The following is a 144179-nucleotide window of genomic DNA, read 5'->3' as shown; positions in this document are numbered from 1 at the left end:
TCATTTTTATTATATTAGCTCAGCCTAACCATGAGTAAATGATGTTTTTCCATTTATTTAGATCTGACTTTAATTGTGTGAAAAGTGTTTTGTAATTGTGTTCATATAGGTCCTGGGTTTGTCTTGGCAGATAGACTCCCAAATATTTTATAGTGTCTACAGTAATTTTAAATGGAATTTCTCTTTCTATCTCTTCTTGTTGAGATTTGTTGGCAATATATAAGAATGCTGAGGATTTCTGTGGGTTTATTTTATATTCTGCAACTTTGCTAAATGTAGCTATTATTTCAAGTAGGTTTTTTTTTTTACTTGATTCTCTAAGTAAATCATCATGCCATCTGGAAAGAGTGATAACTTAGTTTCTTCTTTACCTATTCTAATTCCTTCTAGTTCTTTTTCTTCTCTTATTGCTTAGGCTAACATTTCTAGTATCAAATTCAATAATAGATGTGCTAATGGACATCCTTGTTTCACCTCTGATATTATTGGAAATGCATCTAGCTTATCCCCGTTACATTTAATGCTGGCTGATGGTTTTAGATAGATGCTACTTATCATTTTAAGGAAGACTCTGCTTATTCTTATGCTTTCTAATGTTTTTAATAGGAATGGGTGTTACATTTTGTCAAAAGCTTTTTGTGCATCTATTGAGAAAGTCATGATTCCTGCTACTTCTGTTGTTGATATGATCAATTATACTGATAGTTTTCCTAATATTGAACCAGCCTTGCACTCCTGGAATAAATCCTACCTAGTCATAGTGTATTATTCTCATGATAAGTTGCTGTAATCTTGTTGCTAACATTTTATTTAAAATTTTTACATCTATATTCATTAGGGAGATGGGTCTACAGATTTTTTTTTCTGTTTTGACTCTTCCTGGTTTATATATTAGTACCATATTTGTATCACAAAAAAAAATTTGGTAGGATTCTGCCTATTTTCCCATATAGTCTATAAAGTATGGGAATTAATTGTTCATTAAATGTTTGATAGAATTCACATGTAAATCCATCTGGACCTTGAGATTTTTTCCTAGGCAATTCATTGATGACTTGTTCAATTTCTTTTTTCTGAGATGGGGTTATTTAATTATTTTACTTCTTTTTCTGTTAATCTGGGCAATTTGTATTTTTGTAAATATCCATTCATTTCCTTAAGATTATCAAATTTATGGGCATACAATTGGGCAAAATAATTCCTAATTATTGTTTTAACTTTATCTTCATTTGGAGGTGAATTCACCCTTTTTATTTTTGATACTGGTAATTTGGTTTTCTTCTTTTTTTTAATTAAATTGGCCAAGGGTTTATCAATTTTATTGGTTTTTTTCATAAAACCAGCTCTTACCTTTATTTATTAGTTCAATAGTTTTCTTGATTTCAATTTTATTAATCTCTCCTTTTGTTTTCAGTATTTCTAATTTGGTATTTAATCGGGGATGTTCCCTTTGTTCTTTTTCTAGCTTTTTCAGTTGCATGCCCAATTCATTTATGTCCTTTTTTCTCTATTTTATTCATGTAAGTATTCAGAGATATAAAATTTCTCTTAAGAACTGCTTTTGCTGCATCCCATAAGTTTTAGTACATTGTCTCATTATTCTCATTCTCTTAGATGATGTTACTGATTGTTTCTATGATTTTCTGATTCTATGCCAGCTTCACAGCCTCTCTGAAATAGAACTTAACCATTATTAGGAAGGACTCCTCCTTTTTCAGGGATATATATTTAAAGCTACAATTTGCCTTTCATAATTTTACACTAAGCAACATTTGAATTCTATCTATCTATCTAGCTTTATTAATAATAAGAACTTACCTTTATATAGTGCTCTAAGATTTACAAAGCATTTTAAATATATTATTTAATTTGATCCACACAACAATTCTGTGAAGTAGGTTGTTATTATTATCTCTATATTGTAGATGAGGAAACTGAGGCTAAGAGAAGCTGTGTGACTTTCCTGGGGACATGCAGCTAGCTAGTAAGTGGCTGAGGCCTCATTTAAACTGACTTAAAGTCCAGTATCCTATCCACAATGACAACTAGCCTTAGGTTAGAAAACAGGTTTCTAACATTTTTCACACGTCCTAAGATTTCCCCCTTCATTTTCCTGCTGGAATTTTTACTCCCATTGTCCTAATATTTGGGACAAATGGCTCCCCTATCAAGTTTTCCTTTTCTTCTCCAACTGTTCTTCCAATGTCTGATGATCCCTAAATTCATCTTGACTGCCATCACCTTTGTGATACAGTAGAAAGCACACTGAATTTGGGGTCAGAGGACTTCAGTCTAGGTCAGGGGTGGGGAACCAATCTAGGTCTGGTTCAGGTCTAGGTCTATGTCCTATATCTGCTACTTGCTACCTGTATGACTAGGGCAGCTAGGTGGTGCAGTGGACAGAGCACCAAACTTGCAGACAGGAAGGCTCATCTTCCTGAGCTCAAATTTGGCCTCAGACCCTTACTATCTGTGTGATCTTGTGCAAGTCACTTAACCCTGTTTGCCTCAGTTTCCTCATCTGTAAAATAATTTGGATAAGGAAAGTCAAACCACTCTAGTATCTCTGACAAAAAAATGGGGCCACAAAGAGACTGAAAAATGACTGAAAAACCTATGACTAGAGTAAATTGTTTAGCCTTTATGACCCTCCGTTTTCTCATCTGTAAAATGAGGAATTTGTACTCAATTACTACCAAGATTCCTTCAAGAGAGGTAGCACAGTAGATAGAACTTTAGTCCTGAAGTCAAAGAAGTCCTGAGTTCAAATCTGTCTGGATACTGTATTATCCTGGACAAGTCATTTAACTGCTATCTGCCTCAGTTTCCTCAACTGTAAAATGGGGACAATAATTGTATCTACCTCATAGGTTTGCTGTGGGGATAAAATGAGATAATATTCACAAAGCACTTAGCACAGTCTTTGGCATAGAGTAGACACCTAATAAATACTTGTTCCCTCCTCCTTCCAACCTAAATCTGTGAGTCTTTAAACCCATTGATGTGCGAACACACAATTGCTCATTCATATCCTCCTGCCTATGCCTGTATTCCTTTTTTCCTTCTAAGCTGTTCTGGGCTAGAAAAAAAATACTTCAGCTATTTTTGTTGTTGCTGCTTCTGTTATTTGTGTTTTTGTTGTTGTTTTGATCACTGTTGTGTTCAAACATTTTTTACAAGTTATTTAGTGGCATGGGTCGGGAGTGCTCAGCAGAATTGTTCAATCCCTTCCATCCTCTTGGCTCCACCCTCCTAAATCATAATTTCAACATCAGATTGTGTCACATTCTTTCCGTGTTTCAAATGCTTGAGAAAGTTTTTTTTACTAATACTTTTGATTAAATCAGTTATTTCTCCAAATTTGCTCGGTTATGACATCATGTCTTTGCAAGGCTGGATTTTCAGAGATAAAAAAGCAAATACTACATGAAAATAAGTGGGGAACAGGATGAGAGGAGTCATGTCTAATTTGATTCCAAGGTTTGAGAAATTGTTCAGTGCCCAACAGGTAAAACATATCCTCTTAGTAAATAATTGTGGCTATTAAAGAATGAAATAAAGTATTATTTTTCATTCAATTTATATGTATTATTTTTTCATATGGCTCTTAAGTGGTTAGGTGAGGTGATAGACCACTGGGACCTGGACTCAGGAACACTGAGTTCAAATTTGACTTTAGACACTTTCTAGCTGTGTGACCCCGGGCAAGTCATTTAACCTCTACTTGCCTCATCTCACTCTTTTGTAAAATAAAAGTGACAATCATACCCTCCTCTCAGGATTGCTATGAAGATGAAATTCTATAATATTTATAAATGTGTTATGCAAACCTTAAAGCTCTATATAAATGCTAGCTATTAGCTATTGAGTTATTATATTGAGTTACGCAGACCTATTTGATAAATAGAAGTATTCAGTATTTCTTTTATTATAGGGCACTATGAAAAAAATTACTGAGACACTTGGGGTACCATGAACCTAGAAAGTCTGGGAAACTCTATCTTAGGGTATTGAGTTCCATGAATTTATGAAGTAGAGTGTAAGGGAAAGAACACTAGGTTTGGAGTTACAAGACTTGTATTTGAATCCCAGTTCTGCCATTTACTAGCTGGAAAGTCTTTCGACTTCTCTGGGTCTCAATTTTCTTATCTATGCAATCAAGTTGATCTCTAAATCCTATGGATTCTCCACTTCGAGAAGGGCCCCCTTTGTTAGAATATTTCAGGATCTACTAATCAAGGCCATATCTCCTCTCTGCTTCTTCCTTCTCATGATTTTGTAGCATTGAGTCATTACCATCTCAGCCTCGGACCCTTTACACTGAAGAATCCCAAGTTTTTTACTCTCTTCTGCAAGGATTTCTAGGAGTTGGAGATGTCCCTGGAATCTATTTGCTGCTCCATAATCTTTGAAAGGATGCAATAAGAAGCCAGGAGGAGGAGGAAAAAGAGATGAAAAAAATCACTATATCTTGAGGGCAGGTATCCTCACAATGGAATTCTTGGAGTAGAGCATTGCTTCGGAGATTTTTTGCAGGGGTGGGGTAGGAGGGGGAGGTACATAAAAATGTGCAATCCAAAAGAATAATCAAAACCTTTTTGAAATAATAGGCCAGGAAGACATTTATTCAGAGACACAAAGCTATAGGAAAGACTCTAAAGCAAAGTCTCTCTCCTCACCTCAACCCCCAAAGATGCATAGCTATGGGAAAGAGAGTACAGAGAGGTCCCTCCCTGAAAATAGCAGAGAGCAGACTTTTTATACACCAAAAAAGACAATTTACTCCAAAAACTGTCTATAGGCAGAATGAGACAAGTTATTTTCACTAAAGTTTATAATATAGGGCTGGGTTTGGGCTGGGAGTGGAGAAGCACATTGTTTCATCTATGATTATCTGGGGCAATTTTTCTTTCTCCATGCTGAACCTTGCTAAAAAAAAAATGAGATAAGGATAAACTCAAACACAGAGACTTGCTCAATCTAAGCTGAGGTAAAGACTAGTACCAAAATGGAGTTAGTTACTTGTGCCAAGAGAGGGAAAATACAGGCTCCTTCCTTTTTTTGTTTAAAGGGAAAGCAACAAAGGTGTTCTTGAGAGGAGCCCTCCAACTGAAAGGACTTCAGATGAAGCTGGAATGTGAGGCTGGGAAACACAGTTAAGCATTCCAAACCACTAAGTATTTGGTTAGCAAATAAAGTATTTTTTCTATGTTAACACGGTTAACATAAGTCTACCTCCTGCTAACAAAGGAGATAGAAATACATTCCTTATAACCATGAAAGCACAGATATTATGGCGTTGTTGAAACACTCACCTCACAGTAAGAAAAGCTGGACTACTGTCCTGGTTCTTCTACTTATTAGCTCTGACCATGAGCAAATTCCTTAACATCTCTAAGTCTCAATTTCCTCATCTGTAAAATAGACATGATACTTGAACATGTTATTGATGTTTTTTTTCTTTTTTAAATCACTTCCACTGATGATTTAGTCTCCTCCTATTCCCAGAAAAACCTTCCCATGCTAACAAAGTATCCCAGCCAAAAAAGAAGTATCCCAGCCAAAAAAAGAGAAAAGTCAACATGTTAGGCTCATTCCTCACTTGTAATCCACCATCTATGTGCCAAGAAAGGGAAGGTATGTCCCACCATTAGTCCTTTGAAATCCACTACAATATCTATTTAATAAGATTGTTATGAAGAAGCTGTATAAATCTTAGGTTATTATAGAAATATGAGTGATTGTAATAGTTAAAACCTCACTCCCAAGAAGTAAAAACTCATGCCTTGGCAGCTGCAGGAAAGTGCCATCTGATTTTAAACTGTGGGAGTGTTGGTAGAAGGAAGACAGACAGCAAATCCCTAAACAAATTTAGTCAGCTTCTTCAGAATTGGATTACATTCAGATACCAACCAATAAATCAGTGTTGGCAGCATGTGACTATTAAATGAATATTAAATTTTGATGGCGATAAGAGGGGGTCATAGATGAGGCACTACCTGGGTCTTTGGGGTGTTACACTGGAGGATTCTGGTTATAGAAAATGAAAGCTGGAAATTTTGAGCCCTAGGGAAGGGACTGGGAAGTAGGTAAATTGACTGCAAGTACATGTAAGATAAATTTCACTCATTGCATTAGTTTGCTGAGGGCCAATCCCATGTGCTGAACCTCAGCCTAGGCCACCTTTATGACCTAAATTTTAGTCTAAGAAATATTTGTGGTTGTATGACAATCTATTCTATTTTCTCCAATAATGTATGTATCTTAGTTCCAGTGGTGTGGTAGAAAGAGCACAGGATCAGGCAGTCAGAGGGCCTGTGATTGAAAATCAACTCTGATACCTACTATCTAGGTGACTTCAGACAAATTACTATGTCTTTGAGCCTTGGTTTCCTGTCCCACATTCGTTCATTCATCTCCAAAGCACTTATTAATTCTGTGTGCCTGATGCTGAGAGCCACTAGAGTAATTGAGCAGGGGAGTGACATGGCCAAATATATGCTCTAAGAATATTACTTTTGTAGCCATATGGAGGATGATTTGGATAGAGGAAAGCCTTGAGGCAAGGAGAACAATTAGGCTATTGACATAGTCTAAGTAAGAGGTGATGAGGTCCTAAATGAAAAGTGGTGGTCATGTGAGTAGAGCGAAGGAAACAGGTAGGAGAGGTGTTTTGGAGGTTGCATTGATAAGTCTTAGCAACTGGGTTTTATAGGTAATGAAGAAGATTCAAGGATGACTATGAAGTTGTAAACCTAGGTGGCTTGAGGAACTGTAGTGCTCTTGACAGAAATAGGGAAAGTAAGAATTTTTTTTTGGTGGAGTGGGGGGCACAGCTAAGTGTCACAGTAGATAGAGTGCTAGTCCTGGGGTCAGGAGGATTTGAGTTCAAATCTGGTCTCAGGCACTTACTAGTTTTGTGACCCTGATCCAGTCACTTAACCATGTTTGCCTCAGTTCTTCACCTGCAAAATGAGCTGGAGAAGGAAAGTGGCAAACCACTTGAATATCTTTCCCAAGAAAACCCTAAATGGAGTTAATGAGAGTCAGACATGACTGAAAATGACTCAAAAATAAAGGATTTTTTGAGGAAAAGGGAACGATTAGTTCTGTTTTGTACACAATGAGTGTGAGATGCCTGTAAGGTACCCATTTGGAAATGTTCAATAGCCAAGAAGAGCTCCAAATATATAAATGACTTAAATATATAAAGAGGCCTCAAATAAGTAGCTTGACACAATCGATAGAGAACTGACCTCAAAGCCAGGAAGAGCTCCTTTTCTGGGCTGGTCCTGACTCAGGTCAATGTCCTGGTACTTTAGGTTCAATATGAGATCAAAATGATACAGTCACAGGTCATTCAACAGATAACAAAAAGAGATTAACTCCTCCCTTAGCAGGAGAGAATATTAAAACCAAGAGACACTGAGAACCCCTTGTATTGATTCAGCTGAGCAAAACTTCCATTTTGATTTATGAGCCAAGTATCTGGGACTTCTCCAGCTCCTCATCCCTGCTTTCAGGAGATGAGAAAGTGACATCAATAGTCTGCTTTAATCAACCAGATCTCAAACAATCTCAGAATATGTATATTTAAGAAAAAAATTAACTTAACCTGAATAGTGAGAGAGTCACATCTAGTTCTCACATACCACACAAAAATAGGACAGATCTGGTGCTCGGGATGTAGTTGGCCAATCTTCTGAAGTAGCTTACTGCCCAAACACACTCTAGCCTGCAGTGATAAATTTCTTTTTTTAAATTAATTAATATTTAGTTTACAACATTCAAGTTCTGCAAACTTTTGAGTTTTAAATTTTCTCCTCCTCCCTACCCTCCCCCTCCCCAAGAGACATGTAATCTGATATAAGCTCCACATATACATTCATATTAAACATATTTTAGCATTAGTCATGTTGTAAATAAGAATTATAACTATTGGAATGAACCACAAGAAAGAAGAAACAAAACCAAAAAGAGAGAGAGCAAATAATATTCTTCGGTCTGCATTCAGAATCCATAATTCTTTCTCTGGATGGTGGATAGCATTTTATATCATGAGCCTTTTGGAGTTGCCTTGGAACCTTGAATTGCTGAAAAGAGCAAAGTTTGTCAAAGTTTATCATCACACAATGTGGCTGTTATTGTGTACAATATTCTCCTGGTTCTGCTCCCCTCACTCAGCATCAGTTCATATAAGTCCAGTTTTTTTTTTTCTGAAATCTGCCTCCTCATCATTTCTTATAGCTCAATAGTATTCCATTACATTCATATACCACAATTTGTTCAGCCACTCCCCATTTGCTGGGCATCCCCTCAATTTCCAATTCTTTGCCACCACAAAAAGAGCTGCTAAAACATTTTTGTACATATAGGTCCTTTCCCACTTATGTGATCTCTTTGGGATACAGCCCTAGAAGTGGTATTGCTAGGTCAAAGGGTATGCACATTTTTTATAGGATAAATTTCTTAAAGGTCTTCTAGAGGACCTTCCAATGATCAAATGACTATAGGCCTTTTACAGTACAATCCTGGCCTCTAATAATCAACAATTTTGATATGAGCAGAACTAAATGAGAAAGAGAAAAACTGAAACATAACCAAAACAAGGAATGTAAAAGTTCTCTGAAGGAGCTACTGAATTTGGGGGGTCCCAGGAAACATGGGTCTAACCATTGAGGTTCATGTGAGTGATGCCAAATCTTTGCAGCTTACAGTTGATCTTTTGCTGTAAAAGCAGGAGCAGCACTGTGAACATCAGGGCTACAGCAAATATGATGACACTTCCTGCCTAGTCCCCAATTTTCATCACAGATTAGAGAGAATATCCCTGAACTGCCATCCACTTGGTGTTCTCTGGCCTACCAGCCAGGCCTTTCCCTTCCCTGGAAGTTCCATGGGCAAGGAGCTAGGGAGAGAAAGCTTCAATACAAAATCTTTGCCTTATGAGAAACCTCTGAGGTCTTGATCCTCTTCTTTTGTTGGAGCTCCTTAGACACTTTCAGCTACTTTTTATTTCCATAAAGTGAGCTTTGTTCCAATGCTATACCTTGGTCCTCTAAAGCCCATGCTGGAAACCTCTATGATGATCACTGGAGGTTGTACTGCTCCCAATGTGGAAAAGCCAATTAGTTTTACATGGCAGTAAGTAATGGGCTATAATCAGCTGCCCTTTTGCCAATGAATATTCCAGTGCCTACTTTCCTACCACTGGTCTGTCCTTGTGACTAGAAACCCATTTACTGTTTGCTGCTGAGGCCCATGTCTCTGCCAGATGCTATCTTCTGCCTCAGAATCTGCTTCCCTGCCCACTGCCTGCTTCCATCTTCTGGCCCTGGGGCCTGAGTCTGCCTGATGCTACCAGGCAAGGGTCAACTGTACCTCTTATACACAGGCAGAACAATGGCTACTTCTAGCACCTGGGATCCTCTGCTCTATGGTGGAGCAGTGTTAACTATAGACCTGAGTACTGATATGCTAACACTACTAATGCCTCTTTGAGCCCACCCTACCCCATCCATAAAGCTCCTGGGGGCCTGCCTCCTATGTTTAATAGGAACACTGTAGATGCTACTTCAGTACCTGGTACAAGGTAGGCACTTAATAAATGCCAGTTGTCTGAGTAGTTGATTTAGGCCTAACTCTGCTCTCAAGCTGAAGAAGAGATATGAGTAATACGAAAGGCAACAAAACCAGAGACTCCTCTGGGACAATATAAATGCTCCATTTCTCATGTGAAAGCAATGGCCTTTTCTGCTGGGGTTAGGCAAATACTTTGGAACCTGAGTTTGGTACTCCACCCTGCCCCTCCCTGTTTCAGCACCCCCTCCTAAGCTCCAGTGAGAGAGAATTGCAATTCACACTTTAGGTGTGAGAGTGGGAGTTTTTTAAACTGGTGAAACAACATTGTTTGTTCTCAACTAATGAAACCCTATCTTAGAAAAAAAACAGTGAGCAAATCATCAATGAGCTCCCTAAGAAAAAAAACCTAGGACCAGATGGATTTACAAGTGAATTCTACCAAACATTTAAGGAACAATTAATCCCAATGGTAAAATAAACTATTTTTTAAAATTAGGTAAAGAAGTCCTACCAAATTTCTTTTTATGACACAAATATGGTTTTGATTGGTTGGTTGTTGTCTTTTGTTCTCCAAGAGGACCAAAATAACATTACTATGCTAGAGTCAAATTTCAATGTGTCTGACTATGGATCATCAGACTAATATGAATTTGGAATGCCCTACCATAGATCAGCCACAAATAGTCTGTGTGAACATTTGGGGTGGCTACTCTAAATTTACACATCCTGCATTTCCTCTGGGCTGTTTCAATTCTGCTTTGCTCATAGAGCACAGCACCTTCTCTGATGTGGGCATGCCATGCTGAGTGGTCCTGTGCCAGTGTCTCCCACGTTACATAATCAGTTACAAAGTTCTTAAGAGAAACCTTGAGAACATCTTTGTATCAATTCTTCCGACCACCATGTGAATGCTTGCCATGTGTGAGTTTTCCTTAAAATAATATTTTTGGCAAGCATACATTTTGCATTTGAATAATGTGGCCAGCCCATCATGGTTTTGATATCTATACCAGGAAAAACCAAAACAGAGAAAGAAAATTACAGACCAATACCCTTAATGATTTTAAGTAAAACACTAGCAAGGAGATTCCAACAATATATCACAAAGATTATGAATACATTATAAACAGGTGGGATTTATACAAGGGGTGCAGGGCTAATTCAATATTAGGAAAACCAGTGCAGGGTAACAAAAAATGAATAATCAATGACCGTATCAATAACAAAAACAATAAAAATCATATTATCATATCAATAGATACAGGAAAAAGCCTTTGACAAAATACAACATCCATTCCTATTAAGAACACTAGGAAGCACAGGAATAAATGAAGCCTTTCTTAAAATGAGAAGCAATGTCTATCCAAAACCAAGAGCAAGCATTGTCTGTGATGGGTATAAACTTGTAGCTTTCCAATAAGATCACAGGTGACGCAAGGATGTCCACTATCACCACTATTCAACATTGTACTAGAGATGCTAGATGTAGCAATAAGGTAATTAAAAAAAAAACAAAAGACAAAAATCTATGGGGAATGCCCATCAATTATAGAATGGTTAAACAAGTTGAAGGAATAAAAATAGTCAATGAGAAAATAAAACTATCACTTTTTGCAGATGATATGATGGTACACTTAGACAACCCTGGTGGATCAACTAAAAACTAGTTGAAACCATGAACAACTTTAGCAAAATTGCCAGATATAAAATAAACCCACATAACATCCACATTTCTATATACTACCAACAAAGCTCAGCAGCAAGAGAAAAAAGAGAAATTCTATTTAAAATACTTCCAGAAAATACAAAATACTTCGGAGTATACCTGCCAAGTCAAACCCAGGGACTGTATGAACAGAATTACAAAACATTTTTCCCACAAATAAAGACAAATCTAAACAATTGCTCATGGCTAGGCAAAGGCAATATGATAAAATGACAATTCTATCTGAATTAATTTATTTATTAAATGCTATATCAATTGAACTACCAAAGAATTGTGTAATAGAGCTTGAAAAAATAAAAGCAAAATTCATCTGGAAAAAACAAAAGGTCAAGAATATCAAGGAAATTGATGGAAAAAAATATGCTTAGCAATACCAGATTTCAAACTATGTTACAAAATGGTAATGATGAAAAAATCTGGTACTGGCTAAGGAATAGAGTGATAGATCCAGAGAAATAGATTAGATACAAAATGCACAATAGTAAATGACCACAGTAATCTAGTATTTGATAAACCCAAAGATTCAAGGTTAGGGAGGGGGGATTAAGAACTAACCATCTGACAAAAAAAAAATTCTGGGTAAACTAGAAAGCAATTTAGCAGAATCTAGGCATAAACTAACATCTCGCATTGTATACCAAGATAAGGTCAAAATGGTTACATTATTTAGATGTAAATGGTGATACTATAAGTAAATTAGGGGAGCATGGGAAAATGTACCCGTCAGATCCTTGGATTAGCAAAGAGTTTACGACCAGCCAACAGATAGAGAGGATCAGAGGAAACAAGATAGATAATTTTGATAACATGAAATGAAAAAGCTTTTGCCCAAACAAAACTAATGCAAACAAAATTATAAAGAAGACAGAAAAGTGGGGAAAACGTTTTTATAGCAAGTTTCTCTGACAAAAACCTAATTTCTCAAACACAGCAGATAAAGAACTAAGCCAAATTTATGAAAAATAAGATCCATTCTCCAGTTGATAAATGAACAATGGATATGAACAGGAAGTTTTCAGAAGGAGAAATCAATGCTATCAATAGCCACATAAAAAAATGCTCTAAATCACCAGATAGCATCGCACACTTATCAGATTGGCTAACATGAGATAAAAGGAAAATGACAAATGTCAGAGAGGAAGCTCAAAATAGAGACACTAATGCTAAGGTGGAGTTGTGAAGTGCTCTGATCATTCTGGAGAACAATTTGGAGCTATACCCAAAGAGCTACAAAACTTTGATCCAGTCATAGCACTACTAGGTCTTTATCCTAAAGAGATCAAATACAAGGGGAAAGGATCTATTTGTGCAAAAATATTTAGAGTAGCTTTTCTCATGTGATGACAAAGAATTGGAAATCAGAGGAATGCCCATCAATTGGAGAAGAGTTAAAGAATTTGTAGTTTATGGTTGTGATGGAATACTATTGGACTAGAAGAAATGAGGAGCAGGATGGTTTCAGGAAAACCTGGGAAGACTTAAAAGAATTGTTCCAAAGTAAAGTGAGCAGAAATAAGAGAACATTATACATGATTACAGCAATATTTTAAGAATGATCAACTATGAAAGACTTAGCCGCTCTGATGAAGACAATGATCCAAGACAATTCCAAAAGACTTATGATGAAAAATGCTGTGCACCCTCAGACAGAAAACTGATGAACTCTGAATGTAGGTTGAATCATACTTTTTAAACTTCATTTTTCTTCTTTTTTGTCTGTATTTTTTGTAACATGTCTAATATGGAATTATGTTTTTCACAAATCCACATATGTAATCTATATTAAATTGCTTGCCTTCTCAAAGAAGGGGGATGGGTGGGGGAGAGAGAATTTGGAACTCACAATTTTAAAAAGTTGTTTCAACAATCCAGCTAGCAGCTGCTGTGGGGGTGAAAAACCAACAACCAGCTCACAGAATGCTGCAAGCCCAGGTTCTTTTGATCTGCTTTACTAAGGAAAGCAATGTTAAGGGGTTAACAATCTTACTTTAATCCAGCATACAAATACTATTCACTTAGTTCAGGGGGAAAAGCCAGCACCCTGAACTTCAGAGAAAATATAAACAAATTACAAACATCAACAGCCAGATCTTGTCTGATTCAAATCTCAATGCATAGTTACCAGAGTAGCATCAACATCAAAGCCAGAGAGCTCATAGCAATGGATGGCCCAGAGTCACTCATGCCACTCTTGCTGTGGCTCAGAGCTCTAAAAAAAGAAAGGCCACCCCTGGTTTTATACTTCTTGTTCAGGGTCAAAGGTGAGTCACACCTGCAACTCACCCATGTGACCTAAAATTGTCACATCCCCACAGGGTCTAAGAGCCTCTGTCACAAACATGTCACCCAAACCCATGTAAACTAGGCTTTCCCTTGAGACAAGGAGGTCATCAAAGACTGCTAATTTAATCAAGGAAACAAAGGCCAAACTCTTCAAGGGCATTAGGTTAAATAAGTGCTAAGAGCCCATCTTGATTCCCAACACCAAAGTGAATGTTAATTTTTTTACATGTAATTGGGAAATATTTAATAAAATAAATAAAAAATATATTTTAAAAATTCCTGTTGATCTCTTAATTCCCAATTGAAAAGCAAACAAATAAAATTCGGTTTCTTTAGTTCAGTTGTTAGTTAATTCTACAATTGCAAGGATCTTCCTTGGTTCCCATTGTTGAAGCCCTCATACCATCCCTCAATGGGTGACTGGAATTATAGTACTGAAGACTGCCTATACAGTTGCATTGCCATTTCCAAGAAGCTATTCAAACTAAATAGTTTACATACCTATGAATCCATTAAAACTAGGGGAGGCCTTTTTTTTAGAGGCTTTCAGGAAAGCAATTGTGTGATAATGATCATTAGAAATACAAAAACATCCAGTTCCAATGATGGCTGAGCACAACTAGTTCTTCTGAATTTGTCCTTTGCTAATGAGAGAAAAATCCCTTTCTTGATCCCACAAGATCAGTTCCTTCAAGTTGCTTTGAAGATAAATTGATTTCTTGTGAAATCCCCTACTAGAATTTGGTAGAGGCTTAAATTACCAACCAAGAAAGCCCCCAAAAGCCAAAGGACCTAAAACACAGTTTACCACAATTATTTTCATGGTATGGTTCTTAAGAATTCATAGCACAATTACATTGTCTTCTTCTTGCTGAATGGCTATAGAGAGTTACCTAATATTCTAAACTTGAAAGACTATGCCAATTGTTCTAGTGTAAACATGACTCAGACCGGTGTAGTTTGATTCAATTTTGGAACAAAATCATTCAACAGTTAACAAAAGGGGATTTGCTCCTATTTCTAGAGGATAATTAACAAGCACTGACAACCCTTAAGCTGATTCACTGGTAAAGCATCTGAAGGCCCATGCAGCACCCTGTGGACAATTTTTACTCATGGGATGAAAAAGTTGTATTAGTAGAGGAAAATCTTGATCTCTTGGGATTGTCCCAATATGTATTAAAGTAAAATCTGCATGGTGGGGAGGGATTAGGATATTGCTCCTACCATGTCTGCATTCAAATCTCAACTCTAACACCTATTGGCTGTGTGACCTCAGATAGGGCTCTTAACCTCTAAGTACTCTAGGCTAGTCTCTAAGAATATAAATTACGCAGAAATGCTGACCTGCATTGGTAGATGGTGGTTCCCCACATGAAAGTTCCCTATACCAGTTACATCACAGGTCTAGTCCCTAAAACAATTCCTTATATCACAGATCACTTAAACATCCATATATACAAAAATTAATTAAAGAAGTTTTTGTTGTTTCTGTTGTTCTTCTGTTGTCATAGCAAAGGAAGCCAAGACTGTGCCCTCCTATCAGGGAATGGCTAGATGAATTATGGAACATGAATGTAATGGAATATTTTTGTGCCATAAGAAATTATGAAATGGACAGTTTCAGAAAAAGCTGGGGAGACCTATATAAAATGGTGTAGGGTAAAGAGAGAAAAACCAGGAGAACAATTTATACTATATTTACAATGTTACAGAAAAAAACAACTTTGAAAGATTTTATAACTCTAATTAATGTAATAGACTACAAGTCCAAAAGGATAAAGAAAAATGTTTCAATTACTTCCTGACAGAGATGTAATGAACTTAAAATTCAGAATGCAGTATATACTTTTGGATATGGCCATTTCAAAAATTGTTTTAATGGACTATGCATCTATATATTGAGAGCTTACTTTTTCTTTCTTTTTTTAAATTGCTCAGTGGCAGGAGGATACTGAGAGGGACCATTTAATAGGGGAAAAAAGATATTTATGTTAGAATATGCCACATTAATTACACTTTAACTTATTCCTATGCAGTGATGTTGCAGTGAATTAAACTCAAGCATTTAACCATGTTGTCAAAGAAGAATGGTGAAAATGCACTGCATCATTTTGCTACCAAAAAAGGAACATTTTAGGGGGCAAGTAGCCTTAATAGTGGAAGACAATTAATGATATTACTGTTATTAGGGATGAAAAAGAAGTATGTATTTTTTTTCTTTTTATTTTTTTATTTTATTTTATTTTTTAAATATTTTTTTATTTTTAGTTTACCAGACATGGTTCTACATAATTTTGAGTTCCAGATTTTCTTCCCTCCCTCCCCCCTCCCTCCCCAAGACGGCGTGGAATCTCATATAACTACCATGTATAACTTCGCATTGAATTAATTTATACACTAGTCAAGTTGTGGAGAAGAATTATGACCAATGAATTGAATCATGAGAAAGAAGAGACAGAACCAAAAAAATAAAAACCCAAAAACAAAAATTCCATAGGCATGTGAAAAAATGCTCTGGATCAGTACTGATTAGAGAAATGCAAATCAAAACAACTCTTAGATACCACATCTCTCCTGTAAGATTGGCTAAAATAACAAAGCAGGAGGACGATAAATGCTGGAGAGGATGTGGGAAAATTGGAACATTGTTACATTGCTAGTGGAGTTGTGAGATGATCCACCCATTTTGGAGAGTAATTTAGAACTATGCCCAAAGGGCCATAGGAATGTTCATACCCTTTGACCCAGCAATACCACTTCTAGGGTTGTATCACAAAGAAATCACACAAGAGGGAAAGGGACCCATATGTACAAAGATATTTATAGTGGCTCTCTTTGTGGTAGCCAAGAATTGGAAATCAAAGGGATGCCCATCAATTGGCGAATGGCTGAACAAGCTGTGGTATATGATGGTAATGGAATACTATTGTGCCATAAGAAATGGGGATGATACAGACTTGGTAACAACCTGGAAAAACCTACACGACATAATGCTGAGTGAGCGGAGCAGAGCAAGGAGAACATTGTACACAACCACAGATATATGGATTCTGTGAGGACCAACCCTGATATACTTCGCTCTTCTCAGCAACATAAGGTGCAAGGACAACTCCAAAGGACTCATGATGGAGAATGCTATCTACATCCAGAGAAAGAACTATAAAGTTTGAATGCAGATTGAGGCACACTACATGCTCACCTTTTTTCTTCTCTTTTGTTTTTGTTTTTGAAGTATTTATTTTTAATAGTGCAACTTCGTATAATTATAATTGGAAACCATTTATATTTTCAAATCATTATATTGCTAAGACCCATTGTATAACAAAACAAAACTTTTTAAAATGCATTACATGAATGCCTAAAAGGAAAAAAGTAAAATAAAACTTCTAAACAGAAGAATTGAAAGGATGATAAATAGCTTAGAAAATTGTAAACCTTACCCAAATATTTCAACAATCCAGCTAGCAGCTTCTGTTGGGGTGTAAGATCCACCCACAGCCAGCACCCAGAAAGCTGCCAACAGCACAGGTTCTTTTGATCTGCTTAACTAAGGAAAGCAAGGTGAAGGGGTTGACAAGCTCACTTTAATTCAGCATACAAATATCATTCACTTAGTTCAGGGGAAAAGACCAGCACACTGAACTTCAGAACAAATACAAACAAATTACAAACATCAACAGACAGACCTTGTCTGATTCAAATCCCAATACATAGTTACCAGAGTTTAACAAAGTCTCAGCATCCAGGTTACAAGCTGGAGGGCCCTTAGCTACAGCTGCCCGGAGTCTCCGCATCAACACCATCTCAAATGAGAGCCCCGTGCAAATAGCTCTGTCATCTCTTCTTATAGGGCTTCAGACATCATCAAACGTCATCTGAATGACCAGAACTTAAGCTGCTATGATTGGCTCTTGAGTTAGCCCCTCCCCTTATGACCCTGGGAGGTTCACATCCACATAGGTTAGGTTAACACCTAATAGGGGTTAGAGCCTGGGGCTTAGCACTTAGTAAGACTCAAGATGGCATGGCTCTGGAATTAGCACCTCCCCTTAACCAGCCCCACCTTGGGCCCCACCCCAGTCACCAATCCATACCCACATAGGTTCCACACCTAAAGAGGGTTTGGGCCTGGGGCTTAGCACCTAGTAAGGCTCAATGAAATACACTGAATTACTCTAAGAAAACAAAGGCCATTTGCTTACCAACACACCAAATAATGGAGATACTGAAAATTAGAATAGACCAAACAGAAATCGATGTCTCTAGGAGGAAACAAGAAATATTGGAACAAAATATTAAATAGAAAAATAGAAGAAAATATAAGATATACTAGATGCAATTGATTTTAAAAACAGACTTAATAATTTACTTTTGGTAGAATTGTGAATTGGAGCAGCCATTCTGTAAAACAGTTTGGAATCAGACACAGAAAGTTACCCCATTGTTTTGACCCAGCAACAATACTATAGGTCTACATTCCAAAGAGATTTAAGAAAGAGGAAATAGACCCATATGTACAAAAATATTTATTGAAGTTCTTTTTATTATAGGAAAGAATTAGAAACTAAAGGGGCACCCAACAACTGGGGTAATAACTTGAGTAAATTATGATATGTATATATAATAGAATATTATTTTACTGTAAGACATGATGAAAGATTGTTTCAGAGAAAACTAGGAAGATTTATATAAAATGATATAGAGTAATATGAGCAGGACTAAGAAAACAACTTATATTATAACAATAATATTATAAAGAAAACCCATTTTGAAAGATTTAAGTCTGACCAAAGCAATGACCAGCCATATACCTAGTAGATCTATGATGAAGCACGAAGCTTTGTAATAGAGGCAATGGACTCAAGTGGTACAAATATGCATATATTTTTGGATATGGTCATTAAGTGGATAAGTTTTGGTTGATTAAACTTATATGTTACAAGATTTTTTTCTGCTTTTAAATGAAGAAGAAATATTTTATGGAGTGTAGCTAGCCATAGCAATGCCAAAAACAGAAGAAAAGAACAAATAGAGACAACAAAACACTTTTTAAATGCACAGAAAAGAACAGAAGAAAATATAGACAGAAACACAGACAAGCAGGATAACTTGAAAGCAATATATAGAATTTAACATATACATAAAAGGGAGGCTATGAGCAGATGGAGATTTACAATTCAATGTAAAACCTTATTTTTGCCTTCTACTTCAATTGTGGAATACACATACTTGGAGAGAGGGTGTTTAGTCCAGAATAATAAAACAAAACAAAAAATCCTTAATGGGACCTTAAAGGTAAGGTTAAATTCCTGGCCTAAGATTCACTGGGGGACTGGACTAGATGATTTCTTCCAGCCACGGAAGTCTACTTATTTGTAACCAACATATGTTTTGAATTTAGACCTTTTGACTCCAAATCCAGGGTTCTTTCTATTACACCATGAGATGCTCTATTCTTTCATCTTTAAATCTTATGATATTCTAATTAAAAATTCATTTTAAAATTTAGACACTGTATGGATGTGTATATATATGTATATGTGTGTGTATATATATATATGTATATATATATGTGTGTATATATATATATATATATATATATATATATATATATATATATATATATATATTTGTGCATGTGCCTGCACAAAAGTGTATGTGTGTATATGAGAGAGAGAGACATGGATTGGAGAGAATCAGTTTAACTGATTTGCAAATCCAAATGTGTTAAGTGTAGCAGCCTCACACAATGATGAAGGCAGTGCTGCCATCTGGTGCATACAATGGATAAAACATCACCTGTCCTATAAGATGCAAAACCTAGCATCAACATAGGAGAATTTTCTCTTATACAATTCTGGTTTCTCTCCTGACCTCAATAAGTTCACACACATACTTGATTATATGCCCTTAATGTTAAATATTAAAATAATATACTCAGCATCAGTGCTCATTACCTGAAATTTCTGCTGGTTCACAGAGAACTAACATTATGAGAGGAAATAGCTCAGTGGGAAAAAAGGTAAATTTTAAAAAAAGAAACTTGGGTTCAGGTCTCATTTCTCCTTCCCACATGACCTTGGGCAAGTCACTTCTCTTCTCCAGTTTCTCATCAGTCAAATGAAGGAGTTGTACTAGATGTTTTTGTTTTTGTTTTTAATTTCAGATATTGCATTCTTAGCTATTCCAAACCACTTAACAGGGTTTTTTAATTTATTTTATTCTGAACTTCACAAATAAAGCAAGCATTTCCATAGCACAGTAGAATAGAAAAAAACAGATAATTGTACAGCAAATTGCAAATCTATTGTGTACAACTTGTTATTCCTTTTAAATATATAATAAAGTTATCATGTAACTTTCTTATATTTCTCCCCTTTTGTCTCCCCCCACCTGCCACTCCATCCCAGAGATGGCTACCATATATATCAGTGATATGCTGAGGAATGTTTAACAATCATTCATCATAGACAGGACATACTTTTAAGTTCAATCTGCATTATTTACATGTTCTCTGTTACTGTAAATCTAGAAAATGAACAAAAAAATAAATCAAAGTCTAATTTGAAGCATGTGCAGATTTCTGAGGTTGAAATGCTCAAAATGAAAATTTAACAAGTTAAATAGTCACAAACCAATTTGAGTTGACTCTAGCACACCCATCTGCCTAAAATCTATAGTGTTCTAATAACTCCATCCCCAAAATATCAGCACTTCCTCTTCTTTTCACTCAAAATATCAATTTGCTTCATTGAAGTATGCTGCATGCTTGGTATTAAGATGCCATTTTAGTTTGGCTGGTTTCATGTTCTCTGCAGCCAAAACTTCATTACAAATTTAGCAAAGACATTTTTCCACACAATCTTAATTATTATTAATAAATCCATATTTTGAAAATGATTTGACATATTTTCTTTTTCTGGTCAATTTAGGTGTACTACAATAAGGTAGTGAAGACTCTGTCAAACTGTCATCAGTATTTTTACCCCTTCTGTCTAAATTTAGCCACTTTATCCATGACCAAAAATATTATTGTCCTAAAATATAAATATTGCTAATAATTTCTCAAATAAATATTATATTTAGTTTATGAAACAAAATTTCTTTGTACTTATTTTTTTAAAAAATAATGTTCATATTTACATACACATACAGTGCTGATGGTGGAGAAATATTATTAAAGGACTTTTGTCTTTACTTGTTGCAATTAAATACTTATGTTCCTGTAAAAGGAGATAACCATAATTTTGAAAATCAAACATTCTAAATACAACCCAAAGACATACTAATTTGATACTTACATCCTGAGGAATGACAGTAGGAAAAAATTAAAAGACTTTATTTTCTGTAATTAAACTATTATGTTTCTGTAAGAGCAGAAAACTTATTATGTATAGTAAAACTACTGCAATTCATAACATAAAATAGTCATAAATCTGAGCCAAGGTGTTTCTGGCAGCATTTGTTGGTGTTACATGGTGTGACAGCATACACAGTGCATAGTGTGCATGTTCCAAACCAAGACTGCAGTGAAGTTGCACAATGCAACATGGGTAACCATTGCCAGAAACACCTCAGATTTATTACACTTTTAATTTTGAATTAAGTTTTGGTCATTGTGCATTTGGAAACCTTTTACTGTTGCCAAATTTTTCATGATCCCTACATTCAGTTATCCAGTCCCATATGGGGCTGTGACCCACAGTTTAAGAAGCACTGATTTAGAGCACTTCATATGGCTATAGCTTTAATTTTTTCATTTGAGAACTGCCTGTTCCTATCCTTTGACCATTTGAAAATTGGTGAATGGCTTATATTCTTATAAATTTGACTCATTTATCTATATAGTTGAGAAATGTGGTCTTTATCAGAGATACTTGCCATAAAAATTATTTCCTGGCTTTCTGCTTTCCTTCTAATTTTGGTTGCATTGGTTTTGTTTGTACAAATATATTTTAATGTAACCAAAATTATCTATTTTACATTTCATAAAGCTCTCTTTCTCTTGTTTGGTCATGAATTCTTCCTTTCCCCATTGATCTAACAAGTAGGCTATTCCTTGCTCTTCTAATTTGCTTTTGGTGTCACTCTTTGTGTCTAAATTGTTTACCCATTTTGACCTTATCTTGGTATACAATGTAAGCTGTTGATCTATACCTAGTTTGTACCCTATTTCTTTTTCAATTTGTCCAGTAGTTTTTGCCAAATAAGTGATTTCTTATCCCTAAAAATGGGATCTTTGGGTATATCAAACATTAGGTTCCTATGGTCATTGACTACTTGTCTTGTGTACCTAATCTATTCCAGTGATCCACCATTTCTTAGCTAGTATCAGATAGTTTTTTGGGTTTTTTTTGTTTTGTTTTTTTTTGGCAGGGCAATGGGGTTAAGTGACTTGCCCAAGGTCACACACCTAGTACATGTGTCAAGTGTCTGAGGCTGGATTTGAACTCAGGTCCTCCTGACTCCAGAACTGGTGCTTTATTCACTGTGCCACCTAGCTGCCCCAAGTATCAGATAGTTTTGATGATTACACTGTAATAATATAGTTTGAGATCTGGTATTGCTAGGCCACCTTCCTTTGTATTTTTTCACTAATTCCCTTAATATTCTTGACCTTTTTTTCTTCCAGATGAATTTTGATGTTATTTTTTTCTAGCTCTATCAATTTTTAGGGGGTAGTTTGATTGGTATGGCACTGAATCAGTAAATTAGTTTAGATACAACTATCATTTTTATTACATTGGCTAGGCCTATCCATGAGCAACTGATATTTTTCCAACTGTTGATATCTAACTTTGTGTGAAAAGTAATTATGTTCATATAGTTCCTGTGTTTGTCTTTACAGGTAGACTCCCAAGTATTTTATATTTTTTATAGTTATTTTAAATGCAATTTATCTGTCTCTTGCTCCTCTCCTTTGTTGCTCATATAAAGAAATGTTGATGATTTATGTGGGTTTATTTTATATCCTTCAACTTTGCTAAATCATTTATTATTTAAAGTAGTTTTTTAGTTCATTCTCCAGGATTCTCTAAGTATGCCATCATATCATCTGCAAAGAGCAATAGTTTTCTTTCTTCATTGCCTATTTTAATTCCTTCTATTTATTTTTCTTCCCTTATTGCTAGAGCTAACATTTCTAGTATTATATTGAATAATAGTGGTGATAATGGGCACCCTTGCTTCACCCCTGATCTTATTAGGAAGATTTCTAGCTTGTCTCCACTACAGAAAATGCTTGCTGATGACTTTAGATAGATACTGCATATTTTTTTTAAGGAAGAATCTTTTAATTCCTATGCTCTCTAGTGTTTTTAATAGGAATGGGTACTGTATTTTGTCAAAAGATTATTCAGCATCTACTGAGATAATCACATGATTTCTCTTACTTTTGTTACTGAGATGGTCAATTTTGTTGATAGTTTTCCTGATATTGAACCAACCCAGCATGTATAAATCACACTTGGTCATAGTGAATAATCCTTGTAATATATTGCTTTAATTGCTTTGCTAGCATTTTGTTCAAAATTTTTGCATCAGTGTTCATTAGGATAATTTGTCTACAATTTTCTTTCTCTCTTTCAACTCACTCTTGTTTAGGTATCTGCACCATATTTGTGTCATAAAAGGACTTCTTCTTTGCCTGTTTTTCCAAATAGTTTATATAGTATTGTAATCAAATGTTTGGTGGAATTCATTCATAAACCCATCTGGCTCCATGTATTTTTTCCTAGGGAGTTCATTAATGGCTTGTTCAATTTTTTGTTTTAAGATCACATTCTTTACGTATTCTCTTTCCCACTCTGTTAATCTAAGTAATTTATAGTTTCATAAATATTCATTGATTTTGCTCAGATTGTCAGATTTATTGGCATATAATTGTGCAAAATATTTCCTAATAATCGCTTTAACTTCTTCATTGGTGGTGATTTCACCCTTGTCATTTTTGATACTGAATATTTGGTTCTTCTTTCTAAAAGGTACCATAAACAATGAAATAACATCAACACTAAATATCTATGCACCAAGTAGTATAGCACCTTAAAGAAGTGCTTAACTTAAAGAAGTTACAGAAAGTTACAGTAACTCTGTAACAGAGTTACAGAAAGAGACAGCAAAACTATACTAGTGTGTGACTTCAACTGTCCCCTCTCACACCTTGATAAATCCAACCACAAAATAAACAAGAAAGAAACTAAGGATTTAAATAGAGTATTAGAAAAGTCAGATATGATAGAACACTGGAGAAAAGTGATTGGGAACATAAACAAATATACTTTTGTTTGAATGGGGAGGTAAAGTGGGACCCTTTTGTCTTTTGTTTTGGAGTGCTTCTCAGCACTAAGGTAATCAGGTACCTTTGATGAGTTTTGCCTTTCAAATGTAATGGCAAGCAAAGTGGACTTTTTGTTGTTTTTTGTTTGAGTACTTCTCAGCACTGAGGTGATAAAGTGCCCCAGGGCCCTGAGACTTGTATATAAGATCTGAAGTTGGCATTTTGTTTTGGGGGCACACTCATTGAAAGAGTATTGGTGACAAGGTTCTGGGTAGCTATTGAAGCAGTCACCACACCCCCATCTTTGACAACTCAGATGTTGGTGCTTATCTCTGGTAACTATGTATGTATTGTGATTTGGTCAGACAGATAAAAGCCTGTCTGTTGATCTGTTTGTAATTTCTGTTTGTATTTGCTCTGAAGTTCAGGGTGCTGACTTTTCCCCCTGAACTAAGTGAATGATATACATATGTTTAACTAAAGTTAGATTGTTAACGCCTTAAAATTGGTTTCCTTAGAAAAGCAGATCAAAAGACCTGCGCTAGCAGCCCTTATGTATGCTGGTGTTATTGGTCTTTCACCCCTGCAACAGCTACTAGCCACATTGTTGATACACATGCCCAATTCATTGATCTGTTCTTTTCCATTTTGTTGATATGAGCAGTTAGAGAAATAAATGTTTCCATAAGTATTGCTTTGGCTACATCCCATAAATTTTGGTATGTTGTCTCATTGTTGCCATTCTCTTTAGTGAAATTATTGACTGTTTCTAAAATTTGTTCTTTGACCCATTTATTCTTTAGGATTAGGTTACTTAGCTTCCAGTTAATTTATAATCTATCTTTACATTGCCTTTTGTTGAATGTGATTTTTATTGCATTATAATTCAAAAGGAATACATTTAATATTTCTGTCTTTCCACAAAAGATCTTGAAGGCTTCATGCCCTATTACATAGTCTGTTTTTGTATAGGTGCCATGTACTGATGAGGAAAAAAAGGTATATTTGTTTATGTTCCCAATCACTTTTCTCCAGTGTTCTATCATATCTGACTTTTCTAATACTCTATTTAAATCCTTAGTTTCTTTCTTGTTTATTTTGTGGTTGGATTTATCAAGGTGTGAGAGGGGACAGTTGAAGTCACACACTAGTATAGTTTTGCTGTCTCTTTCTGTAACTCTGTTACAGAGTTACTGTAACTTTCTGTAACTTCTTTAAGTTAAGCACTTCTTTAAGGTGCTATACTACTTGGTGCATAGATATTTAGTGTTGATGTTATTTCATTGTCTATGGTACCTTTTAGAAAGATGTAGTTTCCTTCTTTATCTCTTTTAATTAAATCTATTTTTTACTTTTACTTTGTCTGAGATCAAGATTTTTACCCTGCTTTTTTTTTTTTTACTTCACCTGAAGCATAATAGATTTTGTTCCAGCCTTTTACCTTTACTCTGTGTGTCTCTCTTCTTCAGGTGTGTTCTGGTAAATAACATATTGTGGGATTATGGTTTTTGATCCACTCTGCTATCTGCTTCTGTTTTATGGGAGAGTTCACCTATTCACATTCACAGTTTTGATTACTACCTGTGTATTTCCCTCCATCCTATTCTTCCTCCTTGGGGCCAATCTCCAGTCATACTGATCTATATCTTGTTACTGGCCCCTTATGGCTCTGGAAGAGAAAGTGAGGCTGGTGACTTTGCACAGCCCTCCCTCACTTAAATACAATTCATTTGCAAGTCACAGAATCACCTTCCTGATATTAGAATGAAGTACAAACAACAAACTGTGAGTAGTCCAAGCTGCCCCGCTGGCCAGTTCCAGTTAAACAATACAGTTCCTTCTTTCTTGCTTTCCTTCCTTCCTTCTTTCCTTCCTTTCTTCCTTCCTCTCTCCTTCTTTCCTTCCCTTCATTTCTCTCCCCACCTTCCTCTCTCTCTATCCACATAGGGTATCATATCCTTACCTACAGGTGCTCTGCCCAAAGGAATATAAATTTTGGTGGCTAAAAATTAGCAAGATATCTTGGGGTTCATGGGCTAGATTACTTTCTTAAAAACCATGCCTTAAACCCAGTTCTGTCTGGCTCTCATAAACTAGCCAACAATAGGTCCCAGCTCAAGCCACACTTAGTAGTCATTGTTTGGGGCCTGATGGCTCAGAGCAAATGTAAATAATAAATGTTTCTGTTTTGGCCAGAAACTCTGAGAGTCTTCCCCTCCCAGACTGATTTTTTAAACTAGTTAAAAGATGCCATTAATTGCCTCATTTCCTACCTAGCCTTAATCACTGAATGGACCTTGCCTCAGTCAAAGTGAGAACTTGGAAAGACCTTAGTTTAAAAAGGCCACAGTCCCACACTGCATCCAGGGCCATCTCCAGTCATCCTGATCTATATCTTGCCACTGGACCCAGATGTCTCTGGTGGAGAAAAGGAGGCTCAAGACTGTGCACAGCCTTCCCTCACTGAAATCCAATTCACCTGAAAGTCATGGAATCACATTCCTGTTGTCATAGTCCTCTTTGAGAATGAAGGACAAACAACGTCAACAACAAACAACATTCCTCCTGTTTGTTCTGTCTCTCCTTTCCCCCTTTCCCTCCTCAACAGTGTTTTGCTTCTGTCTACCACCTCCCAGGTTCTGCCCTCCTCTCTCTCAGTCTCCACATCTCCCCTTTTCCTTAATTTCTTCCCATCCTATTTCCCTATTCTCTAAGATAGATTGCTATATTCAGCTGATTGTATATATTATTCCCTCTTTGAGCCAATACTGGTGAGAGTAAGGTTCAAGTGATGTCTATCACCCACCCTTCCATTTTCCCCTCCACTGTAATAGGCCTGTTGTGCCTCTTCTTGTGAAATAATTTACCTCATTCCACCTCTCCCTTCCTTCCACACCCAGTATAGTACTCTTTCTCATACCTTAATTATTTTTATGTCATTCCCTCAAATTCTCTTTATGCCTATACACTCTGTATACATTCCTTCTAGCTGTATTATAAGTGAAACAATTTTTGAGAATAACAAGTATCATCTCCCCATGTAGGTGTGTGAACAGTTTAGCTCTATTGAATACTTTATGTTTTTATTTCCCTATATACCTGTTTATGCTACTCTTGAGTCCTGATATTGGAGATCCAACATTTGGTTTAATTTTGGTATTCTCCTTATGAAAGCTTGAGATCCTTTCATTTTACTGAATGACCATTTTTTTTCTCTTGAAGTTATGATGCTTAATTTTGCTGGGTAAGTGATTCTTAGTTGTAGTCATAGCTCCTTTGCCTTCTGGAATATCATGTTCCATCACCTCTGATCTTTTAAGGTTGCAGTTGCCAAGCCCTGTATAATCCTGACTGTGGCTCCAAGATAACTGAATTGTTTCTTTCTGGCCACTCATAGTATTTTTTTTCTCTTGACCTGATAATTCTGAAATTTGGCTATGATGTTCCTTGGAGTTTTTTATTTTGGGATCTCTTTCCTGAGGCAATCTGTGGATACTTTCAATGCCTGTTTTGCCCTCTGGTTCCAGGATATCAGGGCAGTTTTCCTTGCTAATTTCTTGAATGATGCAATCTAGGTCCCCTTTTTGATTATGGTTTTTGAGATAGTCTGAGGATTCTGCTTTGTCTCTCCTGGATCTGTTTTCTAGGCCAGTTCTTTTTCCCCTAAGTTAGTTTACATCTTCTTTATTTTTTTCATTCTTTTGAATTTGTTTGATTGATTCTTGATGTCTCATCCTGTCATGTCTGGTGCTGTGCTGAGGGGGTGTGGTGGTGGTGCGGCTAGTACTGCTAGAGGCTGTAGGGGTCTGGTACCTTACCTGTTGCTTAGCTGAGGTCATAGTGCTGGTATCTGGCATATACTGAGGTTTGTGGAGTGTTTCTGAATTTTCTGGAGATACACTGAAGCATGTGGAGTCTGGCTACTGGAGTTTGTCTCTGTCCAGGGCCATGCTGCAGCAAAAGATGGTTCTCAGAGTTGGAGTCTGCTGATTCCACTGGTTATGCTGAGGCATGTGGTGAGGTCTTGGTATTGGTATTTGCCTGCTCCACTGCAATGGGGCTCAGAATATTCCACTGGTTTGCTGACGTGGGGCTTACTGCTGGTGGCTGCTGGCTTGCTAGGATGCTTCCTATCCAGGATTTCATTCCCCTTTACCTAGGTGAGAGAGACCTTTCTTACCAATCTTCCAAGTTTCTTGGAGTTAAAGATTTTTTCACCCCATTTTTTTGCTGGTTCTGCTGTTCCAGGATTTATTTTGTGCACTATTTTATGGTTGTTTAGAGGTGACTACCAGAGAGTTACAGCAACCTGATGCTTTCTCTACCCTCTTAGGTCACAGAAGTCTCAAGCTTTCAAATGCCTAAGGATTTCTCTAGGAAGATACCTAGGTGCCAGCAGCTTGGTTCTAAATCAGAAAAGACCTAAAGATAGTCCTGGCTTTATAAACTCATGAGCTGGTAGACCCTTTACCCTATAGTGCAGAAGCTATGTAGCAACTCAGTCCTACAGGTATCAGCAAATAACATTGCCAGTGAAGATGAGAAGTAACAAGTATAATCCATGCTGGTCCCTAGTAATTGCCTCTCTATTTTCTGAGTACTTGCAAAACATCCCATTTAATAGTGTCTGAGAATGAGAACATTAGCAAAGGGGGAATATCTATGCACCTAAGGATACAAGGCTCAAAGAACAGTAATATTAAATAGCATTTATATAGTGCTTTGTTGTTTGTAAAGTATTTTACAAATATTATTTTCACTTTATTTTCACAGCTACCCTAGGAGGTAGATGTTATTATTATCCCAATTTTACAGTTGAGGAAACTGTGACAGACAATACTTAAATGACTTGCCTAGAGTCATATAACTAGTAAGTGTCTGAGTTAACCATCTTCCTGACTTCAAATTCAGTATTCCTCCCAATGTACCACCTAGGTGCTAGTTATCCCTTTGGAACTATTTAGAAAAGATGAGGTTAAACTCTAGTGTTCATGAGAGGTATATGCTAAAGAAAAAAGAAGGTATGAGAGCTAACATAGTGGTCAGAGTGATTAGTTTGGTGTAGACAATAATAGCTTGGTTATCACAGAAGGAAGCAGTTTGGCATGTGTGAAAGAGTATAGAAAACTTGGAAATTTTGAAAATTTATTGGAGTTATTGGAATAGAAAGGGTGACTCTAAATTGGAAAAAGGGGAAGCTGAAATGGTGTGTTCAGTAAGTAACAGGAGGAGATAGAATGTGAGTTAAGACTAGGACTCAATCCCAGAAAGTATATTGTGACTTCATGTAAGCAAAACTTTGTGTAACAAAGGAAAAAAATTGGGAAGAAGTTTCTACTACATCCTGTGAGTCCCCTTTCCTCCTTTTTTCTTGCCTGACAACAGTTTTGTCATTGGTGTGGGACAAAAGAGCTCACTCAAATTCTCCAAATGAATGTCAAGTTTTTAAACCTCTCATAGTTTCTGCACTTCCACAGAGAAGAGAAAGGAATAATAATGAGTAGGCTCAGAACAAATATATGTGATATCTGTGTAACTGTGAGAACAGCCTGATTCTTTTAATAATCCATTGCTGAACTTTTCTCTGATGACAACCAGAGATTTACAGCAAACTTACCAGTCAATAATTTGTGGAATTTTTGGAAATAGAGAAAATATATTCTCTCTTATAGCCTCATAGCACCACTACTGTTCTCCAAATTTTCTCAAAGGTTGTTGACTCTCCAGTACCATCTATACATTCTTTCAGCATTCTGGGGCATAATTAGTTCAAGGCCAAGAGATTTAAACCAATTTTGAACAGTTAGGCATTCTATACTATTTTCTATGATGTTATTTATATACAGCCCTGGTTTCTCCCTTGAGAATCATTTCCACATGCCCCAATTGCTTATTGAATATTTTAAACTGAATATTCTGGAAGCACATCAAAATGTGCAAGTCAAAAATAGAATTCAATATCTTTCTCCCAAACGTATCCTTTTCCCGAATTTCTCTATTTCTGTTGAAAGTGCAATCATTCTGTGTTATCATTGACTTATCACTCTCATTTTGTACATTTATCAGTTGCCAAACTTTGCTATTTCTACCTCTACAACACTTCTCACATTCAGTCCCTTTCCTCTACTCATGGACCCACTACTTTTATTTCAGGCTCTCATCACCTTTCACTTCCACCGGGGGTTCTTAAGGTAGTGTCCTTGGACAGCCAAGAGATTCATGGATTTCAAGTGATCCATGAACCTGGATAAGAAAAAAAAACAGCTACATCTTTATTTTTACAAACCTCTATAGGAAATTTAGTCTTTCTTTCAATTATTTAAAAATATGCTGAGCAGCAGCTAGTTGGCACAGTGTATAGAGCACCAGCCTTGGAGTCAGGAGGATCTGAGTTCAAATCCAGCCTCAGATACTTATGTGGGACCCTTGGCAAGTCACTAAATGTCAATTGCCTCCCCGCAAAAAATAAAAATAAAAATATGCTAAGGATCCATAAGCTTACCAATCTAGAAAGTTATCCATGACATGTATAAAAGACTCAGAACCCTTGATGACTATTGTAATTCCCTGCTAATTAGCTTCCCTGGCTCAAATCATTCCCATTCCCATAAACTCTCCACACAATCGCCAAAGTAATTTTCCTTAAGCATAGATCTGACCATGTCATTCTCTTCCTCAAAAAGCTTCAGTAGCTCTTGAGCACTTGTAGGGTAAAATATAATCTCTGTTGTGCTTTTAAAACCCTTTACAACCTAGCCCCAACCTGTCTTTCTAGTATCATTATGTATTTCTCCACTTTCAACTCTGTTACCCAGTCAAACGTGCTTTCTCTGTTTCTCAGAGGCAGGATTTTCTCTCTGCACTGTTCATCTTCCTTTTACCTCCTAGAATCTCTCTCTTCCTTCAACACACAGATCATATACACCTCCTTCATTAAGTCTTTTCTAATTCCACCCAACTGTTACTACCCACCCTCTTAAGCTATCTTCAGTTTAACTACGTTTTATTGATTTTGTATTTATCCTATATATACAGAAAATATCAATACACATGTTGTCTCACCCAATTGAAAGTAAACTCAAGAGTGCAAGTTGGTTAATTTGGGTTAAAGTTAAATAAAATTTGGTTTATTAAAGCACATAGCACAGAGACTGGCATATACTAAATACAAGAGAAATCCTTTTTGACTGACTGTTTCTTACTTGCTTTGGTTTTCAGTTCTCAACATTGTCAATTTTTTATCTATACTTCCCAATCTGATGATCATTCTTAAGAAGATAAAATTAGAGCAGGAAGTAAGTAGTTCTTCCTTTCATGTCTTCTGTTAACATTTCCTGATTTTTCCCAAGCAGTGGGACATATCCTTCCTTATTTTTGTTCTGAATAAAGCTCAAAGGCACTATTATGTCCTTAATATTTTTCTGTAAGCCTCAATTCCTAGGGGTCTTAGGTCTTCCTGGGATCAATGCTCATTTTTGAGACCCAGACCCCTGGCTTGCATCTTGGATCATCTTTCACCTTGGAGTCTATCATCATGGAATAATAACTATATTTTCTTTTAGTATTTAAAAAATCATCTTCCTCCTCTCAAGACTTTGGAAGAAATGCCTATGATGGGATAATGTGATTCTGGTGCTATCTAGTGGTTTCATTACTTTTATTTCATTAACAGGCACTTGACAGTATACAAGAAAACTGCTCTGCAGATTTTCTCTTGGAAGATGCTTCTATTAATATATATGTACATGTATACATATGTATGTGTGTGTGTGTTTGTGTAAAGAGAGAGAGAGAGAGAGAGAGAGAGAGAGAGAGAGAGAGAGAGAGAGAGATACTCCTACCTTTTGTTCTGTCCTTGAAGACCTGTCAGATGAAATTGAATGATGATTTTGGACCCTACAAAGTGGTTTATCAGAAACTTGTGGGAGAAAGGCCCTCAGATCCCCAAATCTACATCATTATCTCTCCTTTCCCAATCATCCCCTAACATTTTAACTACACTGTCTCTCCCACACTGCAATGAGCCACCATCCTAGGGCTTTCCTTTTCACATTTATTTATTTTATTTATGGAATAAAACTAGCATTTCTATAACAGTAGAATAAAAATATCATTGCATATGAAATTGCAAATCTATTATGTGCAACTTGCTAATAAAATTATTGTGTAAATTTCTTTTTTCTTCTTTTTCCTTCCCTCCCTCCCCTGCCCTAGAGATGATTACCTTAGACACAAATAGGTATACACAATGCACACACACATAAGTGTATGTGTGTGTGTGTGTGTGTGTGTGTGTGTGTGTGTAATTCTATATAAACTTGTATTTATCAGTTCTTTCTCTGGATAAAGATAGCATCTTTCCTCATATATCCTTTAAAGTTAATTCAGATATTTAGAATAGTAAAAATGACTTATTCATCCAATGTCATTCTTATTGGAGATCTTTTTTAATTTATATTTTTATTTAATATTTTAGTTTTCAACGTTGATTTCCACAAGATTTTGAGTTACAGATTTTCTCCCCATTTCTACCCTCCCCCCATTCCAAGATGGTATATATTCTGATTGCCTCATTCATTCCCCAGTCAGTGCTCCCCTCTTTCACCCCACTCCTCCCCCATCTCCTTTCCCCTTACTTTCTAGTAGGACAGGATAGATTTCTATGCCCAATTCCCTATATATCTTGTTTCCCAGCTGCATGCAAAAAAACAACTTTTTTTAACATCTGCTTTTAAAATTTTGAGTTCCAAATTCTCTCCCCTCTTCCTTTCCCACCCACCCTCCCTAAGAAGGCAAGCAATTCAACATAGATCACACATGTATCATTATGTAAAACACTTCCACAATGCTCATGTTGTGAAAGGCTAACTATAGTTCCTTCCATCCTATCCAATCCCCCTTTATTCAGTTTTCTCCCATGACCCTGTCCTTTCTCAAAAGTGTTTGCTTTTGATTACCTCCTCCACCTACCTGCCCTCCCTTCTATCATCCTCCCTTTTTATTCCCTTCCCCTTACTTTCCTGTGGAGTAAGATACCCAATTGAGTGTGTATGTTATTCCCTCCTCAAATTGGATCCAATGAGAGTATGATTCACCCATTCCCCCTCACTTGCCCCCTCTTCCCTTCCAACAGAACTGCTTTTTATGCCACTTTTATGTGAGATAATTTACCCCATTCTATCTATCCCCCTTGCTCCCTCTCTCAATATATTTCTCTCTCACCCCTTAAATTTATTTCATTTTTTTAGGTATCATCGATTCATATTCAACTCATCCTATGCCCTCTGTCTATATTCCCTTCAAGTCCCCTATTACTGAGAAAGGTCACATGAATTGCACACATCATCTTTCCATGTAGGAATGCAAAGAAAACATTTCCAATTTAGTAAGTCCCTTGTGATTTCTCTTTCTTGTTTACCTTTTCATGCTTCTCCTGATTCTTGTATTTGAAAGTCAAATTTTCTATTGAGCTCTGGTCTTTTCATTGAGAAAGCTTGAAAGTCCTCTATTTTGTTGAAAATCCATATTTCGCCTTGGAGCATTATACTCAGTTTTTCTGGGTATTCTTGGTTTAAATCCTAGCTCCTTTGACCTCCTGAATATCATATTCCAAGCCCTTCAATCCCTTGATGTAGAAGCTGCTAGATCTTGTATTATTCTGATTGTGTTTCCACAATCCTCAAATTGTTTCTTTCTGGCTGCTTGCAGTATTTTCTCCTTCACTTGGAAACTGTGGAATTTGGTGACAATATTCCTAGGAGTTTTCTTTTTGGGATCTTTTTCAAGAGGTGATCTGTGGATTACTTCAATTTCTATTTTACTCTCTGATTCTAGAATATCAGGGCAGTTTTCCTTGCTAATTTCTTGAATGATGATGTCCAGGCTCTTTTTTTGATCATGGCTTTCAGGTGGTCCAATAATTTTTAAATTATCTCTCCTGGATCTATTTTCCAGGTCAGTGGTTTTTCCAATGAGATATTTCACAGTCTTCTATTTTTTTTCATTCCTTTGGTTCTGTTTAATAACTTCTTGACTTCTCATAAAGTCACTAGCTTCCACTTGCTCTAATCTAATTTTTAAGGTGGCATTTTCTTCAGTGGTCTTTTGGACCTCCTTTTCCATTTGGCTAATTCTGCCTTTTAAGGCATTCTTCTCCTCATAGGCTTTTTGGAGATCTTTTGACATTTGGGTTAGTCTATTCTTTAAGGTGTTATTTTCTTTCAGTGTTTTTGTAGTCTCCTTTAGCAAGTTGTTGACTTGTTTTTCATGGTTTTCTTGCATCACTCTCATTTCTCTTCCCAGTTTTCCCTCTACTTCTCTTACTTGCTTTTCCAAATCCTTTTTGAGCACTTCCATGGCCTGAGAACAATTCATATTTTTCTTGGAGGCTTTTGATGCAGGCTCTTTGACTTTGTTGACTTCTTCTGGCTGTATGTTTTGGTCTTATTTGTCACCAGAAAAGGAATCTAGAGTTTGAGTTTGAGTCTGAGTGCATTTTCGCTGCCTGTTCATGTTCCCAGCCAACTACTTGAGCCTTAATCTTGTTGTCAGGGTATGACTGCTTGTAGAGTAGAGAGTACTTTGTCCCAAGCTTTAGGGTCCAAGCACTGCTGTTTTCAGAGCTGCTTCTACTCCGCTGTCACAGCAAGGTCTGTCCAAGCAGCACTCCTCCTCCCCCAAGAACTTCCAACCAGGACAACAATACAGATCCATGTAGGGCACAGTAAGAGAATCTGCTTTGTGCCCACAAAACACTCCTTGCACTCCAGCAATGATCTGCTGCTAGATTCCTCCCAACATGTGAGCCAGGGACTCAGGAAGCAGCTGACACTGGAGCTCTGGAAGCAGCCTCAGGAGCTTCCTGCTGCTGTTATCACCACCACCACTGCTGTACCACCTCCTCCACTCCCAGAGCTGGCAGCCAGGCGACTCTGAACTCAATCCCGCAGTTTCCCCCTAACCTGCTCTTTGGCGTTTGTGGGTTGAGAAGTCTGGTAACTGCCACAGATCACTGCTTCATGACCCCAAGGCCTGTTCTGGCTGGCTGATTCTGAGTCTGGTCTGTCCCAGGCACAGCCCAAGCTGGGCTGCCCTCCACTCTCAGCACCATGCAATAGACCCTTCCTGGAAACCATCCAGGCTCTCCTGGGCTGGAGACCTGTTTCCCTTTGCTGTTTTGTGGGCTCTACAGCTCTAGAATTTGTTCAGAGCCATTTTTACAGATGTTTGGAGGTATTTGGGTGAGATCTTAAGCAAGTCCCTGCTTTCCAGCTGCCATCTTGGCTCCACCCCTCAGTGTCAATCTTAAAACAATACTACTGTTGCTGTATACAAAATTCTCTTAGGTCTGCTAATTTCTCTCTCCATTATTTCATGCAAGTCTTTCCACACTTTTCTAAGATTGTTGAGCTCATAATTTCTTTCTTTTATATAGATCCATGCTAAGTTTATCTTTAATATCATCTCATCAAGCATTAGTAACAAAATGAGATATCTTTTTTTAAAAAGTTATTTCATAATTTATTTTCCCCAGTTACATGTAAAAATAATTTTAACGTTGTTTCTAAAACTTCGAGTTCGAAATTCTCTCCCTTCTTCCCTCACCAACACTCCTCATTATTTCAATATAGGTTAAAGATATGAAGTCAAGCAAGACATTTCCATATTAGTCAAGATGTGGAAGAAAATGGGAAGGGGGGGAAAGTTCCTCAAGAAACATTTTAAAAGTATACTTCAATTTGTATTCAGACACAATCAGTTCTTTCTCTGGGAATGGATAGTATTTTTCATCATAAGTCCTTCTGAGTTGTTTTGGATCACTGCATTGTTGAGAATAGCTAAGTCATTTGTAGCTTATCATCTTACAATATTGCTGTTACTTTGTATATAGTACACTTCATTTTGCATCATCTAATGTAAGTCTTTCCAGGATTTTCTGAGAGCATTCTGCTCATCATTCCTTATAGGATAATAATATTCCATCATAATCACATACAAAAAAATTTTCAGCTATTTTCCTGTTGATGAGCATCCCTTCGATTTCTAATTCTTTGCTGCCATAAAATAGTGGCTATAAATATTTTGTACATTTAGGTCCTTTACCTTTTTTAAATCCATTTTGGGATATAGATATAGTAGTAGTATTGTAGGTTAAAGCACAGAAATGGTTTTATAGCCTTTTGCGCATAGTACCAAATTACTCTACAGAATGGTTGAATCAGATCACAACTACCAACAGCATATTAATGTCTCATTTTTCTGACATCCCCTCCAACATTTGTCATTTTTCTTTTCTGTCCTATCAGCCAATCTAATAAGTGTGAGGTAGTACCTCAGAATTGTTTTAATTTGCATTACTCCAATTAATAGTGATTTAGAGCATTTTTTCATGTCTATAGATAGTTTTGATTACTTCATGTGAAAACTTCATATATTTTAATCATTTATCAATTGGAGAATACCTATTACTTTTGTAAATTTGACTCACATCTCTATATTTTTGAGAAATGAGGGCTTTATCAGAGAAACTTGCTTCAAGATTTTTTTCAGTTACTATTGCTAACTGTATTTCCATCCATCGCATCCCCCCATTTATTCTATTCTTTCTATCTTTTCACTCTATCCCTCCTCAAAAGAATTTTGCTTCTGACTAACGCTTCCCCAATTTGTCTCCCTTCTATCTTCTGCTTTCCTTATTCCCTTCCCCATCTTACTTTTCTGTAGGCTGATATATTTCTATACCAAATTGAGTGTGCATGTCCCACTTTGAGACAGTTCTGATGAGAGTAAGGTTTGCTCACTCCTCCTCACCTCCTCCCTCTTTCCTTCCACTGTAAAAGCTTTTGCTTGCCTCTTTTATGTGATATTATTTACCCCATTCTACCTCTCCCTTTACCTTTCTCCCAGTACATTCTTTTCTCAAACCTCAATTTTATTTTTTAGATATCATCCCTTCACATTCAACTCACACCTGTATCTATATATACTCCTTCTAACTATCTTAATAATGAGAAAAGTATTGAGTTACAAATATCATCTTCTTGTGTAGGAATGTAAACAATTTAATGTTATATATCCCTTATGATTTCCCTTCCCTGTTTGTCTTTTTATGCTTCTCTTGAGTCTTGTATTTGAAAGTCAAATTTTCTATTTTGCTCTGTTTTTTTTTTTCAGTAAAAGTGATTGAGGGGCAGCTAGGAGGAGCAGTGAATAGAGCACCAGCCATGCAATCAGGAGTTCAAATTCAGCCTCAGACACTTGACACACTTACTAGCTGTGTGACCTTGGGCAACTCAATTAACCTCAGTTGCCCTTCCTTCTCCCCTCCAAAAAAACTCAATGATTGAAAGTCCTTTATTTCACTGAATGTCCAATTTTTCCCCTGAAGGATTATACTCAGTTTTGCTGGATAGATGATTTTTGGGTGTAATCCTAGCTCCTTTGCCCTCCAGAACATCATACTCCTAGACCACCAATCCTTTAGGGTAAAAGCTGCTAAATGTTGTGCTATCCTGACTGTGGCTCCACTATACTTGAATTGTTATTTTTGGCTGCTTGCAATAGTTTCTCCTTGACCTGGGAATTCTGGAATTTTTGCTATAATATTCTTTGGAGTTTTCATTTTGGGATCGTTTTCAGATGATTGGTGGATTCTTTCAATTTCTATTTTACCCTCCAGTTATAGAATATCAGGGTAGTTTTCCTTGATGATTTATTGAAAGATGATGTTTAGGTTCTCTTTTTTATCCTGGCTTTCAGGGTAGTCCAATAATTTTTTTTAAGTATCTCTCTTAGACCTATTTTCCAGGTCAGCTGTTTTTCCAATGAGATATTTCACATTGTGTTCTTTTTTTCATTATTTTGGTTTTGTTTTCTTTTTCCTTGATTCTGCACAAGATCATTAGCTTCCATCTGTTCAAGTGTAATTTTTAGGAAATTATTTTCTTCAGTGAGCTTTTGTACTTTCTTTTGCATTTGGCCAATTAGACTCTTGAAGGAATTTTTTTTATTTCTTTTTTTTAATTAAATTTTTTATTTTTGGTTTGCAACACTTAGTTTTACAGTTCTTGAGTTTCAAATTTACTTCTCTTCCCTACCCGTCCCCTCCCCCCTCCCCAAGATGGCATGCAGTCTGATATAGATTCTACATAAAACTTCACATTAAGCTTATTTACACAATAGTCAAGTTGCAAAGAAGAATTATTACCAAAGGAATGAGTCATGAGAGAGAAGAAAGAAAACCCAAAAAAGAGGGAAAAAAGGAGAGCAAATAGTTTGTCTCAATCTGCATTCACACTCCACAGTTATTTCTCTGGATGTAGATAGCATTCTCCATCGTGAGTCCTTTGGAGTTGTCTTTGCACCTTATGTTGCAGAGAAGAGCAAAGTCTATCAGGGTTAGTCCTTACAGAATCCATATATCTCTGGTTGTGTACAATGTTCTCCTCGTTCTGCTGTGATCACTCAGCATTATATCGTGTGGGTTTTTCCAGGTTGTTATGAAGTCCATATCATCCCCATTTCTTACAGCACAATAGTATTCCATTAACTTCATATACCACAGTTTGTTCAGCCATTCCCCAATTGATGGGCATACCCTTGATTTCCAATTCTTAGCTACTACAAAAAGAATCACTATAAATATTTTTGTACATATGGGTCCTTTTCCCACTTGTGTGATCTCTTTGGGATACAACCCTAGAAGTGGTATTGCTGGGTCAAAGGTATGAACATTTTTATAGTCCTTTGGGTATAATTCCAAATTGCTCTCCAGAATGGCTCCACCAGCAATGTAACAATGTTGCAATTTCCCACATCCTCCCCAGCATATATCATTTTCCTGTTTTGTCATTTTAGCCAATCTGACAGGAGAGATGTGGTACCTAAAAGTTGTTTTGATTTGCATTTCTCTCATCAGTAGTGATTTCAAGCATTTTTACATGCCTATAGATGTCTCTAATTTCTTCCTCTGAAAACTGCCTGTTCATATCTTTTGACCATTTCTCAACTGGGGAATGACTTGTATTCCTATATGTTTGGCTCAGTTCCCTGTGTATTTTACAGATGAGGCCTTTATCAAAGACACTGGTTGTGAAGATATTCTCCCAATCTTCTGCTTCCCTCCTAATCTTTGTTGCATTGGAGTTTTTTATACAAAAACATTTCAATTTAACATAATCAAAATTATCCATTTTGCATTTTGTAATGTTCTCTATCTCTTGTTGTGTCATGAATTCTTTTCTTTTCCATAAATCTGATAGGTAAACTACTACTTGCTCTCCCAAATTGCTTACAGTATCAGCCTTTATTCCTAAATCATGAACCCATTTTGACTATATTTTGATATATGGTGTAAGATATTGGTCTATGCCCAGTTTCTGCCCTATCATTTTCCCATTTTCCCAGCAGTTTTTGTGAAATAGTGAATTCTTAGCCCAGAAGATGGATTCTTTGGGTTTATCAAAGAATAGATTGCTATAGTCGTTGACTTCTCCATCTTGTGTACCTATCCAATTCCACTGATCCACGACTCTGTTTCTTAGCCAGTACCAGGTAGTTTTGATGACTGCTGCTTTTTAGTACAGTTTAATATCTGGCATGGCTAGGCCATCTTCTTTAGCATTTCTTTTCATTAACTCCCTAGATATTTCACACCTCTTGTTCTTCCAGATGAATTTTGTTATTATTTTATCCAGCTCTGTAAAATAATTTTTTGGTAGTTCAATTGGTATGGCATTGAATAGATAGATTAATTTAGGTAAAATTGTCATTTTTATAATATTAGCTCAGCTTAATCATTAGCAACTTATGTTATTCCATTTAATTAGATCTGACTTTATTTGTGTGAGAAGAGTTTTGTAATTATGTTCATATGGGCCCTGGGTTTCTCTTGACAGATAGACTCCCAAATATTTTATAGTGTCTACTGTAACTTTAAATGGAATTTATCTTTCTATCTCTTGCTGTTGGGCTTTGTTAGTAATATATAGGAATGCCAAGGATTTACGTGGATTTATTTTATATCCTGCAACTTTGCTAAAGTTGTTTATTATTTCAAGGAGATTTTTTACTTGAATCTCTAGGATTCTCTAAGTAAATCATTATATCATGTACAAAAAGTGATAATTTAGTTTCTTCTTTGCCTATTATAACTCCTTCAATTTCATTTTCTTCTCTTAATGCTAAAGCTAACATTTCTAGTATCAAATTGAATAATAGGGGTGATAATGGACATCCCTGTTCAACCCCGAATCTTATTAGGAATGCATCTAGCTTATTCCCATTAAGTATAATGCTTGCTGATGGTTTTAGGTAGATGCTGTTTATAATTTTGAGGAACACTCCGTTTATTCCTATGCTTTCTAGTGTTTTTAATAGGAATGGGTGTTGTATTTTGTCAAAATCTTTTTCGGCATCTATTGAGATGATCATATGGTTTCTGCTACTTTTGTTATTGATATGATCAATTATGCTCATGGTTTTCCTAATATAGAACCAGCCTTGTATTCCTGGAATAAATCCTACCTGGTCATAGTGTATTATTCTCCTAATAAGTTGCTGCAATCTTTTTGCTAATATTTTATTTAAAATTTTCACATCAATATTCATTAGGGAAATTAGTCTATAATTTTCTTTCTCTGTTTTGACTATTCCTCGTTTAGGTATTAGAACCATATTTGTGTCATAAAAAGAATTTGGTAGGACTCCTTCTTCACCTATTTTCCCAAATAGTCTATAAAGTGTGGGAATTAATTGTTCTTTGAATGTTTGATAGAATTTACAAGTAAAACCATCTGACCCTGGAGATTTTTCCTAGGGAGATCATTGATGGCTTGTTCAATTTCTTTTTCTTAGATGGGGTTATTAAGGTAGTTTACTTCCTCTTCTGTCAAACTGTGTAATTTGAATTTTTGTAAATATTCATTCCTTTTCCTAAGGTTATCAAATTTACGGGCATACAATTGAACAAAATAAGTCCTAATTATTGTTTTAATTTCCTCTTCATTGGAGGTGAATTCACCCTTTTACTTTTAGATACTGGTAATTTGGTTTCCTTCTTTCTTTTTTTAATCGAATTGACCAAGGGTTTATCATTTTTTTTTATTTTTTTTTCATAAAACCAGCTCTTAGTTTTATTTGCCAGTTCAATAGTTTTCTTGATTTCAAATTTATTAATCTCTCCTTTGATTTTCAGAATTTCTAATTTGGTATTTAATTGGGGTTTTTCATTTTGTTCTTTTTCTATTTTTTCAGTTGCATGATCATTTCATTAATCTTTTTTTTCTCTATTTTATTCATGTAAGCATTTAGAGACATAAAACTTCCCCTAAGAACTGCTTTTGCTGCATTCCATAAGTTTTGGTATGTTGTCTCACTATTGTCATTATCTTGAATGAAGTTATTAATTTTTTCTATGATTTGTTCTTTGACCCATTCATTCTTTAGGATTAGATAATTTAGTTTCCAATTAATTTTTAGTTTATCTTTCCATGGTCCTTTCTTACAAATAATTTTATTACTTCATGATCTGGGAAGGATGCATTGACCATTTCTGCCTTTCTGCACAGGATTGTGAGGTTTTTATGCCCTAGTACATGGTCAATTTTTGAGTATGTGCCACGCACAACTGAAAAAAAAGCATATTCCTTTTTTCTCCACTCAGTTTTCTCCAGAGGTCTGTCATATCTGCCTTTTCTAGAATTCTATTCACCTCCTTAACTTCTTTATTGTTTATTTTGAGGTTAGATTTATCAAGTTCAGAGAGGAGGAGGTTGAGGTCCCTCACTATTATGGTTTTTCTGTCTATTTCTTCCTGTAACTCCCTCCTCCTCTAAGAATCTGTGTGCTATACCACTTGGTGCATATATGATAAACAATGATATTGCTTCATTGTCTTTGGCAGCTTTTAGTAGGATATAGTGTCCTTCCTTATCTCTTTTAATTAGATCTATCTTTGCTTTTGCTTTGTCTGAGATTCGGATTGCTACTTCTGCTGTTTTTACTTTAGCTGAAGGACAATATTTTCTCCTCCATCCTTTTACTTTCACCCTGTGCATATCTCCCTGTTTCAAATGTGTTTCTTGTAAACAACATATTGGAGGATTATAGTTTTTAATCCATTCTGCTATCTGCTTCCGTTTTATGGGAGAGTTCATTCCATTCACATTCACAGTTATGATTACAAGCTGTGTCTTTTTTCTCATCCTGTTCCCCCTGCCCCCACCCCACCTCGGTTTATGCTTTTATTTCTCTCTCCCCACTTCCGCTCCTCAAAAGAGTTTTGCTTTTGACCACTGTCTTCCTCAATTTGTCCTCACTCTTGATTTCCCTCCCTTATCTTACCCTTTTCCCCTTGCTACTTCTTACCCCCCTTCTGACCACCCTGCTATTTTATTTCCCCTTTCCCCTCCTACTGACTGTAGGAGAAGTTTGATTTCTATCCTTATCACAGTAGGTTATTCTCTTCTTGAAACAAATCCGATGAGAGTAAAGCTCATATACTACTCTTCTACCTCCCTTCTTTCCCTCTACTTTAGTATGCTTTATGCCTCTTCATGTGATGTAATTTGTCCTTTTCTACTACCTCCTTACCATTGAGTTCTGGCCTTTTCATCAGGAAGGTCTGGAATTCCCTTATTTAATTGAATGCCCATCCCCTTGCCTTAAAAATTATACTCAATTTTGCTGAGTAGTTGATCCTTGGTTGTAGCCCCAGCTCCTTTGCCCTTCAGAATATCATATTCCAATTTCTCCTGTCATTTATGGTAGAAGCTGAAAGATCTTGCGTGATCCTGACTGTAGTTCCATGATATTTGAATTGTTGCCTTTTGATGCTTGCAGTATTTTCTCCTTGACTTTGTAATTCTGAAATTTGGCTATAATATTTCTTGGTGTTTTCAATTTGGGATCTCTTTCAGGGGGTGATTCAGTGGATTCTTGCAATGACTATTTTACCCTCTGGTTCTAGGACCTCTGGGCAATTATGCTTGATCATTTCTTCGAAGATATTGTCCAGGCTCTTTTTTTCATCGTGGCTTTCCAGTAGATCAATGATTCTTAAATTGTCTCTCCTGGATCTATTTTCCAGGTCAGTTGTTTTTCCAATCAGATATTTCATATTTTCTTCTATTTTTTTATTCTTTACATTTTGTCTGACTACTTCTTGATGCCTCCTAGAGTCACTAGCTTCCACTTGCTCAATTTTAATTTTTAATGAGCTGCTGTCTTCATTTTGCTTTTGAGTCTCCTTTCCCAGTTTGTTGATTTTACCTCTCAGGGTGTCAGTTTCTCTATTTAGATTCTGAATCCCCATAGCCATTTTGCCTGTCTTATGTTTTAAAGATTTGATTTCATCAGTGGGTTTTTTTCCCATTTTTTCTTTTACCTCCCTAATTTGGTTTTTAAAATCCTCCTGTTGCTCTTCCAGTAATGCTTTTTGGGCTTGAGACCAGTTCACATTCACTTTTGAAGTATCAGATGTCGGTATAGTGTCAATGCTGTCCTCTTCCGAATTGGTATTTTGATTTTCCCTGTCTCCATAAAAGAGTCAATGGTCCTTGGTTTTTCATGTTCTTCTTCATATTGGTTAGCTTTTTCCTGGCTTTACTGTGGATTCCTGCTTTGGGGGCTCAGGGTTCTCTGTCCCAGGTTTCTTGTTCTGGGAATTGTGAGCCTAGTTCCTGGCTTTGTGTATTATGGCCTTTGGTTTCCTGAGATGTGGGGGAGGGATCGTCCAGCTGCCTGAAGTCTCCTCTTCCCCTAGGGCTACTCTCCAGCACCAGTGCTCTCAGCTGTTGTCTGTGCTGGTGTCTTCCACTTCCCCAGGGTATACAAAGGCACATCTAGGTTCCAGGTGTTGACCCTTGCTGGCTCCACCTTTCTGGAATTCAGGAATTCCCACTGTTTGGTTACTGAAGCCCCACTTCTGTCTCCTCTATTCCAGTGGTTTTCCCATGGAATTCTCTGGGTCCGTGAGTGAGGGAAGGATGAGAGCCATTTATGTGGCCATTATGTCTCCCAGAAGTTCAAGAAGGTGTGTTTCAAACCTTTGGGCTGCAAGCTTCAGGAATAGATGTCTCATAGCCTCAGGCATTGTGCTGCTGACTCCCATCACTTCAACAGACTCCCATCCTGTGCTGGGAGGCGTGGGGATCTCTGCTGGTTGCAGGTGCCCCTTTCTCCCAGCCTGGATTGCTGGCTGGTCTCTGTAGCTGCTACCACTTTGGTGCTGTCTGGTGCAGCTCCTCATGCTAGATGCTTTCCCAGCTTACAGATCTGTCCCGTCGACTTTTCAGACTCTCCTAGCTTGGAAATTTGCCCCACTCAGTCTACCAGCAGCTTCCAACTCTCTCCAATCTGCTCAGATTCCCTTTTCAGAGGTATCTGACAGAATTTGTGAGAGCTCTGGTAAGACACTGTTTTCACCGTGGCTATCTTGCCTCTGCCCCCCTCGGAATTTTTTTAAAGTGAATTTTTGTGCCTCTTTTCCATTTGGCCAATTCTGCTTTTTAAGACATTTTTCTCCACATTGGCTTTTTGGACTTCTTTTACCATTTGTCCTAGTCTGATTTTTTTAAGATTTTTTTTTGTTAATAGCTCTACCAAGCTATTAACTCATTTTTCATTATTTTCTTCCATCACTCTCATTTCTCCTTCAAATTTTTCCTCCACTTCTCTTATTTGATGTTCAAAATCCTTTTTAAGCTCTTCCACAGCCTAAGACCAATTCATATTTTTTTGGACACTTTGAGTGTAGTAGTTTGTTCCTTGTTATTTTCTTCTGAGTGTGTGTTTTGATCTTCCTTGTTACCAAGTGTAGTAGCAATTTAGATATGAAGATCTTTCCCACCCATTAATAGGCCATGTGACCTGTTTAGATCATAAGAAGCCTAAGACAACATGTGATGGAGGAGATTCCTGACAGGAAAAGTAAGTTATGTCACAGGGAAATGCTGGGAGAGAGAGAGAGAGAGACAAAGAGAGAGAGAATGCAGTTATGGCTGCTTATGGCTGCTAATCACTATCTTCATGATTGTTAGAATTGAACAGGCTGATTTACTGTGAGTTTGTTTTGAGGAAGACCTGAGAAGGAGGTCAGAGAGATTTGGGGATGGTGAGGCTCCAGATTGTAATGTTGTGTGTGGAATATTTTACTGCTATGATAGACTGGATAAATGGTTTGCAGGGTATGGTTGTCTGTTGTCTGAATAAATGGCTTACTTCTTCTACCATCTATGTAGAGAGTCTCGTATACTTTGTGATACAGAACTACATAGGCATTTTGACAATTATCATCTACAATGTTATTATTGCCTTACTGTTACACCAAGTTACCTTGTTAACTTTCTACGATCAATTTTTTTTCAATTGTTTGCTTATTTTTCCAGCCTATTTTTTGATTTTCAACTCTTTGTTATGGTAGGGCTCTGCTTCCAAGGTGGAAGACACACTGTCCCAACTTCAGGGGTTTTGTGCAACTGTTTTCAGAGATATTTCTAGGGACCTGTAAGTTTTCAGTTCTTCCAAGGTTGCATGATTCTTAAGGAGAGGTGTGTTTACTACTCTCCTGGTCTGTGGTCTGGTCTGTGAGTGAGCACAAACCTTCTTTTCTATGGTGGAACTGTGATGAGGGTCCCCACTCCGCAATCTTCCCTGCCTTCTATCACCCTCCACACCTTATCCCCTCCCCCTCCTATTTTGTTATAGGGTAACATAGATTTCTATACCCACTTGAGTGTGTATATTATATGCTCTTTGAGCCAATTTTGATGAGGGTAAGGTTCAGTCACTCCCTCTTACCTCTTGCCTCTTTCCCTCCACTGTAAAAGCTTTTTCTTGCCTCTTTTATGTGAGATAATTTACCCCATTCTACCCCATCTTTCTCTTTCTCCCAGTACATTCTTTTCTCATCCATTAATTTTATTGTTTAGATATCATCCCCTCATAATGAACTGAAAACTGTGCCCTCTGTCTGTATTTCCTCCTTCTAACTATCCTAATAATGAGAAAGCTCTTATGAGATATAAATATCATCTTCCCTTGTAGGAATATAAACAGTTTAACCTTATTAAGTCCCTTATGATTTTTCTTTCCCATCTACCTTTTCATGCTTTTATTAAGTGTTGTATTTGAAAGTGAAATTTTCTATTCAGTTCATTTTTTTCATCAAAAATGCTTGAAAGTCCCTTATTTCACTGAATGCCCATTTTTCCCCCTGAAAGATTATACACAATTTTGCTGGGAAAGTAATTTTTGGTCGTAATTCTAGCTTCTTTGCCTTCCAGAATTTCATATTCCACCCCTCCAATCCTTTAACATAGAACCTTCTTAATATTGTGTTATCCTTACTGTGGCTCCACCATACTTAAATTATTTCTTTTTTTAAAATTTTATCTTTTTAATATTTTAGTTTTCAACATTGATTTTCATAAGATTTTGAGTTATAAATTTTCTCCCCATTTCTACCCCCCTCCGTTGTAAGATGGCATATATTCTGATTGCCTCATTCCCCAGTCAGCCCTCCCTTCTGTCACCCCACTCCCTCTCCCCCATCCCCTTTCCCCTTACTTTGTTGTAGAGCAGGATAGATTTCTATGCCCTATTCCCTATATATCATGTTTCCCAGCTGCATGCAAAAACAACTTTTTTTTGAGAATCCGATTTTAAAATTTTGATTTCCAAATGCTCTCTCCTCTTCCCTCCCCACCCACCCTCCCTAGGAAGGCAAGCAATTCAACATAGATCATACATGTATCATTATGTAAAACACTTCCACAATGCTCATGTTGTGAAAGGGTAGCCCTGTTTCCTTTCATCCTGTCCTGTCGCCCTTTCTTCAGTTTTCTCCCTTGACCCTGTCCCTTTTCAAAAGTGTTTACTTTTGATTGCCTCCTCCCCATATCTTCACTCCCTTCTGTCTTCCCCCCTTTTTTATCCCCTTACCCTTACTTTCCTGTGGAGTAAGAGAGTAAGATGCCCAATTGAGTGTGTATGTTATTCCCTCCTCAAGTTGAATCCGATGAGAGTAAGATTCACTCATTCCCCCTAAACAGCCCCCGTCCGCTTCCAACAGAACTGCTTTTCTTTGCCACTTTTATGTGAGGTAATTTGCCCCATTCTATCTCTCCCTTTCTCCCTTTCTCAATATATTCCTCTCTCATATCTTCAATTTATTTCTTTTTTTAGATATCATCCCTTAATATTCAACTCACCCTGTGCCCTCTGTGTGTGTATGTATGTATGTATGTATGTACATATATATGTATGTATGTATATATGTATGTATGTATGTATGTATATTCCTTTCAGCTACCCTAATACTGGAAAGGTCTCATGAATTACACACATCATCTTTCCATGTAGGAATGTAAACAAAACAGTTCAACTTTAGTAAGTCCCTTATGATTCCTCTTTCTTGTTTACCTTTTCATCCTTCTCTTGATTCTTGTGTTTGAATGTCTTTTCACTCAGAAAGCTTGAAAGTACTCTATTTTATTGAATATCCATATTTTGCCTTGGAGCACAGTGCTCAGTTTTGCTGGGCAGGGGATTCTTGGTTTTAATCCTAGCTCCATTGACTTCCGGAATATCATATTCTAAGCCCTTTGATCCCTTAATATAGAAGCTGCCAGATCTTGTGTTATCCTGATGTGTTTCCACGATACTCAAATTGTTTCTTTCTGGATGCTTGCAGTATTTTCTCCTTGATCTGGGAGCTCTGGAATTTGGCAACAATATTCCTAGGAGTTTTCTTTTTGGGATCTTTTTCAGGAGGCAATCAGTGGATTCTTTCAATTTCTGTTTCACCCTCTGGCTCTAGAATATCAGAGCAGTTCTCCTTGATAATTTCTTGAAAGATGATATCTAGACTCTTTTTTTGATCATGGCTTTCAGGTAATCCAATAATTTTTAAATTATCTCTCCTGGATCTATTCTCCAGGAGAATGGTTTTCCCAATGAGACATTTGATATTGTCTTCCATTTTTTCATTCTTTGGTTCTGTTTTATAATATCTTTTTTTAACTTAATTTAAATTTATTTATTTAACATATTTGGTTTTCAGCATTGACTTTCACAAGAGTTTGAATTACAAATTTTCTCCCCATTTCTACCCTCCCCTCTACTCCAAGATGGCATATATTCTGGTTGCCCTGTTCCCCAGTAAGCCCTCCCCTCTATCACCCCACTCCCCTACCATCCCCTTTTACCTTCATTTCTTGTAGGGCAAGATAAATTTCTACGCCCCATTGCCTGTGTATCTTATTTTCTAGTTGCATGCAAAAACTTTTTTTTTTGTTTTTGAACATCTGTTTTTAAAACTTTGAGTTCCAAATTCTCTCCCCTCTTCCCTTACCCACCCACCCTCCCTAAGAATTCAAGCAATTCAACATAGGCCACATGTGTATCACTATGTATAACCCTTCCACAATACTCATGTTGTGAAAGACTAACTATATTTTGCTCCTTCCCAACCCATTCCGCTTTATTGAATTTTCTCCCTTTACCCTGCCCCCTTTTGAAAGTGTTTGTTTTTGATTACCTCCACCCCCATCTACCCTCCCCTCCATCAACCCCCTTTTTATCTTCCTCCCTCTTCTTTCCTCTGGGGTAAGATACCCAATTGGGTATGTATGGTATTCCCTCCTCAGGCCAAATCTGATGAGAGCAAAGGTTCACTCATTCCCCCCTCATCCGCCCTCTCCCCTCCTCCCACAGAACTGCTTCTTCTTGCCACCTTTATGGGAGATAATCCATCCCATTCTATCTCTCCTTATCTCCCTCTCTCAGTATGTTCTTCTCTCATCCCTTAATTTGATTTTATTTCTTTTATATATCTTCCCTTCATCTTCAACTCACCCTGTGTCCACTCTCTCCCTCTCTCTCTCTCTCTCTCTCTCTCTCTCTCTCTCTCTCTCTCTCTCTCTCTCTATATATATATATATATATATATATATATATATATATATGTATGTATACAGACATAGATATATACATACATACACATTCACCCATATATATATATATACATAAACATATATGTATGCATATTCCCTTCAGGTACCCTAATACTAAGGTCTCATGAATCATACACATCATCTTTCCATGTAAGAATGTCAACAAAACAGTTCACCTTTAGTAAGTCCCTTGCAATTTCTTTTTCTTGTTCTTTTTCTTGATTACCTTTTCATGCTTCTCTTGATTCTTGTGTTTGAAAGTCAAATTTTCTATTCAGTTCTGCTCTTTTCACTGAGAAAGCTTGAAAGTCCTCTATTTTATTGAAATTCCATATTTTGCCTTGGAGCATGATACTCAGTTTTGCTGGGTAGGTGATCCTAGGTTTTAATCCTAGCTCCATTGACCTCCGGAATATTGTATTCCAAGCCCTTCGATCTCTTAATGTAGAGGCTGCCAGATCTTGGGTTATTCTGATTTGGTTTCCACAATACTCAAATTGTTTCTTTCTGGCTGCTTGCAGTATTTTCTCCTTGATCTGGGAGCTCTGTAATTTGGCGACAATATTCCTGGGAGATTTCTTTTTGGGATCTATTTGAGGAGCCGATCGATGGATTCTTTCAATTTCTATTTTGCCCTGTGGCTCTAGAATATCAGGGCAGTTCTCCTTGATAATTTCTTTAAAGATGATATCTAGGCTCTTTTTTTGATCATGGCTTTCAGGTAGTCCAATAATTTTTAAATTATCTCTCCTGGATCTATTTTCCAGGTCAGTGGTTTTTCCAAGGAGATATTTCACATTATCTTCCACTTTTTCATTCCTTTGGTTCTGTTTTATAATATCTTGATTTCTCATAAAATCACTAGCTTCCACTTACTCCAATCTAATTTTTAAAGTAGTATTTTCTTCAGTGGTCTTTTGGACCTCCTTTTCCATTTGGCTAATTCTGCCTTTCAAGGCATTCTTCTCCTCATTGGCTTTTTGGAGCTCTTTTGTCATTTGAGTTAGTCTGTTTTTTAAAGTGTTGTTTTCTTCAGTGTATTTTTTGGTATTTTTTGGGTCTCCTTTAGCAAGTCATTGACTTGTTTTTCATGGTTTTCTCGCATCCTTCTCATTTCTCTTCCCAATTTTTCCTCTACTTCTCTAACTTGCTTTTCCAAATCCTTTTTGAGCTCTTCCATGGCCTGGGACCAGTTCATGTTTTTCTTGGAGGCTGTTGGTGTAGGCTCTTGCACTTTGTTGACTTCTTTAGGCTGTATGTTTTGGTCTTCTTTGTCACCAAAGAAAGAATCCAAAGTCTGAGACTGAATCTGTGTGTGTTTTCGCTGCCTGGCCATATTCCCAGCCAACTAACTTGACCTTTGAGTTTTTCAGTGGGGTATGACTGCTTGTAGACTAGAGAGTTCTATGTTCCACGTTTGGGGGGGGGGAGGTGCCAGCTCTGCCACACCAGCACTGCTCCTTCCCCAACCCCCAACCCGAACTGGGCTTAGATCTTCAGCAGGCCGTGCACTCCTGCTCTGATCCACCACTTAATTCCTCCCACCAGGTGGGCCTGGAGCCAGAAGTAACAACAGCTGTAGCTGCCCCACCTCCGCTGCCCTCGGGGCTGGAAGCTGAACCGTGAACTCCTTCCACTCCTGCAGCTTTTCCCACTAACCTTCTCCGCAGTCTTTGGTGTTTGTGGGTTGAGTCTGGTAACTGCCGCAGCTTACTGATTCAAGGCGCTAGGGCCCCCTCCGCCCGGCTTCTGGTCTGGATGGTCCACGCCATTCAGACTGGTTTTTGCTCCACTCCGTTCCCAGCTCCCAGCTCCCAGCTCCCAGCTCCGTGTGGGATAGACCATCCAGGCTGTCTTAGGCTGGAGCCCTGCTTCCCTCTGCTATTTTGTGGGTTCTGCCGTTCTAGAATTGGTTCAGAGCCATTTTTTATAGGTTTTTGGAGGGGCTCAGTACAGAGCTCACACTAGTTCCTACTTACCAGCCACCATCTTGGCTCCACCCCCATATTGTAGAATTTTTAAAGAAATTATCAAGTTCACTAGTATGTAGTTTGTAGACTCCATTCTCTTCCTCTTTTTTGAAAATTGGGACAACATTTCCCCTTATCCAAAGTAACAAAACCTCTCTTATTCCCCATGATCTTCCAAAGGCATATGAAACAGCCAATGTGAAAGCATCAAGTTAGGAAACTGAATGTCATGTGTAAGGAATGGCAAAGAGGCCAATATAGCTGAATCATAGAGCACATGGAGGAAAGGGAAATATAAGACTGGAAAGGTAGAAAGGACTTGAATTCTTATCCATTATACCTCTATGACTTTGCAAAAGACATTCAGGTTTTTTGAGATCAGTTTCCCCATCCATCAAATGACCATGGTACTGCCTTCCCTGTCTATCTTGCTGAAGCATTTCCAGATAAATGAGCCAATTGATATGAAGACAGTGTGAGAACAATAATATGCTATACAAATATAAGAGTTGATGATGGTAGAAAAAATTCTGTTTGAAACATAATTTAGTAGGGGTAGTGTTGTGTAGTGAAGAGGAGGACTAAGAATCAGCTCAGCTCAGCCGCTGACTCATCCTTTGACCCAAGTAAGTCACTTCCTCTCTGTCAGTGTGAATTTTCTGCTTTGAAAACTGATGGAGTCAAGACCCAGATGATCTTTTACTTTCAGCTTGAAAAAGAAAAACATAAAAATATTTCGATGCTATAGTAGATATATGACCAAATTTGTATGGGCCCCCCCTCTATGAGCAGATATCACAATCTATTCGTTATGTTCAAAATCCATGTAATTCCTTTTCATTTCCTTCCATAAATCTAACATAAAGAACATGCCCAATGAAGGAGACCCTTCTTTAAATCTTGTTCTGGTATAGTACTGCATGATCAGCTACATGAGCAGCATTTTTCTGGTGATATAATGTCCTCAATGATTTCTTTGGTGACACCGTCTCTCGTGCAAGTCATCTATCATTGGTAATATGTTCAGTCTAGTTAGGCTACCCATTTTTTTATTTTTCTGAGATTGTGGCATTCCAATATTCATAGCCAAATTACTATAATCTAATAATCCTGAAAAATACTTGACAGATGCTGGAACTAGAGACATTTCAAAGTAACTTTTTTTAGTAGAACAGAATTGTAAACAAGGTAGATGTATGTTGTTTGGGACATGATTTCATGTGTATTGGTGCATAAATGTAATGAAAAGACATTATGTAATGATAGAAATTATGAATGTGATTACTTAAGAAAGAGAATATATATGAAGGTTCAACCAGGAAAATACCATACACAATGATTACATCAATGTAAAAAAAAGAACAATGACAGCAAAACAACTGAAACTTAGTGTTGCAAATTATGATGACCAAGTTCAATCACAAAGAAGACATGAAAAGATACCCCCTATTCTTTTCAGATGTGGGCCACTGTAATGCCTAGAATGTCAAGCTCTTTCAATGTGTTAGCTAGTTTTGATGGATTGATTTTCTCTCTTTTTTGTTCTTTGTTATAAGGAATAAGTCTACAAGAGGAGGCAAGAATACATTTGGAAATATAGGCATAAGAACATATTATATATATATATATATATATATATATAATGATTTTTGAGCTGAAATAATTAAGAAACACTGAAGTAAAATCATAAAAGAAGAAAAATATAGATGGCAAAGAAGATATTCTTTATTGTTCTATCTTCATTTCCTTGATGGAAAACAGGTTTTAAAATAAATCTAGGCCACACATGGTAATTCAGATAGTATTGGAACAATCCATGACATAGAGAGGAAATCACTTCAAACAGTCTTTATTTACATTAAAGCACATAGATTGAGGAAGGAAGGCAGGCATCTCAGAAGAGACTACATTCACCAAAGCTTTCAACATCTTGAGCATATAAAACAACATTATACATCACATACACCTAAGTTTTGTAAGGAACAGTGTCAAGCCCACTACTTGCATTCATATATAGATATGTTACCCTCAGATTCCTCAACTATAAAGAAAAATTGAAACATGGGGTTAACTGAATTATTTTTCTTCTCTTTCTTTCTCTCTTTCATTAAACATCTGCAAAAGAAACTGCTAGAATGGTGGATATGTCTTGGATACAACAAAGAGAAATCAAATATCTTTGCTCAACATATTTATAATCATTTCAGAGATAATTGGAGTGACAAATGAGGCACCTCCATTTTGAATTTAGCATGAAGTGTGCCACTCCTTCTAAAAGTTTTCTAAGAGAATTGACCTTAGTATGACTTCTTTCCTATGAAATAACCTCTTTGGTAGATTTCTTCAGTTCCTGGTCATTCAGGCTACATGTGTACACTTATTTTATGAGAAGAGAAAACACAGAGTCCAGGAGATCTCTCTGAGAAATTAAGGCATCAATGGGGACTATAGATCATGGTGTATCTGGCTTTAGTTGGCAACACTCCATTCTTCTTGATCACATGTTTTCTTGTAGGAAGGCTTTCAGGTCTTAAGATAAGTTCCTGATATAGAGATGGCCTCTGTGAGACCAAATGATTACCTAATAGCTAATTTTCTGATTTTAAAAGCATTTGTCCCTTTTCAAAAAAATGGAGGAAATGGAGAAAGGCCTGGTAAAACATCAAAAGCGCAGTATATAATAGGCAGAGGTACCCATATTAGAGGGAACCTTTACTATAAAAAAGGCAGTAAAAACCAAGTAGAATATCACTTATGTAAACAAAGAAACTCCTTTCTACAAATCTTCTGAGTGTAAGACAATCCCTGAAGTATTACTGCAAACCCAGGAACTGTGTGGACCCTCCTCAGTGACCTCAAATTCACCAGTGTGGAGTAATTCCACCAGTCAAAGAGAGAATACTTGTCTATACTAGAGATACAAGTCACTTCCTAGGGAAGTGATCTACCCCTGGAGACTTCATTATGCAGAGATGACTTGGCATCCTAGAAACTTCTAAGCTAGCACCACTTATTTTCTTTGTTTAAACCATCTAGAGACTGAAGAATTAGAGATGGCTACAGAAAAATAAAAGGCTTTCTTTGAAACAATCTGTCCCACCCACCCTCATTCCTCTATCAGATATTGTACATCCATTGAGGCTTTGTTCTCACCCATTCTTCCAAACATCCTTTCCCTTTCATATCCCACTGCTCCAAAGAGTGATTATTGTAATCAAAGCACAGCAGCTGAATAATTCCCCTTTGGCAAGCAACTAGAGGAAAATAAATGATGCCCTCATTCCTCTTCCCTTCTACCACTTTGTTTTGTCTTTTTTTCCCAAGTAACACATCTTGGCCATTTGAATGCAATAGCTCTTGAGTCATAACACTGAAGATCTCTAGTTTCCCATACTAACAACCAGCTGAGGGAGGGAGCAGCAAGTGGTGTTCTGAGAGTTATGATGATTTTGAATTTTCCTACCACTTTCAGCATAAATCTTAATTACAAAGTCTTACTACTCAGCTCCCACAATGGTGTCACATACCAAAGGTGTTGGTTCCCAGTAACACTGCTTGCCTTTATCTTTAGCCATGAATATGGATTTCCAAATCATGGCTAAACTCTGATGGTTCAGTCTTTGAGCCACCCTTGCCATCTACCGACAAGAATTGGAAGAAATAAATAATCCTTCTGTGCTTCAACTCCTGTCTTCTAGGAATATCTTATGAATTTTATTTTGTGACTGAAAAACTCTACTGTTTTGTGACTGAAACTCAAGCTACTTTCATGAAGAGGCACTGTAATTTAGTGGTATTGATTGAGGCACTAGAAATGATAGATCCATAATGAATTCTTTGGGACACATATTTTGAACCTCTAAAGAATGCATACTGATTTTCCCTAAAATCCTTTGTTGATGCCCATCAAGAGAAAATTCAGGAATTGTTAGGTCTCAGAACTTACCCAGGAAAGCAATCCTTATGTTCTTATGTCTAGATTGTCCCTACCAGGTAACGGGATATGATAGTATTCATGACACACACCTATGTATTGAGTGAATGAACCCATTCTCCACCTTTTAAGCTGGCTGGAAGAAACCAAGGGAATATTGAACACCTGTTGACCAGACCAGGATGACCATTACCCAGGCTGGAAAATAAAACTTCTGAATATTTAAGCAAACACTATATAGTTTGTTTCTTTAATACTTTTTGGGGTAAGAGCAAAATTGAAAATAGCTATTTTTCATAGTCTAGAGAATTGTTCACCTCCATGTATGATTATCATATCCAGTGCCATTATTGTCATTCAGGAACAGAGTTGTCTGTGCTCCTACTTACAGCAATTCAAATGTTCAGGAAAGCATTTCAAGGTTCTATTGCGACTCTCTATTTTTTGGTTTTGGTTTTGGTTTTGTTTCGTACTGGGAAGACCCAATAAGGCAGGAAAATGATGTGACTAATTAGTGAAACTGCTGCTAGCTAGAAAACTGAAGGCTTTGGATTTTCCGAAAGTACTATTTTTCCATGCTTCTCCTGTGTCTCTACTTGAAATTGCATAATCCTTAGTGTGTATGTGGAGGTGGGGAGAGGGCAAATGTGTGTATGACTATCAACCTAAAATTCGGGGGAGATTTGTGAGAAAAGAGTCCTAGACTTGGGGTAGAAGGACATCAAGGAAATAAGAGCCAGGAATGTAAACCACTTGGGTCATTTGACTTCTGCCTGAAGCTTTCAATGGATAGACAGTTCACATAATCAATCCCTCAATGGTCATTTTAGAATTTTATCTCCCTAGCATTCAAGAAATCCATCCTTCTACTCACCCAGCATCACTCCTGCTTTCATTTAAATTATTTTCCTTTGGTTGGGTTTTCTATGATGTGATGTCATGATGATAGTGGGTAGGTCATAGAACCCCAATTCCTTAACCTTCTTTCACAGGAACCCATTTTTCAACTCTTGAGGGCCCATCCTGAAGTGTATTAACTGGCTCTGAAAGGGGGCCAAATTGAGAAGATCTAGAAAGTTACCCTTTAACCCTATAACCTCCTGTCTTCATCTCCCCCCAATAACTCCCATGATCATTTCTGGAAATGGGAAAGTGGTGGAGAGATGTGTTCTTTCTATGTGATACATCTTCAATCAGTTAGTCTCAAGCAGCATCTCATCTCCATTCTACGGCTCTGGTCTCTGAGCTTTACCCCAACTGACCCTCTGAGGTTAAGTGACTTCCCCAAGGCCACACAGTAGCAACAGTGGCATGGTGATGAGAACCTGAGTCTTCACTCTCAGTAGGACTGCAACCAGAAACAAAAAACAGCACTATTTGGGCCAAATTCCAAACCAAATTCAGGCAGTGTTTTTTTTATTAATTTTTAAAGAGTATATATGAACCAGTTAGAGCTGACATTACCTAAAATTATTGAACTGGGACATCCAATTAAAGTATTCTCCAGCCTGACCCTGACCTAAATTGACACATCTTTTAGGTCACTTGGCTAATTCTCTATTGACTTTTTTTGAGAGACAGAGTTTTAAGATGGAAAGCATACTAACTTGGGAACTGACAGATGTGAATTTGAATTCCAACTCTGACTCTTAATAGCTATGTGATCCTAGGCAAATCATTGCCTCTCTCTGTGCCTTCCTTTCCTCATCTGTAAAATGTGGATAAAAATACTGGCACTGCTGACATAGGGTTGTTATGAAGAAAGAGATTGCTAAATCTCAAAGTCCAAATCTTTTAATTTAATGTAATTTCCACTACATATACTCTTTCCCTCCTAACTTCTGGGAAGTGGCCAGCACATCTATCTTTACTAATAAAACATCAAGGAGAGAGCTCTGTGGTGGGAATCCCAAAGCTGGAAGCCCATTTTATAACCCAGAGTGGATTACATCTGAATCCTTTATAGACTTAAGTTAAAAACAAATAAATATAATCAATTGGCAAGCTGTATTTTGGCACTAGGCAAAGAAGCTAAGTCCCAAGCTAAGAACACAATCAACTACATAATTTTGTCCCTCTTTCTGATTCCCCTAAGAGAAATCCCAAAATAAACTATGCAATCCCAAGGACTGTAAATGAGCTTTCTCTCATCTCAGTTAAACAGAATAAGAACAGCACCATACATTTCCATGGGGCTCCTTATCTATGAATCTTCAAGACTTTGGTTGTTAACCACATGCAGCCATCTCTCAGTTACCCCCTTACTTGTGGCAGCTCTACTTGTGAGCTCCTAATGATATATCTTTAATTCAGAGCAGCTAATCCTTGCTCCTTAGAAGGCTCTTGGTTTGCCCTACCACCACTCACAGAGGTGGGCTCAAGTAATCAAAAATTCCATTAAAAGAAGCCTGAATAACAATAAACTATGAAGGTAGAGTTGTTGCAAAAACCCAAAACAACAAGTTTACTGGTCATCCCAAGGACAAATGGGAATCATTTTTGGATTATTCAGGCCACTGTTCCTTTCAATGAACACAGAATTCAAGAGCTGATTATAGTTATTTGACGAGATGGAGAAGAAAGGGAAACCTCATTGCAAACCATAGCAAAGTTGGGGGTCTGGTTTCTCTAGGTCAGAATAAAACCATTGTTTTAAAGAATTATAGGTTTTATACCTATATGGCTATGGACTGAGATTTTCTTTTTCTTTTGGCAGAAATATCAGAAAAAAAATGGTGGAGAAGATATGCCTATGAAATGTTAAAGCTGCTAGAAGTCTCCGAGTGCTGCACCAGTATTCATGTAATAACAACCCGAAGGAACACCTCCAGCATCTCCTATCTAGAATTGATGGAAATATATGCACAAGAATTCTCCAGGATAATAAAGTATATGGAGGGGTTGCAATCTGCACCAGAGGAGGGAGCACCCACAGCAATGAATCATGGATCCACTGAAGTGTTGATGCCAACTGAGCAAGGCTAGTGAACCTATCTGACATGATAAATAAAACTCTCTTAATAATTAGTTTTAGATAAGCACCTTCCATTACTAAAAAAAATACATCAGAGAATAGCTTATAGCATCATCTGTGGTTCCCTAAATTATAATTCCATCCATCTTGTTGCAAATTAAATGGAACAGAAATGACCCAGCTCTCCCATTCTCCTTCTCTGGAAAACAAAAGTATTAGCCAGGGGCAGGACTAAGAATAACAAAGTGTCAGTTTATACCATGTAATTTAGAAGGATGCAGAATTAACCCAGTAAGACATCGAGGATAGTAGCAAACATCTAAACATCTTTCTCCCATGACTGTCCCTGAAGCCTGTGGTAACCAACTGAATGGGGTAACCAGCTGATTAACCAAGAGTTTGCCAGCACTAGCCACAGACACTATCTTGACTTTTCCCTATGTAACAGAGGCTTTGAATGAAGGGACACAAATCTTTCCAGTTCCCTTCACATCCCATATCTCCCCTAAACCTTACCAAATCTATTTCAGGAACTAGACCATAAAACTAATGGCTCAAAGGAAAACAAAGACCAGATTCACTGAATTCATTTTTAACTGAGTGAAGGAAAAGAAGTTTTTACGAAAATTCTCTTCCCTTAAGACGATCCATGGGTCAACTCAAGAGTAACGGGTGAAATATAATCCAGAGGGCTTTAACCTTGACATTATCACTAATCCCATTTGAACATGTCACAGAAGATAGGGTTCCTCCTCAGGTGAGTGCAGTCAGATCGCTAGCCAGTGCTGGAGCTGAAAAAGAAAAGATTCTTTAAGAATTGGGAACTGCCTTGACTTAAAGGACTTCAGTTCTTTAGGAACTGGTATTGTGCAGTCAGGAAAACTAAGAAAGAATATAAAGGTGACAAAATCCTCCAGAGAGTCAGCTTCATGGAATCTTTGAGACAGTGGGAATTCCAATTTCCTTAAGTCTATACAAGTGTCTACCAGTGTCTGAATTTGGGCCTAGTGAGTGACTTATGTCTGTTGTATAAGTATCTGCCTAGCTCTGTGTGGAGAAACTCATCACTGAAAAGTGGACCTTGAGGCAATGATTTTTTTTCCCACTCAGAGTTACTTGCAAAGGTTATCTGCTAGAACAGAAGGAGTGGGGATCTTCATCAGTAGATGGACTACTCTACTGATGAAATCACTAGATCCTTGAATGAAGGAAGTCTGATATCAATACAGGAGCTACCACAAAAGTCAGGTATGTCTGGAACATGCCTATATCCTTTAAGTATAATGATCAGTGAGACGGACAGCCATAATGTCCTCCCCCAATTCTATTTCTAGTAGCTCTGAAACAGAAAACTGGCCTGGAGCAAAGTTTGGCGGTAATTTTCATGGTTGTGTATGCCAAAGGATTAGAAAGAGAAAGGATTGTAGATTTGGGACTAGAAAGGGCATCTTAGAGACCATCATATCCTACTACATTGAGGCTAAGAGAAGTTAAGTGATTTTCCCAAGGTCGCACAACTAGTAAATGTTACAGACAGGGTTTAAACACAGGCCTTCCTGACTCCAGTGCTCTTTCCAATACATGCTGCTGCATCTCTAAGAATCTACCTCTTTGAAATCTTAGGATCTCACTACCTTCTCTCTATTGCCCAAACCATCCAGTGTTTTGAACAATCCTTCACCCTACTTCATACTGTGAACAAGATATTCAAGGGATAGGAAAAAAGAAAATAAAAAGTTAAGGAAAGTTATGAGAAGTGGAACTAAATCTTGTTCTACTTTTAATAAGAAGCAATCTGTCTCATTTATGCCACCCTAACCAAGTTTTATCCTTCCTCCACTCTTTATGCTCATTTTATACGCCATTGTATTCTTTATCCTTTTCAATTCTCACTTCATTATACTCCCCACATTTGCCTTTTTACTATTTCCATACTTTGTGCATTATTTCAACTCCCCACATGATTCCCCAACAACCCATCATTCAAAATGCATGGAAGAATGAGAGAATAAAGGAAGGGAGAAAAAAGCAATGACTGCTCAGGAAGGAGAGAGCATTGCATAATAGAAAGGGCCCTGGAGTAGAAATCCTGGATTAGAGTCTTGGCTGAAGGCACTCTGCAATATACTAAATTCCAGCTGTGTGACTTTAGGCGAGTCAGTTCCCCTTTCTGGGCCTCATTTTTCTTACCCATAAACTGGGAGGTTTGGTCTAGGTGATTTCTAAAGCTCCTCTACAGCTTTTACATTCTGTAATCCTTGGATAATATAGTTTTGGTCACCAAATCCCAGTTGTTGTAACTTTATATTTTTCTCCAAACCCTACTGCAAAATAGATTATAATTCTAGGAAATTTGTGAAACTCTCCAAACTGCTGGCTTTTTACTCTATATTTTTCCTGGGTGGTTCTGCTTCTGCCACATAAACATAGTGGCCTGACACCCAGCCCTGAAACCTGTTCAAGACATGAGCCTCTCAGGGATGAAGAAGTTCGAGGACACGCACAAACCTTGAACTGCCTGACGTTCCTTTGTGCCACAAGGTGGTGCTCGTTTTCTGGAGTTATGCAGTAAGCCAGTCTCTAAGAATGAAGTAGAAAGAGAAAAGATGTCAGTGCTTCCTGAATATGCCTGCTGCCACTCGAATATAATGGGGCTAATCTAGTAAGTGAATGAAAGGGTTGCCTCAAATAAATAAGTGAATGAATGAATATGAATCCTTCTAATATTCCCTCAACACTCTATGTACACTGTATAAAATACATAGCAAACCATCTTATAAAAACCTATTTGTCCAGTGGGGATGCAGGTTAACCCTACTTTAAGTGAGCCTAGCATATGAAAATCTGAATTTATCATCAAGGAATTAGATGAATATTTCATGAACACCTACTATGTTTAGGTACTACAGGGGATTCAAGGTGAAAAAAATAAGGCTCAGTGTTCTCTATACTCAAAGAGATCTACTAGATTTTAAGCTCCTTCAGAGACTCATGGTATAGTATAGCAGACAGAACAATAGAGTCAGAGGACCTGGGTTCAAGTTTTCACTACTCAAAAAATTACCAGTGTGTCATCTCTCCTCTCTGGGCCTCAGTTTCCTCCTCTGTAAAAATGGTGGGGTTGGATTACACAACCTTCAAGCAGTCAATAAACAAGTATTTACTAAGCACTATATGACAGGAATTGTGGTAAATGCTGAAAATACAGACAAAAGTGGAACAGTCCCTAACTTCAAGGAGATTATACACTATACTGGGGGTGGGGTGGAATGTGTCATATATAAGCATATATAGGAGAAATACAAAATTGATTCAAGGTAGTTTTTGAGAAGGAGGGTATTAGCATCTGAGGGCCAGGGAGCAGTTAAGAAAGGCTCTGCAGTACTTGAACTGGATATTGAAGGAAACCAGGGATTCTCAGAAGCAGAGGAGAAGACAAGCTGCATTCCCTACATTCTCATCTAGCTCAAAATCACACTGGCCTTTTGCCCATAGTTCTAGCATAATGCCTTACACAGAGCAAGATTAATAAATGTTTGTTGAATGTACTCCAGTCTAGTTTGCATGACAAACTCCACACATGTGAAACCATGTTAGATAAACAGAGGACAAAGTAAGATAGACATAGTGGTGTTTGCATCAGTGATTAAAAATAAGTAGATTACTAAGATGACTGGATGACATTTTTGGTGCTCTTCATAGAAATGTATCACAACAATAACAAGAAACACTTGTTAAGTGTTGACTCTCAGCAAATACTATGCTAGGGGCTGGGGATAATACAGATTCAAAATGACAAGCAGTCCCTGCCCTCAAGGAACTTACATTTTCACCCATAATAGCTTTTACCATCCAAACTTGCTTTCCAATGGACAAGATAGGAAAAAAATAACAAGGACTCAAAAAAACTTGAGAAGACCTGGGTTTGAGTCCCAGATTTGCCAGTCAATCATTTTCAATCATTTTATACTACTGGTCAAATTACTTAACCTCTCTGGTCCTTGGTTTCCTTATTTGTAACATAAAAGAATGAAGGGGGATATAGCTCTGATTTCTAAGGTTTATTATAACTTTAACAGAACATACGTAGTCCCTGATATAACATTAGATTCCTACTGGACCTTAATAAAGCTATGTCTCCTTTCTGAAACTCAGTTTCTTTATCTACAAAATTAGAAGGCTGGATTAGGTGATCTATACGGTCCCTTCCATAACTGGTATTATGAAACCTTAAGCCCAAACTACTAATTCTTTTTTTATGGGTGCTGAATGGAAGAAAAGGTTGCCCATTCTCCCTCAACTCTGTCTGTAATCAGTGCTTGATTCTGTCCAGATAGAGTACTTACCTCTCTTAGGGAGCCCTTCAAGCTCAGGAATTTGTAGATAATGTAGACAGGTACTAGTACCATGGAGGAGAGGGCAATGCCCCAGCCCACACAGTTGGCCCACAAAGGGAAGACATAGTCATCATAGTTGAGGGGCTTGAAGTTTATGATGCTGACAATCACCACAAACTAAGGATGGAAGGAGACAACTCTAATCAACTTAACAAATATGAAGCACTTATGTGCAAAATCCTATACTAGATATTTGGGGTACAAATATATGGAGTATACAGTCCTTGCCCTCAAGGAAAAGAGGGAGAGTGGAAGACACACAAAGAATTAAGAACAGGACCTAGCATGTGTATAGTATGTTCTTGATAAATGAGTTTTGAGTGAAATAGAGAGAGAAAAGAAGTAAGAAGAAGAGGAAGAAGAGAAATATAAATAATGGAAATAAGGAACAAAATAAGGAAAAATAAGAGAGGAGAGGATAAAAATGCAGGAAAAAAGGGCAGAGAGAAAACAGAGAGGATAAAGTAGGTGGAAGGTGAGAGGAGGAGAAGAGAATTGGAGAAAGAATATGAGTAAAAGAATCTTCACAAACACTGGATGGGCAAGTGTGAACAGATGACAGTCTATTAAAAGAAAGCCTAGGTGTTTTAGTAAACTGTAGCTTAATACATGTAAATTGTACAACATGATAGCCTACCCACCCAAAGCTACTTTGATCAGCCTTCCTAGTATCCACAATCATAGAGGTAAAAACCCCAATGTATTCTTCCTTGGTCAGGATGCACCTAAATTAATGTGTTTAGTTATCAGTGCCATATTTTAGCAATGCCATTAATAACTTAAAGAGTACCCAGAGGAGAACATGGAAGGAATAGGGAACCCTTAATACAAGGATCAGTTGAAGGAAATAGAATGTTTAGCCTAAAGAAGAGAAAGCAAAGGGGGAAGATGGTAATTGCCATTAAGTATCTAAAACACTGTGATATGGAAGGAATATTAAACATGCTCTGTTTGGCCCCAGAAGGCAGAAACAGTATCAATAGATGGAAGTTATGGAGAGATAAGTTTAGGCTCAATATAAAGACAAAATTACTAATAATCAGAATTGTCCAAAGTGCAATCAGTTGCTTTGGTATGTTCACTTTCACTGGAGACCTTCAAACAAAGCCAAGATGGCCACTTGTTTGAGATCTTGTAGAAAGGATTCTTAGTCAGATGAAGTTTAGACTAGGTTGCCTTTGACATCCCTTCCAAATTTAAGATTCTGTGACTATAGAGGAAAGGGAAGAAAGTGAAGAGAAGGAAAGAAGAGGAAGAAAATGAGAATGAAACTAATAATAAAGAGGTAAAATTTTAGAGCAGGAGAGTGAGGCATTAAACAATCAGGCCCAGTTGGGACAAGGTCAGTCAGTCAATCAGTCAGTCAACAAGTATTTATGAAGCACTATATGTGACAGACATTGTGCTAAGCACTGGTGATAGAGAGAAAGGTGGGGGAATGATCTCTCCTTTCAAATACTGCACATTCTAATGAAGAAGACAAGATTTAAATAACTATATATGTGATATATTTACATATATGTGTGTATAGACTGTTGTGGGGATGGAGTGGAGAATAAGTTCTTTGAACATGTTGAGTTTGAGATATCTATGGGGCATCCAAAATGAGTTGAGTTCACAGTTGGTGAGACAGAACCCCAAGAAAGAGACTAGGACTGAATATATCAATGTGGAAACCTTCTGAAAAGAGATGATATTTGGACTCATGGAATATGACAAGAAAGAAATGGCTCTAAATTAACTACACTGTTATTATTTTCAAACTTTTAACAGCCCTCAGATCCCTGGAGATATAATTCTACCTCTTTCTTTGGAAAATCAAAACTTCTCACCAACAGGAAGGCTGGGCTCACAAATTTCCAGCAGAGCCTCCAGTAGAGCCCTGGTTTGAACCCCATCATCTGCTGAATATCATTGCTGAATCTGTCCACACCTGAGGGATACACAAACACAAATACATACATTAGTCAAATAGAGACCTTTATCCAAGATAAATCACAAACACTGGAATAGATGCCCAAATGCCATCTAGAACAGAAGGGCTACTCTTAATCTGCCCTAGTTTCAGCACCAAGTGGTCTCCCAAACATTAATGAAATTAAACCAATTACTACCACTCTTGGTGAAGCAAAATCCAATGTTGACCAACTCTGAGGTAAAAGGGCTAGAGAGTAATTTTGTTTCTTAAAGGGTATTTGGTATTATTTTTCTATATACCTGTAGAATCAACTCCTGACTGTTGATAGAAACAGAAAAGGACAAATTCTAGACAAATCAAAAGAGTGAACAATCCAATAAATGAGGCATTTTGTGATTATTTGGATTATATGATCCTTTGAGCATCAATTTCCTTTTCTTAACAAAGTTAATCTTAAGACTGATGCTTTGGTACAGAAGAAAGAGTGCTAGTTTTGGAGTCAAATGTTCAAATCCCATCTCCATTACTTATCACATTATAACTTTGGGCCAGTCACTAAACCTCTCTGGGCCTCAGTTTCCTACTCTATAGAATGAAGATGTCCTGTGAGGTCCTTTCCAGCTCTAGATCTTTGTTCCTATAAGATGCTCCTACATACACATCACCTTGTATCTGAGACCAATTGCCCAGGAGTGTGAAGCAAGCCCAAGTTAAGACTTTCATGGTTGATCCATTACATAGGTAATCTAGAGCTATCCTTGTAAATCAAGAGGATCACACAATTACAGTTCACTATTTCTGATATTAAGTGCTGCATAAATCCTATATGCCATGCCAGCGTGGAACTAAGAGTCATTTCTCTAAGACCCCCAGGGAAAAGGAAAAAAAAAACCTTACCATAGAACCATGAAACACCAATGGCTTCCATTAAAACAGCAAATAAGATGGAGGTCCCTGCAGCAAATGTATCCAACAATGTCAACACATATATTCCACCCTGGAGCACAGAATAAAAAAATACATATTCATTTTCATTCACTTAAATTCAACAAACATTTCATAAGTTCCTACTGTGTGCAGAAGACATTGATGGGGTCACATGGTTTTAAAAATGACATTGTCCTGGTCTTAAGGAACTTATGCTCTACAGGGTTGGAGTAAGGTAAGTACCACAACGAGTACCTGGATATGAAATAATATCTTCCCTTAAGCTACTTATCATCTAATGAGTAAGAATATGATATGGAAATGGATTAAGTATAGGACAATATTGTGTATGGGGACAATGTAAAGATCTGTGCAGTGTACTTTTTAGGAAAAACTTGAGAAGGAGAGACCATCTCTCTGTGGGGAGATCAAGAAAGGCATCATGGAGAAGATCATTCCTGAGCAGAACCTTTAAGGATGAAAAAGAGTCTGAAAGATAGAGACAGCATGGAAGAACATCCAAGTCACAGGAGACAGCCTGTAACAGTGAATGGAAATAGAAGATAGCACATTAAATTTGGAGGACACCAATGATCTAGTTGAGCTAGAATGTGGAGTATATGAAGAAGAATAAAATTAAATAGGTCTAAAAAGGTAGGTGGGAAGCAGATTGTGAAGGCCTTTAAATGCCAGGTTAAGGATTTTGTATTTTATCCTCAAGGCAATAGGGGGTCATTGAAAATTTTTGGGCAAGGGAGTAAGGGAACCTATGCCTTAAGAAGATGATTTTGGCAGCTATGCAGAGAATGCATTCATAAAGAGAAGGGCTAAGAGAATAGTTAAGAGTTTCTCATAATAGTCCAAGAGAAAAGTGATAAGGTGTTAATCGAAGGTGACTTTGTAAGGACACAGAAGAGTACTTACTAGGGGTAAGTACCTTACTTGCTAGAAATGTCTGTAGAGTTCGTGTGACTTGGAAACTGACCAGATAAGGATAAAGAAAGAGTCAGGGATAATTGTAAGTACAGAAAGAAAGCTTGGAACCTAAGTGAGAAGAATTTAGTGGTAAATCTTTCTCAAAGTTGGCTTTAGTTCGCCAGGAGGTCAGGCCACAGGGAGAGGGCAGACAGTGAGAATCTCATTTCCATGAGTAGTCACTAGGTACTGTATTTCCCTCTATGTCCATTTTCCCATCCCCTAGAACATGTTTCTGACAAAGTGATTTTCCCAAGAGGTAAGAATAATATTGATATCACAGGATTATAGATGCACATGTGCATATATATTCTGTCACTATCTGTGTGGCCTTGGGTAAGTCATATAATTTCTCTGGGACTCAGTTCCTCATCTGTAAAATAAGGTGGTTGGACTAAAAGGACCCTGAGGTCCCTCTAGTTCTTAATCGATGACTGCTCTGTGCTTTACAAACTGTTTTCAAATTCATTCTATCATTTGATCTTCACAACAATGCTTCGAGGCAAGAATTTTGATCTTTTTTTGGCAAATGAAGAAACTGAGGTCCAGACCAGAGAAATCACTTGCCCACAGCAATGCAGCCAAAATGGTGAAGCTGAGACTTGAGCTCAGGACTCAAGACTCCAAGATCAGGGTTCTGCTATAGCCCCCACTAACAGGCCCATCCACAAGCAGTGGTTGACAAAAACATGACTCCTCTCATTTATACTTATCCTAGTCAATGACTCACCTTTGTAATACAAAACAGAGCCAGCAGGAAAGTGCCAAAGGTGACAGCAAATGTGAAAAGTTTCCTGTGCCGCTTCAGGATCTGGAAGTCATCTGCAAGGCCAGTGATGACAGCCTCCATGCCTCCCATCTAGAGAGAACCACAGCAAGCTCAGAATCCACCTCTGCTATGAACAAAGGAGCTGTGGATGCCCAGAGCCAACAGCATCATGAAGGACATGATGAAGGAGGCAGGGGAGAGGAAGGGGAAGGGGAGGGGTATCAAGGGGCAGGACAGCTCTCCCAGAAGACAGTCAGTACCAAGAAACATAATATCTAAAGACATGTACGGGTCCTTCTTAAGAAAATGGCAAAGCTTCATGAAATGGGCATATGAGACATGTCTTCACTCACGAACAGGCATTATGAGTCTCTCCCTTCACTCCTCATCCTTGTATCACTCTTTTCTTCAGTTCCCATCTAAATCACTAAATCAGCCACTGTGCGTAGGTGCGTACATGCATGAGCTTGTGTAATTAGGTTGTTCCCTGAGTCCCATCCCCTCAGGATTCTGTCCTCTATGAAAGAACTGATAATCTTATAATGCACACTAATTACTTAACATGTTATACCTTGTACTTCTATAATATGTTACATTTTTACATTTTCAAAGTGGTCTTCAGGAGGCCATACTTTACCCTAAAGCCGTACCTCAAACAGACATCATTTTAGGAAACACAAAAAGCCAGTAGGGGTAATACTTCTGATCAGAAAAGGGAAAACTTTGGCTGCCCTTCAAAATATACCATGCGGAGGACAGGAACGTGCTACCCCAAGGCAGGATAAATGAATATGATATGTAAACTGCTTCTATTTGTTTATGATCCAGACATAAGACTGATACCAACCAAGCACCATGGCCCATATACTGTAAAATTCTAGAGGTGTTCCCTCACACAAACACCTTTGGCAGCTATGAATAAGCCACATTTTGAATTCATTGTTAGAGGCAGTCTGGTATAATTGAAAGCATACTAGAATAGGAAGGAGCAAGGGTATTCAGCTCTAGCCCTTTCTCTGTTGATAATTTTCTGTGTGGTAGAGGTCAAGTCATTCAATCTCTGTGAGATTCCATTTCCTCATCAATTGAATAGTAAGGATAACCTCTGTCCTCCTAGATGCCCTCCTAGCTATCCTCCCAGATGCAGAGTTATTGTACAGATTAAATGAGATCATACCAATAAAAGTACTTTGGTCACTCTAAAGTTCTCTGAACATCTGAGGGGTTGTTTTATAAAGTAATTCTACATTAATTACATTATATTTTCAAAGCTCTTCACAGATGATTACTGCCCCCACCGACCCAGGTTGGAGTGGCTAGACAATATATTATTATCCTCATTCGACAAATGAGAAAGTTAAGGGTGATTTATTCAACTTTCTTAGGCCTCAATTTCCTTCTATGTAAAATGAGAGGGTTTCACTAGATGGATTCTGGGGTGCCTTCCAGCTCTGGCATTTCATATGCAAAGAACCATTCCAGCTCTGAGATTCTAATTTCCAAGACCTCTTCCAATTGTGACATTCTGCGTTCTAAGTTCCCTTCCACGTTTGACATTCCTGATCTAAGGCCCCTCCAGCTCTGACATTCTATCATTCTTATTCCAAAGCATTTGTCAGTCTGGATTTTCTGATGTTAGCCCACATTTCTTCTCCAGTCACAAGGGTCCTGGACTACACATTCTGGTGTGACTCAAGTTTTGAAGCCTTTATGCCCTGGAATGGAGGGAGCACTCTTGCCCTGAGGAAACTAAGAGGAAGAGAGTAGACTGGGGAACACACACCGAGCTATCAATACCCAGGGCCAACAGCATGACGAAGAACACTATGGCCCAGAAGGTGGATCCTGACAAGGTGGAGATGGCTTCTGGATAAAGGATGAAAACCAAGCCAGCACCTGAAAGACAGAAAAGGAATACATCCTGTCAGCTGTCATAGCTGGCACCACTGTACACTGAAGACTTAGATTCTGAGATGCTGTCCTGAGGGAGAAATCCTTTCTACATGTTCCTCCTTGACACTAACAACATTCTTGGAGCTTAGACAGCTCTGGCCTCAGCTGAAGTCCCCTGTCTTCGTCCTGGCACAGTTAACACCAATGAATCAGAGGCAAAATGTGGGGGATCTCCACTTGACTTGTTCTAGGCTATTTTCTCCATCTCATCCTCCTTTCTCTCTTCCAGTCAAACAATACTCATCCTTCATGGCCCAGCTCATGGTTCACCTCCTTTGCAAAGCCTTCTCTGACTTTTCCCATGCAATACCTCTCTCTTTTGAGCTGCCTTGCAAAAATATTTGCTTCATCTAGACTAAAACTTGGTCATAGACATTCCTGCATTGTTCTTTGGTTGTTTCCTATGAGAATATCTCAGTCAACAGTCAGTTACCAAACCTGTCCTTGCTGCTGTACCCCTGGTTTTAGAAGAAATTTCGAATTTGAGGATTGAAAATATTTAATAAATTGATGGCTCTCAGTGACCTGCTTGTGGGTTGAAAAATTACTTCTTAGAGAGGTAGAATGGTGGAGGTTAAAGAGTCCTAAGTCTTAGAAGTGAGGGGATTTGGATTTGAGGCCTAGAGGCTTTGCAACTCCCACCCCTTTGAATTCCTTACTTCCTTCAAAGCTCAGCTCAAGCACTAGATTTCTCCATGAGGCCTTTCCTGTTGTTGTTAGTGCCTCCTGAAACAATTGTGTATACATTTTTGCATTTATTTGTATGTGAGTTGTTTTCCCCAAAAGAATGAAAGTTCCTGCTTGAAGGACTCTTGTAGGGATTGTTTTATTTTTATTTTTAATTGCCATTGACTAGTATGGCGTAAATATGGAATCAATGCTTGTTAAGTGAATGAAAGTCAATATAACCCCTCTAAAATTTAGTTTTCTCATCTGTAAAATGGGAATAATGATAATAATAATAATAATAATTGCATTAACTATCTCACAGAGGTATTGTGAGGAAGTTGCTTTCCAACATTTACATACTATGAGAATAGCTATTTATTAATTCATGGAGGTATCCCAGAGTCAGGAGGCAACATGGAGTCTTAGATAGGGCTAGAGTTGGAGTCAAGAAGGGTTCAAATCTTGCTTCTAGAAATATTTAACTGGATGTGTGACCTTGGTTAATTCATTTAACATTTGTATGTCTCAGGCAACTCCCTTGGACCCATCTACTAAGCCATGAGTGGAGAACCTGTGTCTCAAGGCCACCTGTGGCACTCTCGGTCCTTAAGTGCAGCCCTTTGACTGAATCCAAACTTCACAGAACAAATTTGTTGACAAAATAAAATGAGACAAAGTATATCAAAGTACATAGAGGATCTTTTTGCGATTTAATTTTTTTCCCAATTACATGTAAAAACAATTTTTAACATTTATTTTTTAATTTTGAGTTCTAGATTCTCTCCTCCCTCCCTAAAACAGCAAGCCATCTGATATAAGTTATACATGTGCTATAATACAAAACATAAATAGACTATCTGAGAGTCAGGAAGCCCTGGGTTTGAATCTTGACTCTAACTCATACTAGTGAAGTCACCATGGGCAAATCACTTCACTTCTCAGCACCCTGGGTAGCTAATCTAAGATTCTAAGTCAGGGGTGGAGAACCTGCAACTTTGAGGCCAAATGTAGCCCTCTAGGTTCTCAAGTGCAATCCTCTGACTGAATCCGAACTTCACAGAACAAATCCTCAAGGGATTGTATTTGTTAATTGTTAATAATTGTGAACACAAATATTATTATTTGTTCTGTGAAGTTTGGAATTCAGTCAAAGGGCCACAACTGAGGACCTAGAGGGACACATGTGTCCTCAAGGCTGCCAGTTCCCCACTCTTGTTCTAATTTATAGCAAGGTGTTACTTTTGAATCCGAAGGGAGTTTCCACACAAGGAATTGCCCATTAGCAATTAAACCACAAATATAGACTTTTCATCTTCTGTGCCACACCCCCAATCTGGATTAGGAATAGAACTAGATTAAAAAAGTTTTAGTTTTAAAGAGCTGAGGCTGAGTCTCCCTACCTTCTGTTGCCACATCTTCAATCTTGACCTTATGTTCATGAGCCATGTAGCCCAATATGGAGAAGATGGCAAATCCAGAGATGAAACTTGTGACACAGTTTATAGTGCTAGTTAGCAGAGCATCCCTGAGGTAAAAAGATGAAGACTGTTAGAGCTTGCAAGGAATGGAAGAAAGGATGTCATTCATTAACTGAATTCTACCTCTGGTGATTCTTCCAATATCATCTATTCCTGACCTTTTGGTGAACTCAAAAAGTTTACTGTGCTGGGGAAAATCACCAAAAATCAAGCTGATCTGAGTGGCAGGTCAGGAATCTCCCACCTCCAGGGCTGCCTGCCCAACACACAAAACACATTAATTTACCTGTCCTTATCTATAGGTTCAAAGATACTCATAACCTAGGATATATGAATACCCAAGAAAATCTAGAACCTTGCTTTGCTGTTGGTGTTATTGTGTTTTGATTGTTGATGCCTTCTATCGGCTCTTTCATTTGGCTGGCCTGAGTTCTGGATGCCTTTGATAAGTACATCCAATGAATTGCTTCTTCTAAGGCCCAATTTAGGCACAATCTTCTCAAAGAAGCCTTCCTTGAATTCCTTGACTGATTCCAGAATCAGAGAACTAATTGAACTTATAGGCCACCTAGTCCAACTCATATCCGAGAAGCCTCTCTATGACTCAAGAGGCCAAGAAGGCCCAAGAGCCTTCACTTGAAGATCCCTAATAATGAAGAGACATTTATTTTCTAAGACATTTCATTTCATTTACCATAACTCTAAATGTTAAGAAGTTTGCCATTACCTAAAGCCTAAATTAGCTTCCTTGCAGCTTTTACTAATTTCTTCTAGTCCTTTCTTCTGAGGCCAAACAAAAGACAACAGACTCTTCACTCTTCAATGTGGTATTTCTTCTAATATCTTAAAGCTGCTATCTTGTTCTCTCCAAAGTCTACTCAAGGTTACAAATCTCTTATTCCTTCACAAGTAATCTTTGCATGGCATTGGGTCCAGTCTTTTACCATGCTGGTTGCCCTCTTCTGGACCTGCTTGAAATTATCTGTCTTTTTCAGAATGTGGTCTTGCACAGACTAAACATTGTGCTCCTGATACCTCTCTTAATGCAGCCTCTCCTCATACCATGAGTTTTTTTGGTTTCCTTGGCACACTTTTGGCATATATTGAGCTCACATACCATTAAAACACTTAGACCTTTTGCATGATTATTGAGTAGTCATGCCTCCCCAGTTCTGTACTTCCAAAGTTGACTTTTTGGACCCAGGGAGAGAACTTTATATTTTTCCCTATTAAATTGCATCTTAAAAGTTGGTATGATATTAGAGCTAGCTAACCATGAAGCCATAAAGACCTGGCTGCAAGTCTCTGTCTCTGACACAGACTAGCTATGTGAGTGGCAAATAAGCTGCTGTGAAGGTGCCCATCTGCATTGGTAGAGGTAGTTCCTTGCCTTGAGCTCCTTACCTTGAGAAAATCACAGGTCCAGTCTTCAAAATTAATCCTACTTGATTTGTTCTGTCCATTTTCAAGTTTTTCCTCATACTTTGGGACTTGGTTTTACACTTAGCATATTCTAAGATACATGTGTCACAACTTCCTGCCTCACTCAACATCTTATCTTCCTTCTTTTACTCACTCACTACAGCATTCCCTCTTTTCCCCACCAATCATATTCATTTACATCAAGTTACAACTGACATGACTTCTTTCTTCATTCTTCAATACTTCTCAGCTTCATTACACATTCTTTTGGGTCAGAAGAAGATGTAGTTCTACATCTCATGAAGGCCAATTCTTCCCTGGTGCCCTTGACCCCATTGCCTTCAGCCTCCTCTAAGACCTTGCTCCATTAGTCAACCCTTCTCTCACTCATCAGCAGCATCTCTTCCTCCATCTGCTTACAGATAATTAGGTCTCCCTAGGTCACGATAAAAATAGAAAACAAAAAACCTTCTAACTCATATTCTATTGCCAACACCCTCTATCCTTCCTCCATCAGCCCTTCATGTTCAGTTTTCTGGGGGTGGGGGGAAGCTTCCATTGTCTTTTCACCTCCTTGAAATCTGGCCTTTGCCTTTGACTTTCTGCTGAAAACTACTCTCTCCCTCAAATCCATCAGTGACATCCTAATTATAAAATCTATTGGCTTTTTTTAGGTCTTCATCTTCCTGGACCTCCCCACAGCTTTTGAACATTCTGAGTTTGTTTCCTCATCTGTAAAATGGTGATAATACTTGTACTATCTACTTTATGCTTAATAACTGTTCTTTGTTATATAATCTGGATCTCTCTTTTTCTAGCTGATGACCTCATCTCATCTATCTGATGACCTCTACTCTGTTCCTACCTATATGACATAAAGAGACTTCTAGGGAAGCTGGAATCCTTGAATATTCCTTTCCTTTTGCCTCTCTACCTTGTGTCTATTCTGGGAAGGTTCTGAATTGCGAATGAAGAACACCCATATAACCCATCAACTAATCAGAGAAAAGAAATTTCACCCAATCCCAAAGTAGTTTCTCACCTGTAACAGTTGTTGTCAAACTTGTTGTAACTGGCAAATGCAATTAAAACACCAAATCCAGCTCCTAATGAGTAGAATATCTGAGTGGCTGCATCAATCCACACCTGTGAAAAGAAAACAAGGGTGCCAATAAATCTGTCTTCCTTTTCCTTGACCATGTAGAAACAGACCACTTAGTTGATGTAAAAGGTAAGCGAGGTGTTTAATTGTTTTCATTATGATGTGCACTCTTTGGTCATACAGTAATCGAGTGCTTGTTCATACAGCACAAATAGGGCAAAGAGTGTGTTTCCTAGCCTTAATATGGGAGGGGTAATTTCCTGTAGTCCATAGGCTTTTATTATTGTGCATAACTATTAGAAAACCTCATCTACTGATCAATTTTATGTATCTGAATATCAGCAAATTGATGGTTTTTTTCCAGTAATCTTTTCTCATCTGTACCTTAGTGTCCAATGTCATGCTTACTCATTAGACATTTCAAACAAATTCTTAATATTTAAAAAATAAACAACCTCTTTGCCATAGTACTAGTTTTGTTTACGTAATCTGCATTTGGTATTAGTGGTCGCAATTGTATTAAAATCAAAAGCTGATTTTTAAGGCATACATGATTTAAAATGATGCCAATCTTTTGTTTCATACCAATAATTTAAAAGTTGATATGCTCAAGAAATTTGCACAGCACTAAAGCATGAGCTAGTTTCATCTAAAACTGTAAAAATATAAAAGATTTTATATTTTTTCACTGGGAAGAAATTCTTCCTGGGTGAAATTACAAATATGTGTAGAATATATTTAATAAAAATCTTATAAAATACTTAACTATAGAATTTAAATATAGATTGGCGTGTAGTATAATAGAACAATATTCCATATAAATAGCTTTAGGCTTCACAGAAATTAAAGTCACAGGCTGACATTGTGTTCTGTTAAACATACATGTAAACGTTTCCAGATGGTCAACATCATTTAAATGTAATCAGGTTATTTTATTCATTGTTATCGCTTTGATGAAAAGGCTTTATATGCAGTAGATCTACAAAAATATTGTTCATACTGATCAGAATTAAATTTGTATAGAGCAGAGTTTTAAAACAAATTGTAAATAGTACTAAACATTTTCTTTCTGCAACCTGTACTGATAAAATCCTCCTGTAAACTAAATAAAAGAATATTGTAGTGCAAAAAAAAAAAAGGTAAGCGAGGCTGCAATAATATTTCTAAGCAGATGTGAGCAGTTGTCATACTGGTACTATGATCACATTCTGTCTTTCAACAAAATTAACCTCTTTCTTCTTATTTTCCTTTTTTGCTGACCAGCAGTCATAAATACGCTTCTCCCTCTTGGTATGTGGAATTCCTTTTCCAACCAAGACAGAGGTATTTGCTAGAGGCATACTACCAGTGTGGAAAGAGTTTTGGTTTTGGGATTGGAAAGCCTGGTTTTGAATGCTGGGATTTGACATTTATTAATGATGTAATCAGGGACAAGCCATTTTCCCACTTGGAGTCTTAGTTTCTTCATCTGTAAAAGGGGATAATTATATTTGTACTACCTACTATGCAGAGTTATTAGGAAGGCACTCTGTAAACATTAAAGCCCTTTGTAAACATTACAGGAATAAAGAAATGTATAGTGGTTCTATTTTTATTGTGCCCAACCAGGAGCTGACATCATTGCCATGCACTGACTGGACCAGTCTGCACAGAGACCTGCATTTCATTTTTAGTCCTTAGCTCCATCATGAATTCACTATAACATCCTGAACAAGTGACCTTATCTCTTACTGTCTCAGTTCACTGGCTTCAAGAAAGGGACATTGATCCATGTATTATCTACTTTAAATTCCTCTCATGAAGAGCAAAAGAAGAGTACAGATCTAGAGAGAAGAGAGACTTCAGAGTTCATCTAGTCTGACCCCTACATTTTTTTCAGATGAAGAAATTGAAGCCAAGGGACATTAAGTGACTTGCTCAAAGTCACATAGGAATCAGAGAGAAGATTTGTCTTCTGACTCAAGTATCAGTATTTTTTCTACTGTACTGAGACAACAATATGAATGAAAACACTCTGGAAACAATTGAATGCTCTAGAAATTGTGGTCACAGAGACTTCTACCATAAGTCATAAACAAGTGCCTAAATCCTATAGAGTGATTGAGCAACTTGTCTATGGTAACATAGCTAAAATCAGAGCTGATATTTGAACCCAAGTCTTCCAACTCTAGAATCATTTTTTTTCAAATGTACTACAATAGCAATATGTTTAAAAGTACTCTGGAAAATATACTTTATAGAAACGGTGCATATAGTTAATTCTTTCTCCCATAAGTCCAAAGTAGTGGCCTAGGGCATAAAGAAGTTAAATGACGTGCCTAAGGAAACAAATCTTATAAGTGTCAGAGGTGGGATTTGAACCAGGTCTTCCTCTATCCAAATCTTGGATTCTATCCATTATGCAGCATTGCTTCTATTCTAGAAATACAAAGGATTATTATCATGACATAAGATGAAAAAGAGAGACACTGTTATGATGACATGAGAATACTTGAAGAGAGGGAAATCTTGGGAATTGGCTCAATACTAGTTCTTCACTTTGTTTCCTCTTAAAGTCCCCAAACTGTTCAGCTAAGTGGGAATCTTTCCTATTCCCTGCCACTCTATGGTGAGAAATCATGTGGCCCATTACTGATCTCTCCCTATCAACCTGGGATATGAAGAAGTAAAAAGAAAGAGAATCCAAACTTTCCTTGGCTGTCCTAAGCCTTCCCCACATTGACCTTTGTCATGCCCTATCATAGGAAGAAATGAGAAACAAAAGGGGAAGGGGTAGTAGTTTGGGTCAGGGGTGCAAAGAGTAAAGAAGTTGTGGTTGAGGGGTCAGGGGCTGAAGGAATATAAAGCCTGACACTTAGGGAAGGAGGTAGGGGCAAGGACATGGATGGTAAGGGCATGGGATTGGGAGGAGAAGGAGGTGGGTATAGGACTTTACACAGGGTAGGGATGGGCACATGACTAGTGCCCTCCTATAAGTAAGGAGAATAAGGTCTATGGATTTGCTCTCATCTTTACATAATCATAGAATTTAGGGCTAGAAGACATCATCTAATCCAATTACCTAATATTACAGATGAGGTTATATAATTTAGCCAAGGTTATTAAGGAACATAGTGAAGATTCAAACCCAGGTCTTCCAACTCAAAATCCAGCATTTTTTCCACTGCACTGTGGCAAAAAATCACACTTAGATTAGAAAAATTCACAGCATAATTCCAGACTTGAAGTCATAGGATCATTGAATCAGGCTCGTTCATGATTACACATGTAGCAAGTTTCAGGTCTGGTATTTGAACTCAGATACTCTGACACCAAACTAGGCTAAGAAAGAAAGACAGACACTGACCGTGGCCTCCTTTAGTCTTCGGAAATCAATGTGCAGATAGGCAGTGATTCCATTGTAGGCACCTGGCAGGGTGATTCCATGAATCAGCAACACAAAGAGTACAAGGTAGGGCAAAGTGGCTGTGATCCAAACAACCTAGGGGAGAAAACAGGTGCCAGCGTTAAATGACCCAACATCAGAACAAGCTGGAAACTCATCATTCTGAAGGTCCAGGTCATTCCTTTAAAATCAGTCCTCCCCACTTTATTATTTGTTTCTCCATTCATCTAGTAGTTTGAAGGCTGTCTTGTAGTAGGAGAGAACAGGTTTATGAAATTTAAATAAAATATTTGATGTGTAGGTCCCCATAATTTTGAATTTTTAGAGATGGTAGCATTTCCTAATTTTGAGTTATGAGTGTCCCAAAGGCAATGGAAAGATGCATGATTGGTGTGAGCAAGTTTACAGTAGATCACCAACAATGGCATACACCAAAAGAGATAAAGTAGATATCACCAAGAGTATGTATGTACATAAAAGGAGATGGACCAATCATGTAGAGAGTGAGAGATGCAAAGGACATATTCCCCTGTGACCTCTATCTCATCTGATGGATCATTTAGTACCAGAAAACTTTAGTAATAAAGTAGATTTTGTTCTTTGATCTACTCTAGATGCCAAAACTATAAGGAAATAAAAGTGACTCAGAAAGTCTAGGGCTGCTGAAGACCCAAGATTTCTGTTGGATGCCCATGAGTATCCCCAATGCTTAGCACAATGCCAGGTACATAGTGGGTGCCTAATAAATGCTAGTCGACTGACTATTAAAAACCTAAAATAACGTCTCCTCTATGGAAAAATTCTCTCTTTGGGATTTATGGAAGAACACGCACAAGAATCATACAAGAATAACAAAGTATATATGTTACCAGTGAAGACAGATCAATGATTTTTGAAGCATAGGAGCATTTAGTGAGCGGGATGGTCTCATAAAATCTTGTATTTATCTAAATGAAATAGTTGCAATTTGACCTCAATCTTGTTTCCTGGCATAACAAGGAATTTTTATAATATAACGTAACAGCCTTATTACCCTCATTAACATTTGAATGTTGCAATGCATTTGTACATACATTGTTGTAAATTATTTCTATCCTTATTTGTACTTTATCTCCCTCTTTGACTTTAAGCTTGTATTTTGTAGCTTCCTGGACCTAATGTTTTATACATAAGACTTGGTACATATCTGTTGAACCAAGTCCTCTCACTCTAAAACAGTTCAGGACTTTGACAAGACAGACACATTGATTCACTGTTGGTAGAGCTGTGGTCCACCCATTCTGGAAAAAAAAATATGGAATTATGCCAAGAAAGTAACCCCAACATGTCCATGCCCTTTAGTTTAAAGATTCCCACTGCCAGGTAGAAATCCCACAAGGAAATTAAAAAGAGGAAAAAACGGAAGATGGCGGCTAGAAAGCAGGGACTTGCACAAGCTCCCCACCACATCCCTCCAAAAACCTATTAAAATGGCCCTGAACAAACTCTAGAACTGCAGAACCCACAAAGTAGCAGAGGGAAGCAGGGATTCAGCCCAGGACAGCCTGGATGGTGACTGGATGAGGTCTATCATGCACAGAGTGGAGGGGAGCGGAGCTCAGCATGGGAGGCAGCAGGACCAGCCAGACCAGGAGCTGGGCAGAACAGGCCCTAGCACCCTGAATCAGTGAGCTGTGGCAGTTACTAGACTTCTCAACACACAAACACCAAAGACAACACAGAAGGTTAGTGGGAAAAGCTGCGGGGGACAGAGTTCACCATTAGGCCACCACCCCAGGGGCAGTGGTGGAGGTGCAGCTACAGAAGTACAGCTGCAGTTACTTCCAGTCCCAGGCCCAAGTGGTGGGAGGAATTAAGTGGCAGATCACAGCAGGAGTGCAGAGCCTCCTTAAGATTTGCTTCAGGTCTGGGTTGGCGGTTCTTGAGGAAGGAGGAGTGCTGGGTTGGCAGAGCTGGCTGTGTAGAAATACCTCTGAAATCAACGGCGCATCCCCTCAAGCTTGAAACAAAGTACTCTTTGCTCCACAAGCAGTCATACCCCGACAAAAAACTCAAGGGTCAAGTAAGTTGGCTGGGAACATGGCCAGGCAGGGAAAACACACCCAGATTCAGTCTCAGACTTTGGAATCTTTCTTTGGTGACAAAGAAGACCAAAACATATGGCCTGAAGAAGTCAACAAAGTCCAAGAGCCTACACCAAAAGCCTCCAAGAAAAACATGTACTGGTCTCAGGCCATGGAAGAGCACGAAAAGGAGTTGGAAAAGCAAGTTAGAGAAGTAGAGGAAAAATTGGGAAGAGAAATGAGAAGGATGCAAGAAAACCATGAAAAACAAGTCAATTACTTGCTAAAGGAGACCCAAAAAATACTGAAAAAAATATTGAAGAAAACAACACTTTAAAAAATAGACTAACTCAAATGGCAAAAGAGCTCCAAAAAGCCAATGAGGAGAAGAATGCCTTGAAAGGCAGAATTAGCCAAATGGAAAAGGAGCTACAAAAGACCACTGAAGAAAATACTACCTTAAAAATTAGATTGGAGCAAGTGGAAGCTAGTGACTTGATGAGAAATCAAGATATTATAAAACAGAACCAAAGGAATGAAAAAATGGAAGACAATGTCAAATATCTCATTGGAAAAATCACTGACCTACAAAATAGATCCAGGAGAGAGAATTTAAAAATTATTGGACTACCTGAAAGCCATGATCAAAAAAAGAGCCTAGATACCATCTTTCAAGAAATTATCAAGGAGAACTGCCCTGATATTCTAGAGCCACAGGGCAAAATACAAATTGAAAGAATCCCCCTATCGCCTCCTCAAATAGATCCCAAAAAGAAAACTCCTCGGAATACTGTCACCAAATTCTAGAGCTCCCAGATCAAAGAGAAAATACTGCAAGCAGCCAGAAAGAAACAATTTAAATATTGTGGAAAAACAATCAGGATAACACAGGATCTGGCAGCTTCCCCATTAAGGGACCGAAGGGCTTGGAATACGATATTTCAGAGGTTAATGGAGCTAGGATTAAAACCAAAAATCACCCACCCAGAAAATCTGAGTATCATGCTCCAAGGCAAAATATGGATTTTCAATAAAATAAAGGACTTTCAAACTTTCTCAGTGAAAAGACCAGAGCTGAATACAAAATTTGACTTTCAAACACAAGAATCAAGAGAAGCAGTAAAAGGTAAACAAGAAAGAGAAATCATAAGGGACTTCCTAAAGTTGAACTGTTTTGCTTACATTCCTGCATAGAAAGATGATGTATATGATTCATGAGACCTCAATATCGTAGTAACTGAAAGGAATAAGTACATATATATACATATATATATATGTATGTATAGTATATATATATACGTGTGTGTGTATGTGTGTCTATGTATGTATACATGTAGGTATATATATATATATATATATATATGCACACACACACACACAAAGGGCACAGGATGAGTTGAATATGAAGGGATGATATCTAAAAAAATTAAGGGATAAGAGAGGAATATATTGTTAGAGGGAGAAAGGGAGAGATAGAATGGGGTAAATTATCTCACATAAAAGTGGCAAGAAAAAATGGTTCTGCAGGAAGAGAAGAGGGGGCAGGTGAGGGGGAATGAGTAAATCTTGGTCTCATGGGATTTGACCTGAGAAGGGAATACCATATACACTCAATTGGGTATCTTACCCAAAGGAAAGAAGAAGGAAGAAGATAAAAAAGGGGGGACAATAGAAGGGAGGGCAGACGGTGGGAGGAGGTAATCAAAAACACTTTTGAAAAGGGACAAGGTCAAGGGAGAAAATTCAATAAAGGGGGATAGGTTAGGAAGGAGTTAAACATAGTTAATCTTTCACAACATGAGTATTGTGGAAGGGTTTTACAAAATGATATGCGTGTGGCCTATGTTGAATTGCTTGCCTTCTTAGGGAGGGTGGGTGGGGAGGGAAGAGGGGAGAGAATTTGGAACTCAAAGTTTTAAAAACAGACGTTTGAAAACAACAACAACAACAAAGTTTTTGCATGCAACTAGGAAATAAGATACACAGGCAATGGGGCATAGAAATTTATCTTGCCCTACAACAGAAGAAGAGAAAGGGGGATGGGAGGGGAGTGGGGTGACAGATGGGAGGGCTGACTAGGGAACGGGGCAACCAGAATATATGCCATCTTGGAGTGGGGGGAGGGTAGAAATGGGGAAAACATTTGTGATCCAAACTTCTGTGAAAATCAAGCTGAAAACTAAATATATTAAATAAATTTTTAAAAAATTTAAAAAAAACAGGAAAAAACAGCTCTACCTCCATGAAAACAGTTTTAGAAGCACTTTCTGTAGGATCAGAGGAAACTGGAAACAAAGAAGATGCCCATCAATTGGGGAATGGCTAACATATTGTATATAGGAATAAAATGGAATATTATTGTGCCAGAAGAAACAAAGAATATGAAGTATACTAGGAAACTTCAGAAGACTTATATGAACCTACACAAAGTAAGATAAGCAGAATCAGAAAAATGATATATAGGACTACAACAATGTAAGTAGGATGACTAAAACCAAAAACAACCTATACATGTATATATATATATACATATATATATATATATATACACACACACACACATACATACATATATACATGCACACACACACATATATATGTATGTGTATATATATGTACACACATATATACACATATGTGTGTGTACTTAATTATATGTATGTATGTACATATATACATACACATACAGATATATACATGTATATATATACAGATAAATATATATATATATATTAAATGCTAGTAAACAAGCTTGGTCTCAAAGAAGAGATAAGAAAGTACACCTCCCCTTATGCTTTACAAAAATGGGAGCTGATAGGTATAGTCATTACATATACATAGTGTCAGATTTGGTTGATGTGTTGACTAGTTTTAATGAACTGCTTACTTTTTTCTCTCTTCTTATTTTTTTTGTACTGGGCATAGCCATCTGGATGGGTGGGGAATATACACATATATGCATATATGTATGTGTGTGCATGCATGCATGCTTGCGTGTATGTATGTGAAAGTATGTAAAAACAAAAGACATTGCCACAAATAGATATTTCTTGAATAAATGCATATGAAAGACTGACTTGGCGTTTGACAGACAGAAGATGCTGTTCATAAAGAATAACATGAGTTGATCATGCCACATTGCTTAGATTATCAAAATCAAATCCCTAAATCCCTGCCAGGAAGCAGGCATGGGGAGACCTGCCTATGTAGAGTATGGGCCAAGGGACATGATCAAGGGCCCCAGCTCCACAAAGGAAAGTGAGGAGGAAAAGAGCCATGAAGATTCCAGTCCATTCCCTGAAAAGATGTCATTTTTTTCCCTTGTATATAGACATATACACCCACATTCAAAAATAATCATTTAATGAGGAGCAGCTCAGACTTTTTTTTAAAAAGCTTTCTTGGAAGCTCTCCTTGGTTGCACAAGATTTGGTTTAGCTATCTACGATCCTGTGATGACATGTTAATTACTTGCCATAGATTGTGTTAGCCCATTATCAAGCATCTTATGTGCACGTGTTTCCTATTCACACTTCCTGTAAACAAAGAGCACATGGCTTTGAGATCTTTACCTGTGTCTGCCAATGCCTCATTCATCCAGCCAAGGCACAGCAGATGGATAAGCTCTAGAACTAGGAATTCAGGTTCTGTTCCTAGGAGTTACAACAAGTTAGAGCCCTCAGTGTAGAGAATCACAAAGGGCCACTTAGATGAGGGAATCACAGAGCCTCAAAGCTGAAAGGGACCAGAAACTTTTAATATTTAGTCTGCCTAAAGTTTCCATGCAGTGCAATGGTCTTGAAGGAAATAAAAAGGAGCATGGGTCAGAAAAGTACTGAGAAGGGGGTGTGGTATGGGATTACATATTAAGAACTGAAAGAGACCTTACACGTCATCGAGTTCAATACTTTTTAAAAAAAATGTACAGATGAGGAACATGAGAACCAAAGAAGGTAGGTGACTTTGCCCAACATCACGTAAGTAATAAGGAACGGAACTAAGGTTCAAACCAAGCCCTCTGATTGCAGTGTGGTGAAATGGAAAAAAATTTCTCAACTTAGGGTCATAAGAACTGAGTGCAAATATCAAGTCTACACTGACTAACCTTGGGCAAGTCACATAACCTCTTTCCTCTTCGGTTTCCTTATCTGCAAAATTAAGAGTTTGGACTACATAGTTTCAAGGCTCCCTTATGATTCCAAATCTGTGATCCTAAGATCCTTTTCTCTTGAGCTACCCCTCCTGGCCTTCAGAAAGAGTGAAGTTTCTATATTCCATCAATCTTACAACCTCATTAATTCAGACTCCACACATTTGTAATTTGTAGTCATTTGATCTGGATCGTTTTGAATTCTTAGCAGGTGATAGAAGGAAAGGGGTGTTCATTTCACTCAGAACAGAAGGCTTTAACAAATTTATTGTCTCCAAAGCAATGCTACTAAATACAAGTCTAATCTTTTTTGTATTTATCAAGGCAACTAGGTAGCTTAGTGAATAGAGTAGTGATCTTGAAATTACAGAAGACTTCATTGAATCCTGTCTCAGACTGTTGTTAGCTGTGTTAATCTGGGCAAGTCACTTAATTTTCTTGACCCCAGTTTCCTCAACTGTAAAATGTAGTTAACAATAGCACCTACCTCATTTGTTGTTGTGAGGATCAAGGGAAATAACACTTATAAAGTGTTTTGCAAACTTGAAGCACTATATAAATGTTAGCTATTATTAATTATATCTTCTAGAACTTCCATTTGGTAATACTAGAAATTCCTTAAAAGCAGGTAAGTACTCCTTAGATTAAAGAATTTATGTTAGAAGTTGGCTCTAGTTATTGTTTGTATCTAAAGTGACAAAACTGTATTTTAAATGGTTTTATTATTCAGACTTTTCATAAGCATTTATTTAGCACTTCCTATTTTCCAGGAACTGGGTGAGGCTCCAGAGACAAAAAATTGAGAGAGTCCTTGTCCTAAAGGAGTTTATTTTTCTCTTGATGTGGGTCATGGTGGGATATAATTTGTGCACAATATAGACAAGATAGAAATAAAATCAATAGAAAGTGTTACTGTTATTGATTGTCTTTCATTCTTGAAAAGGACCAATGACATCATGTCTTAACTTGCAAGTGAATTGGATTTAAGTCAGGGACGGCTGTGCAAAGTCATCAGCCTCACTCTCTCTTCCACAGTCATCAGAGTCCAATGGCGAGACATAAGTCAAAACAACTGGCGATGGCTCAGGATGCAGTAGGAGATCTTATAGAAAGTGGCAGTGTGATGCTAACAACTAAATGAATCAGGAAAGAACTCTTAAAGGCTGGGTCTTGAAGGGTAGCTAGGAGGTCCAAGAGCCAGAGAGGTCAGAAAGCATTGCAAGAATAATGGGATAGGGGCAGCGAGGTGGTTCAGTGAGTAGAGCACAGGCCCCGTTGTCAGGAGGACCCGAGTTCAAATCCAGCCTCAGACACTTGACACATGTACTGGCTGTGTGACCTTGGGCAAGTCACTTAACCCCAATTGCCCTGCCAAAAAGGAAAAAAAAAGAATAATGGGATAGCCTGTGAAAATAGAAAAAGGTAAAAGGTGGTATCTCCTGTAAGGGGAACATGAAGCAGACTAGTTTGAGAGGAAAGATATGCTGAATTTCAATCAGATTACGGGGGGGATTAAGTGCCAAACAGTTGACTGAATATGTGAGGTCTGATTGTCTTCTCTTCCAACAGTAGTGACTGAGTTTGTGGGATAGGCACAACTGGTTATTAACCCACCCTGCCACCAGAGTACCCAGGAAATGATAGCCACTCTATATTAGCAAACCTTAATTTTGAAGGGCCATTAGTACACCATTGTAAGGGCAAGCAAAGTGGGACTTTTTGCTTTTTCTTTTGGAGTTCTAGTTCTTCTCACCACTAAGGCAATCAGGTGCCTTTGATTGAGTCTTGCCTTTGACTGAATCAAGAGCCTTTGATGACTTTATTAAGTCACAAGCAAGCCTAAGTCACATGAGTTTGAGTCACATGGGTCACACTGTGCTGCCCTCTGACTCTGAAGAAGTATATATCTACTCTGAGGTTACCATTTTGCCTTGGGGGCTCACTCATGGGAAGAGTGTCTGTGTGATGCAGCCATATGAGACTCTGGGTAGCCATTAAGGAGTCCCCTGGCTTTGAAAATGCCAGATGTTGGTGCTTCTCTCTGGTAACTATGGATGTATTGTCTTGGTCAGACAGTTAGAAGCCTTCTCTGTTCATTTGCGTTTATTTTCTCTGTTTATAATTTCTGCTTGTAGTTTCTGTTTTCAAGAAATTATCAAGGAGAACTGCCCTGATATTCTAGAGTCAGAGGGTAAAATAGAAATTGAAAGAATCTACCGATCACCTCCTGAAAAAGTTCCCCAAAAGAAAACTCCTAAGAATATTGTTGCCAAATTCCAGAGCTCCCAGATCAAGGAGAAAATAATGCAAGCAGCCAGAAAGAAACAATTTGAGTATTGTAGAAATACAATCAGAATAACACAAGATCTCGCAGCTTCTACATTAAGGGACCGAAGGGCTTGGAATATGATGTTCTGGAGGTCAGTGGAGCTAGGATTAAAACCAAGAATTACCTACCCAGCAAAACTGAGTATCATGTTCCAAGGCAAAATATGGATTTTCAATATAATAGAGGACTTTCAAGCTTTCTCAGTGAGAAGACCAGAGATGAATAGAAAGTTTTATTTTCAAATACAAGAATCAAGAAAAGCATGAAAAGGTAAACAAGAAAGAGAAATCATAAGGGACTTACTAAAGTTGAACTGTTTTGTTTACATTCCTACATGAAAAGATGATGTGTGTAATTCAAGAGACCTCAGTATTAGGATAGCTGAAGAGAATATACATACATACATATATATATATATATATGTATGTGTGTGTACATATATATATATATGTGTGTGTGTGTATATATATATATATATATATATATATATATATATATATATAGACAGAGGGCACAGGGTGAGTTGAATATGAAGGGATGATATCTAAAAAAAAAATCAAATTAAGGGATTACAGAAGAAAATTAGGGAGAAAGGGAGAGATAGAATGGGATAAATTATCTCACACAAAAGTGGCAAGAAAAAGCTGTTCTGTTGGAAGAGAAAAGGGGCAGGTGAGGGGGAATGAGTGAATCTTGCTCTCATTGGATTTGACTTGAGGAGGGAATACCATATACACTCAATTGGGTATCTTACCCCACATGAAAGTATGGGGAAGGGGATAAAAAGGGGGAAAATAGAAGGGAGGGCAGATGGAGGAAGAAGTAATCAAAAGCAAACACTTTTGAAAAGGGCAGGGTCAAGGGAGAAAAATGAAAAAAGGTTGGACAGGATAGGAGGGAGGGAAATAAAGTTAGTCTTTCACAACATGACTATTTATGGGAGTGTTTTGCATAATTGTGTGGCCTGTGTTGATTTTCTTGCCTTCTTAGGGAGAGTGGGTAGGGAGGGAGGATGGGAGAAAATTTGGAACTCAAAGTTTTAAAAGCATATTCTTAAAAAAAGGTTGTTTTTGCATGCAACAGGGAAATCAGATATACATGCAATGGGGCATTGAAATCTTTCTTGCCCTACAAGAAAGTAAGGCAAAAAGGGATGGGGGGGGGAGGGGAAGGGGGTGATAGAATGGAGGGCTGCCTTGGGAACAGGGTAATCAGAATATATGCCATCTTGGAGTGGGGGGAGGGTAGAGATAGGGAGAAAATTTGTAAATCAAAATCTTGTGGAAATCAATGCTGAAAAGTAAAAAATATCAAATAAAGAAAATGATCACAAAAAAATTAGAATTAGACAAATGGATGACAATGACTCTATGAGACATCAAGAATCAGTACAACAAAATGAAAAGAATGAAAAAATAGAAGAAAATGTAAAATACCTCATTGGAAAAAACAACTGAGATGGAAAATAGTTTCAGGAGAGATATTGGACTACCTGAAAGTTATGATCAAAAAAAGAGACCAGACAGTATCTTTCAAGAAACTATAAAGGAAAAATGCACTGGTATCCTAGAACCAGAAGGTAAAATAGTTATTGAAAGAATCCACCAAACACATCCTGAAAGAGATCCCCAAATAAAAACTCCAAGGAATATTGCAGCCAAATACTAGAATTATCAGGCCAAAGAGAAAAATAGTGTAAGCAGGAAGAAAGAAACAACTCAAATATCAAGGAGCCACAGACAGGCTTACCAGGATTTAGCAGCTCCTAATTGAAGAATCAGCGGGCTTGGAATATGATATTCAAGGAGTCAAAAGAACTTGGATGACAACCAAGAATTTACTACCCAACAAAACTGAGCATAATTTTTTAGGGGAAAAGATAAACATTCAATGAAACAGAGGACTTCCAAATTTTTCTGATGAAAACGCCAGAGCTAAACAGAAAATTCAACCATGAAACACAAGACTCAAGAGAAGCATAAAGGGGTAAACAGGAAAGAAAAAACAAAACATATTATTCAATAAGATAAAACTGTTTACATCCTTACACAGGAGGATGATACTGGTAACTCTTGAGAACTGTATCTGTGATTAGGGCAGTTGGAAGGAGTATACATAGAGTGTGTAGCTATAAGTTCACTTTGATGTAATGACATGAAAAATTAAGGGGTGAAAAAAAGTATTGTACTGGGAGAAGAAGAAAGGGGAAGGCAGAAGACGGTAAATGACATCACGTGATGAGGTACAAAAAGACCTATTACAGTAGAGGGAAAGAAGTGAAGGGGTGAGCACTGTTGGAACTTTACTCTTATTGAATAACATACACACTCAGTTGCGTATAGAAATTTATTTTACTTTATAGAGAAATGAGAGGGGAAAGGGGAAAGAAAAGGGAAGGAGGGGTTGATAGAAGGGAAGTCAGAATTAGGAGGGGAAAGAAGAAAGAAAAGTATAAATGGGGGTAAAATAGTATGGAGGGAAATACACAGGTAGTAATCATAACTGTGGATGTGAATGTTATGAACTCTCCCATAAAATGGCAGCAGAGATCAGAGTGAATTAAAATGCTGTTTACAAGAAACACATTTAAGCAGAGAGACACAAACAGGGTAAAAGGCTGGAACAGAATATATTATGCTTCAGCTAAAGTTAAAAAACAGCGTTTTGGAACTATGCCCAAAGGGCTGTAAAATGTTCATATACTTTGACCCAGCAATACCACTTCTAGGACTGTATTACAAAGAGATCATACAAGGGGGAAAAGGACACATATGTACAAAAATATTTATAGCAGCCCTTTTTGTGGTGGCAAAGAATTGGAAATCCCCATCAATTGGGGAATGGCTAAACAAATTATGGTATACAAATGTAATGGAACAGTATTGTGCTATAAGAAATGAAGGGCAGATGGACTTCATAAGAACCTGGAGAGTCTTATATGATCTAATGATGAGTGAAGGGAGCAGAACCAGGAGAACATTGTACACAACCACATATACACTGCTTCTGTGGTGACTAACTTTGATAGACTTGGATTTTCTCAACAATGCAAGGTTCTAAGACAGCTCCAAAAGACTCATGATGAAAACAGCTATCTACATCCAGAGAAAGAATTATGGAATCTGAATGCAGATTAAAGCAAACTATTTGCTCTCTTTTTTATTTTATTTTGTTTTTGGTTTTGTTACATCTTTCTCATGGTTTATTTCATTGGTTACAATTATTCTTTATAATTTGATTATTTGGAAAAAGAAGTTTAATGTGAAGGTATATGTAGAACCTATATCATATTACATGCCATCTTGTTGGGGGAGGGAGGAGGAAAGTGTTGGGGAGAAAACTTGTAGAATTGAATGTTGTAAACTAAAAAAAAAATTAATTAATAAAAAGCAGGGTTAGGATCTTGATATCAGGCAAAGCAAAATCAAAAATAGATTGAATTAAAGAGATAAAGAAGGAAACCACAGCTCATTAAAAGGTACCATAAACAGCAAAGTAATATCAATACAAAACATATATGCACCAAGTGACATAGCATCCAAAATCTAAGAGCAGAAGTTAAGTGAATTACAGGAAGAAATAGAGAGCAAAACTATAGTAGTGGGGGACCTTGATTTCTTCCTCTCAGAACTAAAAATACACAAAATAAACAGGAAAGAAGTTAAGGAAGTGAATACAATCTTTAAAAAGTTAAATATGCTAGACCTCTAAAGAAAATTGAATGGGTACAGAAAAGAACATACCCCATTTTAGAAAAAGAAATTGAAAAAGCCATCAATGAACCAATGAGCCAAAACAGAGAAAGAAAATTATAGACCAATTTCCCTAATGATTATTTATGCAAAATTTTTAAATAACATATTAGCAAAGAGATTACAGCAACTTATTATGAGGATAATACACTATGATTATGTGGGATTTATACCAGGTATGCAGAGCTGGTTCAATATTAGAAAAAAACTTGGCAAAATTGACCATATCAATAAAAAAAGAACACAAACCATATAATTATCTCAATAGATGCAGAAAAAGCTTTTGACAAAATACAACACCCATTCCTATTAAAAATACTAGAGAGTAGAAGAATGAATGGCGTTTCCCTTAAAATGATAAGCAGTATCACTCTAAAACCATCAGCAAGCATTATACAGAATATGAATAAGCTAGAATCATTCCCAACAAGATCAAGCATGAAACAAAGATGCCCATTATCACCACTATTATTTAATATTGTACTAGGAAATGTTAGCTTTAGCAATAAGAGAAGAAAAAGAAATTAAAACAATTAGAACAGGCAATGAAGAAACAAAGCTTTGCAGATAATTTGATAATCCTAGAGAATCAATTAAATACCATTTGAAACAATTAGCAACTTCAGCAAAATTGCAGGACATAAAATAAACCCACCTAAATCATCAGTATTTCTATATATTACCAACAAAGCCCATCATCAAGAGATAAGAGAAATTCCATTTAAAATAACTGTAGACAATATAAAATACTTGAGTGTCTACCTACCAAGACACATACAGGAACTATACAAACACAATCGCAAAACACTTTTCACACAAATCAAGTCAGATCTTAATATTAGAAAAATATCAATTGCTCATGGTTTGACTAAGCCAATATAATAAAAATGACAATTCTGCCTAAACTAATTTACTGATTCAGTTCCATACCAATCAAACTACCAAAAATGTATTTGATAGAGCTGGAAAAAAATGATTTAAAAATTCATTTGGCAGAACAAAAGGTCCAGAATATCAAGGGAATTAATGAAAAAATGCAAAGGAAGATGTTCCAGCTGTACCAGATCTAAAACCATATTATAAACCAGCAATCATCAACTTATGTGGTACTGGATAGGAAATAGAGTGATGGATTAGTAGAACAGGTTAGGTACACAAGACACAGTAGTCAATGACTATAGTAATCTACTGTTTCAAAGACCCAAAGACTCCAGCTTATGGGATAAGAACTCACTCTTTGACAAAAACTGCTGGGAAAACTGGAAAATAGTATGGCAGAAACTAGGCATAGACCAACATCTTGCACTATATACCAAGATAAGGTTAAAAATGGTTACATGATTCATACATGAGGGATACCATAAGGAAATTAAAAGAGCAAGGAATACTTTACTTATCAGATTTACAAAGAATGGAAGAATTTATGACCAAACAAGAGATACAGAACATTATGGAATACAAAATGGATAATTTTGATTACACTAAATTAAAAAGGTTTTGTACAAACTAAATCAATACAACCAAGATTAGAAGGAAAGCAGAAAGCTGGGAACCAGTTTTTACAGCCAGTGTTTACAGTAAAGGCCACATTTCTAAAATACATAGAGAACTGACTCAAATTCATAAGAATGCAAGTCACTCCCCAACTGATAAATGGTCAAAGGATACGAACAAGAAGTTTTCAGATGAAGAAATCAAACCTATCTATTGTCATATTAAAAAATGCTCCAAATCACTATTGATTAGAGAAATGAACATTAAAACAACCCTGAGGCACTACCTCACCTATAAGATTGCCTAACATGACAGGAAAGTAAAATGATAAATGTTGGAGAAGATGTGGGAAAATTAGAACACTAATGCATTGTTGGTAGAGTTGTGAACTAGTCCAACTATTCTTGAGAGAAATTTGAAACTATGCCCAAAGGGGTATAAAACTATGCATACTCTTTGATTCAGCAATACCATTACTAGGTCTGTATCCCAAAGAGATTATAAGAAAGAGAAAAGGACCCACATGTACAAAAATATTTATAGCAGCTCTTTTGTGGTGAAAAAGAATTGGAATTTATGGGGATGTTCATCAATTGGGGAAGGGCTGAACAAGTTGTGGTATATGAATGTAATGAAATACTATTGTTTTATTAGAAATGATGACCAGAAAAAACCTGGAAAGACTTACTTGAACTGATGATGAGTGAAGTGAGCAGAACCAGGAGAACATTATACACAGTAGTGCAACATTGTATGATGATTAACTATGATAGATTTAACTTTTCTCAGCAATACAATAATCCAAGGCAATTCCAAAAAACTCATGGTGGAAAATGCTATCAAGATGGAAAATCCAGAGAAAGAACTATGGAGTTTGAATGTAGATTGAAGCATACTATTTTCAGTTTTATTGTTGTTTTTTTTTTTGTTTATTCTTTCTCATGGTTTTCCCCTTTTGTTCTGATTCTTCTTTCTTAGCATGACTAAAGTGGAAATACGTTTAACATGAGTGTACATGTATAACCTATATCAGATTGCATGGTATCTTGGGGAGGGGAAAGGGAAGGGAAGGAAGAAGAAAAATTGGAACTCAAAATCTTGCAAAATGTGTATTGAAAAGGGTCTTTACATGTAATTGGAAAAAAACACTACTGAGTGCAAATCAATAAATATACCAAGTTCCCCTCTCCGCTTTTGCTCTTACTTGTTCAAGCCATAATCAGGATGCTAGGTGAGTGAGGACATACCATTCTCTAAACAACTCTGGGCTTAAAGAATATTCCCAAATATTGAGTCCCTGCCAAAGCTGGAAGTGTAAGCACTTGCAATCCATTTCAGAGCCTTGGCATTGAGGCCAGAGCAATTGTTAAGGAAGTACTGTATTCTATTCGAGATGCGAGATGTCTCTCCAGAATAAATGAACAAAATACCCATTTTTCGTGTGATAGCTTGAAATGATAATTAGAGCCCGGGACAGAGGAAAGTTGTGGTGCCTCCAGTTATAGAAAACCCCTCTCTCATTACCTTTGCCAGGCTGGGACCCCTGCCCTGTCAGCTGGTGGAGATTAGCCACGTGGTGTCATCAGTATGCCTCTTCTGAATAGCATAATTGGTACAGACAGGGCAAATGGCCCAGCTACTAAATGTTGTGCTCCTCATGAGCTAGCACAAGTGCTAAGTAGCTAGTGCTGCTGGCACAACTAGGGTTCTTCCTGAATCTATTACAACTCCTGTGTCTAATGTTGTTAGAGAGCACTCTTGTTGGGGACTCTCTTTTGAGACCTGGGGCAATTTTAAAGGGAGAATTATGCTCACACTTCCTGAAAATTCTACTGGTGATGGGCGGATAATCTTTAATAGAGCCATTTTGCTTTCATAAGGAAACAGCTAAGGGATCATTTCCTAATATCTACCTGAGAAAAAACAATTCAACAGAATTAAAAGATTGTTTAGTGGAAAATGCTATTTGTATAGGAATATTTTGTAACTCTTTTCCCCTGCCCTGACCCCAGAATTCCTTTCTTAACAGTAGGTTAAGTCTATTTGTGCCAAAAACAAACAAACAACAACAAAAAAAACATTGTAAGCAAAGTTTTGATATTTTTCCTCCTTTCAGACACCCCCTCTGCATTCTTTCTGACAAATAACGTCATTTTCTGTTCCTTCACCTTCAGTCTATATGCTTTATAAATGAATGAATGATGTAATCTTAGAGTGAGCAAGAATCATTGAATTACAGAATCTTAGTCTCAGGAAGAACCCCAGAGATCATGTTGTCCAACCCCTACCCAAATCATGGTCCTTTCAACAACATTCCCAACAAATAGATATTCAGACTTCTTTAAAGACTTCCAGTGATGGGAACTCACCATTGGCCCAGGAAGCTCATTTCACTCTGGGCTAGCTAAGGCATGTAGGAATATTCCAAAACAAGAACCAGACACCTGTGAGTCTCTCCTGCACAAGCTCCTAGTTTATTCTTTCTTAATAAGGTGAAAATGCCCTCAAGCATGAGAACTCAGAGAATGGCCACATACCATATTTTTGTATTACGTGTAGATTTCATTTCTTTTCTTTTTCTGGACTACATCTGTTTTATTTGTACTAGGAGCTTCTACTTTTGCCAGTACAGGTCAGCACCTTCTCTGCATCATCATCATCATCATCATCATCATCAATAGAAATATTTAGCATTTATCTAGTACCAGTAGGTACCAGGCATCATGCTAAGCACTTTACAAATGTCTCATTAGATCTTCACAACATTATCCCCATTTTATATGGTTAGGAAACTGAGTCAAAAAAAGGTTAAGTGACTTAACCAGGATCACACAGCTAGCAAGTGTCTGAGGCTGCATTTAAATTTAGGTCTTTACTCCAGGCCCAGCACTCTATCCACTGATCCTCTTACCCAGCTGCCTTTAATTTCTTTTTTATTATTATTAATTTATTTATTTTCAGTTTTCAACATTCACATCCATAAGATTTTGAGTTTCAAATTTTCTCCCCTTCCCTCCCCTCCTCCTTAAGATGGCAAGTAATGTGTTATGGGCTCTACTTATACATTCATATTGAATATATTTTCACATTAGTCATGATGTAGAGAAGAATTGGAACTAATGGGAGGAACCATGAGAAAGAAAGAAAAAAAATAAAACAACAAAAGAAAAAGAGAGTAAATAGTACGCTTCCATTTGCACTTAGACTCCAAAGTTCTTTCTCTGGATGTGGATAGCATTTTCAATCATGAGTATTTTGGAGTCATCTTAGATAGGATTCCATTTCTACTGACTATCGGGATCCTGCAACCTGTGACACAAACATGTCTTAGGACTGGAGTCAGGAGGACATGAGTCCAAGTTTTGCTTCCTATATTTACTGGCTGTGTCATTATGATCAAGTAATTTAACCTCCATTATCCTCAATACCTTCTTTTGTAAAATGCAAGCATTATCATCATCATCATCATCATCATCATTATTACTATTACTATTATTATATGAATAGGGAAAGGTTGAGAAGGTGGTATCAAGGATACAGCTTCCCATAACTTTGTGGCATTCTGTTCCACATCCTATTGGCATATACTGTACTTAAGATGCAAGCAACTTGTGGTATAGCCCAATGCAAAACATATTCCCCAAGGAGACACAAAACAGGAGAAGACAAATACCAAGCTACCTAGGCAATACACTGGAGCAAGGGTGGGAAACCTATGGCCTCAAAGCCACATACAGCCTTCTAGGTCCTTGGGTTCACCCTTTTGATTCAGTCTAAGTTTTACAGAATAAATCCATTTATTAAGGGGATTTGTTCTGTGGGGTTTACATTCAGCCAAAGAACCACACTTGAGGACCTAGAGGGCCATATGTAACCTCAAAGCTGCAGGTTCCCCACCCTTTGCAACTATTTTGATTTGCCACAAAAGGGTTTCTTCTGGTTCCTGGTTTTCTTGCTCCCTCCCCTTCCAAAGCATACATTTCAATCACCATAACATAACAGTAGGGCCTAAATATCATCACAGAGATGCAGGCTCACTCAATGAGCATTCTCAGAGAAGGAGAGAGACCAATGCCCTTCTTAGGGTAACTGGAAATGGTTGCTGTCTTATCAGTTGTGTTCATACTGCCACTCCTGGGGGCTTATTCCAGAGGCTGAGAATTGTGGGCACATGTAATCATTTCATTTTAAAATACTCTTTGGAATAAGATAGGCCACTATTGACTGAGAAAGAAACACACCATACAGTGGGCTAGATAATCTCCAAAGCTGCTTCCCACTCTAGAGATTTCCTGGTGGTAATTAGGAGAAATTACCTTTCCTGATGTCTTCACTCCTTTCCACAAGCTGAAAAAGAGGATGATGACAACCACCATTAGGCACAGAGAGAGTTGCCATTGGGGCATGCCAATATCATGAATTCCATCACTTTCATGAAGGTGGAGCACACCACGCCTAATCAGGGGAGAGAGTAGAATAGTAAAGGACACAATCAGTGCTTTGCATTATAAGACTTGGGGTGGGTGATTGATGCCATGATTTCAAAAGGTTTTCCCCTCTCTCTACTAAAATGAGCAGCAATAATAGTTCTACATCTGCTCTTGGAAAGGAGAGAGGGTCTTCTTTATCATTGTTTCTTCACCAGTCATTAGTTCATGGACCATGGTATGGTCAGGGAAAGGCAGAATGGTACTGTGAATATGGTGCTGACTCTGTACACATAAGGCCTGGGTTCAAATCTTGACTGTCCTGGGCTTCAGTTTTTTCATCTTTGACATAGGGGCTTGGAGGTGAGACTAGATAGCCTTCCTGCTGAATGTTTATGTTCTTATTTCTTGTTCATGGCAAATGTTTGCAGATCCATAAAACCTGCTTTCACTCTAATATCATGAACGTTTTTTAAATTGCCAATACCTTTTAATCCATCTCCCTTCTCACAGTCCAGGACCCATCTCTCTCTTCTGTTCTTGCCTCTACTTCTATGCTGACTGAGGTGGAGATGTATCTCAGTAAAGAATTTGGACTTATGATCTTGTATTACTAAATCAGTTGAGAAACAAGGCTCTACATAAGTGGAGTCAAACTCAAATAGAAATGGGGGCCACTACTACATACATAAGCATACCTGCAGGTTGCACAATGACTTGGGTTTTTATATTAAATATTTTATTTTTTCCAATTATATGTAAAAACCAGTTTTTGACGTTTGTTTTTATCTTAATATTTGGTTCTAAATTCTCTTTCTCTTTCGCTCCCTTCTCCCTTCTTGAGAAGGCAAGCAATTTTATATAGATTACAATGTGCAGTCATGCAAAACATATTTCTATATTAGCATGTTGTGAAAGAAAACACAGACTAAGAAACAAGGATGTTCACTATCACCCCATTATTCAATTTGGTACTATAAATATTAGCTTTAGCAATAAGAGAAGAAAAAGAAATTGAAGGAAATAGAATGGGAAAAGAAGAAACTAAGTTATCACTCTGCAGATGATATAATGATTTACTTAGAGAATCCTAGAAAATCAAATAAAAAACTACTTGAAATAATGAAAAAAGTTTAGCAAAGTTGCAGGATATAAAATAAACCCACCTAAATCCTCAGCAATCCTATATGCTACTAACAAAGTCCAACAGCAAGAGATAGAGAAACTCCATTTAAATTTGCTGTAGACACTATAAAATATATGGGAGTCTACCTGCCAAGACAAACCTAGGACTTATATGAACACAATTACAAAACACTTTTCACACAAGTAAAGTCAGATCTAAATAAATGGAAAAACATCAGTTGTTCATGGTTAGGCCAAGCTAATACAATAAAAAAAGGACAATTTTACCTAAATTAATTTACTTATTCAGTTCCATGCCAAACTACCAAAAATTATTTTACAGAGCTGGATAAAATAATAACAAAATTCATCTGGAAGACCAAAATGTCTAGAATATCAAAGGAATTAATGAAAAGTAATGCTAGGGAAGGTGGCCTACCCATACCAGGTATTAAACTGTACTATAAAGCAGCGGTCATCACAATAGTCAACAACTATAGCAATCTGCTCTTGGATAAATCAAAAGAATACAGCTTCTGAGTTAAGAATTCACTATTTCACAAAAAATGCTGGGAAAATTGGAAAATGATATGGCAGAACTGGGCATAGACCAACATCTTATACCAAATACCAAAATAAAGTCAAAATGGGTTCACTATTGAGAAATAAAGGCTGATACTATAAGCAATTTGGGAGAGCAAGAAATAGTTTACCTGTCAGATTTATGGGAAAGGGAAGAATTCATGACCCAACAAGAGATAGAGAGCATTATAAAATGCAAAATGGATAATTTGGACTATGCTAAATTGAAAAGTTTTTGTGTAAACAAAGCCAATGCAACAAAGACTAGGAAGGAAGCAGACGGCAAAATCTTTACAACCAGTGTCTCCGATAAAGGCCTCATATCAAAAATATGCAGGGAACTGAAGCAAACTTATAGGAATACAAGTCATTCCCCCATTGAGAAACGGTCAAAGGACATGAACAGGAAGTTTTCAGAGGAAGAAAATAAATATATCTATAGTCATATGAAAAAATGCTCTAAATCACTATTGATTAGAGAAATGCAAATCAAAACAACTCTTATGTACCACATCTCTCCTGTCAGATTGGCTAACATGACAAAACAGGAAAATGATAAATTCTGGACAGGATGTGGTAAAATGTGAGCATTGTTACACTGTTGGTGGAGTTGTGAATGGATGCACCCATTCTGGAGAGCAATTTGGAACTTTGACCAAAGGGCTATAAAAATGTGCATACCATTTGACCCCACAATATCACTTGTAGGGATATATACTAAAGATATCATACAAGATCATGGGAAATGGACCCATATGTACAAAAATATTTATAGTAGTTCTTTTTGTGGTGGCAAAGAACTGGAAATCAAGGGGGTGCCCATCAATTGGGGAATGGCTAAACAAATTATGGTATATGAATGTAATGGAATACTATTGAGCAATAAGAAATGAGGAGCAGACAGAAATCATTATAACCTGGAAAGACTTATATGAACCGATGCTGAGTGAGGGAAGCAGAACCAGGAGATCATGATATATGATTACAGACACACGGTATCTGTAAGGACTAACTCTGATAGACTTGACTCCTCTCATCAATACAAGGTACAAAGACAGCTCCAAAAGATTCATGATGGAAAAAGCTATGCACATCCAGAGAAAGAATTATGGAGTCTGAATGCAGATTGAGGCAAACAATTTGCTCTCTTTTTTTCCTTCTTTTTTGGTTTCACTTCTCCTTTCTCATGATTAATTCCATTGATTATAATTCTTTTTGACAACTGGACTATTATATGAATAAGTTCAATGTGACGGTGTATGTATAACCTACATTGGATTACATGCCATCTTGGGCGGGGAGGAGGAGGAGGGGGAGGGAGAGAAAATTTGGAGCACAAAAATGTGTGGAATTGAATGTTGTAAACTAAAAATAAAAAAAAATAATTTTATAATAAAAAAGAAAACGCAGGCTAAAAAAATAGAAAAAATAATGAAAGCTTAAAAAAAGTATTCTTTGATTTGCATTCAGACCCCATCAGTTCTTTCTCTGGAAGTGGACAGCAATTTCTTTGGAATTGTCTTGGACCATTGTATTGCTGAGAATAGCTAAATCATTCACAGTTGATCATCATCCAGTATTCCTGTTACTAGGTACAATATTTTCCTAGTTCTTCTCACTTCATTTTTCATCAGTTCATACAAGTCTTTCCAATTTTTCTGAAATCCGCCTGCTCATTATTTCTTATTGCACAATAGTATTCTATTACAATCATATACTACAACTTGTTTAGCCATTTCCCAATTGATGGCATCCACAAAAATAGCTACTATAAATATTTTTGTACATATAGGTCTTTTTCCTTTTTCTTTGATATCTTTGGGATATAGACCTTGTACTGGTACTGCAGGATCAACGGGTATGCACAGTTTTATATCTTTTTGGGCACAGTTCCAAATTGTTCTGCAAAATGACTGGATCATTTCACAACTCCACCAACAGTGCATTAGTGTCCTAATTTTCCCACATCCCCTCAACCTTTTATAATTTTTCCTTTTCTATCATATTAGCCAACCTGATAGGTGTGAGATGGTACCAATATAACATTGTCTATTTTGTAATGTATTTTATCTGTTATTTCAAATATTCCCAATTACATTCTAATGTATTCTAGCTGCTCTCAGGTGTGCCGTGGGCCACATGGAGCCCTTGGGACACATTTGACACCTCTGGTTGGAGGATTGGATTTATAGTTGGGAGGGATCTTACAAATCATCTGCTCTAGTTCCCTCATTTTACAAATGAAGAAACTAAGGACCCAGAAGGTTAAGTGATTAAGTGCCTGTGGTCACATATGTAGTCACCTGTAGTAAGTAGCAGAACCAGACAGCATTTAAACCCAGGTCTCCTTATCTGTGAGGAGAAGAGACAGAACTCCCTGGTCCATCTTGGGCCACCTTTTTCACAGTGCTGGATCCTTTCCCTGAGTTATACCTAGGATGATACCACACACCCCCCCTTGCCCTTCAGTGAGCTGTGTGTTTTACCCAAGGAATTCCACTGGGTTTGTCTTCATTTTCCTGGTAAAGTAGAGTTAACTTCCTACTTCTGAGGGGAAAATCTCAAAGACATCTATTAAAAAAAGAAAATCAGGCTTATTAAAAAAAATTCGTGGACATCGTATCTGTCCTACAAGACCACAAAACTAGAGCCAGATGAATTCCTTGATAGAAACAGTATGACAGGCAGATTTGGAATTTATGTTTTATACTCATGGAAAAAAATGTACCCCAAGTTTGAAGAATTGTTTTGTTAAGTTAGTCACTTAGGAGTCAGAGTTTGCTGCTTGGCCAAATGGAAGCGTTTTGCTGCTGCTGCTGCAGCAGCAGCTGTTTCTGAGTCTTAATGGCAGCTGTGGACTCTGTGCTGTCTATAGCTGGCCCATCCAAATAGATTGTGAGGGTGTCCAGTGACTTTCCCAACATTGTCTCAGATTACTTCTCTCCATGTACTTGAAGTTCCAGTCAAATGTCTCTTCCATGTCCTCTGAACACACCCTGTTCTTTCATAACCTTGCAGCCGGGATACATGATAACCCCCTAATTTAAGGCTTTGATTAGCTAGAGGGCTGGGTGACCACTGTGGGACCAAGGATAGGAATGAGGATTGGGAGTTCCAGGGAAAGTAGTAGAGACAAATGTGGTTTAGTGGAAATAGTGCTAGAGTAGGAGTCAGAAGACCTATAGAGAAGTACTAACTCTATTTTTTGCTGGTTACATGGTGTTGGAAAAGTTGTGCCACCTTTTAACCCTCAATTTCTCTATCTATGAAATGTGGAGAATAATCCTTATAGTTTGTATCCCATAAGTTGATTGGAAACAAACATTTTATAAATCTTAAAGCACTAGGGAGATAGGAAATTGGCTCATACTATTCCCTGTGCTAAGAATATCATAACCCAACTCACCCCTGCTTTTGCCTATCAAATTGCTACCCACTCCTTAAGACCCAACATTAGCTTTAGAAACAAAAGATCTAGGTTCAAATCCTACCTTTGTCACTTACTACCTATATGAACTTGAGCAAATAACTTAACATCTCTGGGCCCCAGATTCCTCATCTGTAAAATGATTACTAAAGTCCCCTCTTACTCTAGATCTATGATCTTAAGAAGGAATCCTATTTGAGTATTAAGCGGAATAAATAGTATCTTCTCTGCAAAACTTTCACTGAAACCTATCTGACCTTTCCCACATATGGCTCTTTGTTTTATACTTCTTTGATATACTCACATGTAATATAGCATTTTAAAACTATCTCTATTGGTACCTTTTCCTCCAAGACTGAACTAAGTTGTGGATAAGATCACTTTGAGGACAGACACTATATTGTTTTGCGGGTTGTGCTGGCAAATGTTTAATAACAGGCTCTCTGAACACTCATGCCATACTTTTATGTTAATCTGCATCATTAATTATTTTCTCCATCACTTTCTTCAGTCTAGAGCAAGGGTCAAAGTCTGTCTTACCAGTTTCTTCTGTGTAAATTCTCACTGAAAGTTTAACTGTCAGCTGTCAAGAGGGGGTCCAAGCTGGCTTTGACACACTCCTGGTTGTATTTCAACTTTGTATATCTCCCTCAAAACTTTGCACAGTGGTCCAAGCTGGCTTTGATACACTCCTGGTTGTATTTCAACTTTGTATATCTCCCTCAAAACTTTGCACAGTGGTCCAAGCTGGCTTTGATACACTCCTGGTTGTATTTCAACTTTATATATATCCCTCAGAACTTTGCACAGTGCACAGAACATTCCAGGAGCCATTTTTTCTAGTCTATTTAGCCCTTATAAAATAAAGGCTAAATAAAAGGGTTTTTTGTTTGTTTCATTGTTCTATGCCTTATAGTATGTACAGTCATGATCATGTATAACTGAATGCTATTTTGTATGGATGGAAGTATGAGTGAGTGGAAGTGAATGGAAGTGAGGATGAATGGGTTTTGTGAGAATTGACTACTGGGCTTTTTTCATTTCTGAGGACTAAATTAGGTCAGCAAATTATTGGTGATATGTAATCATTAAGATCACGAAAATAGCTGTCCTTAGACTACAACACATTGGACTGACATGCATTTGTAGGGCAGAGTGGGTGTCTGTCCAGGTTGACCAGATGGCCAAAAACTCCACCAGCACTACAAAAAGCCAAAGTTTTTTAATTTATTTCAACCACTAGAAATCTGAATCTCTTTTTTCTTTGTATACAAAGTCCAGGGCACAAAGCTTTAACACAAGTAACTTGGACTTATTTGAATTCTCCAATAAATGTTCTGGAAAATAATCATACTTCATTATGCCTAAGTTTCCTAAACTTACAAGCCAGAAAATTTCAGTATCTTGCTCAGCATTTGGCAAAAAGGATTAGCTAGGAAAAACTCAGTTCTTGATCTTTACCAGAGACAGGCACAGAGTAAAAATTATCACCAGGAAAATAAAGAGCCAAAGTACCCTTTTAGAGATGCATTTACTGAAAGGGCTAAGATCTCTTTCAGCAGCAGGTCTGGTTTGGCCTCAGACCCAGGGCCTGGGGAAAAGAAGAGTGGTTTTGTTCTCAATACTTTCAATTCCTTGGCTTAAATGAATACAAGATGGTAACAAAACTAGCCAGGAGGCAAGAAGGAGGAGAAGAAGAAGAAAGATCTAATCTTGCCAGGGTGAGTTAGCATGTCTGAATATTGAAGCCCCGGATTGGATACCATGTAATTACTTTAATGCCAGAGAGTTTCTGAGCAGTGCACTTTCCAGCTTCAAAAACAGAGTAAATGTGTGGCTTTCTTAGACTAAATTGTAGACATATCAGGAGGACAAGTGGGAGAGGCTAAAAGGAAGAAGAATTTTTCCCCTTTATCTATCCTGACCACACACCCAAAAAAGCCCTCCTTCTGCCCCTAATGTAGGGTTTTGAATTGTTAGAAGCTGGGTGACCACAATGGGATAAGAATGGAAGGGGGAGGGAAGGGAAGGAGCATGACCAAAGAGTGATGGAGTTAGGACAGAAAGACACAGGTCAATTCCTACTTCAGCTACTTATTACCTATGTTGCCTTGGGCAAGTCACTTAACCTCTTTGTGATTTGGTTCCCTTATATTTAAAAGGAGGAGATTTGACAGAGTATCTTAAGAAGTCCCTTTCAGACAAAAATCTATGATTTGCTAGTTCAGTAAACTTAGAAAAGAAGGAAAAGCAAGGAAATACCCTTTAATAGCACTATGCTAGGTGCTTTTATAAATATATTATTTGATCCTTACTGCAAGCTTGGAAGATGGGTGCTATAATTATCTCTATTTTACAGTTAAGAAAACTGAGACAAATAGAAATTGAGTGACCTGCTCAAGATGTCTGAGGGTAGATTTGAATTCCATTCTTCCTGATTCCAGGCTCAGTACTCTATCCAAAGTGCCACCAGCTGCCTTATGCAAATCTTTTGGGCCTCAGGTTTATCATTTGTAAAATGAGGATAATAATATTTATACTCAAAACACAAAAACCATTGCTCTAGTGACAGCTTGGCTACTACCTTGATATAGTAAACATAAATAAATCATTTCCCTAATCTTGTACCTCACTTTCCTCATTTGTTTTCATGGTACAGTGGGAAGAGTACTAGGCTTAGAGTCAGAAGATGTGTGCTACAGTTCCAAATCTGGCACATACTTGCTGTGTGACCATAATTAAGTTACTTCTCCTCTTGGAGATGCAGTCAATTCAATCTGACCCAACAAATTAATTAATTCGTCAATTAGCTAATTGACAAATTAATTGTCTTATTGCAAGGTACTGTACATTGGAAATACAAAGATAAAAGGGGAGGGAAACTTTCTCTGGCCTCAAGGAATTTACTTTTGAGAAGGGAATGGCACAAAATGTATAAACAAGTAAGTAAAAGTCATGGTAATTTAAGGAGAGAGAGAGAGAGAGAGAGAGAGAGACAGAGAGAGAGACAGAGACAGAGAGAGACAGAGAGACAGAGAGAGAGACAGAGACAGAGAGAGACAGAGAGAGAGACAGAGAGACAGAGAGAGACAGAGACAGAGAGACAGAGAGAGAGAGAAAGAACTCACCATTAAGAAGATCAAGAAAGGCCTTTGAAGGAGCTGGGTCCTGGGCTAAGTCTTTAAGGAGACTAAGGGTTCTTAAAAGGGATAGGGACAGACAGGCTCCATTTCAAGAATGGGGATTGAAGACCAGCTAGTTCTAATGCATGAGGTTGGAAGATGGACTGTCCAATTCGGGGAAAAGCTAACAGGGTAGTTTGCCTAGATCGTGGAATATAAGAAAGGGAATGTGATATAAATATGGGACTGAGGTGCTTATAGGTTATCCTAGAATATTTTGTAAATTGCTGTAGTGATGTGAGCTATTGTCTGTCATAGATAATTCTGCATCTTCCCTCAGACCTGATAATATCCAGGGGATTTTTCTAAAGTGATGTGAGCACAAATGCCCTGGCAGGCAGGGTGGAGTTGGGTGAGGTAAGTCAGAAATCCATAGTTTCTCTTTTTAGGACCATTGACTTTGCCTGGAATTACTGAAGCCCAGACAGAAAAAGGACCTATCCAGCCCAGGACCTATCCAAGGTGACTTAGGTAGTAAGTAGCAGAACTAGGTTTGAAATGGAGAACTTCAGACTCTAGATCTTTCTATCATACCTCATCCCATAGTTGCTGCCCTGGAGAACGAAGCTTTAAAAGTCTAAATCTTTATCCTCTGAGTTTGCATTTCAATGAAACTTGTCCCCCAGTAGAAATGCAGAATTATAGAAAACTGTGATATTTTGCTAACTGGAAAGCCCAGATAGTAAAAAGAATCCCATTTGCCCTGCTGAGCTGCCCTGTTGTGTCAGTCACCTTGGGGTCTGAGGCCACCCTCAGAGCTTTCTTCTCCATTGTTCTTTAAACTGGCAGGGGAATAACAGATGCGATCAAGGATCTGAGTGATTCCTGCCTGAGGCTGCCCTCCAGAGAATCTAAACTTGCCTTCTTAATATGAAAAGGAGTTTTGCGACTCATCTCTCTATTGTGGAAACTTGCTGATGCCCACACAATTTCCTAGAGCTGGGCACTTGGCTGCCCTACTTTCTACTCTTTGAAATTCACCTCAGTGTCAATACCTCTATCTCCCTTGTGATGCAAAAAGAAGCTACAAAATTTCTACCTTTGTATGTCTGGTTTCCTGCACAGTGGAATAGGTATGTTCAAATGGATCATAGGATTATAGGTATAGACCTGTAAGGAACCTTAAAGGCCCACTAGTCCCACCCTTCATATTACAGATGAAGAAAACTGAGGCTCAGAAAGGTTGAGTAACTTGTCTAAGGCCACATAGGAAAAATAGGTAGGATTTGAACTCAGGTCCTCTAATTCTGATTCCAATGCACATTCTATTGCCCTATACCCTTTGTCCCATGTCATTCTATTATCTCTTCTCCTCCACAGCCTTCTTTCCACCCTATTCCCATTTCATCATGATTTCCTAATGCTAGTCTTGACCAAACAGGCTAAGGACACCAGGTAGAACACGTTAGAGAAGCAAGCTGGTGTCTTAGATTTTAAGCTAGAAGGGATGTCATTATTCCTCTAGCCAGATTTCCTCATTCGGTATATGAGGAAAACAAGGCCAAGAGATGTTAAGTGACTTGGTTACAGTCAAACATTCATACATGATGTTATAGAAAGAACACAGGACTAAAAAAGAGGAGACCTGGCTCCTAGTCCTGGGTTTGGATATATCCTTGGGAACTTTACCTTCCTGGGCCTGGAGACTGCAATATATATAAAAAAGATAAGTAAATGTAAGGTAACTTGAAGACAAAGAAAGCACCAACAGATAACTAGAGAGATTAAAAATAAAAAAAACTTCAAGCATAGAAATTATTTAATTCATTGTCTTTATATTCTTAGTACTAAGCTTAGGGCCTGGCACATATTATTTACTTAGCATATGCTTCTTGGTGGATTGATTGATGTAGGAAATAGCCTTTAAGCTGAACCTTAAAGGCAGTTGATTCCAAAAAAGGGAGGTGAGGCAGTATGAGTGTGTAGTGGGGAGGGAAGAGGGTGACAGGTAGGAATCTGTGATGTTCAGAGGTTTGTCTAGTTAATCTAACTCTTCCTTCTAACTCCAAAAGTCTAAATGTCTACGGTTGTTCATTTAATCCAAATAACAGATGGAGTCACTTCCCTACAAAACCTCAAAGAACTCTTGTTTCAGGATAAAAGGCCACAGGAGAACAATGAATAGGGCAGAAAACGGCCTCTTCCCATTGGCCAATGAAACAAAATGTAAATTAGAGACCTCACATGAAATGAATCTTTAATTTTTTCCTTAATACTTCAAGGATCTCTGGTTAAAATTGCAGCAACCTCCACTGTTGCCAATTAAAGCCCCTCTCTATATGCCTTAGGAAACTATTTTTTTTTTATGAATTGGCATGGCCAAAACAAATTCATCATCTCATCAACAATATTTAGTCCCTCTAAAGTAGAGTAGTCTGATCATAGGTTCATAGGTTCATAGATTCAGAGATGGAAGAGAACTCAAAAGACATCTTATCCAATTCCTTCATTTTCATTGTTGTTTAGTTGTTTCTGACATTTTGTGGCCCCTTTTGGGGTTTTCTTGCCAAGGATACTAGAACAGTTTGCCTTTACCTCCTCCAGCTTATTTTACAGGTGAGAAAACTGAGGCAAACAGGGTTAAGTGACTTTCTTAGGGTCACACAACTAAGTAAGTGTCTGAGGTTGGATTTCAACTCAGGAACATGAGTCTTCCTGACTCCAGGTCCAACCCTCTATCCACTTCACCACCTAGCTGCCCTTCCTTCATTTTACATACAAAGAAACTAGAGCCTAGCAAGGTTAAGTGATTTGTCCATGGTCAGACAGGTAGGATGTGAACAGAGGTCCTCTGACCCCAGAGGAAGTACCCTTTCCAACAGTCTTTCTAGCACTTGAATGACAGATACAGAGTCTATCACAGAGGCCATATTGAAGCCTTTCTAGCCTGGCAGGGCCCACAAAAGCTTGGGTTCTAATAACAACCTTCAAGAGCCCAGGGTCCCCTCCATGTCAAGGTGGGGTCTTGAGCATAAGGTGTGTCAAAGAAGGGCTCTGGGAAGCACTGAGGGCTAGTAGAGTCTGAAGAACTCTATGAGCTGTTCTGAAGGGGTTAGATAAGTATGGGAGGACTGGCACTCATGCTCAATCAAACTCTTATACATCTACACAGAGGGTCCAACAAAGTAGTCAAATGGGGTATAATGAAAAAACTGTGTAAGAATAAAGAAGAAATAAAGAAGGAAAAGAGAGACCCACCTGAAGCTCTAGGAAAAGATTGGTCTCAAATGCTCCACAAGTTTGTTTATTGGGAGGGAGGGAGGGGTTTAGGAGGGGGGATAGATAAGATTTCCTTTTCTCTTACTTCTGGATTATCCAGAAAAAGTCCCAAGTCAGTGTGAGCCATGGGTGTTAGTTGCATAGGTCAAGAATAAAGAGAACCAATGACAAGACAAAGGCAGGATTTTTCTAGCAGGAAATTGAGGAGCACATGGCTCAGCAACAGTGAGACATACCAGAAACAGAAAGAAAGAGAGGACTAGGCTCATAGGATCACAGAATTAGAGCTAGAAAGGGCCTTGGGGATCCTTATGCCCAAGACCTTTATTTTAGAGAGGATGAAACTCCTCCATAAAACAGAGGGGTTAAGTGACTTTTCCAGGGTCGTGAATAGCAGAGGTGAGATTTGAACTTAGGTCCTCTGATTTCAAATCTAGTGATCTTTCTGAAGTAAGAGAATTGTCTCCTGCCTTGGAAGCCAGGGATGCTTGGCCCTAACCAAGGCAATGACTCTCCTGTGAAAGATTTTGTATCAGTCTGTATCAAAGGGGTCGATTTGTGGGTGATTGCAGATTCCAGGACACTTAGGAATGGGGCAAACAACCATACATGTTATTTTCTTGAATAACAACATAACCTCTAAAACCTCAGTCATTTGGATCTATTCAGAAATAGTATAAACCGGGGGTAAGGAACCTGTGGCTTCATGAAAAGTGAAAAAAATTAGGTCATATGAAAATATTTCTAAAGAAAGAAACTACCGTGTGAGCCTAATTAGATCAATTAGTAATCATTGGCCTTAACACTAGAAGTCAGTGATGATAACATTGACTGACAGTTATAGAGTGCTTTGAGTTTTGCAAAATATTGTTTGTTGTTCAGTTGTGTCCAACTCTTCATAGCCTTATTTGGGGTTTTCTTGGCAAAGATACTGGAGTGGTTTGCCATTTTCTTCTCCAGCTCATTTTACAGATGAGAAAACTGAAGCAAACAAGGTTGAGTTACTTGCTCAGGATCACACAGCTATTAAGTGTCTGAGGCTGGATTTGAACTCAGGTCTTCCTGACTCTAGACCTGGCATACTATCCACTGTGCCACCTAGCTGCCCTGATTACAAAATATCTTATGAAAATATCTCCTGCGAATAATTGATGCTTTCAACCACTTTGTGAGGTAGGTCCTATGGTCTCCTCATATTACAAATGAGGAAATAGAGGATGTGAGAGGCTAAGAGACTTGTCCATAGTCACTCAGGAGCTCATTGCTTGAGGCAGGATTCAAATTCAGGTCTTCTCTAATCATAGTGTAGTCCTCTTTGCCCTATGTGATGCTACCTTAAAGATCAATTAGTCTAGCTTCCTCATTCACAGGCAAGGAAAGAGAGATCCGGAGAGTAGAATCACCTGGGGTCACACAGGTGGCAAGTAGCAGAGACAGGATATAAACCCCGGTTTTCTAACTCAAAAACCAATGCTCTTTCCACTGAACCTTCAATGGAATATTGACCCATCCATCTTCTAATAGGACAGATGCATAAATTATGATGCTGGATAGGATATCCTTTTCTTCTTGTCCCTTTTTGTTTGTTTCTAAGGGCCTTCTCCCATAGCTGGGGAGGAAATCCAATATATGCAACATTAAACCAAACCCAGTTTTGACCTGACTTTGATTCAATTCAGACATCCTTAGGTTGGCCTGTAGCAGGAACAAAAGGGCTTGGTTGACCTGTCACCACTAAACCTCAGTGCTTGCGGAATGCAAAGGGAGAACAGAGAATGTACAGAGACTTACTCATAGAATTCAGCTGCTGGCGTATGCTTGTACTTGGAGTATTTGGTTCCATTGCCTAACATGGACCCATTGAGGAGCTTGGAATCTGTGCAGTTTGGGCTGTTCCATGGGTGGCCACAGTTGGTCCAGGGGAGATTAAGGGTGAATGAAGAGAACAAGTAGTAGAGAGACCACGCAATGATGACGTTGTAGTAGAAGCCCACATATAGCGCGATGAGGATCACAGCATAGCCGACACCTGGAAAGAGGTTGTGAAATGATCAGAAAGGGGACTCCAAAGCCAAGCTCAAGAGCCATCTCCTTTGCAGAATCTTCTCTGACTACCCTGTGCATTTTTAATAGCCCCCTTCTCTTAGTTCCTTGGAGTCTTTACTTCGTACTTGGTTATATACAGGGTTTCCCTAACGTCTTAGTGTAGTTTGGGGTTTTAATAACTTTAAATTGTACTAAAACATTTGGGACATTTTATATATGTTGTCTAGTTTCCTCACGACTGTATCTGTGAACCCTGTTGTCTTAATTAGACATGCAGACTTCACGGTGTCTTGCACAGAGTAGGCTTTTAATAAATATTTATCAAATTTAACTGAATTCTCTATGACCCTTTCCATACCTCAATCCTTCCAAGGTTAGTGCATTTCTCTTCAAAGTTATATTCAATCCATTTCTTTTGCCTGGATATTTGACACCAATGTTGTTCTAGCTCCAACTCAAACAGTTCCCTACCATGTACTCTACAATCCCAAACAAAGTGAAACACTTTGCTGTCCCTCGATCTTGCTTGTTCATTTCTTTCTCTATTACTGGATTTTTTTTCCTTCCAGAGTGTCTTTCTTTCCCTTCTTTGCCTATTAAGATGCTACCCACACTAGGAGGAACTGGGAAAAGGGCATGTGGACTTGAAATGGAAGACATGGGTTTGACTCTTGGCTAATACTTACTGGCTGTATGACCTTGGTAGAATCGTTTTCCTTTCTATAGGTCTCAGTTTCTTCACCAATTAGATGATTTTTAAGGCCTTCTAACATTTTGTGATTATATAAATGCCCAACTCTTCTGTGCAGTCTCCCCTGATTTTTTCTAATCAATAATGACCTTTTCCTCCTCAGACCTCATTTAACATTTTATTTTCCACATCTTGAATATATTCTTTTCTATTATAATTCTTATGTATTCTAGTTTTCTCTACATATTCCATATCTACCATTGGATCATAATACCCATGAGAGCAGGGATGTTGTTATTTTTGTTCAATCATTTTCAGTCATGTCTGATTCTTTGTGAGCCTATTTGGAAAAGATACTGGAGTGTTTGCCATTTTGTTCTCCAGCTCATCTTACAGGCGAGGAAACTGAGGATTAAGCAACTTGCTCAGGGTCATACAGCTGGTAAATGTCTCAGGTGGGATTTGAATTCTGGTCTTCCTGACTCCAACCCATCACTCTATCCATTGTACTACCTAACCACCCCAAGAGCAGAGATAGTGTCTTACTGAAACTTTGCATCTCTTAGCCCTTAGTATAACATTTTGAACACTGTAGACACTTACAAGGTTCTTAAATTCAAATTTGTTGAACTTGCCTTTCTGCTTAGTGCCATGATCAGAAAAACCCTGTTTGCTAATCCAAGCACTGCCTTCCTGGGATTATTAGTACAGAGAGGAAAAAAACAGATACTAATACTTTTTCTTCTGGGGATACACCAAGTGCTATTAATCACGGAGAGAAGTCAAGTATTTCTTCCAGAATTCAACACATCAAGTCACCAGCCTCAAGTAGCTTTGAATGCCTGCTATGCTTGCCCCTCATCAATTCCCTACTGACACATGTCAGTCAAGCTCTATAATGGTGCTATATCCGCCCTTTAGGTAGATATCACCAACAGCCACATCTCAGGCCTAGGTTCCTTCTTGTCCAATATGCCTTTTCTCCCCATTCCTCTATTTTCATTGCTCCCTGAGAAGATCCTTTGACTTCCCTTTTCCTTTCCTACTCAAAGACCTCTTACCTTTGAAAAATGGGCAGATTTTCCACACAGTAGCAGCCCCTTCCCGGTTGTACTGGCCCAAAGCCAATTCCATGTAGAACAAAGGCATCCCAGCAATGATGAGAAACAGGGTATATGGGATCAGGAAAGCCCCTGTAGGATGTACAAAGGGAGAGAATTTACTACATGAGATACAGGCTCGTTTCCACCCTGAACATCTATCATCTTTCCTATCTGAGTACCAGAGCTCTTTCCTAGTCACCCTAAAAGAATTTAAGATTTGATAATTAATTAAGACCAGGCCTCTGCCAAGGAGAGACAATGTGGTACTGTATAAAGAGCTCTGAATTTGTAATCAGAGGACCTGGGTTCGAATTCTAGCTCTGTCATTCACTATCTGTGTGACCTTGGACAAGTACTTTTTGGGGTTTCAATTCCTCATCTGGAAAATGAGAGAATTGGACTAGAGAACTCCAAAGACACTCCAGCTCTAAATATATGATGCATTAGACCATCTGTGTACATAGAATATCATCCCTACGGATGCTAGCTCTATGACCATATTTGCCAATATTGGGGCTCCCCAATGTCATACAGCATAATATTCTATTTGTGTGTGGGGTGGGATGGCAAGGATAGTGAGCCCACAGTGGTAAATATAACCTGCTTCTTGTATTTCTAGCGACCTTTCCATCCCCAGTGTCAGATACTCCCAGAAGGTAATGGGATCAGAAGGACCTAAAAGAGGAGAGAGTGGCTGTGGCCTGAACCCCTGAACACCACAAATGTCCATTGTTCTGGCATCCTAAAGACCAGCCTGTCTGGCTCTATAAAGACTATCCTGCCCTCCTACTAATTGTCACCTGGTTAATTCAAGAGAGAAGGAAATGTTCTTCTTTTGCCCAAATGGAGACATAATTGTGCCCCACTCACCAGTGCCCTCTCACAGAATGAAGGCCAGGTATTTCCATCAAGCCTGCTACAGGTTTTAATAAAGCTGCAACATATTGGAATTAATCCACCATCACCCACCTAGGACAGTCCCAAGTTAGCTGGTGAGGCTTAGGCAGTACCCTAAAAGGGTTTGGGATTCCCAGGAGTAGGGACTGAATAGAGATGAGATCCCTCTGTACAGTTTTCCTTGAAAATCGGAACTTAAGCTTATACCATCATATGAAGTATTCTGTCTTGGGAATAGAGAGTGGAAAGGATGAATAGTGGGAAGATGAAAAAAGAAAAAAAAATTTTTTGATCTGCCAAACACCTAATCAGAGAACAAATAGTAATAAAAACCTTGCTGATAAAAAGATGATGCTACTTCAGTCAAGCAGGTATTTGGAGTGGAATTTTCTTTTTTTAACCGTAGATTGAGGATAGGCTGCCCTGGGTCATCCATATAGATACTCTCTAGTTCCAGCTTTTGTGAGACCCACTGCTGACCAGGGCATAGAGTCAGTCCATTGCCTCAGAAGAAAGTGAAGTTAATTAATCCGTTGAAACCAAGCCATAGGCATGGGCTAGCCTGCCACAAGCTGCTAAAAGGAAAAAAGGATTTGAGTTCCCTCAGCTGAAGCTTTTAACAGATATAAAGGGAAGACCAGAGATGAGTAGCATGTACTAGCAGCAATTATGATACTAATCTGATAGAAGTTGATGAACAGATCTCTTAAATGGCAATCCTACCCATGTCACTAGCAAATGACCAAAACAAAGGGTTTCACTCATCTTTCCCCCTCATTAAGCAATGACAAGCCTGCTTTTCACATCTAGTTCCAAAGCTCAAGGTAGACCTTGACAGAATCAAGAATTGGCTGAGAAATACAAACACAGACTCCCTGAGTATTGCTGTTAAAAAGACCTTAATAATCCTCCCTTTTACAAATAAGGAAACAGAGTCCTAGAAAGTGTAAGTGCCTTGTCCAAGGTCACAGACCAATATAATATAAAAGACAGACTGAGTCCCAGATCACCTGACTTCCATTCCTGTGTTTTTATTATTTTTTTTCCATTTTTGATGTATTTTACTTCAGGAACTTAAGATTTTCAGCACCACACCCATGGGGAAAACACAGAGCCAGACAATATTTACCAAACAAAGGACTAAAATCCATCATAGATTTGAAGTTAGGATATTAGAGGTCATTAAATCCAACCCCCTCATTTTAGAGATGAGGCACCTGAGGAACAGAAAGAGATTAAATGACATTCCCAAGGTCACACAGGATTTGAGCCTAGGATTTCTGCCTCTAGATCCAGGATTCTTTCTCCCATATCAAAAAGCTTCACATCTTCCTCAGGTTGTATGATCTGGAGTAAAACTTTCCCCCTCCTTATCCTGATACACTCCATTTCTGAGAGATCCCATCTTCCCTCCATTTAGTCACAAGCAGGAGACAGAGATCCCCCTGCCCTAACCCCAAATCTGTTCCCCTTTCTTAGCTTCAGGAGCAAAGTTAGTCTGGTATAGTGCAGAGAGCTTAGAGTCAGGCAACACAGGTTCAAAACTTGAAACTGCCATATATTAACAGTGTGACCAGTTACTCTAGAGAGCAATACCATCCTCATAGTCCCCCAGGCTCACAACCTGGGAGTCATCCTGGACTCCTCACTATCTCTCATCCACATATCTAATCTCTTGCCAAAACTTCTCAGTCTCACCCTTGTAATATCTTTCTAATATTCCTCCTTCTCTCCTCTGACACAGCCACCCCTCTAATGCAGGCCCTTATCACCTCACTATTGGACTTTTGCAATAGCCTGCTGGTGAGTCTGCCTGCCTCAAGTATCCACTCCAATCCATCCTCCATTCAGCCACTAAATTAATTTTCTTGAAACACAGATCCAACCATGCCTTCCCCACCCCACATTCAATAAACTGTAGTGGCTCCCAATCACCTCCAGGATCAAATGCAAAATGCTCTGTTTAGCATTTGAAAACCTTTATGACCTATCCCCCTCCTACCTTTCCAGGCTTCTTACACCTTGCTCCCCTACACACACATTCTTTGATCCAGTGACACTTGCCTCCTGGTTGTTCCATAAAGAGGACACTCCATCTCTTGGCTCTGGGAATTTTCTCTGGCTATCCCTCATGCCTTGAATATTCTTTGTCCTCTTCTCAGATTACTGACCTCCCTGGCCTCCTTTAACTCCAAGCTAAAACCCCACCTTCTACAGCAAGCTTTCTCCAACCCTTTTTAATTCCAGTGCCTTCCCTCTGTTGATTAGTTCCTGTGTGTAGCTTGTCCTGTATATACTGTATGTAGCTCGCTTTGTATATGTTTGTTTGCATGTTGTCTCTCCCATTAGATTGTAAGCTCCTTAAGGGCAAGGGCTGTCTTTTGCCTCTTTTCGTATGGCCATTGCTTAGTACTTGGTACTTAGTGCCTAGTACATAGTAGGCACTTAATTAATATTTATTGATTGATCTGGAAGCAAATCACTTTATCTTTCTGAACTCTAGTTTCTTCAACTGAAAAATAATTTAATGACAGTTTCATGTCCTACTTCGAGGGGGTATTATAAGGAAAATGCTTTGTACTATAAAAATGCCAGTTATTTTTTGTTGCCATTATAGGACTCTGACACCCAGAACTGAGGGGGTTAGCCTAGAACAGGAATAATTCTTTACCACTCATACAATCATAGATTTAGAGCTGGTAGAGAATATAAATTCAAACTTTTCATTCTAGGAAACAGAGGCCCAGTGATATTAATTGATTTGCCTTGAGAAACAGCCAGTAAGTGCCCTAGGCAGGATTTGAGCTCAAGTCTTCTGTTTCCTGCCTGACTCAATCCAGCACTCCACCTTCTTTTAAAGAATTGAAATGTCAGAATTAGAAGAGACCATCTAATTAGACCAAGCTCTTTATCTGACAAAGTAGGAAACTGATCACATCTCACATGGATTATTGAAATGACTTCCTAATTCGTCTCCCTGCTCACATTTTCTTCTACTCTAGTCTGTTTTCCACCAAGCTGTAAAGATGATTTTCCTGAAACAGAGATCTGACTCTTCTTTCCTCTACTCAAGAAATTCCAATGATTCCCTCTGGAAGAACACATAAACTCCTCTGCTTGACATTTAAAATTCTTCACAGCCATATGAATGTCATGGAATTTTCCTGTGCTGTAGGAAATTATGTGTGTGATAAATACAGAAAATCATGGAACAATCTACATGAACTGATGCAGAGTGAAGTAAAAAGAGCCAAGAAAACAATACATACAGTAACTACAACAACAGAAATGGAAAAAACAACCACACATCAAAAATTCAAAAGTTAATGTCACAAAACTATAGGGATCAAGGATGACTCAAATGAAGAGATATGAGGACACCCTTACCCACCCCTTCATAGAATTGGGAGATCTAGACATTGTACATGGGTTTGTTTGTTCTTTTCAAAATTTTTCAATGCGTTGATCAGCTGTGCTTATTTTACTCCTCTCTAAAATATATATAATACATACATCTATATGTATATATGTTAATGTATATATACAAAAATGTATATGTGTGTATGCTATTTGTCATACGGGATGGTTCTCTGGGAGGGCAGGGAGGAAGGATCCTGGGGATAACTATGGTGATATAAGAAACATAAAATATCCATTTAAACTTATTTAAAGATATTCTTAACAACTTGACCCCTTTCCTACCTTTCTAGCCTTACTTCACATTATACCCCTTCACAGTTCTCTGATCCAATGATACTGTTCTTCTAGGTGTTCCTCACACATGCCTGAGATGAACCCCTTCTTCTCTGCCCTTTGACTTCCTTCACTGCCTTCAAGACTAAGCTCTAACGCTGCCTTTAAAATTACTTCCCTCACTTTGTTGATATTTTGGGTCCTCCCCTTATGTCTCTTTGGCATCTGACAGAATATGAGCTTGAAGGCAGAACTGCTTTACTTTTGTCTTCATATCCCTGACTGCCAGATTTGATTGAGGGCAGGTGTCAGAGCCAGGAAGATCTGTGCCTCATACTGGCTGTGAGACCCTGGGCAAGTGACAACTTCTCAGTGTTCCAGTCAGTTCTCCATGACTCTGAGTGGCATAGAAGGGACTCATCTGCATTAGTAGAGGGTATTTCCTCAGTAGGAGGTCCTTATGCCCATGAAATCATAGGTCTGGTACTAAAAAGAAACCAAAACAAAAAGCCCAGCACTAATAAATGCTTTTGGACTGATTGGAACCAATGGGAGGGAAGGGATTTGCCTCAGTTCACACAACTGGTAAATGGCAGATCTTCCCCCCCAGGTATACAGCTCTTTTCAAGCCTGGCAGACACCCTGCTACAGCTTCTCCTGAGAGAACCACACAAGTGGAAAGAGGATAAAGAGGGGACAAAAGCTGGAACCTGGGGTCAGACACCTCAGAGGCATGAGATTGAAGACCTTAGGGACCCAGCAATGAAGCTCTCAGTATTCTGTCAGTAATGCAAAAAGAAAAGAGGAAGTGAGTACAGAGATTAAGAAAACCTAAAGGGAAGCCCTAAACCTTGCTTTAGCCTATGATTTAAATCTTCTGGCCCCATCTCACAATGCCACTTCATTGCATAAAGTGCTGCACTGACAGGTTGGAGGCTCAAATGAGATAATCCATGCAATAGGGCTTTGAAAATTGCAAAGTTCTATACAGGCGTAAGAAGTTATTTTTCTTTACTTAACAATTAGAGTTGTTCAGAAATGGAACATACAGCCTCATAAAAGAGTGAATTCCCCATGCCTGGAAGCAACCATTGAATCATAGAATCTAGTCTTAACCAAGAATTCTTGCTGTGACACTCTTGGCAGGTGGTCTAAGAACCTTGCCTTGAAGACCTCCAACAAATGGAAACTCCCCACCCTCCACCCCCAGCAGTCCCTTCTACTTCTGGACCACTCTGATAGGTCATTTTTTCAGATGTGAAGCCTAAATTTACCACTTTCAGTTTCTACTCATTGATCCTGATTCTGCCACCTATGGCCAACCAGAACAAGTCTAATTCATATCTCTTCCACATGACAGCCTTTCAAGTACTTGAGGCCAGGTATCAGGTACCCCATCCCAATGTTCTCTTCTTCAGGCTAAAGATTCTTGTTTTTTCAACTGATATTCATATCATGCAGACAGTAGGACCTTCATCATTCTGATTGCCCTCCTCTGCACGCTATTGCTTATCAAAATGCTTTCTAAAAAGTGGTGCCCAGAACTGAACACAGTACTCCCAATGTGGCACTTAGCACAATGCATGACATATAGAGGGAACTTAATAAATGTTTATCAATTGATCAAGGGAATGTATTCAAATTGAAGCTGGATATGCATCTATCAAGCATCATAGGACATAGAGCTAGAAGGGACCTTAGATATCATTTCATCCAGAGATTCTCAACTTTTTCATTAATGCCAATTTTGTTTTGCCCATGCCTTTGGAAGATTAAAAAGGCCTCAGATTTACTACTTGTGAGAATAATATTTTTAAATGCATAAAATAAACAGCATTACAAAGAAAACCAATAATGTTGAAATATGATTAGCAATTTTTTAAAGAGGTCATGAGCCCCAAGTTATAAATCCCTAATATAGTCCAACCCCTCCCTCCAGTTTACAGATGAAGACAGTGAAGCCCTAAGCTGCTTGACCTGCTGTGGCTGTGTCACAGTTCAGAGGTTACCTTTGGTGATCTCTGCGATGCCATGAGTCTATGAAAACTTCCTTTCCTGAAACCTAAAAACTGATGGAGGGTTTGGTAAATGACTAGATAACAGTTATAAGACAAGCAGCAGAAGGAAGAGAAAAAATATCTGCCTGGATAAAACACAGATTGGATGACTGGCCCTAAGAAACCATAACTGACAGCAGCCACTCAACTAAAACCAGTGAAAAGGGGTTGTCAACCTTAAAATATTTCAACAGCATCCTTTGCTATAATGAGAATCAGAGAAAATTCAACTAACAGGTTTAAAGTGTTGAGATATTTTGACAAAATCCCAAAGCCTGAGAGTGCTCATAGGAACAAGGCAGGGAGTGGGAATAGAAGAGGGTTGAACTGAAAATAAGAAAATCCACTAATAGAAGTTATTTTATAGGAAGATACTAGAAAAGTAATAAAATGGCAGGAATCCAGGCAAGAAGAAAGGGGATGACAGATCTGAGAAGTCAAGTAGAAAGCTACTATAAAGTTGTACCTTGCTGGACTGTTCTCTTCCTGGCTTTCTACTTCAGCTACTCAGAAATATGATCTTCCTAGAGCTTGATCTGCTCACCTTGGGCAACTCAACTCACCTCTCTGAGCTTGCTTCCTCATCTGTAAAATTGACTTCTAAGGTTTCTTCCAGTTCTAAATCTTCAAATCCAATGGTTCTCAGTCTCTACCATATCCAGATATTTTCATCAAATACTCTGTCCCTTTAGCCACTATGGAGGGCTAGCTCCTTTCAACAAGTATGTAGAAGACACTAGCTCCTTCACTACATTCATCTTCCCCAATCCTAACCATCAACAGCAATGTACCAGAAAAGCAAGTCAACTCAGAGGGAAGAGACTTCCCTAAGAAGACTAGAAACACTAAGACTAATCTGGAATGTGGAACAAGTATGGAAGAAGACCAGGAAAAGTTCCAACCCATGAAAGCCAAGAGGCTACTGAAGGAAATTGAGACAGTGATCTACTTATTATCTGCTATAGGTTAGAAGGGATCCCTTCTGAAAAGGTATAGATTAATGAGCTCAAGTACCACATACTGGATGCACGTACTGGGCATGAAGACATTCAAAAACAGACCTATCCATGCAGACATAAGCACATATGTGATCATATGCACCACAAATTTCAAGTTAGAAGGGATCTCAGAGGCCATCTAGTCAAAGGAAGGGAATGCCCCTCATTTTATAGAGGTGGACACTTAAAACAAAGAGCTTCAGTTACTTGCCCGAAGTCATAATTTTAATAGTGGCAGAACCAAGATTTGAACTCAAGGCCTTTGGCCCTAAATTCAGTGTTCTTTTCACTGTGTCATGATACCTGAGCATGTCTAAAAAGATTTGGAAGAATAATAATACCCAGTTTGCTTCAAAATATGTTGGCTAGGGTCTCACTTCCATAAAATATCTACCGCACTGTTTAACTACTGTCTGACACCACACCGAAGATTTATTCCTTTGGATTAGCAGATCACTGACTTCTAAGCCCCCACTTAAAATGCAAATACTCCTTAGGAAACTGATTTCATCTTTCTGGACTTCAGCTTCTTCAGTTATAAAATGAGGGGATTGAATGACATCATCTCTAAGGTTCTATGATGATTAATATGAATTCATTTATCAGTGGCTTTCCTCTAGGAAACCTAAGAGGTGGGGGGGGGGGGTGGAGGTAGAATGAATTTGAGGTAGTAACAACTTGTGAGTAAAAGGAAAGAAACTCCTCCCTGGATTCCCAATAACACTGCTGGCAATACAAACCCTTCTTAAAGTAGAACCAATCACCAGGTAACATGCTTCTAAAGTCCTTGAGAGTTTAAGACAATGAGGGACCCATGAAGTACCTCTCAAAGCACTTAGTGAAGAAAGTACAGAGAAACAAAACATTAGCAAAATAACCTAACCCCACTCAGGTACTCCAGAGACATCTCCAAGTTGCAAATGAAATTTCCCAGCTCTAGGGGTATGATGGAAAAACCTCAGGAGACCTGGGTTCAAATCCAATCTGCCGCTAACTTCCAATATATACTTAGGTAAGTTATACTTTCTCTTTGGACCTTAATTTCCTCCTCTGTAAAATGAGGATTAGTGTATTCAGTGACCTCTAAGTTTTCTTCCAACTCTGCCATTCTAGACCCTTAGCAAAGGGAGATAATACTTTGTAAGAGAAACACTCCCCCTCCCTGCCCCCTCCCCAGCCAAAGCAGGTAAGTAGACACCTCCAAGAATTACTGGCAACAGGCTACAAAATTTCAGGCCATAGAACAGCTTTCCAGGGCTCCCTCTCTCCAGGACAGATTTGTCTGTCTGGCATTTCTATATGTCACATTTTATTCTCTCAAATGTCCTTCTCCCAAGAGAAAAATAAGAGCTCTTCTTTGTGCTGGGAGGGAACCCCAGGGGAACTGGACCATAACCATGTTTATTTGACACATTCCTCCGAAGTGCTGTGTGAACCTGCCCACTGAAACAGTGAGCCACCTGGCTGGATAACATATGACCAGATGGCTGCTATCAGCCCTGATCTGGGGTAGTGGGCACAAACACTCCTGTCTCTTGAGATTAAAAGACCTGGCACACTTCATCTTGAAAATCTCTTATTTTTGCATTTTTGCAGTCAGGTCTGGAACACGGAGTTGGAATGAGCTCAGTTACCACACCTGGATAGTCATACCAGCCAGTCCCTCACACCTGGCCTCAGAGGAAAGAGCCCTAAAGGGTCAAAGAATCTGGGTTTAAACCCTGCCTCTCTCATTTATTACCAATGTGGCTTTGGGCAATTCATTTAAATTCTCTGGGCTTCAGTTTCTCATCTGCAACATGACAGAGATGGGCCAGGTAGCCTCAGGAGTCCCTTCTAGCTCACATTCTAGCTTCAAAACTATGATCCTCTAATTAAAAAGTCCAAGCTCTGCAGCTTTACAGTCTTTCAACTAGCTTGGGGGAAGTAAAGAGTCTGTCACTAGGACAGGGGTAGGGAACCTGTGGTCTCAAGGCCACATGTGGCCCTCTAGGTCCTTGGGTGTGGCCTTTTGACTGAGTCCAAGTTTTACAGAACAAATCTTTTTATTAAGGGGATTTGTTCAGTGAAGTTTAGATTCAGTTAAAGGGCCACACTTGAGGACCTAGAGGGCCACATATGACCTCGAGGTCACAGATTCCTCACCCCTGCACCAGGAGCCAGGATGCCCTGAATTGGCAAAATACTTTGTAATCTCCAGAACACTTCCATGTCATGTATTGTGATATAGTCAAGGACAGATTACTACAGATCCAATAGCTGGGAACCATAAGTACTTGCCCAAGATCACAACATGGTAGGTATTGGGGCTCTTGGTTCTTAGTCCAGGTCTTTATCTCCTCAACCACTATCTGTTCCCTTTTTTCCTTCCTCCTCTTCTTTTATTCCTTGTTTAGCATCATAGACTTCAAATGAGAAAGGACCATAGAGGTCATCTGGCCCAGCCCTTTCATTTTAAAGAAAAAGAAAATGTTGCCCGGAGGCTTGTCCAAAGTCACACAGGTAACTCACTACTGTAAAAAGTGTATCCAGATTTGAATTCAGATCCTTTTACTCTCGATCCAGTAATCTCTCCACTGTGCCATGTTGCCTCTACTTCAAGTGATGTTGGGGCTTTATTCTGCTTACTACTAAGATGGCAGCTATCCTGCTCATTCATTCATTCATTCCACCTACTATGTACTAGACACTGCACTAGGTGAGCCAAAACTATGTCCCCAGGACTAAACTTGTTCACAGGACCACACTTACTATACCCTCTGCAAGATCAAACATAAAGCTTGCTTTTCAAGATGTCCTCTAAATGGGAAAGCAGGTTCATAAAAATCCTCCTAGCCTAACAAGAGTGATCCCATCCTGGAAGACGGACACAGGGACCCAGTAATGCTTCCTCTCCCTGGTAGATCAGTGCCTCCTGCACAGTGAAAGTGCCTGGTGTTGACAAAGTTTAACTAATGAGGAGGGAAGGCTGTCCCATTAGAAGCAAACACACTTTTGTTACCTTCCAACCTTGTCTGGGTGAGTTTTCTATGGAAGAGCTTGGAACACAGCTCCGCAGAAAAACTACATTTCCAGTAAAAGTTCCCTTTCAACCTGCATGAACACTATGCCCTTTGGGAAGATGTTTAGGCAGGTAGGTGCTCAATAATTCATTCAGAAAATATTTAGCTGGGAGCTCCAGCTATTGGCACCTCGTCATTTCAAAATATCCTGCAGTCAATGCCAGAAAGAACAACTGGACTTGGAGAGGTTACCATGTTACTGTTGGCGTGGAGCATTGTAGAGAGATCCCATAGGCATGGGCTGAGGCAGGCTTACATATAAGGTAACAGTGCCTTCTAATGCTGCCTAGAAAACTGTCTAGAATCAGACTGGTAGAGTCTGAAAGGACCTTACAGATAGATCTTCCAGCACAACTCTCTTCATTTACAAATAAGGAAACAGGACCCCCCCACCTCCATGAGAGAGGGAAGCCCTTATCCAAGATCAACCAAATAGAGTGAGGAAATGGGACTAGAACCCACATTCCCCAGACTGCCAGTATAGAATTCTTTGTTTGTTTTTTTATTATACTATCCTGTCTCTAGCCCACCTTTTTAGAAAGGCCTGATATGGAAACTCATTTGAATAAATTCTTGAATCATGAGTGTGGTTTTCAAGATGACCTGAGTCATAACTAGAGGAGAGGGTAAGGCCTTATCCCCAAGCATATTCACTTTTTTGGGAGGGGGAAAGACAGGACAATTGGGGTTAAGCGACTTGCCCAAGGTCACACAACTAATAAGTTTGTCAAGTGTCTGAGACCAGATTTGAACTTGGGTCCTCTTGACTCCAGGGCTGGTACTCTACTCACTGCGCCATCTAGCTGCCCCCCAGGCATATTCTCACAGTGGTCTAGAGATTGTTTCCCCTATACCATGCATGCCTCAAAGGAGTCATGAAGGGGCAGGGGAAGAACAGGTCAGGGAGAGGGCAAGGGAATGGGATCATGAATTGAGAAAGGCCAGGGGAGAAGAAGGAGGAGATAGGTTACCCCTCTTTCTACCTGGAGGATCCTCTATGCACCATCCCCTTCATAACTAGTGAAAACATTCCTGGTTACATCTCAATTAGCAACTATCTATCTCTCTATGCTTTTCAACTGCTATTTCCCCTCCCCAAGTATTCCCCTCCAGCCAAACTTGTCTACTTCACTGTCCCTCAAACACAGTATGCTCTTGGTGCTTAATATACTTTGCACTTTGTCTCATAAGATCCCAGGTCCAGACCTGAAAGTGACCTTCAAAGATGTTAAGTCCAATCCCCACATTTTAGACATGAGGAAACTAAAGTCCAGAGAGGTCAAGTGATTTGTTCCACCACCCCACACACACCCAACAAAGGTTAAGTGGAAAAGTCAGGACTTGTACCTAACCTCATTGACTCCAAAGCCAGAGCCTTTTCCAGTCTACCACACCAGAGTTCTCTATTACTCTCTGCCCACTTTATTATTCTCTGCACTAAGCCATGTGCCCTGGATACAGTGGACAATGATGTCTGCTGAAGACTAAGTTGATGCTATTGAAAAGTCTCGCTGCAGAATCCCACTCAAAACCTCATAGGCCATATGTCAAGGAGTAAATAGAGATGACCAAATGCCAGAAGTGTTGCAGGTATCAAAACAAAATGAAATTTATTTGAATACAGAAGAAGATAAGGGTCTCAAGCCAAGGTCTTGTTAATAAACACCTGTAAAATGAATAAATCATTTGTTTGTCAAGATATGATCTTAATGGCCAAAGGTGTTGATATGAGTAAGAACATTAGAAAATTTAGTTTAATGTACCTGAAATCATAGTGCACTGGATAGAGCATTGGTTTTGGAGAAAAAAGATCTGAGTTCATTTCCCACCTCCACGCTTCATAACAGTTGTAATTGGGCAAGTCTCTTCCATTCTCTGGGCCTCAGTTTTCTCAGTTGTAAAATGAGGGGATCACGCTAAATGGCTTCTAAATTCCCTTCCTACCCTGTATCTAGAATCCTATGAAATCAAGAGTTTATAGATGGTGGGATCTGTTCATGTTGTGAACCAGCTGTTTTGGGTGGAAATAGAGAAATGATCCCTTACAGACTTAAGGTATATATTGTAAAGGACTAGCTGAACTGCAATGCAATGAAAAGTACTCCGAATACCTGGGGTTGGGTCCCAGTTCTGATACACACTGGGCTCAGTGACTTGGGCAATTCATTCACCTCTGTTTTCCCCCATCTGAAAACTGAAAGTCATTGTCTAGGTGATCTCTTGGGTTCCCTTCCACCTCTAACTTTCTGTAACAGTGTTGGACTCTCCTTCAAGAATCATTATTCTTCTTCAATCTTTAAGAATCCATTGCTTATTGTCTAAAGGTGAATCAATCAACAAGCATTAATTGAGTATCTAGTATGTGCCAAGGATGAGATACAACCCAGCCTTGTTGGTTGCAGAGATAAAGTTTAAGTCTCACCTCTGACATAACCTGGCTGTGCGACCCTTGGCAAAGAATTTAGCTTCAGTGCTCCCAGAAAACTCCAAGATATAAATGGTAGAGAAGGTGCCCATCTGTATTGGCAGGGTCAGGTTCTCACAAGGAGCCCCCTCCTCTAATGTAATCAGAAGCCCAGTTTAAAAAAAACAAACCAGTGCATTCATGTTATAGGAACTGATGATAAAAATACAAAATGATACACCCCCTGCCTTCAAGGAGCTGATATTCTAGAAGAAAGTCCTCCTTCATTAGGATATGAAGACTAAATCATATAGATTGGGGGAAAAAAAGTATGTATGTATGTGTGTGTGTGTGTGTGTGTGTGTGTGTGTGTGCATCTTTAAGGTCAGGAATTTTTTGGTCTTTTTATCCCCAGAGCCTGCCTCAGAGCAGACAATAAATACTTGTCTGATATGTAGCACTTGATAGTTTGAAATAATTACATTGCAATAGCTCCATGTGGCCAATAATAATAATTGTATTCACAGAAGAGAAAGTCCATAGCTCAGAGAGCTGAATGAACTGACTCCCTCATGATCATATCATTGGTGCCTGTGATATGAGAAGCCATGTCAGCTAAACAGAATATTTTCTCCCTCCATTCATGTATCCACCTGTACCAGACGCTGCAGCTGACTGTAAATAGTAATTTCAGCCACCAGCATCCTTTGCAGCTGCTCACCTCTGTTTCAATCTCCTGAGCCCTATGGACCACAGAAATGCCTCAGGAGGTACTTGAAGCTTAGAAGCCCAAGAAAAGCACAAGAAGGCCAGGTTGGCTGTCCCTGGAGGTCACTGCTCTGCCTGATCAGTGCCACCATTTCAAGAAAATCCCTGTGAAAAACCTGGAGTCTCACCTTTCTCTGAGGAAAAATCGACAGACAGCATCTCATATCTACATGAGAGTAAAGGAGTCAGAGCTATAAGAGGACTTCAAAAGCATTAAGTCCACCCTGTCCCTCATTTTCTTGAGAAGGAAACCAAGACCCAGACAGAAATGACTTCTCTGGACTCCACTTGGGTAATAAAAAGAAGAGTCAGCTGGGAATCCAAGTCTTCTGACTTCACAGATAGTGTTCTTTCCACTACACTGCCCTATGACACTATTGTCTAACTTTGACCTGTCTCAGCAGTGAGACACACACCCCTAGAATTCCCATTCAATGAGCCTTAAGACTAGATCTCTTAAATAATAATATGTATTTGCTGCCTTGTAATAGAAGCAGAAGTCTACTTCAGGAGCCAACACTACACTACACGGACAGTTTGAGTGCCCTGACAAGATGTCTAAGTGGAACAGTGGAATGAGTCAAAACAAAACCCTTGACAATAACCATTATACCCAAATCTTCCTCCCCACTTGCTTCCACAGAGCTGTCTTGAGCCAGTTCCTAAAGATAGCATTAGCCTTTATACCCAGGGTGATAGTATTCCCACGTCATGGGATTTTGAGCTGAAAGGAACCTTAGGTATCCATGTGGCCTCTCAGTTGTGGTTGCTTAGTAAAGTCATGGGGACAGGAGTGATAAGGGGACAAAAGTCTGAATCTGAGGAAGGTACCATTCCATTCATATTTGCACCAAATACTGATTCCACATACCTCTTTGCACTATAGGAAGAATTGATATAATTTGCAAAGTTTGTTGACTTTCATTTTCAGATTTTTATCACTAATCCACATGATTCATTTTACAAATGAGGAAATTGTGTCCCAGAAGTCCCATATAGATAAGAAGTTGCAGAGTTGAGAGCAGAACCCAGGTCCTCTGACCGGAAATCCACTGTTTTCCACTACTCCCCCTCTTATATCGTTCAAGGGATAATGGGAGGTGTTGCTCAGAGACAGATCAAAACTAAGATTCTTTCTGCATTCCTCCTGTCCCTATCCCTCTCCCCCTCTACTCTCCAAAGTTTTTTGTTTTTTGTTTTTTTTTTTCCAGACTAAATTCCATACTCCTAAGCAGAAGTCTAAATTCACCTCAACTCTCCTTCAGTAGATAGCACAGCCAGACATTCCTAGCCTCAGATTGGAGGAGTTCACCAATAAGACTCTTGGAACCAAGAGTCATATTTCCTTCTATCTTTCCCCAAAGGAAGCTGGATCTGGCTTCCACTACCCGCTGCCATCCCCTGTCCGTAAGTGCTCTGTTTCTGACACTCGCCTTTATCTCATTTTCCCCATTGCCCCTCACAGCTTTCCTAGCGCGGAGAAAAGGAGCTTGAGTGAAGAATGGCTTCCCTGTGCTCGACTCTCAAGCCCACAGACATAGCTTGGATTGTTCCCCTGACCTCACCATTTTTACTGCCAGGACCTCGGAATTGGCTGAGCTCAGGAGCAAGTTAATTGGACAAACTTCTCACAAGACAGATCTCTAGTTTAGTGGAAGAGCAATCTCCCCTAACCTCCTCCTCCCAGAGATTTCGCTATCCTCACTTCCCCGCTCCACAGTTTGCTGACTGCAGATTACCTCCCGATCCCGGACCTAGAATTCATAGTTCCGAACCACAGGGAGGGTGGGGGAGGCAAGCAGGATCACCTTTAATGCTACGGATCAGAACCCAGGTGAGGGTCGGGGGAGGGGTGGATGGGGGGGGGGAGTGGGGCGGGGAGAAGCGCGCAGGAACCTGGCGTTGGACTCTGAGATAGCCTAAGGAGTTCTCACTCAGCGCTGCCTACTTCCCCAGTTTCCATTAGCTCTGAGAGGTCCTAGACAGGGTTTTTTGTCCTGCCTGGCTGATCTCCCCGGTTTTTATCTCCTTTCCTTTCCTTTCCTTTCTTTCCTTTCCTTCCCTTCCTTCCTTCCTTTCCTTTCCTTTCCTTTCCGGACTCTGTTCTCAATGCCTGTGCGTTCTGCTCAGTCTTTCCAAAGCCCTGGTTCCAATTTTTCCGTGCGCGCCTATCCCAATCTATCTATCCATGGCACCATGATGAGTTCCGTTCCCCGGCGCTCTTACCAATTCCCAGTGCGCCTCTGTGGCAGCAACTGCCCATACGCCTAGTGTCCCTCATCCCCTCAACTTCCACCCGTCCGTGCTCCCACAGTAAAAGCCCCCAACATGCGCCATGCCTCTCACCGCCACCATTCTTGTAGCAGAGATAGGGAAAACGCCAAACGTTGGCCAGGTCCACCGCAAAACCGATCACAGATAGGAGGAAGTCGATCTTCTTGCCCCAGGTCTCCCGGGGCTGCGAGTCCCCGCCTCGGGGCGCAAGGACGCACTGAACCCCGTTCTGCTCCTTCACCAGCACCAGCTCCACAGCTTTCCGAGTGGGTTGCAGAGGTGGCGGCGGGTGCCCCGGGCCTTGGCCAGCCCCACTGCACTCTGGCTGCACCTGTGGATTCATCCGGGCCGGGAGCATGGACATGACCGGGATCGAACTGGACCAGCTGGGTTCGAGTTCCAGCAGAAGCCGGAGCGGGCGGTGGCTCTGCTTAGACAAAAGGGAAGGAAGGGAGGGAGGAGAGACAGGCGGTCACCGGAGCCGTTCCGCCTTTTTCGGGGACCTCCCCTCGGACGGAACCGGGTCCTGAAGATGTGGTAGTGAAGGCAAGAGGTGAGGAAAAACAAGGTAAAGTGATAGGGGACCACTTCTATTGAGGAAGTTTGGAAACAGAAATCTCTGCAAACTCCAGGTTAAATGGACCCTACAGGTAAAAAGCTGGAGGGAGTGATCAAGGTCCGGATTCCAAATAACTGCCCTATCCCTCTCCAACAGGGGAAGAGACTCAGGGAGATTTGCTAAGCCTTTTTGGTCGGAGGGCTTGTAGGATGTCCCTGGAAGTATCTAGGAAGCCTGTGATGAAGGTTACAGGGACAGAGATACACCGCGGGACCCAGCCACGACTGAGGTTAGTATACGGAACTTTTAGTGATACCCAGTCTGCAGCCTATTCACCAAGACTCCTACAGCCTCCTCCTTGCCCTCGGGAGCGGACAGAGCCAAAGGATCACAGAGCTCCCTCTTATCCGCTCCGCGACTGCCAGGGCGCACACAGACTCCTGCACCCTCCCCTACAAGCTCCGTCACAAGCACACACTCTGCCCCTCAATGTCCCCCAAGCCCCTGGCGCCCTGTCAACCTTCCTCCTTACACTCTCAGCCGCATATGCCCCCTGCATCCGCCCAAACTCATTATGTCTCCGTTTCTGCTTCACTTCGTGTCTATGTATCACTCTGTCTCTGTCTCACTCTCTGTCTCTTTATCTCTGTGTTTGTCATAGCCTGTCTCTCACTTGCCTAGTCTGCTCACATACATCGTGCAAACAGTGCCAGTATGAACCACCTCCACTCCCCTAGGTCTTCAATGTCCTGTGCTCGGTATCTGGTCTAGTATCCGAGAGTCTGAAATTCAAAGCTGCTTACTCCTGGGACGATGACTTGTCCGGCTTGTGCTTCCTACTCCTGTGTTCCTGTGTCCTCAGTGTCCAGCTCTCCTCGAGGTCAGGGAGAGTCAGGTGGAGTCGCGGGCTCTGCCTGGTTAGCTCTGGCGGCGAAGGGCGGAGGGCGGGCTGGTAATGTAGCCTGCGCCCTCAGGTAACGCATCGATTGCATTAGAAAGTTCCCAGTCCTGACTCGGTCTGGAGCCTGTTAGAGCTAATGGGGACTGACAGCGCAGCGGAGAGATGGGGACACGGAATGGACTTCACCGGACCCCGGGAGCCCCACATATCCAATCACACGTCAAGTAAAGTGGTAGCCACTGGCGCCTCTGCATTTCAGGGTGCCAGTGTCTCGCCCCAATGACATAGGGCACTGGACATGCCTCGACATCGGGCACAATGAAAAACACAAGAGCTGGGGGCCGGGGGAAGAGACTGGATATTTGGCTGGGGTCGCTGGAACTTGAGGCACAAGACAACCAGACATCGATTTCAGACAGCAGAGATGAGCTAGGGGAAATCCCTCCTTGGTCAACAGGAGCTGAAGGGCAAAGGAAAGATGGTCTCAGATGGAAATGTCTTGGGTGTACAGCAGGGCAGGAGGTGACAGCGAAGGTACAAAGGAAAGAAAGACTGTGATTTAATGTGTAGAGTGCTGGATTTGGAATAGAGACCCAAACATAGATTCAAACCTTTCTTCGAGTGCTTGCTATTACATGTGACTATGCACAAGTCACAACCTCTCATAATATCAATTTCCTCATCTGTCAGATGGAAGTGATAGTTCTACCATCTGCCTCACTGAGGATGTTATGAGGAAAGAACATTGCTAAACCTCTAAAGCAGGAGTTTATAACCTGGGGCTCACTGCTGGTTTTCAGGTACATGAACTTAGCTGGGGGGAAAATTGCGACCTTATTTTCCTTACTTTCTAACTGAAAATTTACATTTGGGTTATTTATTTTTTTCCCCGAGGAAGGGCCCATAGGCATCAACTGCCAAAGCCATCCAAGACACAACAAAGATTAAAATTGCTTTAAAGAATGCTATTATTGTTTCTTCAATCAGACCTCAGAGAATAACACTGACTATTAACTATTGTGGGGGAAAGCAAATAACAAAGAAAAAGTGATCCAAGAGTTTTGGGGAAGGGAAGGGGAAGAAGGGGAAGACAGGAGAAACCTAGAGTACAATTTTGCCAGAGGACTCAGATGTTTGATCCTTATGAATCTGCATATCTTGAATCCTTCAGGTCTCTTCCATCTCTCTTAAGTTCTTAGTGGGGACAGAACTCTGTTCATTTTGGGGGCCCCAAATCCCTGAAATCTCAAGCATTATCTTCCTGTAAAACTTCAGAGTGATCCAGGCATGCTGTTTCAGCACCTTTTCCAACAATTCTGTGAGGTAGACAAGGCTCATGTTATTATCCCAGTTTACAGATGAGAACATTGATTCACAGATATAAAGCCCATTGACCAAAGTTGCATGGCTAGTTGATGGTGCTTTGAGGGTTAGATCGTGGCTTACAGTTAAGGGATCTTTTGTTATACCTGCTGAGCCTATGGAAGCATAGCAGGGAAGCCCTGAATTATCATAGTTTCAGCCTAAGATTTCATATATGTAATGATTTCTTGAGGGCAGAACTGACAGCTCATTGGAGATGGGGGTGGTCATTTCCAGCTGGACCTTGCTCCAAGTCCCCAGGTCTGCATCGGCCCCCGGGGCCTTTGGAGCCATCTGGCTTCTCTAGGGCCTCTTCTTCCCAATTCCCTCAGGACTGAAGGATGGAGGGGACTCAAATCTGAAGAATTATCTAGAGCTAATGAGATAGGGAGGACTATGTCACTTTCAGTTATAGTGGGACTTGGTGACAGAAGCAGTAGGAAGATAAGACTGTCCCTGTTAATGCCAGAGGACCTGGCCCCCTTTGTCCTCCTTCAGAGGCTGTAGTTCTAGGGTCTAAGCCGGTCCAGTCATTCACTTCTCTCAGCTTACTGGACTTGGAGTCAGAGGATCTGGTTTCCTAGCCTGATTCTGCTATTGCTTATGTAACCTTGGCTAAGTCACTTGCCCTTTTTGAGGTTGTTTCCCCACCTGTTGAGAGAACCTCCAACAATGCACCTTTTCCATAGCACAGTGAAACCTCTGGGATTCAATTGCCTGGCCTAAAGTCATAACTAAATGGAGGCCATCAATAAACTGTTCTTGCCCCCCAGATATAATCCAACCCAACCTCTTTACTTCTTCTTCTTCTTCTTCTTCTTCTTCTTCTTCTTCTTCTTCTTCTTCTTCTTCTTCTTCTTCTTCTTCTTCTTCTTCTTCTTCTTCTTCTTCTTCTTCTTCTTCTTCTTCTTCTTCTTCTTCTTCTTCTTCTTCTTCTTCTTCTTCTTCTTCTTCTTCTTCCTCTTCCTCCTCCTCTTCTTCTTCTTCTTCTTCTTCTTCTTCTTCTTCTTCTTCTTCTTCTTCTTCTTCTTCTTCTTCTTCTTCCTCTTCTTCTTCTTCCTCTTCTTCTTCTTCTGCTTCTTCTTCTTCTTCTTCTTCTTCTTCTTCCTCTTCCTCTTCTTCTTCTTCTTCTGCTTCTTCTTCTTCTTCTTCTTCTTCTTCTTCTTCTTCTTCTTCTTCTTCTTCGGAATCCTACTGTTCTTCAAGACTCAGCTCAAGCATCACCTCTTCATAATCTTTCCTGTCACTCAGCTACTAGTTCTCCCCCTATCAATTAATCAGTTAACATTTATTAAGCACTGCTGTGCTCATTAGGGGAGATGCAAAAACAAGCAAAAATAAAAACAGTCTCTGACCTCAAGGAGCTTACAATCTAATGTGAGAGATGATATATAAACAAATGTATGTAAAGTAAACCATGCACAGGATAAATAGAACAGAAGGCACGAGAATTAGAGGAAAGCTTCCAGTAAAAGATAGGATTTTATTTGGGACTTAAAGAAAGCCAGGTGGGTCAGTAGGTGGATCTGAGAAGAGAGATCATTCCAGTTATGAGGGACAGTCAGTGAAAATGCCCAGAGCCAAAAGATGGAGCGCTTTGTTTATGGAATAGCCAGGAAGCCAGTGTCACTGCGTATGTTTGTCAAGGAGGAAGTTGTAAGAAGACTGGAAAGGTAGGAGAGGGTTAAGTTATGAAGGGTTATGAAGAGTTTTGAATGCCAAACAGAGCATTTCATATTTTATCCTGGAGTAAAAAGAAAGCCACTGGAGTTTATTGGGGAGGGGGGAGGGGGGACGGTGTCTGGAGGAATGAAGTGAACAAATCTGCACTTTAGGAAAATTACTTTAGTGACTGAGTGGAGGATGGATTGGAATGGGAAGAGATTTGAGAAAGGCAGACTCGACAACAGACTATTGAAATACTCTAAGTTTGAGGTGATGAGGGCCTGTGCCATAGTGGTGGCAGTGTCAGAGGAAAGAAGGGGACATGTCTGAGAGATGTAGCAAAGGTGAAATATAAAAACACATGGTTCTCAAAATATACCAATGGTCTTCTAAGGGCTTTTTGAATATTATCCCTTACCTCACCTCACATATCCAATCAGTTGCCAAATCTTGCCATTTCTACCTCTACAAAATCACTTGCATTTGGCCCTTTCTCTCTATAGCTATCATTTCAGTTCAGGCTCTAATCACCTCTTGCCTGGACTATTGCAATAGCCTCCCAGCATCAAGTCTCTCCCCATTCCACAGCTGCTAAAATGATTTTCTTCAAGTGCAGATCTAAGCATGTCACTCCCCTACTCAATGAACTTCAGTGATTCTTTCTTACTGCTAGGATAAAATGTAAACAACTTGTTGGCCTTTACAGACTTTTACAACTTTGCAACTTGGAACCAACCTTGATTTCCAATATCGTACATTACTCCCCTTGCTATACTCTGGTACAGCCACACTGACCTTGCCTCTGTTCCTCACATGTAGCTTTCTATCTGTCATCACTTTGTGTACTATATATATCACCTATGCCTAGAATACACACTCTTCTGAACTACAACTAAGAGAATCTCTCACTTCCTTCAACATATGGCTAAAGACCCAACTTCTCTACCTAGCGTCCTTCCTAATCTCCCAGCTGCTACTGTCCTCCTCCCTGAGTACCTCATATTCATTTTATACTTATTCTGTATTTGCTAATATACATGTTTTCTTTTCCCTCCCCCTAAAACAAAATGTATGCACTTTGAGAGAAGTGACTTTTGGGGTCTTTATTTCCCTAGATGCTGAAGATCACCTAGCAGGATAAGATACCAGACACTGAGGTCCTTTCTCAAACTAAACTGCCCAGCATTCAAACTCTACTGCAGAGAGGACAATTCTGATGGGCTGACCATGTTGTTCAACTACCAAACATAAGCTTGCCTAAAAGATTATTTTATGGAGAACTCACAGAGAATAATCACTCACATGGTGGTCAGAAAGAAAACAATACAAGAACACTCTCAAGGTCTCTCTTAAGAACTTTGGAATTAGTTGCATGACATGGGAGACACTGTCACAGGACCACCCAGCATAGCATGCCCTCATCAGATTAGGTGCTGTGCTCTCTAAGCAAAGAAAAATTGAGGTAGCTCAAAAGAAATATGCGATGCATAAATTTAGAGAATCCACCGCAAATGTTTATATGGACTATTTGTGCCTGACCTGTGGTAGAACATTTTGAGCTCCTATTGGTCTGATCAGTCACAGTTGGAGACACTGCAGCTTGACTTTAACATAGTGATGCCATTTTGGTCTTCTTCTACAACAAAGGACAACAACCAGTAGGCACTTAGTAAATATTTGTTAATTGACTGTTTAATTGTTTCATAAATATTTGTTCAATTTACTTGAAGGTGATAGTTGATGTTTATGTACTACTTTAAAGTTTACAAAGCCTTTACAATCACTATACCATTTTGATACTCAGATAATCTTTTGAAATTACATAGTAAAGCAAAAATGATTCCAGTTTTATAGATGAGGAAACTGAGGCTCAGAGAAGGGAAATAATGGAGCAACCTACCCAATATCACACAATTAGTTAAGTAGCACAGCTGGGAGGCAAACCCAAATTTGAACAGCAATCATTTTTTAAGTGATAGTCAACTCTAAATGTACCTGGAAACATATTTCTATGGGAAAGATAAACAAGATTAATAGTCATGAAATTTCTGCTATTGAAATGACTGAAGCAAGGTAAGATTTATCTGACAAGTGAATTTTCACTTCTAATCATTATTGAACTACAGGAATACTTGGTGATGATAAGGTAGTGATGAAAATGACCTCTTTCTCCTCTTCTCCCTCCTCCTCTCCCCAAACTGTGTTCTCTGGACAAGACACCTAACCCTTATGAGCAGAAATGATAGGCTAGGTAGTGGTCACTTTGTTTCTGGATTTTTTAGTATAACATGTAAAGCTGGACTTTATTAATGGATAGAATAGATGATTGACTATGTGTTATAATATGAGAGTACATGTAAAGACACCACTCAAAAACACTTCTACCCCTGATACCTGCAATTTCAGCACTGGTAATTTATCTCTTTTAAAATAAACATTATCTTCATCAGGTTTCTCTTTGGGGAAAAAAAGAAATTGGGAGATAAGGGGAAATGGAGGGAAGAAGTGAGTTCAATCACAACATTTATGTTTAAGGCGCCCAAGAGGAAAATGGGAGTATGGTTTGTCTTGAGTAGAGAGGAAGAGTAAAGAAAGGATCTGAGACCTCTTCCCCTATATAGGTTGAGGTAACATTGATAAGGTGATCTGTATTTAATCTGTTATAAGAGGAAAAGATTTCAACAAGCAATTTAATGAGGTCTCTCTTTGCATACAATTATAATAACACTTATATAGTGCTATAGGTCAGCAAAGAGTTTTACATGTTATTTTATTTGATCCTCACAAACCCCTGTGAAGCCAGTGTTATTATATCACCATTTTAAAGATGAGAACACTAAGGTTGAGAGAAGTTAAGAGGTAGAGTCTCACAGCTAGTGGCTGAGGCAGGTTTATATCTCAGCTCTCTCTGGCTCAGGTTTCTAGCCCTCTATCAAGTCTGATACCTACATGCCCTTTGGAATGATATGTGCTAGTAGCATTACACAAATTTAGAACTGATTGAATGGGCACAGAGTAATAATGAATGGATTCATATTTATATAGGAGGAGGTCCCTAGAAGAGTAGCCCCAGAAGGTCTGTCTTTGGCCCTGTTCTGCTCAACATTTTAATCAGCTACTTTGCATGAAGTTGAAATAGCATCATTTTCAAATTTGCAGATAGCATGGAGCTTTAAAAGATAAGTAACCCTTTAGATGGAAAAATAGAGATTCAAAAAATCTCTTCAGGCTAGAATGATGAGCTAAACAGAGCACAGCAAAATTCAATAAGATTTAATGTAAAATTTGAGCTAAGATTGAAAAAGTTAACTGGACAAGGGTGGGAGAAGTATGCTCAAACTAGTATTTTACCTTAAAAAAGACCTTGAGCTTTTAGTAGACTAAATTCAGTATGAGTTCACAGAGTCGCATGAAATACTAGGAAAACTAAGACAATTCTACCTCATTTTAATATATTATAGTGTCCTGAAGATGTGGTGGGAATCTTTGTTATACTGCATTCTGCCCTGCTGTGACACACATGAAGTTTTGCATTCAGGTCTAGGAATTATTTCTTAGGGAGAGGGTAGACAAACTGGAGAGTATGAAGAGGCAAGTAAACCATGTGGTGAGGGGACTCTTGTGTTTTGTAAGGATTAGATAAAGGAACGGAGGATGTTTAGCTTAAAGGAAAGAAGTGTTGGGAGAAGGGGCAATGGAATGAGATAGGTCCAATAGCTGGCTTCAAATATTTAAAGCACTGATATGTGAAGATTGATTAAATTTGGTCTTTTTTACTCCAGAAAGAAGAATTAAAAAGAATGAGTGGGAGTTGCATAGAGGTACAGTTCCATATCCTATAAAGGAAAAATTTAGAAATGTCAAAATGTTGAATGGGTTAACTAAAAGCTATCAATTTCCCATGACTGATTGTCACAACAGGATGTATGACCAATAACCAGAAACATTGTAGAATGGATTCTTGTTCAGTTGTGAATTGAACTGGATGGTTTCCATTTTCCTTTCAATTTTAAGATTTTATTTAAAAGTAGAATAGAAAAGGAGATAGTGATATCCAAACACACCCCTTCCAATTCCATTCCAAGTCTCTCTCCCCAGACCCAAATCTACTTGGCAAAAACCTTTCCCCACCCCCACGAAGAAACATCACATCTGTTTTCCAGATCATCCTTTACCTGGGACCATTGTAAGCAAATTGGTTTTGTTAGCTGATTGTTTTGCCATTAAGCCTGGAGGGGTTTGTGGGCTGAGAGAATGGCAGCCCCACTGAAGGAGCTGTCCAGGGTCTCAAAGTTATGATGAGTTCCACACTTGGCAGCTCCCCTCCCTGACCTATATTTTAATATGTGCGATTAGATTATTGCTAACGAGGCTTCTTAGGGATAAAAGAATTATGTTCGCTGCCCAGGCTGTGGTAAAAGTGCAATTGAATTAAGGGTTGAAATCGTTTAGGACTGAGCTAGACAAACTGTCCCCCAGGCTGAGCAGTAACGGAGATATTAAGCTTTGGAAATTACACAGAAAAAGTATAATTGATCTAAGGTAACTTTACTAGCTTAAATTAAATAAAGTGATGGTGATAGGCAGAAAGGTTAGAGACAAGGAGATGGACTGAAAAGAAACTCCATCTGGAAACAAAAAAGACTGCAAATAAATAGAGAGAATTCATAGCCCCATAGTGTCAGAATTGAAGCTGTGTTTGTTTGTTTGTGTGTGTGTGTGTGTGTGTGTGTGTGTGTGTGTGTGTGTGTGTGTGTACAGAATAGTGAAACTGAAAGGGCCTTTAGAAGAGATGATTTAGCTGAACCTTTTAATTTAACAAACAGGGAAACTGAGTCCCAGAGAGGTACCTTTTCTATAATCAGCTAATAAGCATCCTGATACCTTGAAAATTTACCTTCCAACAGAAAAATCTAAGCCTTGATATGCAAAGAATTCACCTACTAAATAAATGTTATTGTACCTATTCTCCTCTGGACATTAGGATTTTGTGGTTTGTCTGAAATCTGGCCACTCTGTGAATGGCTCTACTTGTCAGTTTAAGGGGTAACTAATCTCCAGGGTATTGTGTTTTTCAAACCAATCCCATCAATATTCTCCAAGTCTGCAGCACTCCCAACTGCCATCCTTCCCAATTCTAATGGGCTCATTATTTTGCTTAGTCTGGGAAAGTTAGAGGTAATTTGACATTTGTATTATGATAAGCACTCTTTTAGGGCTCTGGCACAAGGCCTGTGGCAGTATGGCTTAATGATAGAAGCCAGCCTGGGAGTTAGGATAACCTGGGTTCAAGTTCCACCTCAAAGGCATACTGGCTGTGTTACCCTAAGCAACTCAATCTATCAGTTCCTCAGGAAACTTTTTAAGAATATAAATTACATAATTGATGACAATCTGCATCGGTAGAGTTTCCTCATTGAGAGTTCTCTAAGCTTTAGGGAGCATAGTGGATACTGGGCCTGGAGTCAGGAAGATCTGAGTTCAAATCCAACTTCAAAGACTAGCTGAGGGACCCTGGGTAAGTTGCTTAGTTTGTGTCTGCCTCAGTTTTCTCAATGTAAAAAGGAATAATAATAAACACCTGTTTCACAAAATTGTTGTGAAGATAAAGTGAGATAATGTAAAGCACTTAGTATAGGGCCTAGCACATAATAGGCACTTAATAGATGCCTGTTCCCTTCGCTCCCTTCCAATGAAATCAAAGAACACACACACACACACACACACACACACACACACTCACACATGTGCATGCATGGACATATACACACATGCACAATTCTTTCAAAGTGACTTGACTTTTGAATGGTCTTAAGTAATTGCCCAAGTAAGGCCTGCCAGAAAATATGGATAGAATAACAGACTATCAGAGCTGAAAGACTCCTTAGCACACAGAATGTTAAAACTGGAAGGGATTTTGAAACATAGATGACCAGTACTAGGAGGGACCTTAGAATATGGTATGTCAGAGTACATGGTACACCCTTAAAAACTCTTATTGAAATGCTTATCAAATCTACAGAAAATAAAAAATTGACTTGAAATTGCCCTAAGATTTTGGGACACCTTGTGTAGTATTTTGAAGTTTTAAAAGTGTTCTACTTTGTCTCATTTGAACTTCCTATGAGGAAGATACTATAGTTGTTATTATCTCCATTTTACAGATGAGGAAACTGATACCCAGAGAGATTGTGACTCATCCAGGATCATATAATTCTGTTACAGGTGGAATTGGAACCCAGGTCTTCCTGACTATAAATCTAGCCACTAAATCATGTTACCCCTCCAAAAGATGCCTCAGAAGATCCCTAAACTGCCAATTCTTTTATTTCACCACATCAGAGTAGGGTATTGAATCAAGTCATTATAATACATCATAAAAATGCACAATATAACTAGATACACAATTACATTGATCCTATTTCCCTAGAGCTCACACTTATGCCATGCCAGTCCAGGTCCTCGTCACTTCTCACCTGAACTATCAGTAGCCTTCTAACTTATCTTTAAGCCTTAGTAGCTTAAAACTGTACTGTGACTTTTGGAACACTTGGTATACAAATGTGCTAAGGGAGAGATCATGGACAGATTTGTAGTGATGTTGTGATCTTCATTTCTAGAAAGAGAAGCAACACTGATGGATCCCTAATTTAGAGCCTGAGCCCCAGAATTGCAGAATTTGAGAGTTGGAAGGGACCTCAGTGACCATCTGGCTCAAATTCTATATACCAAAAGAAGTCCCCAGTAAAACATACCAGATAAGTCAAAGGACCTGGGTTCAAATTTCAGCTCTGATACTATCTATGTAACCTTGGGAAAGTCACTTCACCAGCCAGGTTTTGCTTTGCTTATCTGTAAAATGAGGGGATTGGAACAGATGGCTCTTCCAGTGCTAAATCAATACTTTTATCATCAATGTTGGAGCAAGTCCTGGGCCAGAGCTGATCTGGCTGCAATTGAGGACCTCAAATATACCTCCTTCCTCCATGGCCAACCTATTTCTAGAACTTCATTAATTTTTGCCTTGACCATAAGTCAGGACCAGAGACTGGACTCCCTTTATGCTACTATCTGTTGTTGTTCAGTTGCTTAGTCATATCTGACTCTTTGTGTACCCATTTGAGGTTTCTGGGGAAAAAATACTAGAGTGAGTTGCCATTTCCTTCCCCAATGTATTAGGCAAATAGAGGTTAAGTAACTTACCTAATGGCACATAGCTAGTGAATGTCTGAGTCCAAATTTGAACTCAGCTGTTCCTGACTCTAAGCCTGGCACTCTATCCACTGTGCCACCTAGCTGCCCCCTTTCACTATTAGCATACTTCATATTAGCATACTTCATACCTTGCCTCTTCCCTCATTTTCCACCTCCTTCTTAAGAGATTAATAACAAAATCAACTTTATTTTTGCTATTGTGAATGTCATAACAACCTATTGCCTGATAACTCTACTCAGAATCCCTGTGTTTCTAAGTTTGAGGCACCCTAGGTCAAAGCTCCCTTTCCTAGCCATTATTTCTTACTCATTCTTGTTAGCCCCAATCCTCAGCTGCCCACTCCTATTCTTCCCTGCTCATCTATTGGCTCTCTGGAACTATGACCAATTGTTAACTAATCATCCTTCATATTAGACCTGGACCCCCATAAAGGCAAAAGCAGTTTCATTTTGTCTTTGTACTCCCCAGGGCCTAGCCCAGTGCTTGACACATAGTAGGATATTTTTCCCCAACAAAATGATAAAATTTTTAGGTGCCCACTATGTGCCAGGCACTGTAAAAAATTCAGGGGATACAAATAAGAAAAAAACTATCTCTGCCCTCAAGGAGCTTACAATCTTTTTAGTAGTCTCTTTAAAAATGCATGTTAATATGAACACAATTACAAAATGCTTTTCACACAACTAAAGTCAGATCTAAATAAACAGAAAAAAATCAGTTGTTTATGGACAGGCTGAGCTAATATAATAAAAATGACAATTATACCTAAATTAATTGATGTATTCAATGCCATACCAATTAAACTACCAAAAATTATTTTATGGAGCTGGAAAAACATAATGACAAAATTCATCTGGAAGAACAAAACATCCAGAATATCAAGGGAATTAATGAAAAGAAATGCAAGGAAAGGTGGCCTAGCCATACCAGATCTTAAATTGTATTATAAAGCAGCAATCATCAAAACCACTTGGTACTGGCTAAGAAATAGAGTGGTGGATCAGTGGAATAGGTTAGGTACATAAGACACAGTAGTCACTGACTATTGTAATCTACTGTTGGATAAACCTAAAGACTCCAGCTTCTGGGATAAGAACTCATTATTTGACAACAACTGCTGGGAAAACTGGAAAATACTATGACAGAAACTAGGCATAAACCAACATCTTACACCATATACAAAAATAAAGTCAAATGAGTACACAATTTAGACATAAAGTCCAATACTATAAGCAAACTGGGAGAGCAAGGAATAGTTTACCTGTCAAATTTATAGAGAATGGAAGAATTTATGTCCAAACAAGAGTTAGAGAACACTATAAAAAGCAAAATGGATAATTTTAATTACATTAAATTGAAAAGTTTTTGCACAAACAAAGACAGTGCAACCAAGATTAGAAGGAAAGCAGAAAGCTTGGAAAGAATTTTTACAACCAGTATCTCTGATAAAGGGCTCATTTCTATTTATAAGAATACAAATCATTCCCCAATTGATAGATGGTCAAAGGATATACACTTTTCAGATGAAAAAATTAAAGCTATCTATAGTCATATGACAAAATGCTCTAAATTACTATTGATTAGAGAAATGCAAATCAAAACAACTCTGAGGTACCACATCACACCTATTAGATTGACTAACATGACAGAATCAAAAAAAAATGGCGAATGCTGGAGAAGATGTGAGAAAATCGGAACAGTAATACATTGTTGGTGGAGTTGTGAACTGATCCAACGATTCTTGAGAGCAATTTGGAACTATGCCCAAAGGGCTATAAAAATTTTACCCAGCAATACCACTTCTTGGGCTGTGTCCCAGAGAGATCATACAAATGGGAAAAGTACCCACATATACAAAAAATATTTATAGCAGCTCTTTTTGTGGTAGCAATGAATTAGAAATTGAGGGGATGTCCATCAATTGGGGAATGGTTGAACAAGTCATGGTGTATGAATGTAATGGAATATTATCATGCTATAAGAAATGATGAGCAGATGGACTTCAGAAAAACCTGTAAAGACTTATATGAACTGATGTTGAGTAAAGTGAGCAGAACCAGAACAACATTGTGCACAGTAACAGTCAAATTGTGTGATGACTAAATTTGATAGACTTATGTCTTCTTAGCAATCCAAGAACCTTAGACAACTCCAAAAGACTCATGATGGAAAATGCTATTTACATCCAGAAAAAGAACTATAGACTCTGAATGTAGATTAAAATATGTTATTTGCTCTCTTTTTTTTTCTTTCTCAAGGTTTCTCTCATTGGTTCTAATACTTTGCATGCTACATGCCACCTTGGGGTGGCAGGAGGGGAGAGATGGGGAGAAAATTTGGAATTCAAAATCTTATGGAAGTGAATGTTGACAATTAAAAATAAATTTTAAAAATGCTTGTTAAATTGAATTGAAATACCCTTGAAGGAAGCCATCACCCTTGACTCCTATCCTTTGGGCGCCATTCAATTCAAATTCATTCCCCAAACTAAATTCCAAGAGCTATCTGATCTACTGAGCCCCATGACATTTTCCCACCTCTCTCAATGAATTCAGTACCTGCTGCAGAGTCTTCCTCTTCACTCCAATTCCTTGCCTCATTCTAGAGGACTTCAACATACCTATTGAGTTCCCTCCAATACCTTAATTTTCTAGTTCCTCAATCTACTCAATTGCCTCTTTCTACTCTGCTCTCACGTCACTCCTATGATCCCCAAATATAATGGCTTTTTTCTTTTTTTCTTTTAAATTTAGTTTTTTTTTAATGAACAAAAATCAATTTTCTCTTCTTTCTCCCATTGAAAAAAATTCCTTAAAAATATGCATAATCAAGCAAAAAAATCATATATTGGTCATGTCCAAAAAATACATGAATTATTTTGTACCCTGAGTTCATTATAGCTAAGTCCCAATCAGTAGAAATAATGAATCCTCTGAAATGGTTGCATTATTTCAATTTATACTGCACATTTCTGTTGGTCTGGTACCAACGAACATATTTTATAATTATAACTTTGAACAGTACAAATTTGAAGACATGTAATCACTTCAGGGTATTCATTCTTCATATGAATCCAGACTTAGTTATACCTATCTGTCAGAAGGTGGGTAGCATGCTTCATCATTGGTCTTCTGGAGTCATGGCTAGTCATTGATCTGAGTAGAGTACTTAAGTCTTCAAAAGTTATTTGTTTTTACAATGTTGTTATTATGTAAGTTGTTCTCCTGGTTATTCTCACTTCACTCTACAACAGTTCATACAAATCTTCCCAGAATTCCCTGAAATAGTCCCTTTCTTAAGAAAATTTCTTATAATACATTAGTATTCCTTTACATTCATATACCATAATTATTTCAGCTATTGCTCAATTGATTGGTACCCCTTTAGTTTCCAGTTTCTTGCTACCACCAAAAAAGTTTTTATAAATATTTTTGTACATTTGAATCTTTTCTTTCCTTTTTTTCATCTTTTTGAGGTATAGGCCAAACAATGGTACCTGTGAGATCAAATGGCATGTGTAGTTTAGTTTTGTTGGGTATACATTCAAATAGCTTTCCATACACAGCTCCACTACCAGTACATTAATATGCCTGCTTTCTCAAAGCCTGCCCAAAATTTATTATTTTCCATTTTCCTCATCTTTGTAATGGCTTCATCTTAATCCACATCCTTCTTGACCTTTCTTCAGCATTTGACTCCACTGACCAAATTCTCCTCTCTTTTGTCTGGTTTTCCTTGAATTTTCTCTCCTTTGGTTTTCTACCCCCTTGTCTGCCCTCTTCTTCTCATTTCTTTCAGTGGGTCTTCATCCATGTCATTCTCATTAATTGTGAATACCCACTAAGGTTCTGTCCTGGCTGTTCTTTTCTCTCTCTACTCTCTCACTTGGTGATCTAATCAGCATCTATGGATTCAATTATCTTCTCTTAACAGATGGTTCCCAATTCTGTTCATTCTAGCCTCGGTTTCTCTTGTGAGTTCTAGTTCTGTATTACCAACTACTCAAAATGTCCAAGGGACATTTCATACTCAACTCATTCAAAATACAGCTTATCTTTCATCTTGAACCCACCCCACCTCTGAATTTTCCTATTACTGTCAAGTGATCCTACCATTCTACTAGTCATTCACATTTACAAATTTAGTGTCACCCTCTAAGGATGAGGTCCTTTTACTCTGTATTCATCTTTTGTGCACTGATTTATATTTGTGTCCTTTCTCATTAGAATATAAACTCCGTAAGGGCAGGATCTGTTTTTGCTTTTTCTTTGTACCCCCAGTGCTTATCATGATACCTGGCACATACTAAGTATTTAGTAGGTGTTTATTGATAGAATAATCCAGAAATGACAGAGGAACAAGTAGAGGTTAAGTAGCGAATGACATATTTAGCAAAATAATGACCTTTGTCTAGTTTTTATTTGGAGTTCTTTCCTTTTCCCAGAATAAGTGCCTTTATATCACTTACCTCTTAATCATCCCAAGATTTTCTCAATGATTTACTAATGGTGGTATGTCAGAAACTATGACAGATGTTAAGAGAAATATTTTTGAGCAGGGTTCACATTCCTCAAATCACAGGCAGTCACTTGTTCTGGCCCTCAGAGACCCAAAAGAAAGACCCATCAAAGCAAAGGGTTTGTAAATTAGCGCATAATTATATTTCCCAGGCTTCCCCTCTGTTACCTTTGGTCACCTGTGGTCTCTGTAAAGCATTCATTACTTTCCAATTGTCTGATTTTCTTTTCTTTTTTAATTTTTTTTCCTGCTACCCTCAGACTTTGAAATTAGTTCAGTGACTCAGCCATTTTAAACTTGTTATTAATTTCATCCTCTCCTGCATTATCAGCCCCTTTGCTTTCCTGTTTCTCAGGAGCCTGGCTTAGTCTTTTAACCCTTTCTATACGGAAATGAGTTCTCTTTAACCCTTTGTATAAATTAAATTTCTTTCCTTTGCTAGTTTTACCATTTATCTAGTCTTTACTACTGATGAGCAGTTTTATTTAGTTCCCTTTTCTCTGAGCTATTTTCAAAACTGATTTATGAAACTCCAAATAATTCTACAAAGGAAGGAAAACTCCAAAGTCTTCTCATAGACAAATTAGTTTACTCCCATTTATTTTCCTAGAAAATCTTTGAATTTATCCAGGTATTCTCTGGGAAGTTTGCAATGCTGCTCAGAGATATCTTATTGGTAGTTCTGAAAAACTATACAATTATTTATTTGTTAGATTTTTATTTCATTTATTTTTTTAAAATTAAGTTCTTTTTTTCAATTAACAAAAGTTTATATTCTCTCCCTCTTACCTCCCACCATTGCAAAAGTAAAAATCAAAGCCCTTGTAACAAATACATAGAGCAAAGCAAAACAAATTCTCATGTTGATCATGGCCAAAAGTGCCTATCTTATTCTATACCTTGAGTCTATCACCTTTCTTTCAGAAAGTAGTTGGCATGATTTATTGTTGGTCTTATAAAATCATAGTTGGTCATTGTGACAATGAGTTCTTAAGTCTTTCAAAGTTGTTTGTCTTTATATTTCTATATAAACTACTCTCCTGGTTCTACTGAATTTGCTCTGCACTAGTTCATGTAAATCTTCCCAGCTTTCTCTGAAACTACTCCTTCCATCACTTCTACAGAACAGTATTTCATTTCATTCAAATACCATACTTTGATCATCCATTCCTCAGTTGATATGATGATATACCTTATTCAAAAATAAATGTGATAGATACAAATGTGATATGTTGTAGACATATACTACAAATGACCTATACAGAAGGTGGAACTGGGTGAGGAGTTTGGGAAATATCACAAACCTACTAAGGAAACATATAGTGATGGGAAACTTCAGCTGTCAGCATTTGGGGGTCTCTTACACTCTACCAAAAAAAAACAACTGATAAATTTGTGACTTGCCTTAATGGTAATTTAACCTTCAAAATTTGGAGCAATTATGGAGAACTGCTATCTTGGATCTGATTCTGATTCACAAGGAAGAAATGGTTGAAGAAGTAGGAATGAAAAGAAT

At 38.5% G+C, this 144179-nt stretch overlaps 1 protein-coding gene across 1 annotated transcript; it reads right to left on the bottom strand.

Annotated features, from left to right (window-relative positions):
- Nucleotides 1-58471: 58471 nt before the first annotated feature.
- Nucleotides 58472-126800, bottom strand: SLC6A2 (solute carrier family 6 member 2). The gene is made up of 14 exons (XM_036750679.1): nucleotides 126515-126800; nucleotides 110248-110379; nucleotides 108241-108478; nucleotides 94804-94942; nucleotides 76661-76795; nucleotides 73255-73358; nucleotides 70713-70837; nucleotides 68474-68586; nucleotides 66652-66780; nucleotides 64917-65016; nucleotides 63934-64034; nucleotides 62051-62218; nucleotides 60213-60284; nucleotides 58472-58495 (listed from the first exon to the last, which is right to left on the bottom strand). Exons 1-14 carry the CDS (start codon nucleotides 126798-126800, stop codon nucleotides 58472-58474), a joined length of 1866 nt encoding a protein of 621 aa, XP_036606574.1.
- Nucleotides 126801-144179: the final 17379 nt, after the last annotated feature.

The sequence above is a fragment of the Trichosurus vulpecula genome, chromosome 3 (assembly GCF_011100635.1).
Source record: "Trichosurus vulpecula isolate mTriVul1 chromosome 3, mTriVul1.pri, whole genome shotgun sequence".
Taxonomy (NCBI): domain Eukaryota; kingdom Metazoa; phylum Chordata; class Mammalia; order Diprotodontia; family Phalangeridae; genus Trichosurus; species Trichosurus vulpecula.
Note: the sequence above shows the minus strand (reverse complement) of the source record. Positions and strands in the feature narration are given on the sequence as shown.

Bases quoted from the DNA above. Each gene is read 5' to 3' on its own strand.
- SLC6A2 (XM_036750679.1), bottom strand. From the start codon at position 126,800: ATGCTCCCGGCCCGGATGAATCCACAGGTGCAGCCAGAGTGCAGTGGG. The intron at 70,838-73,254 runs GTGAGAAACTAC...TTTTTACCTCAG, and splicing joins TTTGACAACAACTGTTACAG to GGATGCTCTGCTAACTAGCA. The intron at 68,587-70,712 runs GTAGGGAGACTC...TCTGTCTTTCAG, and splicing joins TGAAGATGTGGCAACAGAAG to GTGCTGGCTTGGTTTTCATC.